This window comes from Rhamphochromis longiceps, linkage group LG8 (assembly GCF_057381845.1).
Source record: "Rhamphochromis longiceps isolate RC_006_pf linkage group LG8, R_longiceps_female_GT1.1, whole genome shotgun sequence".
NCBI classification, from domain to species: Eukaryota; Metazoa; Chordata; class Actinopteri; order Cichliformes; family Cichlidae; genus Rhamphochromis; species Rhamphochromis longiceps.
This window is the reverse complement of record NC_140564.1, coordinates 18309355-18445696: the sequence shown is the minus strand read 5'-3', so window position 1 is coordinate 18445696 and position 136342 is coordinate 18309355. Positions and strand designations below refer to the sequence as shown.

The window sequence follows — 136342 nt, the reverse complement described above, 5'->3', positions numbered from 1 at the left end:
CAGGTATAGGGCTAATAAAATGTTTTCACAGAAAATGTCATTGTGAACCTGAGAGGTTACTTCTCTATATAAAGATATACAATTATAATGACATTATCGGTTTTTTAATCATTCAGGCTTTTTGCAGCCTATTGTAGAGTAACCTATAAGAAATTATTATTATCGATAGCCTAGCCTTCTGTTCAGTTATAATCCTGTATTCTTTATGTTTCTTTTAATTGTAATGTGATACTTAGGCTACGTCCACACGTACACGGGTATTTTTGAAAACGGAGATTTTCCATTGTCGTTTTGAAAAATAATCCTGTCCACATGTAAAGGCAGAAATGAAGGAAAACGCTGCTAGGAACATGCCAAAGCAACAGGTGGCGATATATTCCTAACCGTGCAGAAATGTTGGCCAATCAGAAGTCTAGAAGCCTAAACAAAGCTGGGGCATAGAAGCAGAACCGAGTCGTATGTGTGGAGGGATAGTAACTGTGTGTGTATATGTAAGCATTTAAACACTACAGAGAGTACAATTAACAGTAATAGTATTGTAGAAATTCATTTCACCGAAACAATAACGTGGCGCACAGTGTGACGTCAAAAAATGCGCACACCTTTGACGCTGCGTTTTCTGCGTTTTTCTCGTCCGTAAATGCAAAAACTGAGTTTTCAAAAATATCCACCCTGCTCGGAGTTTTTAGAAATCTCCGTTTTTAGTGACCGAAAACGCTGATTACGTGTGGACGAAAGGTGCAAACGCATAGAAAAAATCTGCGTTTTCAAAAATACCCAGGTACGTGTGGACGTAGCCTTAGACTAGACTACTGTTTTTGGGTTAGGTTAGCAATAGTAATGTGTTAGTGATGGGTCGTTCCCGAACGAAATGGCTCTTAGAGCCGGTTCTTTGACGTGAACGACGCCGGCTCCTTATCCCGAGCTGTCACGTGTTTTTTTTTTTTCTTTCTCTCACCCTCTCTTACACTCTCTTACACTCAGTAGCACAGGAACTTCCTGTGCTACTGAGTGTAAGCACGTAAAAACTCCAAAACACGTAAAAACTCTGAAGCACGTACAAAACACAACAGAAGTGCTCCAGGATGCTGGGCGCAGTGTTGTGCTTTTGTTACCTAGAGGCTACACAAGCCAGCAAGTACCAACGACCTGATTTGGTGTGTGGTAGTAACAGGTAAATGAAATTTTTTTTTTAATTATTTGAATATATGTGAGTGCTTGTGTATAAATACACAAACCATACACATATGCTTTCAGTTGTGTAATTTAAGTGATCTAGGTAGCTCTGTTTTGGAATTTGTACGTGCTTTGTCTCTAGGGGCCACCACATTTATATATAAAAACATATATAAATAAAACCACTTTTTTTAACATTAGTAATTCCTTTTGTGCATAATTTTATATTATTTTTAATAATAAATTAAAGCAACAAAACAACCTGAAGAGCCGGCTCTTTTTAGTGAGCCGAGCCGAAAGAGCCGGAAATCCCCTCACTAACAGATAGCACAGACGTTAAGGCGGCGAAGCGTGATTGCGGGTGCCGCTCAGGTGCATCCGCCTCCCCTGCAGCGGCGCTGCAGACCACGCCCCGCCACACACATTAACCAGGTAAAATACATATTTAAGCAGAATTTTGCAAATATCTATTTTTCAGCAGCATAGTGCTTTTTTTTCAATTATTTTTTGAAAAGTCAGGTCAAGGCTCCAAAAGCCCAAAGGCGATATAAGGCTGGCACCTCACAACAGTTTTTCTTTGCTACATGGATCATTTTAGTTCAGCTGGGTGTCTTTCCTTTTGTTATATTTCTTTAAGAGTTCAAAATGTGTTAATTACATAAATAAAAAGTAATTTTCTCTGTAGCACTTCATGGATTTAAGCAACACACCTTAGTTGTTTACACAAAGCATAAAGGTAAAAAAAAAAACATATACAGTGTTATCTTCATTTTAGATGTCAAAAAGTATTTGCAGCTCCCAGTGTTTACTTTTGCGTGGAAGTCGCGTCCAAGTGGCTCTTTGGGTGTTAAAGGTTGCTGACCCCTGCCTTAGCTGGTCACCGTTATCTGATGTGGTAAAAGTGAATACCTTCAATGACACATTTAGACACCGCTATAGCAGACAGACAGCTAAACATGCTTTAACTTGTGTTCTCTAAATACTAATCAAGCTAAAAATAAAACACATTTTAAATTTGGGAAGGGAAGATTGGAAATTGGTCTATAACTAGTCAGCAAATCATTGCATACTGGTTTTATTTACATTTTACACACTTTATTGGAATTTGGGTTGTGTCATGTGCTGATAAGCAAAACCTGATAAGGTTTTCTTCTTCTTCACATTAACATAAATGTATATTAGGAGCTAATAGCTCATTTGTTTAGTACTAGGCTAGAAACAGAGGTAAACAGCTAGCCCGGCTGTGTCCAAAAGAACAAACCCTGTCCTGCAACTACTGTCATCAAATGATACGCCTGCAGCCAGGGTAGTTAATATTACTAACTAAATATTTAAAAATACTTGAACTAGAGGTTATTTTTTGTATTTCTAATAAGAATTCATTTATTAAGTATGAAAGCTTTATTTAAAAAAAAAAACAATAATGCAGACACAAAAAGTATTATCATGCTGACATTGCACAGAGAAATGCTTTCCTTTTAGGGTTGCCAACCGTCCCTTAAAATACGGAATCGTCCCGTATTTCGAAACAAAAGTACACGTCCCGTATTGAGCTAATAAGGGACGCACTTTGTCCCGTGAGAATCAAAAGTAGTCTATAAATGTTTATGGAATTAACACTTTGTTTGAAAACATAATTCCCAGCCCCTCTCCTGCTTTGTGACCAATGAGCTGACAGCACACTTATGACAATTCGAGTATGACAATTCAGATTACCGCTCATCTCATTGGTCGAGGAAAGGTCGCTTGCGGAGAAAATACCGGAAGACAACAGATGACCACAACAAGAAGCATGGCCAACAGGGAAACAAACGCCGACACGGCGGTGCAAGTCTCGGATGACAGTACACCTAAAGCTGGGCAGACACTGTGCGATTTTTTCAGTCACGTTATTCAGCTCCTGCTCAAACTGCACGATTGACTCACAGGGGTTAGAAGTTGGTAGGTCACGATGCAGGGTCTCACACTATACGGCCCGATGCTCTGATGCGACCTGAGTGCTCACACTGTGCCTCCATAAAATGAAGGTTATAACAGAAAATCTGTCGCTCGCTCTCCCTCTGTCTTTCACTCACACAGACACACCACCACCATCAACTTTGCTAAATTGCTAATGAAAAACATTGATCAGGCAGCTGTGATTGAGCAGCAGTGTAAATCCAACTATTTTCACGGTTGTTGTGGTCGTGATAATTTTGTGATGCCACATCGAAAAGGCTCGGATGAGCTTTCCAAAGTTCTACAAGTTGTGCCTCCATCGCTTGTGTCCAGATCACACGCTGCACAGCCGTGCTGCGCCGTCTTTTTCACCAACGTTTACGTTTGCGCGTGAGCAGTGTGAGCGCCTGTGGTGACACCCTCACGAGCGATTGATGATCGGGAGCTGGTCGTGAGGTGTTAATCACTTCTCGTTACCCCACGTATACTACACGACGCACGATGAAGGCCAAAATCGGTCCGATCACTCAAAAATCAGCTCAAAATGGGCCAAAAATCACACCGTGTGAGCCCAGCATTAGAGCAGCAATGTTTGTTCCCCTCAGAGAAAGGGAAGAATGGGAAAAGGAAAACACCTGGCTGGAAAACGTTAATATGGGCATGTGCAGTGAATATCAGCGCTATGTGGCCAGAAGTGTGATAATATAATTTATTTTGTGTAATAAACAACTGCAAGGATAGATGATTACAACAAATAGATGACTAATACATAAAAGTAATACATAGATGAATAATGATGATGAGTTAAGATGCGTAATCATGGGAACAAGCGGGTTTACAAACAGGAGCAGCTGATTAGCTTTAGAAAAGCTGAAATAATACCTCAACTGAAGCCAATTGTACTAAATGCACTAAATGTGCACTGTTACAAGAATATTTTTCTTTCTATTGTTTTCTATTATTTTAAGTTAAGCAGGACAGAGTGCTTTTAAAGAAAGATTTACTTATATTCTCAAAAGTTAAGCATGACAGGCTTCTGTTTAAGAAAGAGACCTGTTTTACTGTGTTAATGTTGTCATTTTGAGCTAAAAATAAATGGCTAAATGATCATTTGTTTCACATGTGTTCATATCACAAAGAATAGAATATGCATCTACTTAAATCAACTTCAAGTCAAATGGTTAAAAAAATAATTTCACACACAAAAAAAGAGCTAGAAAATTCACCACACTGGGAAGGGTGAAGACAACTGGGTCGCCCGGCCCTGGCCACGAGGTGTCCCTTATTTATTTTTCAGGGAGTTGGCAACCCTATTTCCTTTGTACATATGACAATAAATGCTTTGAATTTTAAATCATAATGTAATTCTTAATAGACATTATTACAGATTATGTAAGAATATGTTGATTTTAAATTCCAGAAGTGTCTTTAAAACAAAAGTAATGATGGTCATGTCATTTCCCAACTCAAATTACACACACACACGATAAATTTCTTTTTCATTTCAGTGCTTATCAGTGAGGATCATGGTGGCGGACTGAACAGAAGTTGTCAAAAGGGAGCGTGCGCGATTCTTGTTTCTTTTCCTGATCTTGAATGAAGGCGTTATCCTTGATATAAAGTGTTACTGAATCAAGCTGAGCTGGAAGAGGAGGATAGCACATCTGTATAAAACAACAGGTAGAATAAAAGAAGTGAGAGGGACAAATTTTAGCAAAAAATATACATTTTAAAATAAGGTCAAAGTAACTGAGTTTTGTACGAGAAAACAATATTTGCCTTTTAGTATGCAGGTTGTTTTGTAAGCATACTAATTTCACAAGTTCTGTGAAGTACCACGTAATGCAGGTGGGGGTCGAGGAGGTTTGAATGTGCTTCCTTGTGCTAAAGTATCCACAACCCAGCTGATGGCACTGGAGCAGTACTCGATCTGAAAAGAAGAACAAGAAGGTGTATCTGAGAAAAGAGTCAATGAGTCAAGACAACTTGAGAAAACCTATGAGAATATGTAATGCTTGTTTTTTGAGAAGTTTGTAAAACACTTTAGCTGACACACATGGAAAACTATTGCCTTTGTTCTTTGACAACAATTGTACTTTTTCCTTTTCTCAGTGAAAACTCACTCCACCATGCCTTCCTTTCGGCCTGTTATTTGGCAGATCTCACCTGTAGGCATTGGAGAAGCTGTTGTGACCTGTTTCCAAGCATGAAAGTGGCAAAACCTGGTCCCTGTGTGCCACTGGCAGTCAGTGTTTAGTTCCTAAATGGCTCTCCTCTCAAACATCATTGTTTTTGTTTTCTGCACTAAATGATATAATACACCATTTCTTTGTGTGTGCATTTATTTTTACAACTGATTGCACTAACTTGATTAGCTTAAGTTCTGCCTTTGCTTCTTTAATGTGACATTCTTCAATCCATAAAAGTACTTAGTACAGAATTACTTACAGTCACCTAAAATAACAACTTCACATAATCCAACCTAAAACTGACTTTTGGCTGTACAGTAGGTATTTTCCTACTTTCCTATTTTATTTTTAAACACCTCTTAATGTATTATGCCAACTGCCACCTGCTATGAAGTGCTTTAACCTTTATATAGAATAGTTTAACTCTGCAGACATGCTCTTTCACAGCAGCTCCACATATGTATCACGAATGACTCAAATGGTACAAAATGATAAGTTGGAGCTACGGTTTTACCTGATTCTCCAGAGACCGTAGCCTGTGTTCGAAGTCTCTGCTTTCACTCAGATGTTTAAGCACACCATCTATCCTATATAAACAAAGATACATTTACTTCAGAATGATGGAGTCACACAGTAATAAATAATGCTGCTACAGTGGAGGATGAAGGTGCTCACTTGGCAGACATCCGTTTGAGCCTTTCTGAGTCGCTGCTTTTCTGGATCTTGATTCGAGCAGTCAGGAAGTCTTCCTTCTGAATCGTTTCCCACATTGATAATCGGTTCGCTGCCTTTTCTTCCAAGTCTAACACTGATAGTACAGACCAAGGGTTGAAATGATTACCTTTCAACTCATTTTTCATGCTTTCGTCACTGCTAAACTGAGTTCAGTGAGCAAGTAATCAAAGAACCTATTATTGTAACCTGGCACTGCCATTTTTAGTGAGCAACTGAGTGATAACAAGGCAGGCACTGTTTAAGAAAAAATCACACATAGCAAAATGTGCTGAATAAAATTTAGAAGATATCAAATTCAATCAGCTGTGGCTTTCTGACTCATTACTCATTAAACCTTTTACTTTAAAGTAATTAAGCAATAACTGTATTAAATGAATAACTTGATTTAATAGGAACCAAGTCTCCTGACTCCAATACTGACCAAAGTGCTGGATCTTTACAGAGGGCACTTTGCGAATAACTCTCCTAATAAAGATGTTGATGTGTGAGAGGATAATGAAAGGAGGAGCCAAAGAAGGACGGGAGTGGTACTCAGCAATCAGGTTGTAACGCTGGAACTTCCAGTAGGTGTCACTGTGTTCCTGCACTTTAGAGAAAGTGTAGCTGTGTGGATACAAGCAGATCAGAGCCACTGAGTCAAACCATTCAGTATGTGAACGCACCTTCAGATATAATAAAAGACTTGTTCTTTACCTAAACATGGCAATAAGCAGGTTGATGAGCAGGATGTTGGTGACCAGGAGATATACAACTAGCAGAATCACTACCAGCCAGTTACTCTCATGATTTCTACACGGCTCTTCACCGCTCTCAATCAAAGTCACATTGTGTGTACAAGTGATATCCCAGTCCTTGCCCACTGTCATAAATTGGAAAAATAAGAAATGGTTAAAATTACAATAACACTCAACTTCAAATTGCTGTGATGAAAGTAGGTTCCAGGAAACTGCAGCATTTTAAAACAGATTTCAGCTTATAACACAGATTTTCTTATTTTTATGCCAGTTGCACAAACACTTGTACCATCCATCTCTTCCACAGGGATCTGTCCAAAGATGTGCAAGTATGGCCTGTAGAAAACTCTCCGAAAAATGCGATTCAGGTTTGGATCATAGTTGTAGATCAGAGCCTGATTGGCAACTCCATACGCCATGACCCACACACCCAGGAAGAAGAGGAAGAAGAAGACATCCTTCATCTAAACAAGAGGAAATTGTGATCTTGTTTGCTTCATTATTTATTTATATATATACATATATATATATATATATATATATATATATATATATATATATATATATATATATATATATATATACACACACACACACGCACACATACATATATAAACATATTAAGTTTACAATTGGTATATTGCCAACTGATGGTAACTTTCTCACCATCTTTCCTACAATGATGATTTTTGGTCCCAGCTGCTTGTGAATGGCAAAAATGTGAATGAGGCGAAGTGTGAAGACCATGTAGTCCAAACACAGGACATCCCGTCCAAATTCATGTGACCAGTGGAACATCCTGAAACACAAGCACAGTAAAGCTGAATCAATGAGGTAGCAGCACCGCCAGGCCACAAACCTGTATATTAACCTGTAAAATTTGGTTTTTAAAGAAGAAACATTTTTATATTTAAGGGACTAAATGACCAGGGGTTAAGGAAATTATTTATGCCACACTACATCCATAAACACAAACCAAGCACAAGTCTTTTACAATTTTGCAATGAAAACACCTCATTCAAAAATATTATTGTTGAAAATGTTTTTCAATAATCTGTCTTTTTTTGTATTTCTTGTCCATACCTGCAGATTAGTCCTATAATGAACAGGCTGATGGCGGTGAGGTCACATTTATTCCACAGATCCTTAATGTAGAGTCTGAACCTTTGACGCCAAGTCATCGTCCCCACAAAAATTGACTAGAAGAAGAACACAAAAATTACAACAAACTAAACTATAAGCTGGTGGCATATATCCAAATACTGAAAATTACTCTCCATGTGCTGTTCAAAGAAAGGTGTATTTAATGTGGTAAGCAAAGAAGGAACATAATAAGGAAGGAAGAGATTCAACCAAAATGATTGACTGTTCATAATATGTACTATTATAAAGACTGGGTAAAAATTCAACAAGAATAAGATTTTTATTTATGTAATTATATTTAATCTTCACTATATTTCTTAAGTTATTTGAATACAGTAACAAATATTAAAATGTATTAATCTATTTTAATGTCCATTCTGAATTTAATGCTTGTGACACAGCTGCATATTAACCACTGTATTGCAATACGAATCTTCAGTTATATCGTCCTTCTTCTATGTGCAATTTAATAAAAAGTTCAGTTACTGGGTTCACTTTTTCCCTTTATATTTCTACAGCTACCAAACCTTTCTGGGAAATAAAGTTCTAGTAAGACGTGTCTCTTCACTCACCTGTCTGATCTCCTCACAAACGATGGTGAATACCCAGAAGTACAACACACACTCAGCAACACCTGGACCTGAGGGTGGTGGGGGATCAAAATCCACCAACAACACGTAGGCGAAAAGCAAAAGAAACAGGAAGTACATCAGGACGTTGCCCAGAAAAGAGGTGACCGGTGCAAACCAGAACTGACGCCAGCGTGACACTATGAATGGACGCTGTGGTGGTCGGTAAGGTACACCTGTATCAAAGATTATAAATGCAGATAGCAGGTGACTTAAATGACAGCATGTGGTGACAAGAATAATTTCTGATGTCAGACTTTCTTCTTGTAGTGAGTGACAACACTTATTCAAAGATGACTCTTTAAACAGGACTCACCTTTAATGGTACCACTCCTGTGATCTTTTGAGTCAAGGTCACTGGTGTAAGAACGAAAATAAAATTGATTTAATTGTTAGACTTTAGCTAATGCAAATCAATAAAATAAAAATAACAAACTGATGTTCTACAGATTAACACTGAAGAGTGCAAGTAGAAATATTACAGGTGCTTGATGTCATCCAAAGAGAAGACGGTGGTCCCATAGAGACTGTTAGTGTCCTGGTCTGGCCCATCATCGTTAGGAATTCCTTCCTCCTCTTCCAACTGATTATCTTGTTTTCTATGAGGTAAAATATGTAGCAAATGTTTAAAAAAGTATCAAAATACATTTACAAACCTTTAATCTGAAAAGAATAAGCCTTTAACCTGAAGGAGATCAGATTGGTGTAGCAGAGGATGGGGCAGAAGAAAGTGAGCAGGAGCCTCCAAACCTCTGTGTTCCTCTTCATATCACCCCACCAGATATGGGAGAGCAGAGACTGGAAGAAGACAGAAAATGAGTCCTTATCAATCAACAGCAGCTCACTGGCGCAACATGAAGGTAGGATGTGTTATTTCTGAAGAATCCTACCATTTTTACTTTGTATTAATTTTTTTTGTAATTTAAATTATTGTACTGTACATGAAAGGGATTGTGCATTACATAGTCTTATTTATAGGTAGTGTATATGTATTGATTGAACTGTATAATCAAAGCAGCTATATACTGAACTGACCTCACAGCCCATTGTTCATTCAGTGGGCTGGTTTCCGTTATTCCCCAAAAGTTGATTCTGTTCATCTGGACGTAGTGTTTTCAGTGGGAGAAACGTTTCCTCACTCATCCAAGTGACTTCTTCAGTCTCAGCTGACTGCAGGTTTCCCCAATCTTATAAACAGTACATTTGCATAATGACTGAAACCAGCCCATTCAGTTCCTTGATCATTAATATGCAAATTCTCATGACCATTGATCAACAACCACTGACCAAAACCCACTGATCAAAGCTCATTGATCAAAGGCCACTGATCAATGGCCATGAGTAGCATTCACAGAAAGTGGGTGAATGGCTGCAATCACAGCATTGTATGATGGCGAAAGATGTACCCTTAGCTGCTCAACTGTTCCGATACTCCTGACACATATGGGATCACTACAGGTTTTCGCTTAGTCAGCGGTTGTCCTTCTCCCCTGAATCGGCTGAAGCTTTCTTTAGGTGCTTTCCCAGCTCTGACAAAAGTCCAGCTGGAATAACCACATTTACTCAGGGCCTTCTTGATGTGATGTTCTTCTGCCTCTCTGGCCGCTGTGTCAGTGGGGATGGTGTTCGCTCTGTGTTGTAGTGTCCTAATGACACCCAGTTTATGCTCCAGTGGATGATGAGAGTCAAAGCTTAAATACCGATCTGTATGCGCAGGTTTATGGTACACATCAGCTTTTAGATGTCCCCCATTACTGGTGGAAATCTCACATTCTAAGAAGGCTAACCTGCCACTTTTCATATCCTCCCTGGTGAATTTGATGTGTTGGTCCACCGAGTTAATGTGATCTGTGAATTGTGGTACTTCCTGAGATCTGATTTTCACCCAGGTGTCATCCACATAGCTGAATCAATGACTTGGTGGCATTCCAGGGTAGGATTAAGACACAGTTCCAAAAGCAAACACACTTGGTCGATGCTGAGAGTGGTCCTGTTGCTCAAGTTGGGGTCATCCTGCAATCTCTTATGAACTACCTCCAACACTTGACTGGAACACAAGTGAAAAGAGACGTAAAATCGTTCTAGACCATTGTTTCATCTGCCTCCATAATGACATCTCTCACCTTTTCAACAAAATCCAAAGTGTTCTGGATGTGGTGTTCAGAGCTGCCTACCAGCGGGTTGAGGATCGAAGCCAGAAACTTAGAGATGTTATAGGTGGCCAAGTTGATCATACAGACAATCGGCCTTAAAGGTGCACCCTGTTTATGTATCTTTGGTAAACCATACAGACTTGGTGCAGAGTCCCCTGGGTACAGCCTGTGGTATGAGGTCCGGTCAATAGAATTGTCTTGTTCTAACAGCTTCAGGCAATCTATCCCCCTCTTCCTGTAACCACTTCCTGGGTCTCATTTCAGGGGCTCATAAGTATTTTCATCACTGAGCAGTGACAAACTTCTCTCATGATAGTCTTTCTGGTTTAGCAATACTGTGCTCCTACCCTTGTCTGCTGGAAGGATGAGACTGTTGTTGTCTTTACTAAGTGATGCGAGTGCCTTCCTCGTCTCCAAGCTGATGTTGGATGCTGGGGGCTTTGCATTGCTGAGACAGGCTGAAAACTTTCGTCCGTAGTTGCTCTGCTTCCACGTCTGCAATGTTGTTATTTCATATTGCTGTTTCTGTGGCTGTGATAACTTCAGTTATTGTTCAGATGTCTTGTTTATAAGGTTTGAGAAACCTGCAGTCAGCTGAGACTGAGGAAGTCACTTGGATGAGCGACAAAACGTTCCTCCCACTGAAAACGCTACGTCCAGATGAACAGAATCAGGTGTTCACGATTTCCTTACCTGGATGTGCACACGGGTACTTACAGACACACACCATTTGGGCTGCTGCTGCCTCTAAAAATATCTTACATTATCAATACTGTGTGCTGTTCAGTAACTTTGTCATTGTTATTTATGCATATGTTGGTTGTTGCTGTGGTTTCTCTGCTGTTTGGTTTTTTGTTGGTGCTTTTGTTTGTTTGTTTGCTTCTCCCCAAGTTCAATTTCTTTCTTTCTTTTCTTGTCCGGTCTTGTCCGTTATGTTTGTAGTAATCCAAAATAAAGAATATCCTAATTAAGCTCTAATAAAATATTACTATCAAGTGGGCAATTACAGCAAATGCTGGAATACTGTACTTGTGAAGTTTTATTTGGCAATTTTTGGCCTTCAGTGAACAATTCTGATTCTGCAATTCAGCTAAACTGCCATACAGGACAGGGGAAAAAAACATGAAAGAAAGAGGTTAAAAATCGAACACACCTGTACGCCATCATTACTGAAGAAAAGCCGAGCATCAGCACTCACACCCATCTGAAGACAAGTGCTGCCACCCCAGACAGGAGACTTCCTAATTAGCAGGGTGAAGGATCGGCGTTCATCACTCCGATAGCAAGAGCTGAAAATATCTGAGGTAAAGTGGACACAAGACATGGCATTCAATTTTATTTATATAGTGCCAGTTTACAAGAATAGTCATGTAAAGGTGCTTTATGTCGTATAGTAAAGACCCTATATTAACACAAAGAAAACCCCAACTTGTAACTCCCTATGAGCAAGTACTCTGAAATCTTTAAGAAATGATGGGGCCAATTTTTTAAAGCTCTTGTATGTAAGTAGAAGGATTTAATTCTGGGTTTAACAGGGAGCCAATGAAGAGAACCTATGAGAGACATATGCACTCTTTTAGTATTCCTTTTCAGTACCCTCATTGCAGCATTTTGAATAAACTGAAGGGTTTTTATGGAGCTTTTAGGACAACCTGATAATAATTACAATAGTCCAACACAGAAGGAAATCAACCAATCAGTCAATCAATTTATTTATAGGCACTTTTAAAAAGCAACACAGGTTGACCAAAGTAAACCAAACACAGAAAGAACTAAACAAAAATCAGTCACAATTATAAGCTAGGGAGTAAATATACATTTTCAAATGTCCTAACTTGAAGAGGCAGACTGTTCCAAAGGTTAGGAACACAAATCGCAAAGGCCCAGTCTCCTCTGTGTTTTAGCCTGCTTCTGCTATCAGCTGACTTTAGATTTCTGTTTGGAGTATTTTTAGTTAAAATATCAGAGAGGTGCGAGGGAGCTAATCCATTTAGAGACTTAAAAACAACAAATAAAATCTTCAATTCATGAACATACTGGAAGCCAGTGTAAATGAGCCCAAGACTAGGAGAAATATGGTCACCTTTACATGTGCCTGTCAAGAGTAGAGAGTTGTAGTGAACAAGCTGAAGATGAGAGAGTAGAGCCTGGCTAATGCCAAAATAAAGACTGAGACTGTAGACAAGCCTGGATAAAATAAATGCGTTAATCACTCATGCATATTTGTTCAATACAAACATGCAATTAAAATTATATGCTGGTAAAAAATGTGCAATACATGCACAGTTGCCATTAGAAAAGCCAAAGCTGATCACTTTGTTATAGAGACTTCAAACAATCTCTAAAACCTCTTTACATTTATGAAAACAATGGCACAGCGCTTCCCCCATGCCCTTATAAACACTTGCATCATATTTATGAGAAGGCTGACATGCTTGGTTGTTTTAATGAACATTTTGTAATATCGGGCACACTGCTGAAGAAAGTAAATATTTCTTATGAGCATTCCTCAGCTGCATTCTCTGATAATTCTGTGGCCAGCCACTCCTTTACTTTAAGCATGGTGACAGCATCAGATGTGCTCAAAGACTTTAAACTTTTGGATACTAGAAAATCAGCAGGTCCAAACAATTTGGAGCCTTAATTTTTGAAGTTAGCTGTTGATTTTATCGCCCCATTAGTTACTTTTCTTGTTAACCTTTTTTGGATACAACTGAAATTCTAAAGGAATTTCTCTTGAGTTCTTGAGTTCTAGCAACCACAGAGACGAGTCCATTGTCAGAGAATATAAGAAGATCATTTATAACCTGCAATAATCCTGTTTCTGTTCAAAGATGATTAATAGAGAAGGGATAATCATATTTAACATCAAAGAATGAATTAATGGTGGGAAATATTTGAACACTCTTGTAGGAATGGGGTCTAATAAATGCTCAGCTGAAGTACAAATATATATCTGCAGTATTCAACATAGATGTACATAATTACATATGTGAAATGGTTATGAACCTTTATATTTTCTCAAATGGTTAAAATTAAATAATTTCAAATTTTATGTATTCATTAAAAATGTAAGGAATATTCAGCTCAAGAGACATGTGACTCTTTCAATCTGGCTACACTGTGGAAAAGAAAGCAGGAGTTGTTTTTATTTTCTTATGTTCATCACTTTATGGAGGGATTTTACAGAACATAAAACACTTTTTCCAGGCTAAATGAAGATCTTCAAAGTGTTTGAGATGCCATTTCCTCTCCAGCTCTCCAAGTTATCTGCTTTAAGCTACATATTTGAGACTTATATTAAAGAGTCAAACACTTCTCTCCCACACCTCTGTGAGAGTCAGGTTTAAGTAGCTGCTCTGTACTCTAGCATTGAAGAAGATGACATTAGAGGAACTATATCCTTAAACTTAGTTACAGCACATTCAGAAAGATATTTACTGTAATGAAATGTTTCGTTACTATTGTGTAAAGTGTTAGATAGGTTTTGCTACAATTGTGTTACATCAGCTGTTAAAAGGAAAATTCAAAGGACACTTCATGAAACTATTATGAAAGTAGATAACAAATATTTTCTCTTCTAATGTCTCACCATGTGCCAGGTTCTCAAACCTCTGGGCCAGCTCTTTCATGGAGAGTTTGGTTTCATTCTCTACCTCAAGTTTGGACAGTTCTCTGAGTATTTTACTGCCACCAAGAGCACTCAGGACTGCCTCACCTGCCTGGAAAGTAAAGCAAAGACACAGGTACAAAAAGTAAATTCATTGTATCTAATACTGTCTGCATTATTATCTCAGTTCGTTCTGTTGAAGTAGTCTAACTGGTACAGCACACACAGACAATCATTAACACATTTACCTGTTGCATGAAGTCTAAGTTGCAATTTACTTAAAGGGACTATATATATGCATTTTAGATTTATAGTTCTACTGCGATTTTTCACAAGATCTACTGCAAGCTGGAGTAGAACCTGCAGCATCTCGTGTACTAGTTCATGCCCAACTACGTAACATTTACAGAGGCTGCAGGCTTAAAAAAAGGATTATCATCACTAGCTGCTGACTCTGATCACAAAGTTGCAGTGTGTAAGAAAACATCTACTCAACAGTTGCTGCCATATTAATTTAAAAACTAAATGCTTAAATCTAGTGAGTTCAGAATTGAATTTGATTATTTTATAGTAATTATTTGCTTTTAGATTAAGATTTAACATTGTGATATATCATATGTTATCATATGATTTACATTTAATATAATCAATGCTTAGATCATAAAATAATCATTAACAACACATTGTAATTAACGACACACATGTAACAAATAGCACTAGCTGCATCTCATTCTCACAAATGTCCAATATCGCTTAACTTCACCTAAAAACTACGGTTTCACTCAAATAACAAATTCAAATAATCTATTTATCCATTCATACACCAAGGACTCTGTCAGACATACTGTAAATCTGTATAAGATGATTTTTCAATTCCTTTTTTTCTTCTGTTAACTATGAAGTGATCGCCTCATAACCCTTTAGAAAAGCACAATTCCAGAACTATTAACACTGGAGACACCAGTTGTATCTTGACTGTGGCTTTTAAACCAGCTGAACACAAGTAGAACATTTTTTAAATTTGTCGTAGAGCTTTTACCATCTCCCAGAAGAAAATGGCCATCTCACTGCGGTTTTGCAATACCGCCCAGAGGAAAAGCGAAGCCCAGGGATCGGGGCAGGGCAGGTCCTGATACTTGCAATGTCCACGCAGAACCTTACTGGCACGCTTTGATGAATGAAGAAATAATACTTATTACCAGGTCAACCATGAAAAAGAGATCCTATAACCACAAGAACAGTGTGTTTATTCTGAAAGGTTCAGAGTACCCTCAGAGCTGTCCCTTTGGATGAAGTGAACTCTAATCTCAAAGTGTGATAGTAGAAAGGCTGGCAGACATCACCCATTAACAGCTCCAGGACCCTTGACACCTGAGGAAACCGTGGGTGGGACAATAAGCAAAACAGTATCAGATGTTCTTCACATTCTTTATTAATCTATTTAAGCATAATTAATGAAAAAGGACAGAATCTCTTTGATTCCCAAACTTACCTCAAAAAGGGTGACCTCCTTCACTGGTCCATCCTGATTGTTATCTTTCAACAATCTTGTAGACGAATTCTGTTTTTCTGATGGTGAGTGACGCTCCACTATTGCCAGCCGCTCTGCTAGGCACTGTTGTAGTAGCTGATAGAGCAAGGTCCCATCTGGCACAGAGCGATAAAGGGTTTCCAGCCTGCCATAAGTTAGGTACTCCAGGATATTCAAGCCATTCTCAGTGAAAAGCCGAACAAACTGGGGCTTGTCATTGATCAGCGCATCTGTCATTGAGTCCTCCAAATCTTCGTACTGTTTAATTGGAGGAAGAAGATCATATTTAAGACAGGTCAACATTTTTTATAATAATAATGGATTGGATTTATATAGCGCTTTTCAAGGCACCCAAAGCGCTTTACAATACCACTATTCATTCACTCTCACATTCATACACTGGTGGAGGCAGCTACAGTTGTAGCCACAGCTGCCCTGGGGCAGACTGACAGAAGCGAGGCTGCCATATCGCGCCATCGGCCCCTCTGGCCATCACCAGTAGGCAAGTAGGGTAAAGTGTCTTGCCCAAGGACACAACGACCTGGACAGAGAGCCCAGGGATCGAACCAGCGACCTTCCGGTTACAGATGCGATTCCCAACCCCCTGAGCCACGGTCGCCCAATATTGCCAAATATTCCTCCATAAATCAGATTTGACAAATAAATCAGTGATTTATTTGTCAAAAGTGTTACAATAGACTGTATAGTGTGATGTTTTGTATGAATTCTTCTTTCAATGTGATGTCTTTTTCCCTCCTCACCTTCCACTGGATGTCTCCATTGAAGAGTTCAGTCTTGGCAATGTCAACCCTGTTCCACGTTACTGCTAGTTTCAGCTCATCAGTATAAGGGTTGGCATCAGCTGATAAATGTTGCTTACTTGCTGAAAAACATAAAGACAACACAAAAATCAAAATAAGGACTAAAAGTGCATGTTGCTGCTATGTTGTAAAATTACTATCTACTTATACATACCTCCCACGAGTGTTTTAAGCAGGACTGTGTCAAAGTCATTTGGACTCTCGTGCTCTCCTTGGTAGACTGTAATCAAATGTCTGTTCTGGTAAATGTTCAAAGCCTGGAGACAGAAGATAGGAAAAGGGAACAGGAATGACAGAGACATGATCACAAATTTATTTATTTTTTTTAGAAAAAGATTAAATTGCACAGCCTGTGTGTTCTGATTAGGCAGGATAAATTCCTAGTATGACAGATAAGCTAATCAACACACACTCTAATACTATCATACTCTGAATTTAGTTTAAAAACAAGCTCAAAGCTTGCCAAATCTGAGTTTCCTGTTTGAGTTTAGTGTGCACGTGAGCAGGGAAACAATATTGTCAGCTGTTCACGTACATGAAACTCAGATTTCAGTCTCAGAGTTTATTGCTAAAATCAGAGAAAGAATACTTAACTAAAGGCGGCACTTTTATTGCCTGGAGAAACAAACTAAAAACAAAACAAATGTATACTAAAGAAACCAACAAAACATGAACTAGAACTAAGAAACTCCTGGTCATTAGTGGCTTGACCTGAGGACATGGAACTACACACGACCCACAGCAACGTAGAGGTTGCGACAACAAACAGGGGAAGACTTAAATACACAGGCAGGGTAATGAGAGGCTGGGGAACAGGTAAAAACACAGGTGGGACTAACCAGACAAAACAAGACAAAGGGAAGCAAAACTGAACACACTAACACAGGACACGACACTGTCAAAGTGAAATATGATGTATGATGTATGGCAGCCTTGACACTGAGACATGACTGACGGGATATGAAACGTGGAACACAGGGAGGACACCGTGACTGAAACTAGAAGCTAAAAGCAACAAACATAACATGAACAGAAAATAACAATAATCAAGGAGTACAAATCAAACACAAAACCAAGTGCCGTGATAGGAACAGGGTGTCGACACCTGATAGGTCAACAACGTGCCACACAGCTAATGTTGACTCATCTCAGCTAAGGCAAATTTTTACAGCTTTATTTTATTACTCACATTTTCCCCTCTGAGTGTGAAGGAAAGGTAGAACCAGAAAATTCAACTTAAAGAAACATTTAAAAAGCAAATTAATAATAATCAATGTCCTCCACCTGTCCAGTTTCCTGAAATTTTATTAAGGGCACACTGCACACCATGCTAAGAAATGACTGTGACTGAGTGTCCACCATGTTTTATTAGTCACTAACATTCTCCGTTTGGCCAAAGGGTGGGGAAGAGTGGCGCAGGTTTCTGGGCTTCAGTCCAAAGCAATTTCTGTTGTCTTAACTAGACAAAGGATCTAATGGCTCCGGGGCAGAGGCTCACAAGAGGTCGACCGAGTATCTTAAAGTCTGCGCCCCCCCTCTGCATAACACAGCAGACAACGCATCATTTTCCTGTTCACCCCCATCAGTTTGTTCTTCTCCTTATGTGCTATTACAAGCTGCTCTGTAGGCCCTGAAAGTCAAGGCTGACCTGACCTTTCTATGATTTTTCTATGATTTCTGTGACTAACAATTCATGTACAGTCATCAAAACTCTACAGGTATCACAGATAAGCTTTTGATATCCCACAAGTAAAGTTCACTGAACAGAAAGTTAAATGTTGATTGATGATGGTTGATATGCTTTCAAAATAGTTAGAAGTTTTTCCTTCCAGTAAAGGAGATACAGGTGCAGTAGCCAGAGTACTGCTGGAAGAATTCATCCCACGGTTGGAAACTCCAGACTGAGACTGGCTGCTGATCAGAAATCTTCAGAGACCCAGCAGGAAGCAGGGACCAGTCCATGCACAGTTGACAACCCAGACTAGGGGTTAGGGTTAGGGATTTTGGGATGGGATTTTAATTAAGGGATTCTACTTGACCTGAAACATGCTTTGAGCATCCAAAGAACTTTTACATTTAGAGCTAAATGTGATTGATTGTTTTGTTTTCCACAATGCCATCACTGATGTGGGGATAGTAAATGATCATTGTAAAGGCCTTTGGGATGTTTTAAACTGTTTTAAACAAACTGATTACCTTACAACAGTAAAGATCACAAAGCACTGTATAGAAAGAAAATGCTGATCTATCACTCTGCTGTAAAATTTAGATCAGTAGTGTTTGATGTATGGTGGCTGTGTGGAAACACGTGGCTACGTTGGAGTTTTATCCCAGACTTTGAAAGGTACTAATAACAAAGTTAGATGTTCTGTTGTATCCATTTGTCCACAGGTTCAGTCATATCCACTGTCCCTGATGGCAAACATCTGGACATGGTAAAATAGAACGGCACAAAGGAGTGTGTGCGATGTTTGGTGATGCGTGTGCACCTTCATCCCTAGCAATACCACTGATAATGGTTCTTTTACAGAAACAGTTACTGAACTGGAAACATTGGCGGATGGATTTAATGATCAGATTTGATAAACACGCCTCACACTGAATGGCTTCCTTATCTTAAATCTTTTTTCCTTTGTATAATTACTAATAGTGAAGGTCAATATGACCTGGAGTAGCCTGCTCAACTATGTTATCTGCTGACTGTATGAGGCCAGCATCGGAGAAAGATAGTGGCAGCAACAGCGCGGATGAGAAAAAAACAGTTGCAACTGCAGACTTTATTAAGTCATGTTTCTAAAACACATTGAACACAAATGCATTCATTTATTGTAAACAGTACTTTTTAAGGCTATTAGATTTTGCTTTTGGGCTAGTGCTGATTGATCAGTTGCATTGATAAGCTTGCATATATGATTTGGTTCTATAAAAACAACTTTCACAGCTTGTGAGTGAATTAACTTTTTGTCACTGTGGTGAAACAAATAGCAGCCTGAAGTTTCAACAATTTGTAACAAACTGAGAAAGTAATTTATAAATTACTACACTAAAACATATAATGTGAATAAACTTGGAATTGTGATCCCGACACACTGACAGTAAGATCAAGCTAAACACTTAGATTTAGTTCTGAATATCAGTGCTAAAATACACCACAGTCTAGTCTGTAGTTGATAAATATGCAGAGACAGAAAGTGTTTCCTCCAGCTCATCTGTAGAGTAAATGCAGTGCATCTGTTCTCAGCACTCACCTGCTCAACTAATTTGTCGGTCTGTGCCTCTGAAGGAAAATGCTTCTTAAACCGTTCTGCCACTCTGTCTTTGAGATCCACATTGGGAGCTTTAAGAGCCTCACTGTTGCCTTCACCAGAGGACGGCACAGCTGGAGCTGAAGACTGGTTCTCCAAGATATCACTCAGGAAATCAGCCAAGCCTCCTGAGCCAGCCAGAACCAGCCAGGGGATGCAGCTTTTTAAAGAGAGATCCATTCTCTGACAGACATGACAAAAACCATGAAAGAAACATTCACACAATTTAAATAGTAAGTCACAATTAATGTTGTGATAATGAGCAGACTTTACCTTCAGCATGTCTGTTTCCCCTGATATCAGCATACAAAGGACAGGGATTTCAATGCTGCCACTTCCTTTAAAAAGATACAACAATTTTTAGCATCTTCCAATCTTGATCAAATGTTTTTGTTAAATTAAGCACAAATAACTCTCAATTAACTTTAGCTAAAAAAAAAATGAGTGGAAAATATCGGGCTGACAACGTGTTATCAGTATTCAGATAAAACTTCGCTTAAGCTCCCTCATAATCCGTAATATAATATTTTACTTTAAAGTTTATGGTACCATCTCTGACCCCATATGCCTGTGCGCTGATGGGAAATGTATTCCTCCAGTCTGGCTCTGAACTCTGTTTCTCCTCCTCTGCGGCCCACACTCCCATCGTCCACCAGCAGAAAGGCCTGGTAGTTGTTGTCCAGGGGGCAGGAGTTCTGCGATGCGTTTGGGGCATTGTACTTTGCAGGAAAGCTCCCCTGCAGAAGCAGAAAACCGGGTATACTAGTGTTTCTTTACTTATATGTGTTTCAATAGAAGATGCAAATACAGTCTTGTCCCAAGACTATGGAAATGAAGCATGGTAAGCATGGATTTACCTTACTTTGAGCACTAAAATCCACACAATCTTAGTCATTTAAAATTGGGACACATAAAAGGCTGTTTGTATTAACTCATTCACTGCCATTGACGTCTATAGACGTCAATTGAAAAACTTACGTTGACTGCCATTGACGTCTATAGACGTCAATTACGTTTTTCAATGGGAGGGGCTAGAATACAACCTCGGGCAGCTTGTCAGTGAATATCAGACTGCTTGAAATGTATTTTTCACAAAAAGCTCGTTTTCTCCCTTTTTTTGGTCAAAACAGGCATTTTTGGTGGAACCCATCTCTCTTCTACAGCTGATTACTAAAGAATGGAAAATGGTAGAAACAAACTTTTTTTTTTTTTGGATGAAAGAAGAGAGTCTGTTCTTCATTTTGGTAGGTTCAGCGTTTATATGATCATAACACACAGTTTTCTGTGGCTCTTCAAAAATGAGTACAAATGCTCAAAAACCCTGGCAGTGGGGAGTTACCTGATTTGAAAATGGCTGGCAGTGAATGAGTTAATTATAAGCAACTAAAACAAAAAAACACAATTAAAAAGACAAATATAAATCAAATTTTTAAGTGAGCTTTTTGGACAATAAAGGTGAACATGATATATTTTAATGCTTTGAAAAATGTTTAAATGTGTAATGTCTGTACTACCTGAGGTTTGACCAGCTGCTCTCGCTTTTCCACGAGGCCCCACGGAGCAATGCCCAACGCTACCACCTTGTTGAGGGACACTGAAGATGCTGCAGCTGCATGATCTCTCACCGCCTGTCCAACACACCTGCCAACATCTTCGTGCAGGCCTGTAGTTAGGATCCATGCACCTGGGGGAAACAGATAAATGGTAAATGGCCTGGTTCAACCTGTATACTACGTAGATTACTGTGACATGTCACTAAATGTTTCCCCATTTGTGGAAAAAGTTGGAATGCAGTGTAAAATGTAAAAGTGAAAATCACAATTGGTGCACAAAAATTAAGGCCAGGGTCCAGGGAGTAACATAGTATGCTTTATTAGACCTTATAATCCACTGAGCAATCATTACTGCTTCCATCTTGGTGTCTTGAGTGCTAGGGGAGGAAACTACTTTATTGGGAACATCAGGTAGGCACTATTTGTCTTAAGTGTATTTCATTTTATGCCCACAACATCTCCAACAACAACACCTGACATGCCAGGTGTGTTCCAGGAGGCATAGCGTCTTCTGGCCTCAAGATGGGGTCTGGCCAGAGATAAGCTGTTATTATCTCTGTTGGAAGGAGCAGTTTGTGATCAAGGTCTACCTGCACGTCCAGGGTCAAGGAGGGTTGTGCATACTCTTGCTGATAACGTCACCAGACATTCTCCTGCTCTCACAACGGAAATTATGTTTGGCAGTTCAGACATTGGATGAGTGAGTGCATTGCTGGCAGTTCCAGCCTCCAGGTGTAAAGGCCTGGAGATAGGCTGGTGTAGCAGCTGATAAAGGAGATGCCTCAGAATTGCCGGAGTTTGGAAGAGAGCACACATAGGACCTTCTCTTCCCTACTGATGTTTTGGTTTGTTGAATGGACATCATAGCTGGCTCTGAGTCTGCTTCCTTCCATTTCCCAGATATCCTTCCAGGTGAGCTTACTGTGTTCCAGGTTAGCCTGTTGGAATGTGAGTTTGCTTCTGTGGATCCTTTTACTTTGTATTGGTGTCGGACCTGCTCAATTACCAGCTTTCTTCTCTGGTGTATGAAGCCTTGTGCCACATTGGTCAACTTGTGCCATATCCATGTTTTGATTTTTCCTGTAGAGGTAACTGAAAACTATAGCTCTACACCGAGAAAAGATTTTGCTTGCTGCATGGCCTCTGATGGAGTCCTTTTCCTTCCAGTGGCCAGTTCAGGAGCAGATGCTCAGATTGCTGCATTTAAGCCGTACCCAGGCTCATGTTTAGCTTCGTTTTGATGCACTTGTACTTTTCAGTGAGGCTGGGTAAAATTGAGTACAATTGCTACTTTAATGCACTATCGCAATTTTATGTGACTGCATTAAGACAACTTGTATATCTTGATGCATGCTCAATTATCCAGGTAAGGAAGCGTTTTCGAAGCTCAAAATGCTACATCCAGATGAACAGAATCTGCTTTTTGGGGCATCTTTTTAAAAATCAGTTTTAAAATCTAGAAACTAAGTTCAGGTAAGGCATGTGTTGAGAGTATTTTAGACATTTTTTATGGCATAAGGACCTGTGTTGAAAATATGATGGCATCTGCTAACCAACAATAAAATATTTCAGCAAACAGCTCACAGAAATTCCAATCATACTGTTAACATCATAGATCAGTTTGTAATGCATAAAGTTTTACCTGTGCTTTGTGACGCTTTCACCAGTCCCTGTCTGAGGACCTCCCGTACCCAGGTCTTTATCTGTGTCCTGCTATTTCCACCCACAACAGAAACAACCAGGTTGGGTAGAGGAAGACCCCAGTGGGTTGTCAATATGTTGTACACCACCGAAGGCTCAGTGCTCCATGACAGGCGCAGGAACTAAGTTTACAGATTTGATGAATTAAAGGAAACAAGCACATGTCAACAATGCCCAAAGACTTGTAAATTAATGAACTGTGATCTAGTATTAAAGCTAAAATGATGCCTCAGTTGTTTGAACCTTTAATTTGTAATTAAAACTTAGAAAATAAAAATGACACTCGAAAGAGTGACCCAAAAGAGCCCAGAATCATTTTTACTGTCTGGCAAACTATAGGAAAGTCGATGTTTAAAAAAAAAAGGGGGTGTAAAGTGGCAGTGATACCTGTGTCAACATTGAGTTCTTATGGGTTTTAATCTTGTCACTTTATCTGTACTGACTTTGTTTACTCAGGTGTAGCAGTAGTAGGTTGAAGGTCAGGAAAACTACTGGCTACCAGAGCTCCGGATTTATCTTGATTTTTATTTAACCCACCTTTACAAGAATTTTCCTTTAATAACGTGCTCACATTTTCAAAAACTGTAGAGATAAAGCGTTATGGGACAAAATGAAAAAAAAAACCCACATAGCTGTGCCTCTTGCTGGCTCCTGCAAACTGCACCTCTCCAAAGGCATCAGTTGGTTGTTCAGAGGAGTGCTGCACACTTTTCCACTGGTTCACGATGGCTGTGCTGAAATAATCTCCAACAGCCACAGAGGCATGGTCATCTCTCGCAGCCCCGCACTGACACAATGCACCATTACTGAGAGAGGTGGAAGCATAAAACGTCACCAAGAAAACTTAAAATACAGACATGTCACTATCAAAAGGCTGAGGTCACAGTACCTGAAGGAATCTTCTACAAAGGTGCTGCACACTCGTTTCTTGATGATTTTGGGGAAGCAACTCTGAAAGGATTTTTAAATGTTGTTAAATAGTGACGAACATCTACATATTTCTTAGTTTAACATAGTTTAACAGTGAGTCTGTGTATGCACATATTCTGTAGTAGAACAACACAACCCACAAGCCAAAAAACATGTTTTTCTATTAAGCTTTTGAATTAGCCTTGGTCTTTACGTCTACTGATTGCTGTCTTTAACAATCTCAATGTTTTTCTTCCCTTACTTGAACAATTATTTTTCCCAAATATGTGTTGATCATAATTATTTGTAGTGCATATATTTCTTTCTGTGATAAGTAGCATTTTTTCAGTGTTCAGGCTGCAAAAATAGCAGGTGTCAGTGTGGAGATGAGTGTGAGAAATCTTTTTAAACCTTAATACAACTATAGCACAGTTGCTTTGAAAGCTTCATTGTTTCACAAAAGCTTTGCTTTACTCATCGCTAATGTGAACGCATCACCTCAGCAGCTAAATGGAATTGAATGCAGCCATCATCAACGTTATTAGTAAACATGATGAAGTGCTTAACTACATGCTTATGTTTAGGATGCTGTATGTAGACTAGTAGACATAAGTGTGCTTTCCATTTTTTTCTGTTAAGTAACAGTCAGTGAACTGCTATAGAAATGTTGCACTGAACCTGTTTCTACTTATTAAAGCTTGTTTTACGGCCAACCAGTTAGACAAGTTTTGTATCAACAAATTGCAGCTGAAATAGTAGATGTTAGTTCACCGGCACGTTTGCAAAGCTTGTTGTGCGTAGTTTTCCAAGAAGTTTGTGGATGGCTCACATTCACTGTTACTTGGAACTTTATTGTGAGGATTTTTTTCAAGTATAGCTTGCACTTTTTAAAAAAAAATCTTTAAATGTGGGGTTTTTTTGTTGGTTCTTTACTTTGTCTTTTGTTTTGTTTTCTTTTGGCCGACATGCCACCATGATATCGTAACAGCAGCTGAAAGATTTTAGCGAAAGCTGACTTACCTGGCTCTTCTCAGTCTGGCAGATAATGTCTGTGTTGTTATCTCTACCGGCTTCTTCTATTCTCCCTCCTTCTACGTTTGCTCCAGTGTCATTCATGCTTCCCTTTCAGTCGAGCTCAGTGAGAAATGTGTGCAGAAGAACTAAAAGTGACTTTTTCTGACCATACTTCACCTTGTGGCTTACTGCTGAAACCCTATTCCCTGCCACTAACGTCTCTCAGTGTCCACAATAAAAGTAGGTGCAGCCAGCACTAAGGTATGGGTGTGGTTTCACAGAGGCAAACAGTTCCTCTAAAGTCTGAAAACAGGAAAAGCCAGTCAAAACCACAAACTACTCAGACACAGAGTCTGAGCTGGTGTAGTGTTTATTCCAATCCTTCTTCATCACCTTACCTGGTCACTGGCATCTCACGTGAGGAAACTGAACACCCTCAATGACACATTTAGACACCACTGTAGCAGACTGACAGCTCAGCAAACTTAGGTTCTCTAATTGTTATTAGAAACTAAAAATATCACACATTTGCAACAGAGACTGTTAGTTATGCGTCTCTGTGGTGCTCATTCCCACAAGAAGTAAAAGCCAGAGATTTGCCTGCAATAATCATGCAAAGGCAAATATATTTGTTTTTAAAGGCCAATTTCAGTCAGAAAATTATTACTAGAATTATTATTCAGCTGAAAGTTAGCCCAATATGTGCATGGATTCCACTTGCTTAAGCATAACTTCATAAAGACGAAGTTATGCTCTTCTATAAGAGGCTCCTCTGTTCTTCACTTGTTGCCTGTATTAATGGCACCTGTTTGAACTCGTTTGTCCACAATCTCAAACAGTCACACTCCAAACTCCACTATGGCCAAGACTAAAGAACTGTCAAAGGACACCAGAAACAAAATTGTAGACTTGCACCAGTCAGGGAAGAAGAATCTGCAATAAGTAAGCAGCTTGGTGTGAAGAAATCAACTGTGGGAGCAATTATTAGAAAATGAAAGTCATACTGATAATCCCTCTTGATCTAGGGCTCCATGCAGGATCTCATCACATGGGGTCAAAATGATCACAAGAACGATGAGCAAAAAGCCCAGAACCACACGGGGGGAACTAATGAATGACCTGCAGAGAGCTGAGACCAAAGTAGCAAAGGCTACCATCAGTAACACACCACGCCACCAGGGACTCAAATCCTGCAGTGCCAGATGTGTTCCCCTGCCAGTGCATGTCCAGACCCGTCTGAAGTTTGCTAGAGAGCATTTGAATGATCCAGAAGAGGATTGGGAGAATGTCGTATGATCAGATGAAACCAAAATAGAACTTTTTGATAAAAACTCTACTTGTTGTTTTTGGAGGAGAAAGAATGCTGAGTGGCATCCAAAGAACACAATACCTATTGTGATGCATGCGGGTGGAAACGTCATGCTTTGCGGCTGTTTTTCTGCAAAGGGACCAGGACGACTGATCTGTGTAAAGCAAAGAATGAATGGGGCCATGTATCGTGAGATTTTGAGTGAAAACCTCCTCACATCAGCAAGGGCGTTGAAGATGAAACATGGCTGGGTCTTTCAGCATGACAATGATCCCTCCACTAATGAAGGAGTGGCTTCGTAAGAAGCATTTCAAGGTCCTGGAGTGGCCTAGCCAGTTTTCAGATGTTAATCCCATAGAAAATCTTTGGAGGGAGTTGAAAGTCTGTTGCCCAGCGACAGCCCCAAAACATCACTGCTCTTGAGGGGATCTGTACGGAGGAATGGGCCAAAATACCAGAAACAGTGTGTGAAAACTTACAGAAAACGTTTGACCCCTGTCATTGCCAACAAAGGGTATATAACAAAGTATTGAGATGAACTTTTGTTATTGACAAAGTACTTATTTTCCACCATAATTAGCAAATAAATTCTTTAAAAAAATCAAACAATGTGATTTTCTTTTTTCTCATTTTGTCTCTCATATTTGAGGTATACCTATGATGAAAATTACAGGTCTCTAATCTTTCTAAGTGGGAGAACTTGCACAACTAGTGGCTGACTAAACAGGTTTTTGTCCCACTATATATCGCAGGCTTTAAACCTGCAGTACTGAGGATCATTAAAACTACATATAAACACCACACACTTGATCCTATTGTATATCATATTTAAATATTGACACAATTATAAAATAAGTTTGACTCATCTGACTAAACATTTCACTCATCATACAAAGATCTAGAGATATTTGGTTGCCAGTAGATGGAAACTCGGGAATGGCATTGTCATTATGATTTGGCAGCATTTGAGTTTAATTGGCTTTGTCCCAGTATCATTTCTGGGCCACGTTCACATATAGCTACTCATTTATTATACTGTCTGAAAACTTTAAAAGGAAAGCATATCACAGCTGAATTTGTGTGACCGGTGGAACATCCTGAATCATAAACAGTAACACTCATTTAGTGTGGTAACAGCACCACCCGGTGGCAAACCTGTAAATAAAACCTGTGAAATTTGATAGAGGATGAAATGTTTTGAATTTGAGTAATTAAAACCAGACATTAAAAAAAACATTTATGGCACATTATGTCCAAACAAGTGCGTTAAAACACAAGTACATTGTATTAAAGAATGTTATGATTTTGCAATGGCAAAACACCGCCCATTAACTGTTGCACAACCCCTGACACCTGAGGAAACAGTGGGTGGGACAATAAGCACAAGGCTACTGGTTTTTCTTCACATTCTCTCTGGATAAGCAAAACGTATGAGAAAGGACATCAGCGCATCAGTCATTGAGTCCTCCAAATTTTCATACTGTTTGATTGGAGGAAGAAGGTCAGGTTTTAGGATAGGTTAATACTTTAATCAAAACATTCTGTAAATCAGAGTTAAACAATTTTATCTATCAAAAGTGGTTCAATAGACTGCACGTCATTCATTTAATTCACAGTATTTCTTTCAGCGTAACATCTGTGTAACATCATTTTCCCTCCTCACCCTCCAATGGATGTCTCCATTGAAGAGTTCACTCTTGGTAATGTTAACCCTGTTCCACGTTACTGCTAACTTCAGCTGATGCTCACTGCTTACTTGCTGAAAAACACAAACGCGACACCAAAATCAAAATTAGGATAAAAAGTGCATGTTGTAAGATTACAGTCTACTTATATGTACCTCCCACGAGTGTTTTAAATAGCAGGACTGTGTCAAAGTCATTTGGACTCACATGCTCTCCATGGTAGACTGTAATCAAACTTCCATTCTGGTAAATGCTTAAAGTCTGGAGAAAGAAGAAGATGTGAAATGGGAACAGAAATGTTGAACACAGAGTTGCAAGATGACAGACAGAAAGTGATGATAAAAATCTGGAGAAACAGATCAGACACACTTCAGTGATGAATCTTAGATAGTTGCCCAAGACAGCAAGCGACTCTGCAGTTTAAAAAAAAAAAAAAGCTGTTCACTGTAGTTTATGACCATTTTTATAGAGTAATGGCAGAAATAAAGAGATTTACAGAAAAATTGTGCTTTAATGTTCCCACTGTAAGCATTTGTGATCTGATTAAATATCAGCCTTCACTGACAGATGATATCTTCCTGACAGCCACATCAGACATCGTTTTATCAGGGTCTTACTACCTTATTGTTAGTACATGTTGGGACAAAATAAACTGCCTGGAGCTGAGCTGATCCCAGGCCTGATCTGGTTTGAATCCATGATCCTCGTGTTTCGTATCTATCCTGTCATGCAAGTGGACTCTAAAATAATTTGCTGATATGTTACAGAGATGCCTTCTGGGTCGTCCCACTGAAACTGATTTAGAGGATTTTCAGTGGAAAATATGTTGTGTTTTAGACAAAATTTTCGACACTGTGCTTTTCAAAACATACTTCGATGTCATGTAATGACTGAATGTCAGTCTGTGAACAAATTTTAACATGCATTGTAGTCAAAACAAAGACTGTCTGCAGCTGCACAAAAAAGTCACTTTAAATAAAGTTCTGTAAAAATCAGTTTAGCCTTGATTCACTCAGATAATCAGAAAATCTCAAAGATCTGGGTTTTTCCTCATGTGTGAATGATTACAACATCATAAATGATTATGTGTCTAAAGCTTTATTTAAACAGTGATTCCAAAAATACCATACGGTAAAAGTGTCAGAGGAACTACCTGATTTTCTGACAACTAATTAATGACCACAGTTAGAAAGATCAAGTCTACAGTTCTATAGTCTACTATTTCTGACTTGATTATCATCTCCATCCTTATATATTGTAAGTTTACTCAATTTACAAAATTTGCTCATCTTTGCACTTTGTTATGAATGAGGAATTGATTCAGAGCGTCAGCCACCTGTTTCCCCATGTGCATGTATTATCTCAGTCAGCACACACCAGGTGAACTAGTTCGTCAGTCTGTGGTTTAGAGGGAAAATGCTTCTTAAAATCTTCCTCTACTTTGTCTTTAAGATCCACGCTGGGACCTTCTTCACCGTCGCCCTCCCCAGGAGACTGCACAGGTGGAGCTGGAGACAGGTTGTCCAAGACATCACTCGGGAAATCAGCCAAGCCTCCTGAACCAGCCAGCAGCCGCCATGGAAAAGGCAGTGTTTCGTTTTTAATACATTTGCAAGAATTTCAAGCAAACTTTTTTCACTTTGTAATTATAAAGTATGTAATTAGGATGCGTAGAATTGCGAGATGAAAAATTAATTGAATCCATTTTGGAACAAGGCTGTAACTTGTGAATACTTTCCAGCTGAACTGTAGGTTTCTGTGTATGTGTCTGCATGTTTAAGCGTGTCTGTGAATGGCTGATTTCATGGTGGCTGCAATGAAGAAAAGCAAGTATATCAGCGTTCTCAGAACTGGAGTATGTCCTGTTGCAACGCAATGTTTCCTGCTCCAAAAAACAGGCATCCCGATTGTGTAGACATTAATAAATAATGCTGGCAATAATTCAGTCCAACCCAACAGCCTCAGGTCAGTGGCTCAGGGTTTTACTGACCCAAATATACTTTTAATGATTTGTGAAAAACAAAAGCTTGTTTTATTAAAACTGTTAGTGCAATGTAATTAGTGTATTGTATTCATGCTTATGAATGTTACTAAAGCAATCTGAGCTCAGTCTTGGATACAGCTCCACCTTTTTATCTATACACATGTGGGCAATGGAAGACTCTGGTTTTAAGTTAAACTATTTAAATGGTGACAACAGAGTTACGGACCAAACAAAACATTAAAGCAAAAAAAACAAAAAAAAAAAAAACCTGTTATTCGCTTTACACAATTAATTATTACGACCCTATGTCATGCATTAATTTATTCTAGCTGGAATACTGTAAAAGCAAATAAATCAATCCTTGAAGATTGTTGAACTACAGTTATTCTTTTGTACTTATCATCAAAATGAATCGTTATACTGTATGAAAGTTATTAGAAAAGAATAAAAATGCAGACATCCAAATACATTTGTATGTACATTTGCATACAAATATTGGGCGTTTTTAATGTAACTGAAAAAGTATTAATGTGTTCCTACTGTAACTGGTTATAGACGCTATCACATCATATCAGAATAAAATGTAAAACATTGCATGTTTTTAAAACATGTTTTACAGCATTAATTGTATCAAGTCACACACACGCACGCACACGCACAGACATACAGTGTCTTGCATTGGCTGGATAAAATGTTCTCTCTTTTCAGTGCAGTGTTTATATGCTTTGGTAAACCAAGTCCAGTGAGAATCAAGGTGGTGGGCTGGATAGAAGTTCTCAAGAGAGTGTGTTCTCCAATTTTGTTTTTTTTCCTGAACTTGAGTGAAGTGAAGGTGTCCTCTTTGATTTAAGGTATCCTTAAATTAAGTTGAGCTGGAAGAGGAGGCAAATGCATCTGTAGAGAGGAACAGGTAGAGTAAGATGAGTGAGAGGGACAAATTTTAGCAAAAAGAAAAAAGCAAACTTTTTTTAGAAAGCAGTACATTACAAATTGACTTTTAGACAGTGCGTTACTACTCAAAGTACAGCACACCTCATTCATCCATTCACACAGGCACTTTTTTTTTTCTATACCTTGGTGCTTTCTATCTCATATTAATACACAATGCTAACACATTGGACAGCAAGTCAGGATTTAGTATCTTGCTGAAGAATAGCTGGGTCTAATGTTTTGGGTCTATAACATTTTTCTATCATTACTTTATTATGGATTAGGTGCAAAAATTGTTAAGTGTGGATAATTAAACAATAGATCGATGCAATAGCAAATTGTGGCTGAACAGCAAGTGGAGAGTGATAGATGAGATGAAGAAATGGAAGGAAGCAGAGAGTCAAACACAAACAGAGCCGAGTTTATTCCTCAGTTTTGTTGCCTTTTGGTTCTAAGCGCTGTAACCAATCTCGGTATTTTATTATTATCTCATAACACTTGTTTAATCTGCTACCATCTCTGCTATGGACTTTTTACAGTCTACAGTCTCAGATCAACACAGCCCTGCCCTCCAGCACTATCAGCAGCGGGAGCAGCAGCAGCAACCCCTCAACAGCAACACTGTACCCATCAGGTGAAACATAGGCTACGATTGCTCTCTATTGTCCCCACCTGATGACAGTGATATAGTATGATGCGATTCCATTTTAGATTCTTGATGAATGTGGGTTCTTGTTCTTCAGCCTGCTTCTATATGCCCCTTTTTAACTTTGAGCACCCACCCCTTTAAACATCTCTGCACGGCCCTGGATCGGACTACCAGTCTTGTGGTTAGCAGATTACCTGCTCTACCACTTGAGCTACAGCCACTTAGTAGTCAAGCAAGCTATGTAAATGAAGAGTGGCTTTTCAACATGCAGGCTGTTATGCAAGCATGATTTCATAACTGCTAGTAAATACCTCGTAATGGTGGAGGTCGAGGAGGTTTAAATGTGCTTCCTTGTGATAAAGTATCCACAACCCAGCTGAGTGCACTGGAGCAATACTCCATCTGAGAAGAAAAAGCAGAAGATCATGAAACTATATATTAGAAAAGATTCATTCTTAAACCTCAATGAAAAGCACCTGAAAAAAAGGAGGACTGTTTTCTTTATAGATGTGTTCAGGTTGTCTGTTCACTCCATGTCTTAACTTTGTGTCTATAAAAATTCTAAAGACAGATTATTTACTGTTAATTAAATATTATGCAGTAAGACACTTAAAGCAGTACTTTAACACTTTTACTACATAGAGAGTAAGATTACTTTTTAAGGTGGACGTTACTTTATTGCCCTCCATAGGACAAAATATTTTTAAAACAGGAAACTTCTTAATCAAAGACAGACCATTAATAAAAAAATAAAAAATAAAAAAAATGTCTGACTTGGATACCACTCATATCCACCCGTTAAACACTTGTCCAGCCCAGCTTATCACATCTTCCTGAGAACCACCCTATTCATTTATGTCCTCTCTAATAGGCATTTGTTTTTGGTCTATAGCTTTTGGCTTATTCGAGCTACGGTATTAAGTCTTCATGTACTGAATAGAGAACGTCCTGGGCTTCCCATTGATATCTCATGTGTTTGTGTGGTATCTTTTAGCTCCAAAGAGGTAGGAAATCACAAAAAAGTTCAATGGTAAGATTCTTTTTTCTTCAGTTGTCAGGAAGATATAAAGACTGGAAGCAAATTAAATACAGTTAGGCTAGCTCCATCTAGTGACTAAAAAAAGACCACAGTGATGTAGTCAATTCATGAATTGTTGGCTCTGACGTATCCTAATCTTAAGCTATGCTTAAAAACATTCTGACTGACACAACAGCTTTTTCCCATAATCAGTACTTCTTGCTTTTCTCCAAAACATAAAATTGCTTACTACAGAGTTGCTTAAGATCAGCCACAGTAAATCCAAATAAAAAAAACTGTCTTTGTACTAAATAGTAGGTGTTTTCCCTATATTCTACCATCCTGTTATTATACCAGTCAAAACAAGTCTGCAATTCAATGCTTTAACCTTTATGTAGAATACTGAACTGACTGAACCAATGTGCTCTTTCACAGCAGCTCCACATATGTATCATGAATGACTCAAATGGTACAAAATGATAAGTTGGAGCTTCGGTTTTACCTGATTCTCCAGAGACCGTAGTCTGTGTTCGAAGTCTCTGCTTTCACTCAGATGTTTAAGCACACCATCTATCCTATATAAACAAAGATACATTTACTTCAGAATGATGGAGTCACACAGTAATAAATAATGCTGCTACAGTGGAGGATGAAGGTGCTCACTTGGCAGACATCCGTTTGAGCCTTTCTGAGTCGCTGCTTTTCTGGATCTTGTTTCGAGCAGTCAGGAAGTCTTCCTTCTGAATCGTTTCCCACGTTGATAATCTGTTCGCTGCCTTTGCTTCCAAGTCTAACACTGATAGTACAGACCAAGGGTTGAAATGATTACCTTTCAACTCACTTTTCATGCTTTCATCACTGCTGAACTGAGGTCAGTGAGCAAGAAAATTATTTAGATGCTTCCATTTTAAGTAAGCAACTAAAATAAAAACAATTTAAAAAAAAAAATACAGTCACTGATTAAAAAACTCAAAGATAATAGAACTATGGAACTGAGGCTTCCTGATTCAGCATGTGTAATGGACAATAACTTTAATACATTAGCAGTATTAATTATTTTTATTATATTAATAAAATCCACGACTTCTGATCCAATACTGACCAAAGTGGTGAATCTTTACAGAGGGCACTTTGCGGATGACCCTCTTAATAAAGAGGTTGATGTGTGAAAGGATAATGAAAGGCGGAGCCAAAGAAGGACGGGAGTGATACTCGACAATCAGGTTGTAACGCTGGAACTTCCAGTAGGTGTCACTGTGTTCCTGCACTTTAGAGAAAGTGTAGCTGTGTGGATACAAGCAGATCAGAGCCACTGAGTCAAACCATTCAGTATGTGAACGCACCTTCAGATATAATAAAAGACTTGTTCTTTACCTAAACATGGCAATAAGCAGGTTGATGAGCAGGATGTTGGTGACCAGGAGATATACAACTAGCAGAATCACTACCAGCCAGTTACTCTCATGAGTTCTACACGGCTCTTCACCGCTCTCAATCAAAGTCACATTGTGTGTACAGTTGACATCCCAGTCCTTGCCCACTGCAACAAAACAGACATAAAGGAGAAAGTTAAGAAAGCTTTACAGTAGCATTCAATTTTCTTATTTTTATGCCAGTTGCACAAACACTTGTACCATCCATCTCTTCCACAGGGATCTGTCCAAAGATGTGCAAGTATGGCCTGTAGAAAACTCTCCGAAAAATGCGATTCAGGTTTGGATCGTAGGAATAGATCAGAGCCTGATTGGCAACTCCATACGCCATGAGCCATACACCCAGGAAGAAGAGGAAGAAGAAGACATCCTTCATCTGAACAAGAGGAGGAAATTGTCATTTTGTTTCTGACATTATATTATTAAAAAAGTCTATAATAAAAAAAAGTATATTGCCAACTGATGGTAACTTTCTCACCATCTTTCCTACAATGATGATTTTTGGTCCCAGCTGCTTGTGAATGGCAAAAATGTGAATGAGGCGAAGGGTGAAGACCATGTAGTCCAAACACAGGACATCCCGTCCAAATTCATATGACCAGTGGAACATCCTGAAACACAAGCACAGTAATGCTGAATCAGTGTGAAAGCAGCACCACCTGGTGGCAAAGCTGTAAATTAACTAAAGACCCGGAAATGAAAATTATTTTATAGAACACTTAAGACATCCAAATATGAACCAAGGACAATGTTTTTACAAATGTTACAATCTGCAATGACAAAGCCTCATTCAAAAATATTACTGTAGAAAAAAAAATTAGAATTGATCATTTCTATTATTTTTTATTTCTTGTCCATACCTGCAGATTAGTCCTATAATGAACAGGCTGATGGCGGTGAGGTCACATTTATTCCAAACATCCTGAATGTAGAGTCTGAACCTTTGACGCCAAGTCATCGTCCCCAAAAAAATGGTCTTGATGAAGAAGACAAATGACTTTACAGATCCATAAAAAACAACAAATAAAACTCAACTATACCTAGGTGACATGTATCCAAATACAGACGCGCACTTTCCATTTACTGTTACTATTATTTCAGTAAAGTGAGTAAAATCTGACAGGATAAGATTTTAATTTGTGATTTTTTTTAGTGTTTGCTTAATCACATAAAATCGGTGACGAATAAAAAAAATTTTTTTCTTATTTTAATGTCAACCTTGAATCTAAGGCTTTTGACACAGGAGCATGTAACCACTGTGTCGCAATGGCACTTTGGGGATAGTTCATTATACATTATATTTGGGGATAGTTATTACATTCATAAATAAAAATAATAAAGTTCTAAGTAAGACGTGTCTCTTCACTCACCTGTCGGATCTCCTCACAAACGATGGTGAATACCCAGAAGTACAACACACACTCCGCAGCACCTGGGCCTGAGGGTGGTGGGGGCTCAAAATCCACCAACAACACGTAGGCAAAAAGCAAGAGAAACAGGAAGTACATCAGGACGTTGCCCAAAAAGGAGGTGACCGGTGCAAACCAGAACTGACGCCAGCGTGACACTATGAATGGACGCTGTGGTGGTCGGTAAGGTACACCTGTATCAAGGATTATAAATACAGATTAACAGGTGACTAAAATGACAGCATGTGGAGACAAGAATCAGATGACTCTTTAAACAGGACTCACCTTTAATGGCATCACTCTTGTGAACGTCTGAGTCAACTTCACTGGTGTAAGAAAACATTTTTAATTCATTAGTAGACCTAAGACATAAAAACAAACTGATGTTCTATGGATGAACACTGAAGAGTGCAAGTAGAAATATTACTGCTGTTTGATGTCAGAGAAAGAGAAGACGGTGGTCCCATAAAGGTTGTCAGAGTCCTGAGCCACTGCATCCTCATTGGGCATTTCCTCCTCCTCCAGCTGATTGTCTTGTGTCCTTTGAGGTGGAATATATAGAAATTTTTTTTACACACACACACACACACACACACACACACACACACACACACACACACACACACACACACACACACACACTAAATAGTCTGTAGTGTAGTGAAAACCAAATATGAGTGACAGATTAGCTTACACAAAAATCATGGATAATACATATGTAAATAACTGGACACAAATAACTTGAGCTTCTTATATAATATAGATTTAGTATATTTGTAGCTTATTACGCAGCTCATTTTCTTTCTTCAGGTGTGAAATGTAAAACTGAGGTCAGAGGTCAAATGTGGCACAATACTTTTTGAGACAAACTATAATGTGATATTTAGAATACCCATATACCAGTATAATTTCCTAAATGTTGCCAATATAAACAAAGGACGCTGAATTTTAAGTGTAGTTTTAAAGATAAAAGACATAAATCAATAAGTTGACCTTAAAGACTTTGGTGAAAGTAAGCCAAATATTACTGGTCATCATGATCCCACTCTACACTCCCACAAAGTTTTATCAGAATTGATTCGAAACATTTCCGCTATCATGATTACAGACAGAAAGATATGCATGCAAACACAACCAAAAACATGACTTCTGTGGTAGAACTGCTTTACCTGAAGGAAATGAGGTTGGTGTAGCAGAGGATGGGGCAGAAGAAAGCGAGCAGGAGCTTCCAGACCTCTGTGTTCCTCTTCATATCACCCCACCAGATCTGGGACAGCAGAGACTGGAAGAGGAGAGAAAAAACAAGGACTTATCCATCAGCAGTACTGGCTCAACATGGGGATATGTTATTTTGGAAGCATTATGCCATTTTTCATTTGTAAGTAATTTATACTGTTGTACTGTACAAATCTGGATGATCGTGTGTATAAGTTCTTTATAAAAAGCAATACTTTTAGATAGGAGTAGCTAAATAATTACAGATCAGTGTATAAAGATGTATAACAAGGCATTGTGTATTAGCATATTTATTTATAGAGACTGTATATGTATACATTAGTTTGTATAATGAAAACAGCCTTATGCTTCATCATCAGCTTAATATATCAAGTGCTTTTTAAGATGTGTTTTTTGAAAATTTGTCCATGTACCCACTTTAAGGTCTTTTTCTCCACATCTAAATCTGAGGCAACGTTTGAACACGAATATCTCTATTAAAGATGAAAGACTGAATTTTCACTGTCCTTTCTTACCATCAAAATTGATCTGTAACTTGGGACAGAAGCACCAAAAATGTCCTAAGTATTGGTTAGTTAGAATATAAAGAAAAAGAAAGTCCAGCATTCCTGCAAAATCCCATATTTGAGCACATGTTAAATAAAAACTTCAAATTGCAAGAGAACTACTGATATTTTTGTAGTTGATAGCTGAATAACACAATGTTGTAAAATAAATCTGTAGAAAACCTTTTTACCATGAAATAATTCACACTTACAAAACAGGAAGAATTTCATTCTACAGGGAATAATATGACGTACAACAAAACCAAAAATATCAGTAGACCATCTTTGATCTGTCCAAACAGAATACAGATGCTACTCCAATTCAGAAAATAATTTTGTTAAATATGCGTATGTTTTTGTTTTTTCAAGACCTGGGTCATTATATTATCTGCTCCATCATCTCCCAGCTTCTTATATCAAATAACATTTTAGATATCCGTTTTTTGTTTTTTGTTTTTTTTAAAGACCGTTCTGCACACTTTCATGCCTTTTTTTTCCCCCACATTGAAAAAGTCAATGTTTGAACATGACTATCAGAAAAACAATTAAAGATAAAAGCCAGGATAAAAACAGGATTTCTCATTTAGGACAAATACATGAAGAAGTGTCTGCGTATTGGCGAAAAATTAAAGCAATCTTTTAAAATTCCATATTTGTGCACACAATTTAAAAAAAAAATAATAATAATGCTGGTTCTATTTAACTTTTATGCCGGAAATATCACAAGTTGTACAAGTAAAAATATCAGTAGATAGTCTAATCTAAATACAACAACAACACATGGTATTCAATTTATAACTAAGAAACAATTTTCTTTTGTACAATATGTGCAAATTTTTCATTTTCATGACCTGTTCTACCTACCTACCATTTTGAGACCTACACTCCTGGAAGAGAATATTTCACACGAAAATATATTTCAGGTGAGAATGATCTGCTAGCCTTTTTTTAATATATTGCTTGACAGTATATAAAAATATATAAGCTAAAATTTCGCAGTAATCATTATGTACGTCCAAACTTGGAACGATAACATATTTTAATAGAAAAATTTGACTGATAATTTTTTTTAAAACCTCGATTTGTGACAGAGTGACCAAGGTCTGAAAATTTAACTGAATTATTTCCCAATTATAATTCCAGTACCATCTAGAAGCTGCAATTTTGTTACTCACGTTTTTTTAATGCAAATTAAAAACACTGATTCATTTTAATCGGCCGAGTGAAAGTCTTTGAGATATCAATCTTAAAACATTGTTGCAGATTTCAATGTACAAAACACATCATTTGAAAGTGGGTCGAAGGACAATGGGGTTTTTTTTTTTTGGTTGTTTTTTTTTATTATATCTTTAAAAAAAAAATTTGTTACATTAAGGTAGAATTTCAAAGATTAGATTTGTTCAAACTATTGGACCACAAAATTATTACGCAAATTGCAGATTTTCGAGCAAGAAATGTTACAAAAGCTGGCTTATTTGGGATGGAATGACCCATTTTATTCCCTCAACTGATCAATATTTTCTCTATATAAATATGATGGCTTCCTTTGATTTCATGTTCATTTGTTTAATAGCATTCAGTTCATTTTATTTCAAACATTTACATTCACAATCATTACAAAATATCATTCCATTCTTTGCATTTGTTACCTATATTTTGGAAAATGACGATGTTATTCAGATTCATTGCCCATGTGCTAGATGAAAGGAATGCCATTCACATGAATGACAAATATGACACACCTGTACGCCATCATTACTGAAGAAAAGCCGGGCATCGGCACTCACGCCCATCTGAAGGCAGGTGGTGTCACCCCAGATGGGAGACTTCCTAATTAGCAGGGTGAAGGAACGGTTTTCATCACTCCGATAACAAGAGCTAAAAATATCTGAGATAAAGTGGACAAGACACGTGATGAAGAGTTCGATGAGATTTGTTACTATTGTGTTACATCAGCTGTTGAAAGGAAAATTCTAAGGAAATTAAATAAAATGATTGCAAAACTAGATATCAAACCATCCTAACAGTGTAGTGGAAAACTGCAGTTATTGTCTCACCATGAGCCAGGTTCTCAAACTTCTGGGCCAGTTCTTTCATGGAGAGTTTGGTTTCAGTCTCCTCCTCCAGTTTGGACAAGTCTCTGAGTATATTACAGCCACTGAGAGCACTCAGGACTGCCTCACCTGCCTGGAAAGGAGATCACCAATTTACAACATCACTTTACTTTATGTTTTTAGCAATTATTTAATTTTATATTAAGACTTAACACTATGACTGTATAATATTTAAAAACAATTAGGATCATAAAATAATAATTAACAATATATTGCAATTAATTGACTCGAACAACTTTGATACATGGTAAGCAGCGTCTAGTTCGAGGTTGTCAAATGTACAACCCGCAGGCTGAGATCATTTCCAATGCCCATTAATGGTATTAATGGCCTGTCAGGATGTGGATGTGCAGACGGGGGTGGGGCTTTATTTCACATGTAAAGGCAGACATCCCGAAAACAGCCCAGTAGACGGAGAGATGGGCGAGTCAGATTTAAATGCAAGCTTGTCAGGAAAAGTAAAGAGAGGAGTGAAAATGTAAAATGAGCAGCGTGTGGCTGCATTTCAATGATATTGGAGACTGAAAGCAGAGTGCAGAATTGATCGAATTGGCAGTGGGATTAGGTAATAAAAGTTTTTTTCCCCAACCATTTTCCATTGTGGATGACAAAAGGTTTCAAACTTGATCACTATAGAAATTTCTGGGGATTTTTACCATTATGGATGAAAGAAAAAACTAAAAACTGGACAGTCTGGGCAATGAGCTACCAGAACTTTTTACACATTTATTCCTTAGAATTTAAGTCCACAGAGTCGTGCGGAGTGATTTCTTTACTTAACACAGTGTTGTTACACTGACAGGAACGTTAAAGTTTCACCCCTGGTCTAGTTGCAGCTCATTCTCACACATGCCCAATATAGTGCAACTTCCCCTGAAAACTCTGCTCTATTTAAATAACAATCCATCCATTTCAAACCAGCTGAACACCAGTTTGTCTCAGAGCTTTTACCATCTCCCAGAAATAAAGGGCCATCTCACTGCGGTTCTGCAGTACAGCCCAGAGGAAGAGTGAAGCCCAGGGATAGGGGCAGCGCAGCTGCCGATAGAACGAATCTCCACGCAGAACCTTATTTGCACGCTGGGATGAATAAAAAAAAGTAAGAACATTTATTGTCATGTTAACCATAAAAATAGAAATGCAGTCAGCACAAGTACACTGTGTGTTTATTCTGAAAGGTTCAAAGTACCCTCAGAGACGTCCTTTTGGATGAAGTGAACTGTAAGCCCAAAGCTTTATAGTATAAAGGCTGGCAGACATCACCCATTAACAGCTCCAGGACCCCTGACACCTGAGGAACCCATGGGTGGGACAATAAGCACAACAGTATCTATTTAAGCATAATTAATGAAAAAGGACAGAATCTCTTTGATTCCCAAACTTACCTCAAAAAGGGTGACCTCCTTCACTGGTCCATCCTGATTGTTATCTTTCACCATTTTTGAGGACGAATTCTGTTTTTCTGATGGTGAGTGACGCTCCACTATTGCCAGCCGCTCTGCTAGGCACTGTTGTAGTAGCTGATAGAGCAAGGTCCCATCTGGCACAGAGCGATAGAGGGTTTCCAGCCTGCCATAAGTTAGGTACTCCAGGATATTCAAGCCATTCTCAGTGAAAAGCCGAACAAACTGGGGCTTGTTGTTGATCAGCGCATCTGTCATTGAGTCCTCCAAATCTTCGTACTGTTTAATTGGAGGAAGGAGATCATGTTTTAGGACAGGTTAATAATTTAAGCCAAGTATTCTGTAAATCATAGATAAACTGTATCTGTCAGAAGTGGTATAATAAACTGCACAATGTACTTCAGAGCATTTCCATTCAGTGTGGTGTCTTTTTCCCTCCTCACCTTCCACTGGATGTCTCCATTGAAGAGTTCACTCTTGGCAATGTCAACCCTGTTCCACGTTACTGCTAGTTTCAGCTCATCACTATAAGGGCTGGCATCAACTGATGATTGCTGCTTACTTGCTGAAAAACATAAAGACAACACAAAAATCAAAATAAGGACTAAAAGTGCATGTTGCTGCTATGTTGTAAAATTAATGTCTACTTATACATACCTCCCACGAGTGTTTTAAGCAGGACTGTGTCAAAGTCATTTGGACTCTCGTGCTCTCCTTGGTAGATTGTAATCAAATCTTTGTTCTGGTAAATGCTCAAAGCCTGGAGACAGAAGATGGGAAAGGGAACAGGAACAATGCAAGATATTTTAGAAAAAAGATGTTCGACAGTGATGAAGAAACTGGTGACAAAGGTTCTTTTCAAACTCATGATGTCATTCATGGCACAGCCTCTAATTAAGCAAGAGGGTTTGACTTTAATCAACTGCGATCCTGAAAAACTGACAAAAAGATCGAGCGCCCTGAGGGCATGAATATTAGACCTGAATACAGTTTAGTAAGCAGCTGACAGATATGCAGGCTATAAAAAGTCTTTCCTCATACTCTTCTGCAGAGTAAAGGCCAACACAATGTTTCTGTTCTCAGCACTCACCTGTTCAACTAGTTTGTCGGTCTGTGCCTCTGAAGGAAAATGCTTCTTAAACCGTTCTGCCACTCTGTCTTTGAGATCCACACTGGGGGTTTTAGGAGCCTCACTGTTGCCTTCACCAGAGGACGGCACAGCTGGAGCTGAAGACTGGTTCTCCAAGATATCACTCAGGAAATCAGCCAAGCCTCCTGAGCCAGCCAGAACCAGCCAGGGGATGCAGCTTTTTAAAGAGAGATCCATTCTCTGACAGACATGACAAAAACCATGAAATAAAGATTGGCACAATTTAAATTAGAATTTGCCATTTTTGTTGTAATAATTCACATAAAAAGCTGTAAAGGACTGTACCTTTAGCATGTCTGTTTCCCCTGATATCAGCATACAAACGACAGGGATGTCAATGCTGCCACTTCCTTTAAAAAGATACAACAATTTTTAGCATCTTCCAATCTTGATCAAATGTTTTTACTAACTTAATCAGAGTGATCATACTAAGATGTGCAAAGTGCATAATTTTCATGAAGCACAACAGCTGACACTCATACAAAGAGCACCCTGTGGATGTTTTTGTTTTACTTGAATGGAAATGTTGTAGAGTTAACTGTAAGATACATGCAGTCACATGCAAGGCTTTCCTCCCGTAGATGCCAAAAAAAAATAAAAAAATCATTAACCAAAACACGAAGGAACATGTAAAGCCTGTAAAGATCGAAGTTAACTCTGAAAGGATGTATTTTGGGAATAATGGTACAGGAGTTAAGTCTCATTTAGCACAATTAGATTTAAATAAGTTAACTTAAACTGAATACATGAGTGGAAGATAATGTGTACTCAAGTACAGTTTCTGCTTTAATTCAGAGGCTATAAATGTTGTACTTCATAGTTTATGGTACCATCTCTGACCCCATATGCCTGCGCGCTGCTGGGAAATGAATTCCTCCAGTCTGGCTCTGAAATCTGTTTCTCCTCCTCTGCGGCCCACCCTCCCATCGTCCACGAGGAGGAAGGCCTGGTAGTTGTTATCCAGGGAGCAGGAGTCCCGGGAAATGTTTTGGACATAGTACTTTGCTGGAAAGCTTCCCTGCAAAAGAAGAAAAAACAGTTACTCCAGCATTTCTTTCCACATTTCAGCCTTAGTTATTTTAAATTGCAGCAAGAACTGCCAACAGTGTGTTCACCCAATAAAACCTGACAAATCAACACGGACCGTGTGTCAAATCGTGGTCCTTTTCCACAAAGACAACAAGATATGATTTAATGCTTAGAGAAATGTGCAAATGTGTGAGAGTCTTTACTACCTGAGGTTTGACCAGCTGCTCTCGTTTTTCCACAAGGCCCCACGGAGCAATGCCCAACGCTACCACCTTGTTGAGCGAGAATGAAGAAGCTGCAGTTGCATGATCTCTCACTGCCTGTCCAACACACCTGCCAACACCTTCACGCAGACCTGTAGTTAAGATCCATGCACCTGGGGGAAACAGGTGGAAAATCTGATTTTTATTTCAATTTTCTTCAGTGAATAAAATATAACTTTATGTGACTTTGCAAATCACTGGATTCTGTTTTATTTACATATTGCACTGCATCTCAATTTGTTTTGTTTTTTTTTTGGGGGGGGGGGGGGGGTTTACAGCTAAGATTGTCAACAATTTATTAGCATGAACAAACAAAGGTCATGTCAAAAGTTGTAAATGTGTTTCACATTTCACACCAGTTTTTAATTTAAAAGGAACAAAACGAATGAGACTTGACAATCTGGGCACCAAAACGGGAAGAAAAACAAAGGGAGCAGACCAAATTATTGATCCCTGAGAAATAAACCTAAGACCACAGCAAGTCAAGTATCAGATTCATACACATTTATCTGTAAAAAAAAATTAAAAGCACATAAAAAAAGACTACAAAGGCCACAGACATGCGTAAAACATGTTTTTATATGCAACGGGTTTTAACACCAAATATGGTGCCACACCCTGTACTATGTCTTATCTAACAAAGATGTTTAGGGAGTGTGAGCTGTGTAGTTACTTGCATCTTTGTGTGCATGTTTTGTTTGGGACTTTGATTTTTTTTTTTTTTTTAGTACATCTTGGACTTGTTTTGAGAAAACAGCGCGTGACCTCAGACGACGGGGGGATCAGTATCGCCATATGCCACCTGCACTTGGTACAGTAGCCAGAGAGGAAATGGCCATTGTACTACCAAATTAGGACCGGACCCCAGGGAGTCGTGTTGTGTGTTGAGACTAAATTTTGTAATAGCTGTTTTCTTCACGCTAAAAACCACCATGAGTAGGTTTCAATGTCTGACAGGATCATTTGTCAGTTCTTTTATCGTCATCTGGAAATTATCATGACATCTGCTAACCAACAATAACCCACTTCAGCAACCAGAACAGAAATAAGATGCTGAGCTCAGATATGCCAGACACATCACACCTGCCAGGAGTACTGACACACTGGCAGATGCATAAAGTTTTTACCTGTGCTTTGTGACGCTTTCACCAGTCCCTGTCTGAGGACCTCCCGTACCCAGGTCTTCACCTGTGTCCTTCCCTCTCCGCCCACAACAGAAACAACCAGGTTGGGTAGAGGAAGACGCCAATGAGCTGTCAGTATGGTGTACACCATAGAAGGCTCAGTGCTCCATGACAGGCGCAGGAACTAAGTTTAGACATTTGATGGATTAAAAGAAGCAAGCCCATGTCAACAATGCAAAAAGATTTGAAAAGTAATGGCCTGTGATCACACTAGTATTAAAGCTGAACGACTCAGTCGTTTCAGCCTTTAAATGGTAATAAAATGGGGGGGGGGGGGGGGGGGGAAAGAAGCTTGTCATGTGATCTGTACTGACTTTTGACTCTGTTTACTCAGGTGGAGCGGAGGTAGACTGAAGGTCAGGAAAATTCAACGAATTGACTACTACAGCTCAGGGTTTATCTTAACCTTTATTTAACTCACCTTTGGAGGCATTTCTTTTAAAAACATGTACACATGTTCAAGAACTCTCAGGCTCTTGAAATAAAGCATTCAAACATTATGAGAGAAAAATAAAAGCACCCACATGGCTGTGCCTCTTGCTGGCCCCTGCAAACTGCACCTCTCCAAAGGCATCTGTCGGTCGTTCAGAGGAGTGCTGCACACTTTTCCACTGGTTCACGATGGCTGTGCTGAAATAGTCTCCAAGAGCCACAGAGGCATGGTCATCTCTCGCAGCCCCGCACTGACACAATGCACCATTACTGAGAGAGGTGGAGGGATATAAACAACACCATGAGAAGTTACTCAAAATACATGTGCTGTTATTAAAAGACAGAGGTCACAGTACCTGATGGAATCTTCTACAAAAGTGCTGCACACTCTTTTCTTGATGATTTTGGGGATCCAACTCTGAAAGCATTTTTCAGCAGTTATATAACATTACTGAATTATTACAGAAGCTGATTCAATTCTGAATCCTAAAATCTCATGCATGTGGCAGCAGGTGCAGAAAACCGTCCAAGTGTTGACTTTGGCTAATAGAAACTACCCAGTAACAAGTTGGCAAGCTGTGCTGTGATTTCTGATGATGTGACGTAGTTTGAGCTCAGGTGTGCGCAACAGGCAGGCTGTGCATAAGCGTATTCTGCAGTGGGGCTACATTACATTTTGTTTTCACCAATGTATTCAGTGCTAATCTTTCTGTAATGTTATCAGCCAAGCAGTAAAGAGAGAACACTTTCCCCACAGGCCGTTTAACTGAGAAAAAAAAAACCATGATGGCCCCGTTGCATTTATTGGTGCCAGTAGCTGACGCCTCGTCTAGAGTCCTGCAACTGATGCAACTAAACGGAACGCAGTCATTATTAACCATCACCGGAACGCTTATTTAACTGCTTATGGTTAGGATGCTCGGTTTAGTAGAAGTTAGTTTCTTATAAGTGGCGTGTTTTCCATTTTTATCGCTTAGCCAAAAAAAAAAAAAAAAAAGTAGACTGCTGCGTCAGAAATGATTGGAAAAGCCGTTCCCAGTTGTTAAAGCTGTAACGTCCACCGGTTAGACAAGTGTAGGGTCAACAAACCACAGCGGAAACAAAGCAGACGGATAGCTCCTGCAGTCGTTCGCGCAAACGTGCACGTTTGGACAGCTGTTGCACGACGTGTTTTCCAAGAAGACTATGGGCGGCTCACTGCAGTTCCTCGGAACTTCATGGGCAGATATTCCGAGTATAGCGTTAACTTCCACTTCCAAAAAATGTAGCGGCACATCACAACAGCAGCTGAAGGACTTGAGTGAAATCTAACCCACCTGGCTCTTCTCAGTTTGGCCAATATTGTCTCTGCCGTCGCCTCCTCCTCCTTCTTCTGCTCCTGTGTCTTTCATGTTTCCCTTTCAGTCGTTCTCAATGAGAAACATATGCGGAAGGACTAAAAGGGTTTCTTTCTGACTATTTTCCACCTTGTCTCCTACTGCTGAAACCCCATTCCCTGCCACTGCACTCACTCGGCGTGCGCAAAGAAAAATAGGTGCAGCCAGCACACAGGTAAGGGTGTGGTTTCACAGAGGCAGACAATTACACCAACGCATGCAAACAGGAAGGGCCAATCGGAACCACAAAGTGGGCTAGAGTTTATTGAAATACTTCCTCATCCCCTTATCTGGTCACTGGTATCTGTTGTTGGAACTGAATACCCTCAATGACACCACTGTAGCAGAAAGACTGCTAAACATGCCCAAGCTTGTGTCCTCTAATTGTTACTGGAGCCTAAAAATATAACACATTTGTAGTAGAACCTGTTGGGTATGTGTTGCTGTGGTGCTCACTTCCCTCAGAAGTAAAAAGAACAATAGAATGAACAACAGAAAATCCTGCCTGCAGGGGTTTTGTTTCAGAGGCAAATTACAGTCTTGTTCAGCTGAAATTCAGGTCATTGCTTCATCTTTCTCGAATTTATAGATGTCTCATAGTCGTCCTCTGTCTGTACCATTTCAAAGGCTCTTTATGAGAGGTGATCATGGTAGGATTGCACTATACTTTTCCTTTAAGACTATACATAAACACCACAAACTTAATTCTCTTAAATATTTATTGCATATCATATTTAAATATTTACATATTTAACGTATAAAACGCACGTTTCACACGAGACACAAAAATCATTTGCGAGCATACATTTCTAATAAGTACCAGTCAGTCAGAGCAGACATAGAGATATTTGGTTTTCAGTAGATGGAAAACTATGTGGGCAGCTCTCCACCCCTTCAGTCCTTAATTGCTGACATTCCTTTTGGTCCTATCTGCCGTAGCCCTGTGGATCTTTTGCCTTCTTTGATTCCTCCTTTCCGCTTCCTTTGCTGAAGTGGTATAAAGTGCTGGCTAAGTTGTGAAGCTGGCATGTCCCGAGCTGGCATCCACGCTGAAGTGCACGCGGCAGTCGTGGCTTCAGGCCCATGCTGTCGTGATGAAAATGAGAAGGGTGAACATCAAACTCAGGGTGCAGAACATCACATATTAAAAAAAATGCAGTTTTGAATGAAGTTGGAAAAAAGTGTTGTCTTTCTGAAAAACAATCACAATATTTACCCTCTAATAAAGGACTGATAGTGACATGACCATAATTTTTTTTAATTTAATGTAATTTTAACAAATACTTTGATTTAGTTTTTCAAATTAAATAATGCTCTTTTTCTATTGACAGCCACTCTCAGCACGTTGTCACATCCTTTGTACCTGTGTCTCAGAGCCTCCAGGTCCAGATGTTTGTTCTCTGAGGTGAATGGGATGATCTTCAGTAATGGAGCATGGTGCTCGTGTGTGTCCTCTGACATTTCCCCTCCTACATCTCGGACCGCTGCTCCTGGTAGGACGACGTCTGCGTCTGACCTGTGTTTCCAACAGGATATGGAATTAATTAAGTAACCTATAATTTACAATAATATAACTTAGAGATACACTAATAAGAAGCTCTGCTTTAAACACTTTTTTTAATTTCCCGCCATCCCAAGCATGCTTTGATGTTGTGTTTCTACTGGTAGAGAGTGATACTTCATTATGTGTGCCGTTGTGAGCTGTGTGGTTCCCTGTGTTTTTTCACTCACCTTTGAGTTCGTCTCAGTGGGGAGGCAGCAGTCAAAGGGACAGTCAGCAGCAACAGAACAGCTATCTCCATAACGCACTGCCCTACAATTTAATAGAATGAATAATTAAGTGTGGTGCTAAAGAAAAAATGCTCTTCTGACCCAATTGTTGAAGAAGCACAAAATGATTTAACCATAAAAGTCAAATGATAATAATAATAATTATGTGTTTAGAGAGCTTTTAGAATCGTATAAAAATTAATCTCAAAAGATGCTTACCGCAAAAGGAGAGCTTAAAACCTGCTGTGGCTTGTTGAGTAAACCAACACAACTTGCTGGTTGTTGGATGTCTGACTCTGTCATCCCTTTCTAACGCTGGTCCTTTATAGTGTGATGGTGGGATGAGGGGGTGTGTCTGTAACACACTGACTATACTGCCAAATGAACTCACACACACACAAACAAACACACACTTTTTTATTCCCTACTTAAAAGAGCTGTGATGCCAGCATAAACAATCTTTAAACAAGGCGTCCAAACACAACTTTGGACTTAAACTTAAGGTGACCTTCTGTGATGTTTACATCGATTCTTATGTTCACTTGTTGCTCTACAGCCCCCCACTCCTCCTCCTCCTCCTCCTCCTCCATCTTTCTCCTCCCTCAGTTCACTTGCTGCTGAGCAATTGTTCCAGAAATCTTTCTTTCATTTCCATCACCTGCAGGAAGCCCGCCGAGCCCAAAATAGCCCCAGTTCTCCAGGCTTTTCTTTATCGCCCCATTTTTCCTGTGCCTTTTTCCCTTGAGTCACTTTGGCCGTCACCGTGTTTATTTCTGCAGTGTCCTTCACTCATATCCACCTCACCACAAACACAATGTCAAAAACAACTCCTTGATCTTATAGTTTTCCTTAAGGTGTTGGTGATGAATACGGCATATGTGGATGAGAGTTCACATTCAGGAACTCTCATCCACATTTAAAGTGGTCACAGAAACAAAAGATCAAAGTTGGCACTTGGCCTCATACTAACACCTCTCTAGGAAATTATCCCATAATTCCTAATCTTTTAATAATGCACTAAATCCATGGGGAGCCAGTGTCACATTTAATGTTTTTTATCCTACACACTGTTTCTCAGACCGGCTCTCTTCCCTCTGATTCACGGCTTCCGCTCTAGAGACCATTGTGCAGCTTTCCTGTGACTACCATCTGGGCAGTCTGCATTGTCAGAATAATACACTGAGTCATCGCTGGCGTGCGTGTACTCAAGAGAATTAGCGCTCAAATAATTATGAACTTACATATGACTGAGCATGGATTACGACAAGTGTTGATGGGATAACAGGTGATGACGTGAGGGGCTGCATCTCAAGAAAAGAAAAAAAGCCCAGCATCCTGGTAAAACTGTCCCTGTACACCTGCTGCTGCCTAACCTTGAGCAACTTATGTGATTGCGAGGTATCCATCATCGGCCCATCCATCTGTCTGTTCCTCCTCAATTCCCAATAAATCAATACTCCTCACAGGACGGTCAGGTTTTAGTGAAAGTTGCAAACAAGGACCACCTAGCGGGGGTTTACCCAACTTGTGCTTGTGGTCAAGGTCATACTGGCTGTTTTACGGGTACTTTTCCATTTTCATGAGAATTGCTACTCCTAAATTACTGGTAAGGTGTTGATATTTGGTCCTGGAAATGACTCTTTGAAACGTCAGTGAGGCGCACAATGGATTTTAATAATGAATTTATGGAACACAGTCAGCCAATGACAAGAAAAGGTTATAACTTATAACTAAAAATACTTTTTGCATTTCACTCATTTGCATTTCACTGTGTGATGGATCATCAATTGTGATGGACCTAACCACGATTGACATTCTAGTTTATAACATACACTCACCAGCCAATAAATTCAACACTGTGCTGGAAACATTTCTCAGAGATTTTGATCTCTTTCTCTATTTTTCTATCTATTAGATTGAGATCTGGAGATTACCTAGATCACTCGAGTGCAGTGAACTAGTCACGTTCAAGAAACCAGACTGACTTATCCTGCTGGCAGCAGCCATAAGAAGATGAGTAATGTGATCATAAAGGGATGGACATGATGGACAATACTCATACCACTACACCACCAGCAACTGCTGACACAAGCCAGCATGGATCCATGTTGTTTATGCCGAGTTCTGACCCTGCCATCTGAATGTTGTAACAGAGCAGGCAGGAGTTTCTACTCTTCTACTGACCAGTTTTGGTGAGCTGTCTGAATTGTAGCTTCAGTCTCCTGTTCTTACCCGACAGGAGTGGCACCCGTTGTGGTCTTCTGCTGCTTTAGTTCATCTGCTTTAAGGTTTGACATGTTATGCATTCAGAGATGCTCTTCTGCATACCTTAGTTGAAATGTACAGGGTGGGCCATTTATATGGATACACCGTAATAACATGGGAATGGTTGGTGATATTAAAGTCCTGTTTGTGGCACATTAGTATATGTGAGGGGGCAAACTCCTCAAGATGGGTGGTGACCATGGTGGCCATTTAGAAGTCGGCCATCTTGGATACAACTTTTGTTTTTTCAATAGGAAGAGGGCCATGTGACACATCAAACTTATTGGTAATGTCACAAGAAAAACAATGGGGTGCTTGGTTTCAACGTAACTTTATTCTTTCATGAGTTATTTACAAGTTTCTCTCTGTTCACAGCCATTGACATGTCGAAGAGGTTAACACGTGAGGAGCGGATCGAAATTGTGTTGATATCTGGTGAACGCAGTAACCGGGTCATTGCAGCAGATTTCAATGCAAGACACCCTACGAGACCACCCATCTCCCATGCTACAGTTAGCAAACTGCTTGCTAAGTTTCGTGAAACTGGTTCAGTGTTGGATTTGCCAAAATGTGGACGCAAGAAAACTGTCACTAATGAAGAAACATCAGTGGCTGTCCTAGCTTCATTCAGCAAGAGCCCACAGCGTAGCACTCGCCGCATGTCACTGGAGAGTGGCATTAGTCGAACATCCCTTCGGTGGATATTAGCTACTCACAAAAGGCACCCTTATAAACTCCAGCTACTGCAGCATCTCAACGAGGATGACCCAGATCGGCACACAGAATTTGCAGAATGGGCAAAACAAAAATTGGAACAGGACCCTCAGTTTACGCCGAAGATTTTGTTCAGTGATGAGGCAAACTTTTATGTGAATGGTGAAGTTAACAAACAAAACCACCGCTATTGGTCTGGCACTAACCCACATTGGATGGATCCCTCCAAGACTGTTGGCACAACAAAAGTGATGGTTTGGTGTGGTATATGGGGTACAACGATAGTGGGTCCATTCTTCATCAATGGAAACCTCAAGGCCACTGGATATTTGAAATTACTACATGATGATGTGTTTCCCTCTTTATGCACTGAAGCTGGCACGTTCCCTGAGTTTTTCCAGCAAGATGGCGCACCACCACATTATGCGTGCCAGGTCCGAGCATTCCTAGATGAACAGTTTCCTGGAAAGTGGATTGGTCGTCGTGGGCCAGTTGAATGGCCCCCAAGGTCTCCCGATCTGAGGCCCTTAGACTTTTATCTTTGGGGTCATCTGAAGGCAATTGTCTATGGTGTGAAGATACGAGATGTGCAGCACCTGAAACTACGGATACTGGATGCCTGTGCTGGCATTTCTCCTGCGGTGTTGCTATCAGTGTGTGAAGAGTGGGAGAAGAGGGTTGCATTGACAATCCAACACAATGGGCAGCACATTGAACACATTTATAAGTGGTCAGAAACTTGTAAATAACTCATGAAAGAATAAAGTTGCATTGAAACCAAGCACACCATTGTTTTTCTTGTGACATTACCAATAAGTTTGATGTGTCACATGGCCCTCTTCCTATTGAAAAAACAAAAGTTATATCCAAGATGGCCGACTTCTAAATGGCCACCATGGTCACCACCCATCTTGAGGAGTTTGCCCCCTCACATATACTAATGTGCCACAAACAGGACTTTAATATCACCAACCATTCCCATGTTATTACGGTGTATCCATATAAATGGCCCACCCTGTACAATTACTCCTGTTGTCCTCCTGTCTCCTTCTACACATCTAAATGAATGTGGAACCATTTCAAATCTAGGTAATTGCATTTGGCAGCCAGTAGCTTTTAATAAGAGTAATTATTTAATATTGAGCATGGCTGTGGCCTCAAAGGAATGAATGCTGTTGTACGATGACTGAGTAAGGCAGTAATTTTTCATGCCTCCAACCTACAATTTCTTATATCAGCCTTTAATAATAAAAAAATGATTCAGATTAAGTTTTAGTGAAACACGGTTTAGCACTATAGCCTCAGCAAATTCTTGTTTACATAAATCATATTTATTAGAATTATATTTTTCCCATGGTCATCCATGCCTCCCTAATACATTGGCTCTACACCCCCTGTAGGGGAGCAGCCCCACAGTTTCAGATCCACTGGATTAAAGTAAGTAAAAGTATTTGAAAATTGCTGTTTTCATCCCATTTAGAAGCATTAGGGTCTGTTGCTGTTCCATCCAGAGCAATTTAGAGATCAAAGTATCCTGTATTATTTGACACAGTGTGCAATATTTAAGGTCTCACTCTGTGTTTATTCAAGTAATACTTGATGAGCAGAAGCGTTTCTTCTCTGAGCCTCTGTGAATTTTCAGCCTCACCCACTCCCCTGACCTGTGGGGTCGCTGAAGGGTCAAATATTGATCTTTTTCTTTATATATAAATATGTTCAGTTTAGTATGGCGTATGAACACACCATCCCTTTTTTCTATTATACAGTTGATAATTAGTTTTACCAACTATTGAAGTTCAACTTTATAAACTCCCAGCAGTCTCTGTTACATTATCTGGAAGTCCTAACATGTCAGCTAAGCTTCACAGACCTCAGCAGAAACAAAACCAATATTACATTATTTGATCATCCAGGCAGATCCTTGAGCCTTAAATGTTCATGCTGAGCTCCTGTTGTCCTCAGGCCATGCTCTGCCAAATTACAAACATTTAAAAAAATATGATTATGTCAAAACATAGACAGTTTTGTTGGAATCCTACATGCTTAATGTGAGACCAGGTCCACCATACAGTAAATGCATTCAGGAATCATAGAGGACTTAAGCAGAAAGATTAACTGCAGAAAGAGAGCACACATATAAGATCCACTCTGATAACCAAGTGCAGAGGAAAAAGCAGCGATCCTTGAATATTTCACATTCTTCTCTACTGTTCACTCTCTGAACAGAAGACATAAATTAGTGGAAAGAAGGCATATGAGCTGAGCAGGGTGTGTCTCCTAAAGGTTGGAAAGATGATCTCTGTAGGGCCTTGGTGTCACCAGACAGATGCAGAGTCATTAAATTTTTACACCTATATTCTAACCGTCAGTCACCGTCAGTGAGAGACGCTCGTAAATGACACTCTGTAGCTGCTGACAGCCAGTCTGTAGGTTTCTGATGTGTTTGCTTTGAAAATATTCAGTGAGGCAGATCTGACTTGATGAGACTCAAAAAAAATTCCCTCAAGTGGAATGACCCTACAAGCCTCAGTAGAGGTCGTTTATGTTTAAGCTACATGCGTGTATTGCGACATAGGTGTTAAAAATAAAGCCACAATGTTTGTCTGTGTCAGGACGATTTAGACGTACCCTCCTGGCTCATGTTAATAACTGCTGTTTTCTTTTACTGCTTTTAAAGGTCACTCAGGCCCATTCACCTCTTGTAAAGTCTATATTGTTGATATCCTACTTGTAATTCGTCTTGAAGAAATATGCCTCCACTTCCTACTTGAGAAGACTCCTCTGACATTTTTCCCACTATTTCTGACGTAGCGTGCATCCTGTTGTTGTAAGCCTGCAGCCACCAGTTATCTAGCTCCAGCGCCCAGAGCCTGTTTCCTCTACCGAATGAGTGCAAGAGTACGCATCCTGCCAGGAAAGCCTGTCATTCACTCATGCATCATTGTCTTACAGTTTTCATCTGTCAGGGTGTTCAGGATACTTGGCTGCAAGTGTGTGAAGGTTTCCAGGACACCAGGTGTGACTTAAGTAGGTTATCTAAGCTAAAAACAAACAAAGTGTACTTACTGAAAGAAAACAGAGTTTCACTTGTGTTTCAGTGCAGATTGATTTAACTGTAAGTCATTTGGTACGGAGTATCAATATCTGTGCATTTTGGCCAAGGGAAAGATGCTAAAGTTTACTTTGAATAAATAGATTTTATAATACACAATTGTATCATACATTGTGCCTGTATGAGCTGACTCAACCGGGGGAATTGCGCCATCTTGTGGAAGGAGACAGAATCAGTACTGAAATAAATAGTGCACAAAAATAATAAAAAGTACGGTACATGTACTGTAATTGGGGGTGAATTCAATTAGGAATGTATTGAAATATTTTGCTGAAAGATAAAAGAATACAAATCTTTAACTACAAACTTCCAGAAGTGAATAAACAGTGTCTTTTCCTAATGCATTTCTAACAGTGTTTTAACCATCAGAACCTCCAGCAAGGTTATGCAACAGCACGCCCTAACTGCTTGTTTTAGTGGCTTTCAGCATTTTGAAGAAAATTCTGCTAAAGCTGGACAGAAAGTGAAAGGGCTGTGCAGAATAAGTCTGGCAAACCCATAAAAGGTTAGAGGGTCAACACTGAGAGTTATAAGCTTAGAGTCCATTAGTGGATTATAACCATAAACACTCTCCAACAGGTCTCCTGCATCTCTCTTGGATTAAAGCGAGAGAGACAGAGTGAGAGAGATAGGCTGAGAGAATGAGAGTGCATAGAGAGTGATTGAATTGAGCAAATTCAAAGCTGAACACAGGACTCGGGGCACGTACTTGGAGAAATAAACGCTTGGCGACAACCTGAAGCAAAGTCGGAGCGGTGATTTGGTTTGTCATATTTAAGGTATACAGTTTATCACCTGACTACTATACTGAACTGTGCGAGGTAAGTTCAGCGAAGCACGGTAATCTATCTGCAGATTTTATGTGTGTGTGTAGTGTTGATGTCAGTGCCTGCTATATAAAAGATACAGATTCACTTTAACTGCTAAGGAATCCTTCATCAGTGATCAGTTATGTGGTAGCTGTGAAGATGAAGTGAAAGGATGAGCAGCTGTCATTTCATTTCATATTTAGTGGGTTTTATTTTATATTCTGGATGAACAACAGACCGAATGTGTGCTATTCTATTGTGTATTTATGGTTTCTTTCTGTTTGACAATACATAACCTCTGCCATGACCATCGTCATTGTTGTGTAACTTTCATTTTGTTCTGCCCTAAATTGTCTGTGGGTGTGTGTGTGCGTGCTTGTGTGTGTGTTTAGGAAGCATGAACGTGGACATCGAGGGGATAATCCAGTGCATCAAGCAGGGAGATGAGAATGGTGTTCAGATAAGGCTGCAGGAGTTCAACAAAGAGGTGACGCGACACAGAAGCTTGTGTATTTCTCACAAGTTCTAATGCTGCTCATGACACTGTTTTTCTGTTTTTGTGTGTGTGTGTCATTATTTCTCTTCCTGTAGTATGCCCAGTGTTTCTTCTTTGACACAGAGGAGAGGGAAAGACGGAGAGTAAGTCTGTTTATGTTGCTGCACCAGAAGGAAAGTTTACAGGCATAAACCCACGTCCTCCTGGTGCTCCTTATAACGTCACCTTATTCCCTCTCACGGCACACCTCCGACTTATCCGCCCCTCCCCACCCCTACACACTCCAATCTATGATTAGTAATTCTGCTGTATCAGTTGTCTCTGATCCTCTCTCCTTGCCTGCTCAGGCAGATTGAATCCAGACAGAGTGACTGAATAATTGTCTGGGTTAGAAAAAACTTCTAATTACCTTCAAATTAATAAATATGTTATGATATCCTTCACTGTCCCCTGTTAATTGATTGTCATTCCCAGCAAAGATAACCTTTCTTTTGGGTTAGGAATGACCTCATCCCATCAGTAAATTGCTCCTAAGCTTTGTAAATAGGTTTTTAGGGAAAATGCCATACTGTGAACTTGTAGAAGGACTTCTAACAGCACTATTTCCTCTCTCTTCTGCTACATTTCCTGTCTAATGGATGACCATCTCTTAAGCAAAGGCGACTAGAAGAGGTAGGGTTTTGCCACAGTTTAGAAGTAATTAAGCACTGCACATGAAAAGTACCGTAAAGAAATCCAGTAATCCTTGTTGCACTGTTTTACTAGTTCAGGAAGAATAAAGTGAGGGACTACACTGATTCTGACTCGGACTTGGACGAGTACGACCTGGAGGATCGAGGACTCATCCTCAGACAGGTGATCCGATGCTGTCACTCTCTGCTTGCCCAGATGTGATATTCTTAGTCCTTGTAAAAGTTATTATTATGATAAATTCCTGCAAACATGTTTCTGCTCCTGTTCTCAGAATTTAGGTGTTGTCCTTGTGAGGTTCATAAGGACGGAAGTCAAATGTCACCTGTTGAGAGTATGCCTACGCACTCTGAGGATCCTGTCCCGGGACCAAAAGGTCTTGGGGCCTTTGGTGACCGACAGCGCCCTCCTGACTCTGGCCAAACTAGCCGGGCTGACCACAAGTGACATCAGTGATGAAGTCAGCGACCCCGACTCTGATTTCTACGATAACATCATTGCCTCTCTCACCGAAACCAAAGTGCTGCAGGGTCACACTAATGAGGATGAAGCTGAAGCTGAAACTAACGACCAAAACGAGGAGCCGCCGGCCTTCGACGAGGATGCCAAAAGCGACATCAGCATCACCAACAGCGGCGATTTGGACAGCATCAGCTGGTTTGGGAGCCACAGGACGAGCATCAACGAACTGCACAGAGGTGGGACGCATCACAGGGTCCTGGAGCGAGGGCGGAGGGACCGCAGAGAGAGTAAGATGGATGTGGAGGAGGAGGTGGAGGAGTTGGAGTCCGGAGAGGAGGCAAAGAGAAAAGAGGCCATGAAGGTGTTGTGTAACGTGGTGTACAACAGCGCCTGGGCACAGGAAAGGTTCAGTGCTCTCAGGTAGGCTCGGCATGCACACACAATCGCATCAGTTCCCATAAACTGTGTAATTTTCAGCAGCTTATAATAATCGCAAAGCACCTAAAAAACATATATTCGCTTATTTATACCTGTGAAAGCAACAATTCTCATGCCTGGTAAAGGTTATTATGACAAATAGAAGGACAGGGGACTGAAACAGTGCTATCCCAAGGACAGTGTCATTCTCACTTGCAATAAGCTGCATTTGGCTTCATCTGGAAAGTTCACATCTATCTCCTTTGTTTCCATCAGGCTCATGTGTGGCCTCATAGAGCGCGTATCATCCAGTGTCAGCTGGTCGAATCCCTCTAGTGCTCAGTTTTATGAACTGCGCTTCATGTTCCTCATGACTGCACTCCGGCCAGAGCTCAGCACCCAGCTTAAACAGGTCGCACGATGTCATATAGTCCAAAGTTATTCCTGTTTTACTCCTCATTACTGCCCTCACACTGATTATTCTCTTCCAGGAGGGAGGGGTTTCCATCCTCACAGCAGCCTTGGAGAGCTGCCTGGAGGTGCAGTGGAAGGACCAGTATGAGTGTGTCTTGGACCCACAGACACAGCCCATCTCTCTGGAAACCTCTCAGCGCGTCACAGAGATCCTCAAAATTCTCTTCAATATCACGCACAGCACCCACAAGCAGGACCCAAGTGAGGTGTGTGTAAAGGCCCTCGCATTTTTCAGAAGCTTTGCTTTCGTGTTTACTTTTTACAGGAGTTTTAATACAACATATATGTTATCAGTCAAATATGCAATCATATAAAAGCTAAATGTGCGAAAGAACAGGACAGTTGAAGAGGCATTAGCTGCGTCTGTGCCTTTAATCAGGATGATGCGGCTCTGTACCGACACCTGGTGGCGATCCTGCGCCTCTGTCTGCTGAGGAAGTGTCTCCTGTCAGAAGACACAGATGAACTGCAGGGGTGAGCACAACGTGACAAAACCCAAGCTGTGAAAATATTCAGGCTTGATAATCTCATAATTTACTATCGTGCAATTGTAACACATACTGTGCAGTTATAATTGATTTAAACGATGGACTATAAAATTAGATATAAACCTTCAGAAATTCATTAGGGGTTGCAAAATCACTTTCATGCAGAAGCACTATTTTTAATAACATTTGAAGCAACAAGGATGAGTCTATAATTATGAGTTTAATAACATGCACCCTCCTCTTGCTTGCTTATTTGAGACTTCCAGATAGATTGAATGTTCAGCTGCAGGTCTGATTAAAATCCCAAGTATATATAGAAATCAATGCCTTTTTATTAGGTCTAGATATAATTCCAATAATAGTGTATTTTGAGTAGCATTTGTTATCATTTTGGATGAAACAGTGTATAATCCATCCAGCCAAACAACACCAAATGTTTAAAGGGGGATCTGCTCTGATCATTTTCAGCTCCTTTTTATTTTCAGGCTGTATTGGAGTAGCTTTGCATGGTTCACTGTTCAAAATAACCCTTATTTATCACAGGGATTACTTGCACATACACTGACCTCCAGTCTAACAGTATATGTCTAAAAAAAACAAGGAAAAGCAGAGCAGGGAATAGGTTTTCCCCGCTCTCTTCTATCAACACTCACTCCTTTGCCGTGACCTTCTCTCACTCCCGCAGTCACACAGTGAACCTGTTGTCAGCGCTTCCTCTGCAGTGTCTCGATGTGTTGCTGACGGTGCCTCTGGAGCCAGATTCAGAGCAGTGCAAGGGGGTCAACATGGACTGCGTCCACACCCTGCTGATGTTCATGGAGAGACGCCTGGAGGCGGTGAGGGAGTAGAAAAGAGTTCTGTTTGTAGAGTCATTTCTGATCCATTTGTGTGTTTGTGAGGGGGGTTTTTTTTCTCAGTGATTTGTTCTTAAAGTTTATATTTTGCAGCGTGAAAAAGGGAGCAGCTGGTATTACGGAAATAACGGAGAGGATTTGTTTTATGTGCTTTTCAGGGAGATAAGATCAAAGAGAAGCTGACACCAATCCTCAATCTGCTGACGGAGAGCTGCAGGGCTCACAGAGAAACACGGCACTACATCAGAAAATATGTAATATACGACACCTCAGAGATAGCTCCTGTGTTTAGCTTTTTGATGTTTTGATGCCAAAATATTTGTAGCACGTTTAATGTCCAGTATGCTTTTGATCATTTGCATGTAACCAACCAACACCTGACCTGTGCAGGCCTGGACTCTATAAGACTGAAGACTATAAGATACTTGTAGTATTCATAGTACTGTGCAAAGTCTTGAGACACCCCTCGCTTCTATATATATTGCTGGAAAAAAAACTGCAAATACAGTATAAACAGAGTTAGTACAATTCTATGACCACTTTTATCCTTCAACACAGCCTGAACTCTCTTAGGTAGCTTTCTTGTAATTTCTTACAGTAGTATTCAGGGTTAGTTCTCTAAAAAAAAGTTCTTCTTTGGATGTTGGCTGTCTTTTGTTTTGTTCTATGTAAAGATGATACGACACTGCCTCAGTAACATTGAGGTCCGGGCTCTGGGGAGGCCAATCCATGTACTGGCAGTGTGTTTGGGATCGTTGTCATGGTGAAAAATGAAGCTATTGCCAATCAGGTGTTTTGCAGATTGCATTGTATGGTGAATGAAAATCTGATGGCACTTGCCTGATTTATAATTTCATCACTTTTGATAGGATCCCCCAACACCACTGACTGAAAAGCAACCCAAAACCATGAACTGGCCTCCCAGTTTTGAAGATGCATGTTAACACTGACTGTTGCACATCGCTCCTGACCTCCTCGTACATACTGAGGACAATTTGAACCAGACAAGTTTACAACTTCCTCTTCTGTTCTCCATTTGTCCAGTTTCCTTGAATGCACACCATGCTGAGATGTGCCACGTTTTTGGATAACTGTCTTTGAGAATCACCATGTTGGTGCAAAATACTATTTTATGCCGGTCCAGCTGTGTTACCTTTGGGATTTTTATAGATACAAAAGAAAGTAGCACCAATTGTATGTTTTGGTGACAGGTTGCTAAAGATCCAGTTTAAACTGGTTCATCCTATGAGTTAGATCCCTTTTTTTATGCTTCAGTAATTCATTGTTCAGTGTTAAGTGGCTTAATGAGCACAATACATGTTTCTCTGTAATGGTCAGGTACAAGGGTGGAGCTAAAAGTGAGTGAAAAAACAGCCAATGTTTAAAGAAAAACTAAAAAGACATTTTTTTTTAAAAAAAAGCGGTTGCTGAAGACTTTAGCACAAAGACAGCAGATCCTTTAATTCCGGGAAGATGTGCGTTGGCAGACTTGTTCCAGCTCATCCCTAAACACCCTTCTCCTCCCTCCAACACACTGACTATGAGAAAGGATTTTTCATTATATATTTGATTTGTCTCAGACTTTGAAATCCATCATTGTTTTGAGGTTAACGGCACATTTTGCTTCATTTGCAAGCATCAGAATGGTCTCGCTCATATTTATTTAAAAAAGAAGAAGAAACAAAACACATTAAAGAAAATTAAAGCTATAATGTGTCGCCATCATTAGATCCTGCCTCCTCTGAGAAACGTATCACAGAGGCCAGAGGAAGGCACCACAGTGAAGAGCCGTCTGATTCGTCTTATGACTCATCTGGACACAGACCTCAAACACTGTGCCGCTGACCTCATCTTTGTCCTCTGCAAGGAAAATGGTAAGAAGAAGCAATATGTGGATTAATAAAAATAGGGTGAAGTTACAGTCTGGTCATAAAAATAGAAAAATGCATATTGAAATGATCAGATGGTATTTAAACAACGGGCGTCATTAGTTTTTATTGTGCTTTAAAAAAAACTCTTATTACCTTTTAGATATTTGTGTTTATGTCTTTATTATTATTTTATGTAGTCTTGATAGTCATGTTTGTTTTGATTATATACATTATTTTAAATCTAATCTGTGAATGCAGTGGTGCTGAAATGTTTTGTAGCTCTTTCTGTATTTTTTCTTTCGTGCCTTATTGAGAACACCAACGCTTCTTTTCCTAGTGAGCCGTTTTGTGAAGTATACGGGTTACGGTAACGCAGCAGGTCTGCTGGCCACCAGGGGGCTCCTGGGAGGCCAGGGGCCCAGGACCTCTGATACCCAGTACTCCAGCGACTCTGATTCAGACACCGAGGAGTACCGGCAGGTCAAAGACCGCATCAACCCAGTGACGGGGCGGGTGGAGGCAGAGCAGCCAGACCCTATGGAGGGCATGACAGAGGAGGAGAAGGAGGAGGAGGCCAAGAGGCTGATCATGCTCTTCAACAAGCTGTCCAGGTAAGCAAAACGTCAAAAAGCTACAAACATGAGAGATACACAAAAGTCTCAGATACTTCTAATGAATACAGTAAACGTCAACTGATTCCCACCACACCACAGCAAAAGTTTACAGAATTTAATTTATTAAGGTACAAATACAGAGTTGCAATAAAAGTGTCGAGCAGACTGTACATGTGTATATAACCAAAAGCTAATTCCAGCGCATAATCTGCAGCGTCTCAATGTGTTGCTGCAGAGGAAGTTCTTTGATGAGCATTAATGGGTCAAGTAGTCATTAAAATTGTATACTGGTAAGAAACAGTAAGGTCTGTAAAACTCAAGTGTTCCTCTTGTTCTTGCATAATACAGCAGATTGATGGTAAATTAAACAGTTAGGCTGTTAAAGCTCATGCTGGTGATCAAATCACCTGCATCTCGTGTATTTTACAGAGACAACATCATCCAGCCGATGGGAGTGGATGAAGAGGGGAAGCTCGTCCCAATGTCAGGACTGAAGGAAAATCCTCTCTCTGAGGAGGCGAGGTCTGAGTCAGAGAATGACGGAGAAACAGAGGAAGGAGACAAGGACTGATTTCTGTTCATCAGTTTGTTCAGTTTATCGATATTACTTTGTAAACATTTCACTTGTACAGGTCATCAGTGGAAAAGATGTGTTGTGTCTCTATGGGTGGTGTGAAAAGACAGAGCGATGTAGTTCTCGACCAAACAGAGTCGTGCTGAGAGAGAATAAATTCAAGAAAGGATATTTAAAAAAAGAAAAACCTAGACAAAAAAACCAAAGGTAATTTCACACTTCTTCTTCTTTTGACTCAGACTGACAGCGTAGAGCAGCAATACAGTTACGTGTGACATCGCAATGGTGAAAAGGCCATTTTGATCATGTAGTAGATTCAGCAGAGGAATGCTACCCATTAATGTTTCAATAAAGTTTTCAAAACAAATAATCTCCGGTATCGATCAGTGTGGTTATCTGCACAGCACGCTGATGTGTCGTAGCACATGACATCTGCTGAGGTGTATGTTCCTCATATTAAGCTAATAATGTCAAAAAAGCTCCAGATGCTCTGGCTACATCTGCACTGCTAAAATCAGCTTGTATATTTATTTTTATCTGTGGCTCTGTTGTATTCAAGGCACTAATGCCAACTTCACTTTGTTGTATTACACTTTAGCAGGGGGTTTGTTACCAGGTTGCACTTGTTCACCCCTTAACACATTAATTTCACGGCATTAGGCCGATTATTATAACAAATAAGTTCATGAGCAGGAAAACTTGCAGCTTATGGGTGGTGTTTCACTTTGACTGCCATTAAGACTCAGTTTAAAAGAGGAAAAGTGAAGCTTAAAAAGAGGAGGAGGGCACAAAATGTTAAATGAGTGAAAGTCATGTCTCTTTACCTGAGTGACATCAGCTCATTACTGTAAAAATGTGATCTTGATTTTCAGTAACAACCCTGATCATGTCCCTGTGACTTGTTTTAAAATCCTAAGATAGAAATCAGTGCACACTTAGTCTCCATACAGTATAAGTCAGACCGTTTGATCCCGGGTGAAGTACAAACCAACACAGTACCAGTGTCATTATTAAACATTATTCACAAACATAACTGAGATGTTTTAAGAAGCCAAGATTAAAAATCTCAAATTACTAAAACAGCCACCGCTTCCAAATGTTCAGTACTCCATCATCTCCTCCAGGGACATCTGCAGCTCTACAGACTTCAGGGAAGAGGCGCCGTTTTCAACAGCCATGTTCTTGAGTAACTCCATCGAAGTCAGGCACACCTGAGCGGAGAAAATAAATAAGGAGCGGGAGTCAGGCGCGAGTGCAAAGGCGACGCGTTTGAGCTCGACGGTAGCAGTGAAATCAGAAAGGTCGAGCAATGAGACGCGTCAAGCTGGTTTCTTTGAGAAACTTTTTATATAAAGCTTTTGATTTCTCAGTGTGCCGTCCTGTGTGGAGGCTGAGGAGAAGGACGAAAAGAAAAAAAAGCTTTTACACCTGAAGGATCAGCTGTCAGCGCCGGTATTCAGGCTTTGTTCCCTTTGTGCTGTTAATCAATACTGAGGCAAAATTGCCTCTTCAAAAGTGCTGCTGAGTACGGCTCCCTCCTCGTGAGAGGGCAATTTTAGAGGTTGATCGCTCATGAAATTTAATACAAGTTTGTGCAGCAGAAAGGGGGAAAAAATCTCTGCCTATTTGAAATACTGCTTAGAGGTCTGTGAGAGCACAGCACTGTATGCATGTTTTAAATAATTTCAGAAAGTTTCCTCACCTCCACTGCGATGAGTTTTTTCTCCAAAGGCCTGCATTGTGGGTCAGGCCACTTTTCCCCAATACAGAAGAACAGGGAGCAGGGAGCGCACTCTTTAGCATTCCCCTCAATGAAGTCCTTTATTCCTAAGCAGACAGGAGACGATACATAAAAAACTGTACCTAAAGCCACTAAATTCACAAAAGCTCCAAAATAATTCCTCTTACCTACCTCGCACAAAGTCCGTGAACTTGTAAAGAACCTGAGGATGTTTAGAAATCTCTTGGGGTTGTCTGCTCTGGTCAAATTTGCAGAAGCTCCAGAAAGCTTTGCTTTCCCCCCGTCGCTGGCTGTAGACCACTTGGCCCGACACGCCAACCTCCAAGCCATCACCCAGCATGTCCAGAATCCGCTGGGTGAGGCTGGCTTGGTTTTGATCCACCATGGCTCCGGGACTTGGCAGGGAGACTATAGTGAGGCCTGACTCACGATCCAAAACTGTCCCATTGAGATCAGTACTGATGTGAATACAAGCATTTCTATATTTCAGTTATCGGAGAAAATCGCTGAGTTTAAAACAGTCACATTTGCTAGAGGCTGTTTTGTGTTTTTTTAATCAAAGATATCAGCAATGAAAAATCCTGCAATATATAAACTATAATTAGTTATAAGTTAAACAGACCACGTTATATTCAGTATTGCTGTTTTCACTGCAGTTGTTGCACTGATGCTAAGTTGAAACACAGCAGTATGGTTACAGAAGTAAACAGTGCATAACGACAATAAAGATTGTTGAATCTTGAACTTTGAAGGCAAAAATTGCATACTGTGATTTTAGAGATTACATTTTCAGTCCTTATTCTAAGCTCTGTTCCCTCAAAATGCTTTGCCTGGTGAAGGGGAACTTGGCTGAATAAATAAATCATTACATTTAAAAAAATTACTGAGCTTTAGAGGTGGGAGGATTTCTTTTCTCTTTTTTTTAAAGGAAAGACAAAGTGGTACTCATGCCTTCATGCTAATGTAAACTCCTGATCTCAGATAGAAAAAACAGTAGCATCTCCCTCAGTTTGTCCCTCTAGGAACGAGAATAAGGAAGCAAGTTTTACAGTATATTTGAACTGGAACTGCTGAGCATTTGTCGCGTTCATTTTGATGTTACCTGTAGACCAAGCGCACTCCAGCCTCATTCTCAACCATCTGCTCCAAAACCTTCACCCCTCTGTAGTACACAGATATCTTGAATTGAGTCCCTGTGGATTCAGAGACAGTGGAAGTGTATGAGGAAAGGTGCTTACAGTTCCACTCTGTCCCTGCTATTCACATTGTCAGGGCGCTTTGTATATAAGTCCCTGTTAAACACGTTCCATTTGAATACTGTGTGTGCTGGATGTCATTTCAGAGTGTCTGTGTAAAAATCCCCATTTGTCTGATACAGCAGCATAGCATCCCACCCCCACCCACCCCCTTCTCCAACTTACTGAAATTATCTCCATCGCTGGTCTTTTGCATTGTCTGTAGGAACTGTGCCGCCAACTGCTCATCATAGGCCCCTCCCTCAGCTCCCCCAATTGGATGTGCTGGTTGCTCAGGCAACCCAGCTTCAGTAACTGCACCCTCATACATTACTGGATACTGCTGTTGCCCAGGCAACGGGTGTCCACCAATCGCAACCTGATTCTGCAGCTGCTGTTGCTCGGGAGGAGGCTCAAAGCCTGCGGTGCCCTCTGTGGAAAAGTTGGAGAAACTGAACCAGCTTGTAGAAAAGTACCTCAGATACTCTTTGTTTTCTGCTCTGACTGCAGCAGCGAGGAGGAAAATGATAAGCAGAGCTGATAAGCCTACCTGCTTCAGGGCTGATGTTCATTCCTCTGAGACACTCCTGGAGAATATCCGGGCTGGCAGCAGATTCTGCTGGCAGATATGGACCAGACACATTCAGATGGCGATTGTCGCTAATAAGCGCCAGACTAATGTTCCCCTTCTAAATCCAATGAAAAAGGCAATTGCTCTCACCCAAAAACACAGCGCCTTCTGGAAGTAAGAGACATCCTTCTAAACACTGGATGTCCTGGGTCTGGGATAACACCGACACACATCTTATTCACTTACATCAATACCCAGCATTTCAGCAATACCTCTTTTTTGTTGCCATCTGTCCTCTTACAGGTAAACAATCCAACAGAGCAGTCTCACCTCTTGAATGGAAATGCCCAGATCTGCAAACAAATCAGCCCCATCTTGCTCCTGGGATCCAGCACAAGAGTTAGCTTCAGGAGTGAAAACATGCATTTTTTTTTATTTTCTGAGAAACATGTCTAGTTAGAGATACAGAGACATGAGTGTATGCAAAATGTGCTGCACGGACAGACAGGAACTGAGCATGCGGTGCAAAACTGCATTATCAGATTTAAATTGCAAATGCAATATGAAGTTGATTGATTGCAGTTATAAAATGAGTAAAAAGCAGAACATCCTGCTGATCTTTTTTTTCTGTGCATTTTGAGTGCCAAACAGCAGAGTTTTTTGAAATAAGCAAACAATTTCTTTGAATTGAATTTGCTTTCTATCCACTGTAGTTAAGATCCAAATGGTCAGCGGGTCCTCACCTTTTGACGTTGACTCGTCCGGCCACTGAAAGACTTTATGGGGGTTAGCGGCATCATTCTTGTTGTCATCCACCATTTTGAAGCCTTTAGCTCGTAGGGCGCTGCGGAAGTTCCTCTTCCAGACTGAGGGGTCTCCATTAGCCCGGCCGCTGCCGCTCACCTCCGCCCAGGCCTGCGGGGCAAAACCAGGATGAAAGCCGGAAGAAACTCCTGATGTGAACAGACTAAAGACTAACAAAGAACGGATTAGTGGACAAAGAATGAGATAAGCAGAAGATGGACGGATAGCTGATATCAAATTCATGCTCATGACTGGTTTCTATTAGATTGTCATGTCATGTCAGCCCTTGATGGCTACCTTAAAGATGAGAATGTCAGTGTTAGAGGAGTCCTGTCTCAAAGCGTGTTTCCACGGGATGCAGAACTTTGTTTGCTCTGGGTTTGTCCACTGGACACCAGGATACTTGTTGCTGTTAATCTGTTCCTGCAGCCACGGGATGAGCAGTGGTTTCGAATGAGCCATTTCTACAATAAGACAAAATATAACGTGCATCACTGCCTGACGTACAGCTTACTGATCCTGTACTCTTTTGCTATCATACGAACAATCACTTGGATGTGATGTAGGCTATTCCTTCATTCAGGCAGTTCATTAAAATAGCTCGTCTGTACTGGAGGTTAGAGCTATATAATTATTTATATACAGACAAATTTAATAGCCCACCAATCATAAAAAGAAGAAAACAAACAAAAAAATAATAATGAGGAAATCTCTCAAAAACTGACTCATATTTATTTAGTAAACAACAAACTGAATTCACGTTTTTATATCCAAATTTGAATCGGCACACTGGTCCTCTCTGAGAAGTCAGAAATTAATAAAGCATAAAAAACACAAGTCATTTTTCATTCAGGAATGAAAGAAAATAACTGTAATTTTGCATCTTAATCCAAAAATAATAATTTACTGTCCTACTTTTGCTGCTTTCTTTTGTAAAACAGTACATTTTAAAAATCATACATAAGAACAATTTATATTATTACAGTAAAAATATGATTTTGATTAAAGAGCGCAGACTTGTTGATGAAATTTACAGAAATATAAAAAAAATACATATATTGGTAATTACCAGTATTTTGGCATAAACCTTACATTGAGTAGTGCTCTAACAAATTTGTCAAGAACAGTATATTCATATTTATTTATAATAAATTTTCTTGTTTAGATTATGCATTCATTTGAACTATATTTCCATGCTTGCCTGCAGATGGTGCTATTTAGTCACATCTCATGCAACAACAGCAAAAAAAGTAATCTATAACTGACACTATTATATTAGCATTAGTGAGTTAACAGAAAAAAGGGGCCAAGTTAAATGAAGGTTTCATTTAGACGATCAAATATGCATTAGATTATCAAAAGTTTAAGAAGAAACCTGAGCACGAACATCCGGATGTCAGGAAAGCTGTCGTGCAGCTGGGACGATTACAGGTTTTTATTGCCAATTTTCAATTGCATGAAAGAGGAAGCGGGCACATAGACAACAGCTGTTCAGCAACAGTAGAAACGGTTTCATTATAAAGATTAATTAACCAATTAACGACATAACTTACGATAATATAAAATAGTATTAAAGTGTAGTAATACTAAACACTGTGTTTATAATGTATTAAAGTGTAATGTAATATATGGAAGTATTTATATAATCCTAAAAATCTTCCACACAGCATTTATTTTCACAATAACAGTTATTTAGACTGGTCTTGTTGTTTAACTGTCGTCAAAGTAGAGCATAAGCGGTTCTTACAGCTGCCTGAACCAAAGATATTCAAGTGCAAACACTCCAGGATCGAAAACGAGTGCAGTCTTTGAACGATGCTGTAGTCATAGTAGTAACCTTTGTATTAATGCCACTCTGGGACAGCGGTGCCAGCGCTAACAACAAAAACTCTCCCACCTTCAGTGCTGACGTTTCAGTCGGTGCAGGTGAGGGTTGACTTCAAAGTCAGAGCGTTTCCCGGGTGCAGAAATCAGTACAGTGACGGCTGTACGGTAGCTGTGTGTCGTGTCACCTGAAGCTGTGCTCCAAACTGTCACATACCGTCCCCGCCGCAGATACTTTAAACACTGCCCTGAGTGCGGCTGCTTTCCGGCTAACAAGCCTTTCTCGGGAAACTCCGAGTTCACGGTTTCGTTTTCCAGATGTGACGTCAGCAATGGGTTCATACCAGCTGGTCCCGCTAGGAGGGGTTACACACACACACACACACACACACACACACACACACACACACTCATTGGCATAATGCACATCTAATCCCTCTGAGGTAAACAATTAAGACAAATGGAAATACCCTGCTTTGAAAATTAATGTCTTTATGGAAAGTACATCGGTTGAAAAATGTTTACCTGGGTGAACTGCAACAGGGAAACTTCTGTCCTTTTTGCTTTAATGTGTCAAAACAGCCAAGTTGGACTAGAAGTTGAGCACATTTTTGTGTAAACTGGGACTTTCATTTTAAACATAAGAGCCACCCAAACAGACCTTCCTCTTAAGGTCTCAATAAGTTGAGATGTCCCTGCTAAAATGGATGGACACACACACACACACACACACACACACACACACACACACGCACGCAGGTGTGTGTGTATATATAGGAAAATGAAACCATTTGTTCTTTGCAGCTTTTATTTGTTTCTCAAATACAGGAGAGTTAATGTACAGAAGGACAAAGAATTTCATCAAGAACTGTACAGTATTTACACATCTTTGTTTTCCTTTTTTTATGGAAAATTAGATTGTTTTCAAAATAAGTCATAGTATGCACAAACATCAAAATGATAAAAATGAAATGCCTATCTCATGTTTAAATATTCCTCGTTTATACTCCTCCTTCCCACGTGGGAGATGGACAGTTTACTTCTTTTTCTTTGCACCTGCATGAATGATGATTGAACTGAAGCACAACAATGTAAAGAGTCAAATAGAGTCTCCTTATTTTCCCCGTCCTTTTTTTTTTTTTTTTTCTCCTTTTGCTGTTATTTTACACCCACTGTATTTGATACATGTCTGTCTCAACGTCTGGTCTTTTTTGGATAGAGGGGAAGACGACTTGGATATGTGGGTTATGATTGTATACTGAACCTGTGGAAAACAACTCTTAATAAAAAAAACAAAAACCCAAAAAACAAAAAAAGCATTTAAGGGCAGCAAACCAGCACTTGTGAGAGCTTAAGTTAAAAACCTCCTCATATAAATAATAAAAATGTGTTTATATATTATCACACAGCTGACTGGTGCTGCCCTTCACATAGCACAGAATGAGAGATAGCGATAGAGAGAGAGCGTTTATTAACACATTTCAGGTTTCTGTCTGCCGACGAGTGAGTCTGCTTGCGGCGCACGCAGTTTTTAAAAAGCATCCTCGCCCTCCTCTAATCTTTTCAAAAGCCAACAGCTGATGTTAGTCTTTTCAAAAAATAATTTATGTAAAAACTAAGCGGTAATAGTTTCTCTTTGAGCTATTGTCTTTATGACACACAGTTAACAGGATGTCAGTGGCTCCCACGTTGACTTGGCGATCCTCCTCTTTGTCCTTCCACCTTGCCTCTCTCCCTTTTTTTTTTTTCCCGTAAAACAATCAGTTTCCTCCTGACCCTTTGGTGCCCCGTGACCACGAGTGGGGGTCCCCTTCTCACAAAGTAAGACATTTCTTTAATCATTGATCAACAACAAGAAAACAAAAACAAACAAATTTAAAAAAAAAAAACAAAACAAAAAAAAAAAAACAGGCCAGTGTCCGAGGTCACGTCAACAGACCCTCTCGTGTTCATCAAGGGCCTTAGAGATTTGAAGAGGGGAGGGGGAGGGGGCTGTACAGTAGGATCCATCTCTTTCCTTTTTTGTTTTCAAATACTCTTACTTTAATTCACTGTCTGTGTCTTTATGTGGCTGAATCAGGCTTTGGTGCTGAGCGTGAGCAGCTCGATGAAGGAGCTGAAGAGGCTGTCCAGCCAGTTCTGGTTGGCCATGCACTGCTGCACCACTTCCTCTTGGCCCGGGTCCTCAGCTGCCTGCTCAATGGTGTTGGTCTGGGAGAATGGGATGGAAGGAGAGACAATTGTAACCAAACCAAACACATGGAAGTAGAAGCTTCAAAATGAGCAGAAACAATATGGTTTCTTACCTCTTTCTTGCACTGTAAGAAGGTGTGGTATTTATAATGATGCAGGGAGTGGTAGAGACTGTAGATCCGATAAGACTCGGCTGACAATTTAAGGTCCTATTAAAAAGAACTCGGATTATTGCTGGAGTCAATTTTAGTGAGATTATTTATGGAAAAAAAAAAAGTAAAGTAAAACTAAGTGTTGCTGTTCTGGGTTTGGAAACTTGCAACAGGTGTTTGTGTCCACCTACCACCCTTCACAGTAATGATTAATTCTGTCAGTGTAGTGATTTCAGTGACTACCGTGGTTCAAGGCTTTTTTGTGATTGACAAAATTTACAGTCACACAAAATTTCACAGAACTGTGCACAGATGTACTGCTGTACGCTGGGATTTCTAACTATTCATAGCGCTTAGCAAACACAAAATAATGCACACCTGTGGTTTAGGCAGGGTCTTCTTGACTCTGTTGAGGGTCTTGCGGTTGTAAGCATCACCGCTTAGCCGGACCCTCACCACTCCTGAATCCAGGGGGTCTACAATTATCTGGGGGTAAGCATGCAGGACCTCCTGTAGAGAGAGGGGCAATGAGGAACAGCCACAAAACAGTCACACACAAAACACCAGTGTCCTCGAGTTCAAGGATCATTTCATTTACCTGCAGGCATCCTGTTACAGGGTCTACCAAGGTTATCAGTTGGCTAAACCATTGTATTCAACTAATACAAAAATAAATACTATACTTTTGAAATAAAAATTAAACTAAAATATTAGTTAAGAAAATAGTGTCAGTTATCTGTTAGTCTAGTGGTTTTCAAACGTCCTCCATACAATAATAATTAAAAATCTGGATATGAATTGGTTAAAAATATTTAAAAAAAATTTATGCAGATTTAACAGCTTTTTAAGCTCAAACAAGTAAACAACTTCATGTCAAGTCAAGCATGAGATCCATCCACCAGTTTTAACCACCTTGTCACCCTTAAGGCATCCGTCATTAAATTTGCATCCTCTCATTTCCATAAACAAAAACAGGTTTTTTCCTCATTCCAATCTTCTTATTATGACAAACTAATGTTTTGGTGTGTTGTGGCAACCTTCTGCAATCTGAGTCTTGGGTGAACAAAAGTAGCACAGGAAGCAGAAATGGCATTATTGTAAGCTAGAGGTGACTAACATGATATAAGATCCATCCAGAAGAAAATGAAATACCTTTTAAGACACTTTGACTTTGTGTAAAGTGTAAATAGGTTTCTTCCAACACAAACATCAGCATATTTTACAGGCGGTAAAACAGAGCAGTGTAAAATACTTTTATTACCTTCTATTATGTGAGCCAGAGGGACAGAAAAATAAGCAGCACATTCACAGATTACCTGGTGTTGAGAGCTCATGCTGACTCTCCTCAACAACCTCCTCTTCTGTTCGCTAAGGATGCTGTCAATCTTCCTCATCGGAGGGAGGTAGAGCTCATCTGATGGCCAATCAATGTAAAAGACGTTTCATTAGTCATCATTCATGTAGCTGCCAATCATTTTAATGCCAGCAGCAAACTGAAAGCAGCTCTCCCTGGCTGCAGTTCTTCATGCACTCCCAGGGCTTCCCCCCCTAACCTGTCACAACTGGTTTATCTGGACTGCTCATAAACTCATAACGTGTGGGCTGTTTGTCCAGCCGGAGGCTTCGACCTAAAACCTGGCAGCTGATACTTGACAGAAACGGTGATGTTTACTCAACCTGCCCAAACTTTCTGCTTATGAAAATACCTCCATCCAGTTGTTTCAATGCAGATATTTAAGCTAGAGAAAAGTGAGCTACCAGACAGGCTAACCCAGTTAGAGCAGAGATTTTCTCACTTAATAATTGCATCTGATAATTATTTCTTTATTTTCCAGTTAACATAAAACTGGTAATTATGTTGAGAAGGATGTGTGCGCGGTTCTCACCGTCTGTGTCCTCCAGAGCTTGGATCATGTCAGGGTCCAGGGCCGTGCTCACCAGCATCTCCACGTAACTCCTGAACATCTCCCTCATGGCACGGTTGTTCACTCCACCTTTCACTGGCACTGTGAGTGAGAACCAGTTTTAAACGGAGTCTTCTACCATCACACTAATTAAAATATGAAAAACCCCAAAACAAACACATCTACAGTGAAAGAATTGAAGGGTCTCACTTTCATTTTCGCTAGCTGCCTCGTCCGATGAGTCTGAGTCAGATGATGAAGGTACTTCCTTCAGCCACTTCTTCCTCTTCTTGGGCGGCGGCTCTGCCTTCACCTTGGCTGGCTTGGACTTGGGTGGTCGCTCGGCCTTTTCCTTCTCCTTCCTCTCCACCACTTTCCTGTCTTCCTTCGTCCTACCTCGCTCCGCTGCACGTTTCTCCGCTTTCTCCTGCTGCGACTGCACCCGCTTCTCCTTTTCCCTCTCTTTCTCTGTGTCCCGGTTTTTCTCCTTCTCCTCAGCTTTAGTCACAGCAGCTGAGAGCTCTTTCCTCTCTCGTGGTTCTTTTGTCGTCGTCGTGGTTGTTGTGGTCGCCGTTCTTGTTTTCTCTTTCTGTTCACGCTGGACTGGTGGAGCCACTCTCTCCTCTTTCTCCACTACTCTTGATGGCACCTGAGTGGCAGGAGGGGACGCCATTCTGGGGAGGGACTGACGTCTGTAGGATGAGGAAATCAATTTTATTTAGTACAACACAGTATAACATTGAGGGGTTTTTACTCATCCTGTCCTCAATTGTTAAAAAGTCCAGAAAAACGGTGATGATTCGATCATCAACAACCAGCTTCTGTAGATGCATTTCCCTAATATCTGAAATGATTGGATGGTAGTCGCATCATTGATCTACTCTAGTTTGTTTCAAATTCTTTATGGGCATTGGTTTCAGCATGAAGAACATTCTTACCTGAGAGCAGGTGTGGCTCTGCGCCACGGTCTCCTGGAGCACACTCTGACATAGTCCTTTTTGTTGACATTCTCCAGAAACTTGACATATATTCGCTGATAGCGCCTCTTAGCATCTCCAAAGTATCCAAGATACTGAGCCAGAAAAGGAAGAACAATTTTTAGTTCCATTAAATTTGAAGATGATATAACAATACAGACAGGCGTAAAGCCTGTATATCATACACTGCATTATTTTATGATATTATGGCTAGAACACTAAAGAGCATATAAACAGACTTGTTTGAAGGTACATTAGCGAGGGCGTGGGGTGAACTCACATTGCTTGTGGCACAGAACTGTCTCTGCCCATCTTTGATCTCTGGGCTGAACTTCTGCAGCAGGGCTTTCTGCACCCTCCAGATGGGTGGAGGCTCACGGCCAGTCTGCAGGGCCAGCTGTATCCAAACACACAATCAGTTATTTTACTGTATTTAAAACTCTACTGATGCCTTCGTAGCCACATAAAGATTAATATATAGGTTAAAAAAAAAAAATTTTTTTAAAAATTCACAGATTCATATAAATACCTTGAGTGTTCGAATGTCCTCCACACGCACCACAAACTCATCCCTTTCTCTAAAGATGCCCTCCCCTCCACTCTCACTCTCATCCTCCTCGCTCTCTCCAACAATGGCAGCATCTTCTTGCTTTTGAGCAAGATGCAGCGAGGTGATCTTAGGAGCTGGGGGCTCTTCTGGAGAGGCGGGGGACTCGGGAGATGGCATGGGAGACTCCTTCTGAGCTACAGAAGGAGGAGGGGAGACTGGAGCTGGAGTAGGGGCTGAAGCAGGAGGAGGGGGAGGAGGAGGGGTGGCAGGCTGTGGGATAGTAGCCAGTGTGGGAGGTGCAGGTGGGGGGGAAGGAGGTGTGGGAGCGACAGGGCTCGGAGGCTGGGAGTCCTCCTGCTCTTGTTGTTCTTCTGCTGGAGGCAGGGGTGAGGGGAGCGAGAGAGGAGGGAGGGGAGAGTGAGAAGGAGACGAGGATGAAGCAGGAGATGGAGGAACAGAGGGAGGTTCAGGAGTTGTGGGTTCTGGAGGAATCTCAGGGAGAGGAGCTGGAAGGAAGGAGGGACAAGAAATTCAATACCATTAATTCTTTTAACAAACACATTAAAGGAATTTCTAAACTAAATTTCTAAAAGGCAACTCCCACTCTTACCATCAAGCTTTGGTGCACCCAGGGTCTCCAGCTGTGGTTCCTCCGTCATATCACTCTCTTCATCGCCACCGGTGCTTCTCTCCTCTTCATTCTCTTCCTCCTCCTCCTCTTCTTCCTCCTTATTCTCATTCATGTCTACATCTTCTGGCTGAAGGACATCTGGTTCGTTGGATTGGGGCTGGGTGTGGGGGGTGTGCATGGCAGGCTGTGGGCTAAGCGTCGGGGGCTGCATTGCGGGTGTAAGAGGGCCTTGACTTGGTTGATTTTGAGACTGGGGAGGCGGTAGCGGGGGCTGGATGTTTGATGTCAGCTGAGGAGTGTCATACAAAGCAGAAATTGCTGAGGAGATGCTCTTCTGGAGGTCCTGGTTCTTTCCCACTGAGTCCTCCTCATCGGAGGAGAAAGAGGGCAAAGTCTCCAGATTCCTCTTTAGCTCATCTTCTAAACGCTTGGGGCTGGGGCAGTTGCCCAAAGCCAGACCTCCATTACCTTCACCATCCCCGAATGGGGGCGGTGGTGGTGGTGGAGGTGGTGCAGGAGACAGTGAGCGTAGTCCTCCTGATTTACAGGGTGAAGTTTCACCATTGTCAGGTTCCATTCCCGGTGAGATGTCCAAGCCTGGATGTCTCTTTCCCGTTTTCAGGAAATCCAGAAATGAAGCAACAAAACCAGCCTTGGACTCAGAGTCCTTCTCATCCCCCTAAAAGAAAGACAAAACAAGAACCTCTAATTCAGATCAAATACAAAAACTATCGAGCCACAAAGTCAAATTATTTTCATTTAAATTCAGCCTGAGCAATTTTCAACATTTTCTTCTTCACACAGCGAAAATGAAATCCTGTAGCTGTTACCCTTTCCTCCAGCCCCTCGTCATCCACTCCTTCACCCATCATCTGGCTTTTCTGTTTGATCTTGTCCTGACTTCTGGTGCTTTCAGTGCTGCAGGGAGGTCCGGGACTTAAACCAAGTGAGGGAGCAGAGCCAACTGAGCCGTCTGACAAAGCAGGGTCCGTGCCAGACAGAGAATCTGTCCTCAGCAAAGCATCAGAGGAGGACAGAGTACCAATGGGTAACTTGATCTGAAAATAAAAAGAGAATAAACCTCATATTAATTGTATTTTTGCATGAATGTAAAGGCGTAGTTGGCAAAAATCTAGAAACCTAAGATAAATTAATTTTAAATTTAAGAAATAATCAGTTATAATAACTAGGAAAAAAATGGAGGACAGTGACTAATAATGAAACAGAGACAGAGAGGGAAAAAAACAAAAAAACAAAACACAAACAGCAACCTTCAGCTGGCTCACGACTCCAATAAGAAGCATCCACACACAGGTAACACTCCCTGCTATCACATCAGTAAATCTGCGTTATTTAAAGTCAGGGCTTATATGTGAACCCCTTCTTTTATATGGGATTTTACAGTGACCACCATCAGACCACAATAAAAAAACAAAACAAACAAAAAAACCCAAAAAACTAGTGTTTGCTTTGTACTTTTATCAGCGTCAAACCTGCCTTTTCCTGGCAGAATCCCACTGACCTTGAGAGGTGGAATTGGCTCATGCTGCTGCTGTTGCTGCTGCTGTGGCTGGTGATGGAGCTGCTGTGGCGGCTGCTGCTGCTGATGGAGGTGATGGTGGTGCATCTGATCCGGCTCCTTCCCGCTCATTTCTATATACATATCCTCCCTTCTTCCTCCTCTGCCTCGGCTTCCACGGCCCCTACCCCTCCCTCGCCCCTCTACGCTGAATCCCCCTCCTACTGTCATTCCACCCATCTCCCCCATCATCCCTCTTGGAGTGTACGGCTCAGGCATAGGACGGATGCGGGGTCTCCCTCTTGGCCTTGGAGGACCCTCTCTTTTGGGCCTAGTGGGCTTTCGGCCTCTCTTCTTGGGTCCTTCTGGAGGCAGGAGTGTGTGTGAACCCATAGTCGAGTAGCCAGAGGAGTGGTAGAAATCAATGTCACCCATTAAAGGGCTGAGAGAGCCACTTCCTCCTCCTCCTTTTCTGCAGCTGGACACCAAATCCGGCAACAAGTCCGGGAGTCTCCGGCTATTCAGCCGGATGTCAGCTGGCTGATCGGCTTTATCCTCATCGTCTTCAAACTCGTACTCTTGAGCATAACTTTTCTTAGGCAGTGTGTTGGGGTCCCTGCGCTCCTTTAACAGGTGGAAAGAGCTAGACTTAAGGAGCTTCTTGGGACGAGATGAGCAAAAAATGGGAGACTGGAGACCTCCAGAACCAGGTCCCGCGTTAGTTCCTCCAGGCCCTGAGGACATTTTAGCTCCAGAATTGTTGGGACCAGCTGTATTGGAGGTCATACCCATCGCTGGGGCCTGTGACTGTATCAAACCTAGCTGCTCAGTGTTGACAGTTGAAGGCAGCTCATGTGTTTTAAGGGAGTCTAGATCCAGGGTCATGGTGTTGTTGGAAGGTTCATCCAAGCCATGACAGTAAGGTTCATAACCCTGGTCTCCACCATGATGACCCATTATGTCATAACTTGGGCCACTGCTTCCCCCTGCTCCACCTGCACTCTGTCCCGCTTTCAGTGCATCCATTCCTTCTTGCCCGGTGTGGCTTTCATTCATCTCTTCCTGCCCTGGTCCTGCACCACCAGCACAGCTAGACTTGTAGTCCTCTGCGCAAAACATGTCCTCCATTCCTGGAAAAAAGGAGCGGTCTTCATCCTGAAGCAGGGAGTCTGGGAAGCAGATAGACGTTAAAGGTACAAAGCGGTTACTTTGCTGATTCTGGTCTGCTTTCTCCACGGGGCTGACCGTGTCAAACTGGTGCTGTTCTGAGCGCTGCTGGTCCAGCTGGCTCTGCTGAGGGGTGAGCTGGGCTGAGAGCGGCTGCTGTGGGTCAGGCTGAGGCTGCGAGAGGGCCGAAGCAGAAGGTGGGGGTATATGATGAGGGTGAGGAGGCTGCTGAGGGTGGGGCTGTGTATGTGGGTGGTGAGAGTGGGTTTGTTGGTGTTGCGAGGACGGATGCTGCTGCTGCTGCGCGTGGTGCTGGGAAAGGTGATGCATGTGAGACGGGGTCGATAAGCCGATGTCAGGCTCCGTAAGGAAGGAGTGGAGTTCAGAGGCTGAATGCTGCTGCGAGTGGTGGGTTTGGGGAGGCTGATGGTGGGGCGCATGCTGCCTCTGCTGCTCTTGCTGCTGTTGTCGGTGGCGCTCGCCACTCGCTCCGCTCCTTCCTGCGCTGCCCGGTCCGCCACGTCTGTCTTCTGCAACTGCGACGTCTGTGCTGGAGGTTTGGGAGAGGGAGCGCTCCAGCATGTCCAGGGAAGAGACCACAGAGCTTTGTTTGACCTGGCTCTGCTCGTGCTGATGTGGCGGGGGCCCGTGGTTGTAGTGAGCCGCTGCTACCTCCAAAGCTTGGGACTGCAGCTGAAGCTGGAGCTGGGTGGCTTGGGACTGAGACTGAGGCTGGTGTTTACTCGAGCCAAGTCTCCCACCAGTATTATCCATTACAGCTTGTTGTTGGCTAATAGAGTGCTGCTGCTGCTGGGGGAGAGAGTCCATTTTATGGTGCTGCTGATGCTGTGAATGAGAGTCAATTTTGTGGTGCTGCTGATGTTGGTGGGAGTCCATCTTCTGGTGCTGTTGGTGCTGAGGATGGGAGTCCATTTTGTGATGCTGTTGGTGTTGCCGATGAGAGTCCATCTTGTGGTGCTGTGGATGGGGCTCCATCTTGTTGCGGGTGGTGTGAGACAACACCGACTGGAGCAGATGTGGTGGCTGACGAGACTGATCGGTGGGAGAGTCCATCAGGGACGCAGCAGCTTGAGACTGGGAATGCTGCTGTTGGATCTCAGGTGTTTTCCGTGGATAAGGGATTTCTGCACGCTCCTGTGGCTTCTTCTGGAGCTCCATTTGGGTGTGTGGTGGTATCTGCGAGTGTGAGGACACATGTTGAGTGTGTGAGGAGTGCTGGGGAGCGAGGGAGTGCTGAGTGTATGGGTCGCCCCGGCCATAGTGGACTACGGAGCCTAAGTTATCATGGTGATGGAGGTGGGAGTGTACTTGTTCAGCGCTGCCTCTCCCACCGCTGCTCCTGCTGCTTCCCACGGAGCGCTCGTTCCTTTGCTGCTGCTGCTGTTGATGGTGGTGTTGTTGATGTTGCTGCTGTTGTTTCTTCAGTGACATCTCCAGCTGGCTATCCAGCCCTGAGATGGACCCTCCAGAACCTGCATTTCCTACTCCAGCAGTGGTTGTGGCACTGTGGGTACGTATGACACTCTGAGGGTGGTACCTCTCCTCAGGAGTCTTACTCATGTCATAGCTCATCCCTTTGCCTGAATCAGTGGTTGGGGGCACTGACTGGGGCTGAGGCTGTGTTTGTTGAGATGTCTGCTGGGGCTGTTGTTGAGGATGGTGATGAGCAGCCTGAGGAGCAGGGCTCGCTTGGGCTTGCAACAGATGTTGGATCAAGAACTCATCATCGTCATCTACTTCCTCTTGAGATCTCTGAGAACCCACGCCTAGCATAGAAGTGTCCGCCTTCGTCTTGGAGGAGGTGGAGTGATACGACTGAGGTTGGGAGCTGGGACCTCTGGTGTCAGGGAAGCCTTGTGGGGAGGCTAAGAAAGTCGGGGAGAGAACTGAGGAAATGTATTTATTTGAGCCTGGTCCTCCTGGAGATTGAGTAGGGCAGTTGGGTACTGGTGAGTGCAACCCTGGACGGATGATGCCAGAGTTGCCTGATGGAGAGGGGCTGGAGTCTGGGATATGGTAAGACGCACCTCCACTACCTCCTCCACCTCTCTCATTGGTGAGACCATTTCCTGCTCCTCCCCCTGACCCAGAGTTTCCACTTCCTGTGCCACTGCTGCTTCCTCCCCCAGATGCTCCACTGCCTGATGAACCACTTGACCTTAGAAGGGCAGGTGAGTGGCCTGGGGCTCCATAGCCTAGCGATGGGCTTCCAGCTCCACCCAGAGAGGATGGAAGTGATCCATAAGCAGAGTCAGTTCCATATAGATCAGTGGAATAAGACTGGCTTCGTCCTCCCAGACTTCCATAGCCTTTCCCTCCAGTACCTGAGCTCAAGTCTTGAGCTTGTGGTGAACTAAAGCCTCCGTAGGACTGAGCCAGGTGAGATGTGGGGGGTTGATTAGGGGAATATGACTGTGTTTGTTGCTGCGGTGGGGTCTGACCAGTTAGAGCAGATGTGGGGGTCTTCACTGGGGGGACAGGAGAGCCATAGCCTGAGAGGCAGGATTTTGGAAGAGATTGGGGAGCTGATGTAGAGGTGGCAGGAGGCTGCTGCTGAGGGGCTGGAGGAGGCGGAGCTGGCTGAGGGGGTGGCTGTTGCCTGGAAGGGGCTGCACTGGAAGTGGAGGTGGGAATCGAGTTGGAAGGATGAGCCCCAGAGGTGGCAGAAGAGGAAGAGGAGGAAGAGGAGGTGGATGAAGCCGAAGGGGGAGTGTGAGGAGTTCTGGAAGATGATGCAGAACTGCCAGAAGAATAGCCACTGCTTGAGCTGCTTTTGGTACCTTTCCCAGCTGAGGAGGAAGAGGAGGAGGAGGAAGAGGAGGAATAGGGAGGCTGATTAATTGACCGATACTGCTCAGTGCGGGAGGTGGGCTTGTGGTCAGATGAGGGGCTCTGGTCTCCCAACGGACTGCAAGAAAGTCCGGCATGCCTGTGATGGGTGGCGATCTGCTGGTACCCAGGCCCTGAACAGCCGAGGTAGTGCTGAAGAGAGTGGGCAGCAGAGGACGAGAGCTGCGACTGAGCTGGCGTGGGGCGCTGGTAGTGTTTGATAACGCTGTCCTGCCGAGGCACGGCCCTCTCCTGAGCAGAGTTAGACTGGGACTGAGACTGAGGCTGGGGCTGGGCTGAGGGAAAGACTGACGGATTATACAGCTGGGAGGACTGATCCTGTAGCTGTGACGACAGCAAGTTGAACTGGTGTGACTGCAGGTGCCTGGCAGAGGACGCTTGGGCTGATGTGGCACCTGTGGGATCCTGACTGCCCCTGTAAGCAGCTGCAGCAGCACCCTGTGAGGACAGGAGTCTATCAAATCCCAGACTTGACTGAGATGGGGCTTTTATGTGTATTAGGGGGTCATGTGGGGAGAGCAGACCATTGGATGTTGGACTGAAAGTGGGTGTGTCCTGGAGGGAAAGGGAGGCACCAGGGAATGAACGGCTGGAGAAGGAAGCCGGATGCTGATAGGCTGATAGAGCTGAGGAGGAGGGAAAAGAGCCAGAGCCAGGAAGGGCTCCCGAGATGAATAGTTCAGGAGGAGCAGGCGTGTGCATCGCTGTTAAGAAGAGGAAGACATTGCAAAATTACTCAGTAACCTTCAAGCTATCATTTCAAAATCTGACATAAATTAATTAGTAAAACAAAAAAGAGGATTTAAAATTAATCAAGTCAAAGGGAAAACTATAGACAAGTACAATAAATATTTGATAAAACACACATAGTCACACACTCAGAATAATAATGATGGGCAAACATTGGGCGTTTTTTTAAATGTCATATTGACTGCGGGGCCTGTTTGAATGTCAGCACATCAGGGAAGATCTAACATAGCCCCACCTGTTTGCCAGGATGGCGTGCGGAACTGGGATAGTAGGGAGGAGGCAGAGGGCGGAGGCTGGGGACCCCGGGACTCCAGGGCTGAGATCAGATTCATGACAGAGGCATCGGGAGCAGAGGGGCTGGCGTGGTGGAGGCCAGTATCAAACAGCCCAGACAAACCTTTAGAAAAGAAAGGCAGAACAATGAAACATTTATTCACTGATTAAGATCAAGATTGATAATTTTTATTAATTAATTAATAAAAATGATCAATCAACCAATCAATTTAACAAAAAAAAAAAAAAAAAAAAAAGCCAGTTGCTCAGATGTACGTAAAGTAAGAAAATTAGGTTTAACTTCTCAAGAGGTTTATTTGGCAAACCTGATGTAAAGCAAAGAATATAAAAGGGAACTGTAGAAGTTCCAGCTGTATCTAAAAAAATACACAACTCATAAGCCATTGGGGAAAAAAAAAAAAAAAAAAAAAAAACGTATGAGAATGAGCACAAGCTTCAACATCCAAGGGTTTGACTCATCCAAGCGATAATGTGCACATTTTTCAATGACAATAATCTGCCAGGGCCTGTATGGACAGACACAATAATTCATTGCCAGGGCCCCTTATGGTGGTGACATGGAAGGTATGACATTTATCTTACCCAAACTCCGTCCAGCTGCTCCCCAAGCTCCGCCTTGGCCAGAGCTCCCTGGGTGGTGATTGGTGGCATAGCCCTGCAGAGGGTGAGGGGTGGCGTAAGCTTGCCGGTGAAGGAGCTCAGACTCTGGGTGGGATGATCTGGAACTCCCATATACAAGACTGGGAAGACATGGGAGTAGAGAGGACGGGTGAGGAGGGGTTGTGAACTGTCAGTAATTTCACTCATATGAGAATTTATGAAAACATAATCTGTTCTCACAACGTGACCCATGAGGAAACACTTCCTGATCTGGGGTCTACCTTTTAAAAACACACATCTAATATGCAGGTCGCTCATTTAATGAATGATGTTACATCCAGCCCTACTCATTAGGGGCATACCCTTAATATCTTCACGCTTCTTGGACGTGATCTACAGGTGTAAAGCAAATCTCTGATAAGCATTGGATTACAGAATTGTTCATTACATCCAAATGTATTAAACCATATGCAAATGTTTAAAACCAGCTGTATACATGCTATGCAAAAATAAAAGAACAGCTAATTTGCAATTATTATAATGAAATCAGAAGACACGCTCATTGCATAATTTGTAATTTCCCCAATCTAAATCAACTCCCTGCTTAAATCTTAAAAGCTTCCACTGGCAGTACTGTGCTTTACAAAAGAGAGATGAAATGCGTGGCTGCCTGGCTAACCAGATGACATGCTAACATTTTGTGCTGCTGTTAGCACCGCCTAGCAGAGCACAGCAGCTATGGTAGAAATGCAGATACTAGGCCCAAACTGCAAGGCCAGCCTTGCATTTACATAAAGCATGTGTAATCAACGCGTGGAAGTGCGCCGAGTGAAAAATACAGTTTCCTTACTGAGCACCAAAGACAACTGATTAATATGCTTGTAAGCACTGATTATGATGATGGAGCTAACAGCTGGATGGTGCAAGCCGACGCAAATGCATGCTAAGCTGCATGCAAACATCAGCAACTAGCTAGGTTTGTTTCATCAAATATTATTCCCCGAGGGACCGCGAAGGCTTTCGAGTGTGATCCGGCTGCTACATCTGGGTTTAAATATCACACATGTGCATCTATACATGAGGCAATGACGTTTGCATGCACAGGCCTCGATACACATCCCTGCAACAGAGCGCTAGCTCTCAGGGCTAATCAAAGCTAAAAAAGACAGGCATTCTTACAGGGTCCAGCCGATTTTTACTACCACCAAATGCATTCACCCTTGGCCTAATTTTATTGAAATTTACTATTCAGGCAAACGACAAGCTGCATGTTTGACACAAGAGTGAATGTGGGGCAATTTATTATGCAAATGAACCCAAATCATCCAAAATTAAAAAAAACAAAACAAAACAAAAAACCCCACAATTTGGATCATGCTTGGCGAAAAAGACAGCCAAAACCTCAATTATGATTGTTGCGTTAGCCTTGTGTGAATAATTTCCTTCCCCATTTTTTCGCCTCTTTAAGATGTGGTTATTTAAGAAATCTTTAATTAAATGCATCCTCTCGTTAATATGCATCAGTTCATCTTGTTGATGTCTGTTCGGGGGTGCTGCTGGAATGGCTTTGCTGCGTCTGCACTCTTTCCCAGATCCTATCAATCCAATGAATTTCTATCCATCTATCGGGGGTTTGTGTCCAGGCCTGCACACAGGGAACAATAATTCCTATGGATACTCCAGACATCCTCCTCCTCCCCCCCACCACCATCACCACCACCACCACTACCTCCTCCACCCTGCCAGGTCTACCTAAAAAACCCACGTCTGTCAATCACATTCAGTTCATTTCCCCTACCTTTCCTTTCTCCACCCCGCCCACCCCCACGACACACACTCATCCATTCCTGTTTATAATATTATTACTATGCAACTGTTTGGATGACAATGCATTACACATAATAGCAAGGCATGGGGCTATACGTGAATGGCGACAATTTGTTTACATGGGTCACACCGTGCAAAGTAGCACTAATGCATGCACATTGTCTGAATCCAATGCATACCTTGCTTTTGCCGTTCTCTCGTAACTCCATCCTGCTCCTGCGCCCAAATCACCGAATCCTGTTCCCGGGTAATTTCTATCCATTTATGTGGTGTACAGTGTGTGCGATGAGGATGAAAGCAACGAGAACGTCGCAGGGCAGGTTACGGAAAAAAAAATCCAGTCTCTCACGTTCTCGTTTTCAGACTATTTTCCCCGGTTTCATAAGCAAGTCCTCAGGAGTGGAAAACAGCATATTGAAAGAGAAATGGAGGGGAGGAGGAGAAAGCTGGATGAAAAAAAGGGGGGGTCTACGGGGTTATAATCCAACCACCTCCAAAAAAGCCAGTCTTTCTCCTATTCCTACGCCTTTCACATTTATCATTTCCACGAATGCAGATTTAGTCTGAAACCAGTCACGGTCATGATGAAGATGCCGCGGATTTGGCCGGCGATGGGCGAAATGCTGATAAACATTTGACTTGAATGCGTCCTTTTTCCACCGTCTCTCCTCCCCTTTTCTTTCGGCTAGTTTTGGCTAGGCTGCTAGCACGAGAAAAGATTGCAATCGACAAGCCACGTTGGTAGCAATCAGCCCCAGTAGACGAGCAAAGAAATCCACAATTTGAAAACCTCTTCCCCCTTTTTTTCCTCCCTTGCATGCAAAATCGTTCCCACCCCCCTTTCGGAGCAGAGCTGTTGAGCTAGCAGCAGATGCTAGCTGTCAGTAACGACGCATCAAAATAAAACGGGGCTGCTTTTATTTCCCCAAATGCTCGCTCCCCATATTTCTCTTTTGGTACATACAAGTAAAAGCGACGACGAGGTTGCTCACGAGAGAAAAAAATCCACCAGAGCACGAAAAACCTTAAAGCCCAAACGAGGAAGTGTAAAGAAAGCAGGCCGCGTTTTAATATTTTTTACTCATTTTCCTCCGGAGACGCCATTTTTGAAGGCGGCTGGCCGCTTGTCCGTCCTCCCTCTCCCCCTTTCTGTGTCTCCGCCGAGACTCACTCACTGTCTGCGGTGACCTCCATTCACGCTTTTCAGTTTGCCAACTAGCCCTGCTCAAATTCTAGATTTTTTGTTACCTTTCTGAACCTTTACGTATCAATTTACACAAAATAGTCACCTGCTCGCAGCGAATGCTGCGATTTGCTTAGACGCGTTCGAGTGCAACAAAAAAATCCCTGTAATTATCAGATTTACGGGCCTCCATCAGTTACTTTACACATTCGCATTCGCATCCAAAATGTCCAGCTACTTTGAGGTACAGAGGCATTTCCTGCTTCCAACGAGATGCTTCATGAAATAATTTAATTAAGCTGCAGATTGTCTCTAATCATTTAAACTCTAAGTACCGTCTTCCTTCCATAATCTTTATCATGCCAAGATCTGTTTAGATCTTTCTTTTTTTCTTGCTAATCTTATTATTTGGAGAACCTGTCTGCCAGACCCCACAATGCACATATTCTTTTACACCAGCAGATGGCACACTGGATTCTACAGTCATTATAAAGTAGGAGGGTTCAGTGGCGCTGAGACACAGGTTCACGCTCTTGAGCACGGCTTCGTGAGATACTTTAATTGGCTTGATTATCATAATAACTTGCCATTGTCTCCAAACGCTGCCCACATCCACCGAGATGCAACCAAGATGAGGTATTAGCGAAGTTACACAAAAGGTGAACGGGCTTTTAAATGAATCACTGCCGAATGTAGATGTGGACCCCTTTGTGTGCCCATGATGCACACGCTCTGGAGGCCTATTTGTGCAGGTTATTATTCACATTATTGTGTGAATATGGATGTTTGTTGCCCTCTAGTGGCCAAGTTAAATATAACCACATACTGTAAATACCGCTTAAAAGCACAGGTGGCAAATATCACCAATGTTTTGTCATGCCCTCTTTTATCTGTAGATGCAAAGAGGACACATCATGCTGGTACCTATTCTGTTATGTTGAAAGCTGTATCCTGTGACACTGTGAAATTAACTGTAACACCAAATGATGGGATGCTGATTTTGGGGGGGAAATCAGCGGGAAGTGGGGGAAAAGGCATCATAATCAGTTATTCTTGGACTGTGTGGGCCAATAAGATTTATATCTATATCTGATTTCTATCAATCAAATGCATAATTTTGGTTAAGAAGCTGCTCTGGGGAACTATTCCTATTATTCCCTGTATTTTTCCTTAGTTTTAATAATTATTATGATGAGAGTCTGTAAAATCTTACATTATGACTATGACTACTAAATAACTTTCAAAATTCCCATATGTTGCCATTGTGGGTTATAGTTTGTCGAAGAAACAGCTGAGTGCGTATGATGTCAGATTTCTTAAATTATGTGTGCGTGTGAAAAATGTTGTCAAGATGAGTTAAAAGAAAAAACTGTTTTGTTTTGTTTTACTTTGGGTAGCATTAAAAACACTAACACTAACTGCCTTTAAAAGCCACCTTGTTTTGGTTAAACTCTCAGCTCAGCCCCCTTAAGCCAACAAAACATTTTAAAACAAAGTGAGGAACCCCGGTATCTTTTAAGCTAACCCCCCCTGTAGTGAGTATTTTGGATGCATTAGGGAACCTTTGTAATGCTCAGTGGTTGATTTAAAAGGTCAGTTATCTGCATATTCATTAGCAGGACAGCCAAACAAAAGAATGGGATAAGGGAATTTAAAGAATTAGGTACTTAATATACAGTGATGTAAATAAACTGGGAAATGAAAGGAGTAAGAGTGGCACAGAACTCAGTTGAACACACTAAAAAAAAGGAACAAAATTAAAGTCGCTTCCTAAATAACGTTCTCCTAACTTCCTGACTTTTTCCTTTCTTAAGCTTCTCACACACCGTCACTGTCATGCCTCCTCCCCTCCTCCCTTACCTCCCTCCCTCCTGTGTCCCTCCATCCCTTTTAAAGCGTTACCATATTTGACTGCAGCTCCTGCAGCAGCACACCTCCACAAACTCCACTCTCTCTCCTGTCAAAATGCCAGACTTTGCCGACGCTGTGCCAGCACCATGCCAGGTAATCAAAGAGGACTCTGACAAATGGTGAGTTCTGACAGGAATAAAAGTTCTTTTTGAATCCGTGCTTGCATTCAAAGTTGTAAAATGAATCAGTGATCTTGATTGCTGTTTCCAATCGGTGTGACAGTGCATGAATAAAATATCCTTGTATAATGTGCTCTCGAGTGAGATTTATGAACCGTGTTTGGATTTGGGTTAATAATCTGGCCACTTTCCTGTCTTTTTATGCACAATAGCCAACGCCCACATTAACATGTCAACCAGTTTAAGTGTCTGTGGGGAAATCTACAGACTGCACTTAGAGTTCATACTAGTTTTTAAACATAACAACATCCAAATGGGACCCATACTGTAATGTCTTGAGAAGCATAAATATATATGAGGTTTAAAATAGACTTCCACTTGTAAACCCTATTGAAGAGGACCAGTACATTCCAGCTGGCTGGTGTGGGGATGAACAAAAAGTATTTTACCAGCATAATATAATCTGCAGTATGATCATTGCTTTAACAATGTAATAGATAGCTTTAAGATGGCCTTAAGATGTTTATGAGGATGCTAACTTTGTATTTCAGGTGCAGTTATAACCATTTTATACATATTGCATATCTGTGCTTATTTGAGTTGATGTTCAGGTTCTTTAAAGGTCGTAAGCCTCACTGACGTGACTGTTCAGGTGATACATGCTGAGGGAAAACTAGAACATAGAAGGAATTGCAATACATGCTTACAAAACACTTATATCAGTTTATTTTATTATCTTTTATATGTTCATATTCTTGTATTAAGGTTTTAGTAGAGGTTCTTGGTTAAAACATTTATTTAGTAGAAGACATACACATAGTCTCAGTGAGCTTCTGGTCTGGTAAAAGGTCAGAAGTGCAACAGGTGAATTGAGAAAGAGCATTTGAGGACGAGACACAGACAGTAGGTGAAGAGGTGACACAAAGAGCATGTGAGGTCAACACACACACACTTACACACACTTTAAATTAGATTTATTTAGAGGAGAGGTTAGTTATGTTTGGCTGTAACTGCAAAATTGTCTTGGTAAAAGAGGAACCGTTTCTTGGTGTCTCGGCAAGAAAGAGGAACAAGACAAGAACTGAAAGGTAGACAGGAAGGGCTAGCCATGAAAATAGAAGATGATTTTCTAGGTGAAAAGTCATGATGATGTTGATCTGATCTATGTATAAAATGTATCTGTGACGCATGAAGGGGCGTCAGTAAACAAACCCTGATGTTATAAAATAATTGTTTGTGCTTTAGTAAGTTGAAGATCAATTGCTGTGTTCAGTGATCTTCCCACATGTGAATTAAAATCTTCGTTTGACTTCACCCGGCCGGACCAGTGTGGTTATTTTTCGATCACCTCTTGTACCCTTTCTCAATTCTTGAATCTTAACATTTGGGGGCTCGTCCGGGATTGAGTAAGGGAAAAAAGTGGAGGTGTGAGCGGTGGTCCGAGGTGGTCAGACGGGCAGACTTGGCCAGTGGTCAAAAGTGAGTGGACGCACGCCGGCGCATCATATTTAAAAAAGGTAAGACACTACCTGTTGAATTATTTCCAAAGTGTGTCAAATTGGGCTGTGAAAATTAAAAGTCTACTCACTGAAATTACTGGTGCATGTCTGTTTTGATTTTGATAAGAATCTGAGGATTTAAAGCAGTTGGACTGCTGGTAATGATTGAATACGGTTGGACCGTTTAGTAGGTTAGGGAATTTGGTTATTTTTTTGGTTATAAGGTTGGACCTGCTTCAGTCTTACACTTGGTTGGGTGTTTTACTGTTGTTCCAAAGTATTATAAATTACTCAAGAACGCCAGTTGGACTGGTAGGAAGCGCAGTGCTCAGAGGTAACGCTTGCCAATGCAAAGGACGCTTATGCATTGTCCTCGAAGAGGGATAGTCAGTTGGTCACTGTGGAGCTTGGGGCACTCCAGAATAACTAGGAGTTAGAATCTCCTTACCGTTTGGAACGGTATCTGCGCTTTTTTGGGCAGCAAAGGTTGGACCTTGGGTGTTGGACACTTTTAAATTGAGTTAGGGATTTTAGAAATGAGGCCAGAAACAGTTAAAGTCTTGATACTGGTTAATTGATCGTAAAAAACTCAGGGAGTTTATCGGTTAAACTGTTATGTTAAATTTGTCGAAATTCGATAGGTGTTAAAAGGTTTAAAATCTGTGCAGTTGTAAATATAAGACGTCTCTGTAATAAAAAAGATTTCTGTGGGTCGAGTCAGCAATGCACTGACTGCCTGCTGCTATTCTTAGATGAAGAGTGTGTGTGCATGCAAATGAGGCAGCTGATGCAGAGCGCATGAGAGGACTATGCTTTCGGTTTTGTGTGTCATTGAGCTCTATAACTATTGTTTGCAAATGTGGATAAATGTCTGCGATTAAAATGCTGGCTTAGTAAATAATAACATTGTAAATATATGAATGGTGACAGCGTTTCAAAATAGAATATAAGAATTGTTTGTGTTTAAAACCAACGTTTAGGTAAGAAGATTTAAGGTGGATTTGAAGGCATAAACAAAAAAATAAAAGGGTTACAGTCTGCAAGGGTTGTTAATGCATGAGCTGACTGGATGCAGAGTAAGTGGAGTGGTCATCCTGGGAGGATTGAATGATGCTCTAACTCTGTGGTCAAGTTAGACATAGGCTTTAAGCAACCATGAGCCACTAATAAGCGTGACAAATTAATGAGTATGTGTAAATTGAACTTGTTAAATAGTTTTGATAGAAGTAACTCAATGAGCACGCAATAAAGTGGACCTGTTAGAACCTGTTTGACATTTGTCGCTTTAACAATAAATGATTATATTGTGTCCCATGCACTAAACAGTCCCATTTAATACTGTAAAATCGTTGTTTAAATAGAATAAGCAAACATGCCTGTGATTTATTTTGCAACCTGTAACATACAAATTGCAGAGGAAGAGGGTCGACTAGAGGTGACCTGTAAATGTCACATAGTGACTGAGGAAGGTGTTTCACCTTATGAGATGACAGTGTGGTCCGAGATTGAGCTGCATGAGCTAAATGCCTATATACAACGTTGTCTATTTCTATTTCAAGGCTTAAAGGAGATGACTGAGCATGAAAATGATCCAAATTGGGAGCCCACAGAGGCCGCCCACTTTGCTCAGGTTATGGTAGAGTCGGTACTAGACGGTTTTGATTCTGATATGCTTGCTTGGGAAATAATGTAATTATCTGTGGAGATGTCTCCAAGCGATTAGTAGATTTAAAGGAGACAAATGTGCTTGAGAGTGCGTGGTTGAAATTGTATGTGTGCGTGTGCGTTTGATATGTGGGAGCCTTCTCGGGCAGCGATTTTTTTGTTAAACCTGTGGCAGGCTGTGCAACATGGAGAAAGCTTTGACATAATGTCATAAAGGTGATTTCTTGGTTTTAGACTTATTAGTACGGGACAAGTTGAGGGACCCTTGAGGGTGTGTTGCTGTAAAGTATATAAGGGACGCGCAGCGCCGTTAATGGGTTTAAAATAAATGAAAAAACACTAATCCGAGGAACTATTGGAGAGGTAAGTATACGGAGGTGAGCGCGTTGCGCATAAGGGTTGCTGGTGTCATATATTAACACTTTGAGGGCGAATAATTTTGATTGAGTGTCAACGCTTGAGAACGCGAGGATAGCGTCTAAAGTGCTGGGTTAAACTTTGTGTGTCACCGAGCAGGGGAAGAGGAGCCAGTGGTTGCGAGAACAGCGAGACGAAGACTGAAACCGAAAGTTAAGCGTGTCTGGGTGACCTAGACCTAGAAGGTGGAGTCGACCAACGCCATTGGAAGAGGTAAGTCTGTGTTTCAGAGAATGGCTGATAGCTCGGGTGCGACACCTAGTGGGAAAAGGGGATGCAAACCTCTGAAGGATCAGCTTGAACAGCTTAAGAAAGCTATTCGTTTGGCTTCACCTGGAGCATTAAAAGCAGCAGAGAAAGAGTGCCAAGCGATGGAGGTTGAGGTAAGTAAACTTATTACATCTCAACAGAAAGGACTGGGTGATAAAATAGCTCTGAGCCTGGTGTTAAAAACTGAGGGAGAGAGATGTGAACAGAAATTGAAACAATTTGAAGAGGAGTCCAAGGGACATTCAGTGAACAGGAAAGCCAGAGGAGAAATTAAGGATCTAAAAGAAACTCATGACAGGTGCTGTAAGTGGCTGTTCCTGTGGAGGGCAGCCTCTTCCTGGATGACAGAAGAGGATGACACAGGAAAATCAGGAGACATGGTGAGTATAATGGAGTCTTTGAAACATTTGAAGGAGGAAAATAAGAAGCTAAAGGACCAAGTGAAGGACTTGACTCCGAAGGTAGAAGAGGCTAACAGGTATTACACACCGAAATTATATCCTTGGGCTGAATTGGCACGTTGTGCACCACCACCACCATATGTCATGCCTGTAATGACCCTTGGAGGGGGACAAGTTCGTGGTCCTGATGGACAGACTGGAGTTGTCCTTGGCGGAATAGCAGATGTTGAATATACTACTACTCCCCTGAATATCCCCGAAGAAGGGATAAGGGCAGTGGAATGTCAGTCCCAAGATATGGGAGGGAGAATGATAGCCTCAGCTGCAGATGAAGGCTCGACCTCGCCTCCCAGTTCGGTGGATAGTGGAAACATCATACGGGCCGAAGTGTCTACAGTGGAACAGCCAAAGCAGGACGGGGAGGCCAAAAGGACCCCTAGAATGAAGGACAAAATACCACAAGGAGTGATAACCAAGGGAGAACATTGGGAAGGAGAAGTGTATGGACAAATGCATGAGCCCCCACGTGCGTTAATAGAGGCATTAACAGCATTGGAGGTTATAAAGCAGAGAGTAATGCAGGGAGGGCCAGAAGAGGAGAATGAAGACCGTGCGACGTCATCAGAAGAAGAGGACGATAAGGAGGACGAAGATGGAGGACCTGAGCCCCAACCAAGTACAAGCCTAATTTTGAGGAAAAGAAGTGTGAAGAGAGACCAAGCACAGAGACAGCCCATATTTAGGAGCTCAAAGGGAAAAGGAAAGTCGAGGAAGAGTAGAAAAGTGAGTTTTGAACAAGGAGCTCCTGACCCTGGTTTAAATCTGCCTCTAATAGCAGGTCCAAAGAACGAACCAGTTTATCGCGCCTATAAGGTGAGAGATTTGGAAGCATTGGTTAAACAACTTCCACCAATAACTGAGGGAGGAGCTAGCTGGTTGAGAAGGCTGGGCGCATTGACCGAAGGAGAAGAATTAGCGCTGGGCGATTTTCGCGCTTTGGCCGGACGTTGTATGCTGGGTGGTGGGTTAGCAGATGTAGAGCAGATAGCTCAAACAACCAGATATGCAAATGACCTACAATACCATGAGGTGCAGAATGACTTAGCAGATGCAGTCCGGGAGAAGTACCCAACTCCTAACTCTGGAGCCATTCCAAAAATTATTTGGGATCCCAAAAACACACCCAGAGAGTTTTTAGCTAAAGCAAAGGAACAATGGTTGTTAGAAACAGGAATACATCCGGGGAAGGAGGGTGAAAGTAGAGCGTGGTTTCGTTCGGCGGTGCTGGCAGGGCTGCCCAATCAGGTTGCAGTTGACTTGGAAAAGAACCCAGATTTTGCCGTTGCAGACTCGGTGCAGTGGGACAGACATGTGACCCACAGACTTCAGCAGGAACAGGATTTGGCAAACAAACAAAAGAAAGAGTTGGAGGAAGCCCAGGCGTGGCTGGTCAAGTTGCAGCTGGCAGAAGCAAAAAACAAAGCAGGAGACAGAAAGAAAGAGGATAAAGAGAGCGCAAGGAAAATAATGGTGGCAAGGCCTCAGCCCGATCCTGTGCCTGACTGGCCAGATCAGGATCCGGGTCTCTACCCTGATGACCGTTGGCCCGCCAATGCACCAAGGCAGCGTCAACCAGTAGGGAATTGGGGGACCGGTGGACCGCAGAGAGGGCGTGGTGGATCCGTGAGGGGAGGACAAAGGGCTCGGAATCCGGGGAATCCTGGCAGAGTGTCTTGGACTGCGTGTCTGAGATGTGGAGCAGAAGGACACTGGGCCCGAGATTGCCCTGAACCGCCGCAGAACTATCAGGGGCGAGGCTATCAATCCCAGGCACGAGGAGGCCCAAGACAAAGAGCTGCTTACAGGGGAGCACATCAAGCTCCAAACCCGAATGCAGCACCAGCCCCCCAGTACCCAGTAGCCGACTGGGGCTGGGAGGGGGAGCAATACTGACGGAGCCCGGAGAAACCGAACAGTGTGGGAACGGCAGAACCCATGCTGTCGATGACCGTGGAAGGCACTGAATTGCCCTTCCTGGTGGATACTGGAGCAACATACTCAACATTGAAAGACACACCAGACAGTGCAACACTCTCCTGTCACACAGTTAATGTGGTAGGCTTTTCCGGGATTCCAATGACACTGCCATTGACGGATCCAGCATTGACAAAGCTGGGAAAACAGACTTTGAAACACCAATATGTGGTGTCCTCACAGGTGCCTGCAAATCTCATGGGCAGGGACCTGCTTGTGAAACTGGGAGCCACAATCATGTGCTCACCAGATGGACTGATTGTTACTTTGCCTGGAGGAAAAGAATTCCCGTGTCTGGGATCACCTTCAAAGACTCAATATCTAGTCCAGAACTCTGAACAACCCACTGCCGAAATCTACTGGGGGAGGCTAGTGGAAGAAGGCATTCTGAGACATTATCAGCTGTGGAAACCCTGGATAATGAGCCTGGCCGTCTACTCCCCTCCGCGAGATCCTTTCCACGTTACACTCTTTTATGATAGGGAAGATAACGATATCTATCGGGAACAGTTCCAGTCTGATCTTGAGGGACAGACGTGGAATGTGCAAACACATAACATTTATGTTGGACCAGAAGGTGTGGCCGCGGCTGTGAAATTTACTGATGAACAACTGCCTTGGTACAATGTGGGAGAGGATTCAGCCCCTCACATTACATTGGCGGTCCACGAGGGTCATGGGCCAAGAGATCTGGGACCAATGGTCAAGCGGGCGCTGGACAACGCATGCTGGCAAAGCACCCAAATTCCAAATGTCTGGTATGCACCAACATGTAAAATATATCGCATAACTTGTTTGTCCAACGATGCAGTGATCTTAGAACATAAAGAAATCTCCAGAATACATGGCAGGGAAAGAATGGATCATCCTGATGCAGTAGCTGAGCTCTCAAAATTGCCTGGTACTTTGTGGTCCGCAGGGCCCACAGATGTAGGTCTAGCTAACTGTTCGCCTGTCCTGTTCCAGCTGAAGTCTGACATACCAATTAACAGACCACAATATAAGCACAAAACTGAAGCAGAAGAAGGTATAGCTGAAACCATTGAAGGACTGTGGAAGGCAGGAGTGCTTGAGCCCTCATGGTCATTTTGGAACACACCTATTTTGCCAGTGGAAAAACATGGGACAGGGAAGTACCGTATGGCACATGATTTGAGAGCAATAAATGCCATGCTGAGGACTGACACTGTGCCTGTACCAAATCCCTACACGGCTCTGACCGAAATTACTGGGGACCAAAAGTGGTTCACATGTATTGACCTAGCGAATGCATTCTTTTGTCTCCCACTGCACGAGTCACTCAGAGACATTTTCTCATTCACATACAGAGGCCGCAAATTTAGGTACACACGCCTACCACAAGGCTTTGCACTCTCACCAGGAATTTTTAATCAGGTGTTGAAAGAGGCATTGTCCCCATGTCAACTGCCAGGGGGCTGTACATTAATACAGTATGTTGATGATCTTCTTATTGCAGCCCCGTCAGCAGCGGCCTGTACGGCAGCATCGCTCGTGGTGTTGAACAGATTGGCGGAGTGTGGCTTCAAAGTGAGCAAAGAAAAACTGCAGTTGGTCCGGCCAGAGGTAACATTCCTGGGCCGGGTGATCGCACACAGATCAGTGGGGCTAATGAACACACACAGAGACCAAATTCTGACACATCCAAAACCAAGAACTGTGAAGGAGTTGCTTTCCTTTCTTGGCTTGACAGGTTACAGCAGACAGTTCATTCCGAACTATGCGGGTAAAACGGCCCCTTTAAGGGACATGATCAAGAAAGTTGGTGTTCGAAATCTGAAGGCTGAATTGCCTTGGACGCCGGACACAGAGACAGCGTTCATTTCACTAAAACAGGATTTGTCAAGAGCCACAGATCTGGCCACACCTAACTATGATGAGGCATTTTATCTTGATGTTTCAGAAACAAAGGGAGTTGTGAATGGTGTGTTGTTTCAGAAAAAAGGGGGAGGTAGGGATGTACTTATGTATGTCAGCATAAGATTAAATTCAACAGAAGCAAGGCATCCCACATGCACACAACACGCAGCAGGAGTAGCAAAGATAATTCAGAAAACAGCACATATAGTGAGGGAACACCCACTGAAAGTGCTTACTACACACAGTGTAGTGGCCTATGTGAACTCACAGGCATTCACAATGACTCCACTGACGCAACAAAGGTTGAGCAAAATTTTAGAGGCGCCAAATTTGATATTCACACATGAAGGAATAAATATGGCAGACCTAATGGGGTCAGGAGAACCACATGACTGTATTAAGAAAGCCCAGGTTGAAGGAAAAATCAGGGAAGACCTGAAGGCAGAGCCCATATACGGAGCTGAGGATTGGTTCACAGATGGATGCTGCCACAGAGATGAAGAAGGATTGAAAGCGGGCTATGCAGTAGTCTGTAGAGTAGGAACTGAGTTTCAGGTGAAAGAAGCAGGAAAAATTGAGGGACAACAGTCGGCCCAGAGAGCTGAAGTGATAGCCCTAACTCGAGCCCTGAGGTTGGCTAAAAACATGAGAGTGAACATCTACACTGACTCAACATATGCGTTTGGAGCAGCTCATGTGGAACTGGCTCAGTGGAAGAGAGCCGGGTTCAGGACGGCCACTAATGCACCCATCTGTCACAAAAAGGAAATGGAGGAACTGGAAAAGGCCCTGGAGGACCCAGACGAGGTAAGTATTATAAAATGCAAAGGCCACTCACAAGCAGACAGTATGGTGGCAAGAGGAAATCAGAAAGCTGATGAAGCCGCAAAGGAAGCAGCGGGCTACAAAGGACAGAGACAACTGGTGCAGGTAACCCCAGAAGAGGAGGTTAGCACTAACAGCATGGAAGAAGTTAGAAAGGCTCAGGAGGAGACATCCCCAGAGGAAAAGGGGGTGTGGGAAAACAAAGGAGCCTGGCAAGATGGCGGTTTGTGGAGGGGGCCAGATGGGCGTCCCGCTTTAACGGTCAAAATGGCGGAACAGAAGGTGAATGAGGCTCACGGGCTTGGTCACGTGGGAGTGAAACAGATGGAGAGAAATTTGTGCCGATGGTGGCATCCTGATTTGAGAAGGATGATACTGGAAAAGGCCAGAACGTGCCTAATTTGTGGGGCACACAACCCAAAGCCAGCAGTAAAACCTGAAGCTGGTAAGTTTCTCATGCCAGAAAGGCCAGGAGAAGAGGTCGTGATTGATTATACCGACATGATTGATACAGGCCCAGGTGGGGTGAGGTATTTGTTGGTGTGTGTGGATGTTCTGACTGGATGGCCCGAAGCATGGGCGACCAAATGTGAAGATGCGAAAAGTGTGATTAAGTGCTTAATCAATCATTACATTCCAAGGCATGGGTTTCCCAAGAGAATTAGATCAGACAATGGTACTCACTTCAAGAATAAAGATTTGCAAGAGGTAGAGAGGATGTTGGGAGTGCAACATAAGTTCGGGACGGTCTATCATCCTCAATCTCAAGGAAAGGTAGAGAGGATGAACCTAAATTTGAAAAACAAGTTGGCTAAAATTTGTGCGCAGACAGGGCTAAATTGGGTCGCAGCCCTGCCCATTGCTTTGATGACCATAAGATGTTCTGTTAACCAATCCACAGGTTTCACCCCTTATGAGCTGCTGACTGGGAGACAGTTTCCAGCACCCTGGACAGTGGTCCCGGTGGAGCAGCCCAGGACAAGCAACAGGTCTCATGCAGAATATTTTAATGAGTTGAAAGCTCTTGTGTCCAGCTTTACAAAACAGGTCACTTGTGAGAGACCCACGGGGAACGGAGAGGTCCCGGACGCAAAGGCAGTGTGGCTGAAGGTCATTAAGCGAAAGTGGAAGGAGCCCCGCTGGACTGGTCCGTATGAGGTGACCGCCCGGACGGCTACAGCAGTCCAGCTGAAAGGGAAAGGCGACACCTGGTACCATTGGTCGCAGTGTGCACCCGCACACGAAAGCTTGGTGGAGGAAAATTCGTCTTCAAGGAACGCAGGTGTCAAGGAACAGAGGCAGAATAAACCTCTTCACCTGTGTAACGGGCCGACCAGTAGTCTACCTGGAAGGCCGAAGAAAGAAGAGCAGCCTAGGAGGAGATCGCCGCGCCTACAGAAAGGAGTGGTAACAAATTGAGAGTTTGAAAAGGGGTGGTTTAAATAAAAAGAGTAAAAAAGGGAAAGTGGAAGGGGCTTGTTCTGTCAATTATGTTGTCTCTATCTGTATTGGTGGGTATTTTGGTGACTTGTGGTTGTTGTCTCATTCCTTGTGCCCGAAGGTTGGTAGAGAAAGTGATTGTAAAGGCAGTGGACCCTGGGGCGGTGGCCCCTATGTCCATGATGCCGATGATGGATCTGGAGGTAGCCGAGTGGACTGAGGAGTGAACAACAACCTGTGTATCGACCTCTGGTGTGCCAGAGGTCGTAAGGGGGAATTGTGGGGATGAACAAAAAGTATTTTACCAGCATAATATAATCTGCAGTATGATCATTGCTTTAACAATGTAATAGATAGCTTTAAGATGGCCTTAAGATGTTTATGAGGATGCTAACTTTGTATTTCAGGTGCAGTTATAACCATTTTATACATATTGCATATCTGTGCTTATTTGAGTTGATGTTCAGGTTCTTTAAAGGTCGTAAGCCTCACTGACGTGACTGTTCAGGTGATACATGCTGAGGGAAAACTAGAACATAGAAGGAATTGCAATACATGCTTACAAAACACTTATATCAGTTTATTTTATTATCTTTTATATGTTCATATTCTTGTATTAAGGTTTTAGTAGAGGTTCTTGGTTAAAACATTTATTTAGTAGAAGACATACACATAGTCTCAGTGAGCTTCTGGTCTGGTAAAAGGTCAGAAGTGCAACAGGTGAATTGAGAAAGAGCATTTGAGGACGAGACACAGACAGTAGGTGAAGAGGTGACACAAAGAGCATGTGAGGTCAACACACACACACTTACACACACTTTAAATTAGATTTATTTAGAGGAGAGGTTAGTTATGTTTGGCTGTAACTGCAAAATTGTCTTGGTAAAAGAGGAACCGTTTCTTGGTGTCTCGGCAAGAAAGAGGAACAAGACAAGAACTGAAAGGTAGACAGGAAGGGCTAGCCATGAAAATAGAAGATGATTTTCTAGGTGAAAAGTCATGATGATGTTGATCTGATCTATGTATAAAATGTATCTGTGACGCATGAAGGGGCGTCAGTAAACAAACCCTGATGTTATAAAATAATTGTTTGTGCTTTAGTAAGTTGAAGATCAATTGCTGTGTTCAGTGATCTTCCCACATGTGAATTAAAATCTTCGTTTGACTTCACCCGGCCGGACCAGTGTGGTTATTTTTCGATCACCTCTTGTACCCTTTCTCAATTCTTGAATCTTAACATTGGTTCATGTTACGTGCATGCAAGAAGATATTTAGTCCGTGTCCACGTGCAGCAGTGATTACTGTCAGTACAGCTGCTCTCCAGATTACTCACTCATCTTCTCGTACTCCACCAAAGGCCGATAAAAGCCACGGTGGAGGCTGAGTTGAAATATATTATTATCAGACCCAACTTGAATAATCCCTTTGATGTGGACTATATTTAGAAATATTCCTATTTAGCTTCAGATGGGTTCATTTGCTTTACATGTCTTCATATTAGCACAAGTTCAAATTAAGGTCCTAAAGAGAAGAGACTGATGAGTGTGTTTTTTTAAATCTCACACTGTGTTTCAGTGTCAGAGACAAGGGGATGGAGACCTGTAAAGATCTGATGGATGCCTTCCAGGCCTGTGTAAAAACCCTGTCTGAGGGGTCATGATGCACAGTGAGATCCATTTAAATTTAAAAAAAGTAAGTTCACAGAAATTGCTACAAACTCTTTTACACAGATTTTTCTTTTTCTTCTTCTAAGTCGGCAAAAGCTGAAGATTGTGACATAATCACAAAAGTCGGGAAAAGTCGGGAATAATCAGGCCAAAATAAAACTGTGTTCAAAAACGAATGCAGAAAAGAAAATGAAACAAAATAATACAATTTAAATAATTCAGTAGAAACTGTAGCATGTGTACTGTTGTGTGAATATACCTTTGATGGAAAACTGTTTATCTGAATATTTTGAATGACATATGTGTGTACTTGTGTATATTTTTCAATCACAGCTTTACCTCAGGTTCTTCACTTTCCCATCTTCTTAATACGCTGGAAGAAACCATCTGAAAACTGAAGAGGGGGGTGTTGCTTATGAATTTACCTCCATACTTCTACTTATTCTGTTATAATTGTTGTAATTGTTATACTCTAAGACTAATTAGCTTACTGTCGATAACAAGTTTGTATGATACCTTACAATAAACCTTTTTCAACATACATTATATTGTCTTTCTTTATGGCAGCACACTTTCTGTGTTCTTACATTATTATATGTTGGAGGCTCTCCACTGGTGGACCTGTATGTTCGACTTAATAGAATTAAGAAGAGCTTGTTAATCTCTGCTTAATCCCACTTTAGTACCTACATAGAGCAGTGTAATGTTACATCTGTAGTCTGTGTGTGGGGATTGCTGAAATGTACTAAGCTCAGAGTGGAGAAAGACCCTGGAAAAGACGTTTAATGGGGGTTCTAGAGAGAGAATTAGCACAGAGTATTTTTGCAGGTTTATGCAAAAAGCAAACATCATTCACAGACTGATATGTCTTGTCCTACTTTTTCTTCCCCCCAGGTTTGCATCTTCAAATCCCACAAAAGACTGATTTTTACAATGTATCTGCATTCAGTGTAGAGTATGTCAGGCTTGGCAGACTTCATTCAGTTTCTCCTGCAGGGCTATCGTGTAAGCCTACATATATTCATTATGTTTTTTTTATCAGAAGCAGGATGAGTATCCTCTTTCTGTCCCATTTCTGCACCGTGGTTCAGAGACAAATCCTTGTGGCTGCGTGAAAATCAACCAGCTAGACGCAGATGAAGATGGGCTTTGGGGAATTATCCACCCACACACAACATTTCAATCTGAGATTTTAGAGATTTTTCAAGGCACTTTACGGATGATATATTCAAACGTCCTACTTTATTTATTTATTTAAAATAAAGCTGTCATCTTTGAGTGATTCAGTCAAATCAGCACCCAGTGCTTCTCTGCTTCCCTCCAAATTTGCAGACGAGGGCATTTGTCGTTCAGCCTTCTTTAAACGGTTCTGCTCTTTGTAAAATATTTTTTAATGTGGTTGTCAATGAAGTGGAAATTTCCCATGATCAGCACTGTTGAATCTGAGTAGAGTATTTTTATATTATTTGAAAACCGACTATAAAGGTGAAGAGAAAAAACACTAAATCTGATATAGACAAATACAAATTTGCAATGGCACAATGAAAAAAGGCAGTGATTACATTAAGCCCAGTTCTAATTGATCCAAGTGTCCCAATAAGTCATGCCAGTGTGCCAAAGAAATTATGATGATTACTTTACTATTGTGTTCATCCTATTTTGTTATGTCCTTAGTGACAACAGTCTATACATCAGCAGCAGCAATGCTTAAAACTTAAAAAATAATCAAGAAAGATACAGCCTTATCTATTTAAAAGTAACATGTACATTCAACAAATACTGTCCTAAAGTGAAATTCTGAGGGAGCACATTGCTTGTGCATTTATTTTAACCTAAAGCTTTCTAACAAAGAATAAGGCAGATACTAAAGTTAGTGTGAACACTGGATCATAGTTCATCAAACGTCTCCCACTTAACTCTGTTTGATTTGTCTGAAAAAAAAAAAAAAATAAATAAACTTCTTAATTGTAATTGTGCAAAATTTGAGATTCCTATAAGTCATATATGAAGGTACATATAGTTTTGTTTTTACATGTTTTACAGGCATCATATGTGAGGGGCTCTACATGAGTATTTCAAAACTTTATATTGAAAAAATGAGAAGACTACCACAAATTTTGGATATAATATTAACAAAAATGTGCTCCTTCAAGAAAGATTCATTTGGATTTGGTACATGGTGTAATACCTGAGGTATCTCCCACTGAAGTTGGATGAAAATGTGTGTGACTAAAATCTGAAATTTACTATACTGGAAGGGACCAACAGCCCTCCTGGGGACCAAAATCCATGTCACTCAAAATGTGGTTTTAGTGTCAGGGTTACAGTTGGGTTATGGTTAGGTATAAAAGAAAGTTTCATTTAGTTGACTTGGGCATTATGTCAATGGGATGTCCCCACGAGGATAGCAAACCAGACGTGTGTGTGTGTGTGTGTATTATATTCGAGCTTTAATATCTCTAAACCAATCATCTGATTTTGACAGTTTTGTAGAATATTATGTGCCTAGTGCAGAGAAGCTGTAAATAAAATATCAGTCCTCTACCTGCAAAACTGTGGTTCCTGCAGGCCTTTAAATGCTGTCAGAGATTGGACATCCAATTATTTGAAGGATTCAGGGATCCATCTTTCAATGTTAGCTTGAGTTACACTCCTGACGGCCCATGTACATAGAGCCTTAGACCCAGATATTTAACATTTTATTATTCTTAAAATACAAAGAAGATCCGGCTCAAAGAGTTTTATCAGTTTTGTAGATAGTTTTTTTAAAAAATGCTAGAAAAAAGTTAAAAGACCATAATTCCTTTTTTTTTAACAGAAAATATTGGAAATAAACCTTTCTGATAATAATAAAATAATAAGTTCCATTAAGAACAGTAGGTTTCCCTTGGAATTGTTTCATGCAGATCTGAGGTGGTCAGATGGACGTTTTATTTCGAACACACTGGAATAGAGATGGAATAACCCCAATATGGTTAAACAGCAACGTGTAAAAATGTCTTGCAAACTGATAATCTATTACGCATTATTATATTTTTTTTTTGCTCAAGATTATAAAAATAACTCCTCTGTGCACAAATGAACATTCTTTTTGAATGCTACTACTACTACTAATAAGAAGAATATGATTTATATTATAATATGATATTAATTAACATCAGTGGCAATTGTAGCACACTTGTGGCACACTGAATTTCTCAAAACAGAAACAAGCTACACTGCACATGCTCATTAGGACTCTTTCTCTGCCGGTAGAAAAAATGCAGTTAGATTTCTCCTGCAGAAATTTTCCAGGTCAAAATTGATTCGGATGTAAAAAAGTAAGGTTTTTTTTTTTGATCTATAGTATTTTTATTCTACTGTCTAAAGTTTAGATGACTTAAACGTACTTCAACGTTATCTTTGTGTTATCGGTTAAAAAGTAACATCAGTGGATTGTGGTAAAATAGGTATTGCTTGGTAGAATAAAAGCTTGTAATGGGTGCCATATGTCATAAATAAATGTGAGTCGTTGGGCTTAAATTGTAAGAAATACATTTTTCTTTCAGTAAAGAAAAAAATTCAGTAAAATCTTTGTGTAAATTTTAAAAATTGTGTACATTTTATTTGTAAGATAATTTCTGTACCATTTCTGTTTTTCTTCTGTAGAAACAGAAAGCTCAATAGTAGATAGAAAAAACACTTTACTGTCACTGAAATATTCATTGCTTTGGTGTAGTATGTTCATGTGAGAGGTGTTTAACATTAGGAAAAGCAGTAAAACGTGTTATAATGCAGTTAAACGTCCAAAATCTGGGCCCTTTACATTTTTCAAACGTTTCCAGTGAATCTTACTGGAGTCTCTCCCAGGCTGATTCTGGCCCCTGAGCCTTATGTTTCATACCACTGATCTACGTGACTACTAAATTCATTCTGTTTGACATGCAGTTACTATGATTTTTTTTTCCAGTGTTGATTAAAATATTTTAAACATGCCTTTGTAGTCACTAACTAAAAGTAGTCATATATTGACATGGTTTGTTTTATAATGGTTACTGTCTATTTTCTATCTTTCTTTAAAAAAAATCAGTGCAACGAAACAGACACAGAATGATTGTTAAATGTTAGTATGTTTTGATTAAATTATCGACGCTACACTAAGTTGTGCACTTCAAATTTGACAGCTCATAGGAATAAATGATCAAATAAAACAGGACTCTCTAGATATCCCCTAACGAATTGCGTCTGTATCCGCTCCCTGCGTCCATGTATGAATAAAAAGAATAATAATGATAATGATAAATGTCGATGACAAAAACAGTGAAGGAGGTGTCCGCTGCAACTCCCGGGAGCACTGCGTGGCCTGTGCTGATGTGAATGCAGAGATAGGCGTATTTTGAGGAAGATGATCGGGAGGAGGAGGGCGGGGGAGGAGAGGAGACGAGAGGAGAGAGGATGGAGAGGGAGTGAGACCCGGATGCTGATGCGAGTGAGGCGAAGGAAGGAAGAGGGGAGAGAAAATATCGATTTACGGCAAGAAAACCGAAGGGAGTGTAATAGAAGGGGCCTTTACCCTGCGTGAACTGTCATCAGGAGCGAGGAGGGGGATACGGCAGCTGGTTATAGCGCACCCATATCCGCGGATATCAGTGTGCGTGTGTGTGTGTGTGTTTTGCACCTGTATACCCGGCGGTGAGGGGAGGAGGACACGCCAAAGGAGAGAAGAGAAGATGCTGTGATCCGCTACTTGCAGGGATGTAGAGAGGGAGAGACGGGAGAGTCAGGGAGGGGGAGGACGGCGCTACGTTAAAAAAAGATGCTTGTTTTGCGGGGAATACGCGTTTCACCTCGAAGTATTGTGAGAATGCGGCGGCCGTGTAATAAATCGTACCGTTTGGCGAAGCCCAGAAACTTCAGGCGGTGTCGGTTTTTTTGACAGGCGGCGCGAGCGAGACGGCCGTTCGTCAAGGCGTTGAAGCTAAAGCTAGCCTCGCTGCTGTGTGGGAGAGCGGCGGCGAGGCTAAAATAGCATGTTGTTGGACCTGTGAAACAGGCCTGGCAGTGAGGGGAAAACAGTGATTTCATTTTCAGTGCAAGCATACACTTGACGTATTGGACGTTTTGTCCGTTTACTTAACTAAAAATAATATTAAGCGTAGGAAAAATACATGAATATTTTAAGGCAGACGTGAAAACCTGCTCGTTTTAAGGCTATATAAGGGTAACGTTTCTCATTAACAGTCATATATCGTTAACGTCATACGTATAACAAGGTGTGAGTTATAGAAATAAGCTAATGTACATAAATAAGACTCGTTAGTTTGCCTACTTTAGAGTAGTGGTTGGTATTTAACACAGAAAACACCCTAAAAACTTAATGCCATGTCAGTTCTCCCCGCTTTATTCTACATATAGCAAGATGTTTTGTAAAAAAAATAATAATTAAAAAAAATAAACATTATGTTTACCGTGTTGTCTCGGTTTAGATGAAAAACGTCCACCCAGGTGTTGTAAATCAGCAGCAGTTTTCACTTCTATGGTTTTTTGTTTTTTTCACGTTCATGAAGTGACTTCAAAGAAAGTCCGTGTTACCGCTGACATAAAAAGACAGTCGTTCTAATTTGAGCATCGTCTTGTCTCCCACAGTAACTTCTGTGTAAGCTGTACAATATCACAGTAATTGCAATAACTACAGTGCAGTAAGTAGTAATAATTGTGTGTTAGCCTCCAGTTAAGAGCAGTATGAGTAAGGAACTGTCTCTAAGTCAGTCAGCTCAATATGTTGGGCCCTATCGACTGGAAAAGACTCTGGGGAAGGGACAGACAGGTGAGTATTGCCGAGTTGTTTCTGAAATTAAAACTAGTGTTTTGTGTAGTGTTTAAACTGTGCGCTTTTATTCTACCCCCACCCGCCACCCTTCTTGTGTTTTATAATGATCTCTCTCATCCAATCTACAGGACTTGTCAAACTGGGGATCCACTGTATTACGGGTCAGAAGGTAGCCATCAAAATAGTCAACAGAGAGAAGCTGTCTGAGTCAGTCCTGATGAAGGTACAGTCTGACGCTGTTGAAGGCGTTGCTCACAGTGACGTTAATGATGACACTTATATGTATATATATATATATATATATATATATATATATATATATATATATATATATATATATATATATATATATATATAGCATGGTGTTTTGACAAAATGTCCCATATTCACTATATTTATCGTCTGTATGAGTTAACAGTTAACCTCCGTTCAGATGTGTGAAAAACAACTCGCTCATGAGCCTCGCTTCAAAATCTTTCTCTCTCTATGCTTTCCCTTCTTTCTAACCAGGTTGAAAGGGAGATTGCCATTCTGAAACTGATTGAGCATCCGCATGTATTGAAGCTGCATGATGTTTACGAGAATAACAAATATCTGTGAGTTCCCTCTGCATTCAGAAAAAGCCTTTCTCTTTGGCTCAATGCAGTCTGCATGCTTTCTAGCTGCATACTAATCTTTGGAGTGGGATGAGTATAAATATTTCAAGAAAAGCTGTAATAATCTGCTGTCGTTACTGTAAGTCTCACTTTTCCTTCATCCCCTACTTTTATTCTCAAAAGTCTGTCTTAATGAGGAGTATGTCTCAAATCTATTAATACCCTTACAAAACAACTGTTGGAGTAGACAGATGGGTTGTCCGAAAGTGAGTACAGCCTGAATATTGTAGTCCTAGTATCCAACATCATAAGCTTATTATATCAAACCATGGGAAGTGTCTAAGTTTAAATAGTTTTTTCTTAGCATCTTGTCTGCTTTTCACTACTTGCACCACTTTTCCACCAATGTGGTGCCAAACTAAGAACCTGTTTCCCACATTTTCACCAAAAGTGCAAACACTGATATCCTTTTCTGCGGGATGGGCCTTTAATTCTCTTCCTGTAGAAACTACATCAAACTTTTGCAGTGTTCGGTTTGGTCAAAAAAGTCGGTTGGTCCTCTAAAAGCACCAGGGCAGAACTGGCTCTGCGCTTGGTCCGGCACCACATCAGTGGAAAAGCGTTATCAGAATCATAAGTTCAAATCACACTGTTGTCCCTGTTTGTGGACAGGTACCTGGTGTTAGAGCATGTGTCAGGAGGAGAGCTTTTTGACTACCTGGTAAAGAAGGGCCGGCTAACTCCAAAAGAGGCCAGGAAGTTCTTCAGGCAGATCATCTCTGCTTTGGATTTCTGCCACAGTCATTCCATCTGGTTGGTTTTTTGCACCGAGCTGTAATAACCGTGTTTGAGTCAAGTTCATATGTAGGATGTTGATTTAAGACTCATCTACTGACTTACAAAGCTATTTTGAGCGTTTCTTTTTAAACAATACAACAGCTGTTGTCTGATGTACTAAATGAGTGAAACACATTATGATTGTGCAAACACATTTTCAGAGTCATGCAGTTGTATTTGATTTAAAGCATCATGTTGACAACAACTCTAACAGTATTGGTTGTATGTGTGCAGTCACAGAGACCTGAAACCTGAGAACTTGCTCCTGGATGAAAAGAACAACATTCGTATTGCTGACTTTGGCATGGCCTCCCTGCAGGTGGGAGACAGTCTGTTAGAAACCAGCTGTGGGTGAGTATCAACTCTGTGTGTGAGCTTCATGAATGATGATGTACATACATAAACAGGGTTATATAATTCAACAACTTGCAGTATGACTCTGTACATTTTAAAGGCTCCACGTCAGCAGAAAAATACAGCGTCTACAACACAGATCTATGACTTCTTTTATACAGTGCTCATTTTACTTTCACTAATATTAATGGCAAACCTTTTCTGATTTTAGATCACCACATTACGCTTGCCCTGAGGTTATACGGGTAAGTATCCAGCTCTTATTCTCTGTATTCTCAAATGTTCTTGTTTGAAATGTAAATAAAAAAAATTTTTTGTAGAGAGATAAATCGCTCCAAAGGTACATGATCTAAACCAGGGATGTCAAACCCATTTTACACTGTGGGACATGTACAGTCCACTTTGATCTTAAGTGTGTTTGATCAGTTAAACTCTGCTTTCTGAGAGTGTAAAGAAGTTAAATCACACATTTAATCTCAGAGATATTTTGATATTTAAAAACGAAGTGCAATTTCAACAATACAGTTTTTCTGCATGCTAAAGAAATGCTGTGTTGGGCTTAAATTGTAAGAAGTAAATATATAAAATTACAGAAAGAGTTCTGTTAGTTTATTACTCAGTCTGTGATTATGAACATTTTTGTTATTTGACAGAGCATCCTGTTTTTTTTGAAATGGTGAACCCTATGTAAAAATTGTACATTTCTATAGTAGACAGTGAAAAAACAGGAATTTTCTGTCATTTAATTGTTTATCTTTTACTTATTTACTTTGGTGTAGTATGAATGGTTTTTCAAAAAGCTGTTAAAAGTTTGAAAATACAATAAAAAGTCAAATTTATGCCCCCACATTTTCCATAGCTCTCCAGTGGGCCTGATTGGCGTCTTTGGCTGGCCAATTCTGGCGGCCGAGCCTTATGTTTGACACCCCTGATGAAAACTAACCAGTAACATGACACTTTTAATGTTAAGTTCAGTCTGTCTCGTGAGTTGTTTTTCTGAACGTTCACACCTTTTAGCATGAGTAAATCTTTAGGACACTCAGCATTTAAAAGATTATCCAGTGTTGTCGATTCAAATCTGGCTTCATGGTATTTTTAGACTGAGTTTGACTAAATGGATTTTAGTGTTCCTTTCAGTGTTTTTCATCCTGAAATCAGCCTAAATCATCCTGTGACGGGTGCCAAGTTTTGTGAATCACTTTTGTATTGAAATGGCCGGCGGTGAATAAAATCATAAGTGTTTGTGTGTTTGCAGGGGGAGAAGTATGATGGGCGGAGAGCAGATGTGTGGAGCTGTGGGGTCATTCTGTTTGCCCTACTGGTGGTAAGTCTTTTACTTGTGTTTTCACAGTGCACTTTGGTCTTTTTTAAAATCCCTTATCTAATGTTTTTTGCAGTTTTTTCTTACATCCCACGCTTGCCAGTGTTTTTTTTTTTTTAATGCAATCTGTTTTTTTGTTCCTTTCTTGTTTTTGTCTCTCTCTCTCTCTCTCTGCCCTACAGGGGGCCCTTCCTTTTGACCACGACAATTTACGCCAGCTCCTGGAAAAGGTAAAGAGCGGGGTGTTCCACATGCCTCACTTCATCCCCCCGGACTGTCAGTCCCTGCTGAAGGGAATGATTGAGGTCAACCCTGAAAAGAGGCTCACGGTATGAGACTGCTCACATTAGTCCAGACCTCAGATGCAGCATGCATTTACACCTGTTTTCAGTCACCTGCCTTAAACTGGGATTGCCTCTCCTTCTGTAAGATAAAATATATGTTTAATGGGACTCTTGCTTTTGGTACAAATAATTTTTGTCTCGATTCACTTTTAGATGATCCTTCTTGCCTTTCCTATTATCCTTTTTTGCTGGATCTGCACTCTAGCTGATATTTATGTGTGGCACAGTTGCATTTTGTATGTGTTTTATTGGCGCATTCATTGCAATACTGTACAGTCAGGAAGATGCATCGTAGTGGCAGCTGTTAAAGCATGTTTTGGGGACTTAACTGAGTCATCTAGAACTTGCTCAGTAATATTTCTAACACACACACACACACACACACACACACACAAGTGATTTTCTGATTAAACTTTCAAAAGCAAACATTGCAGAGTTGAAAATGTTTTTTATGATCCAGTTTAATGGGTAATATTCTGCAATCGTGAGATTTGTGGATGTATAAAAAAAAAAAAAAGTGATGTGAACTGTTTACACAGCACAGCTCTGTGGCCATCTGGCTGTTAACTGACTGTAGACACTAATGGCCCCATCTGCCCTGTCACCCCTTATAGCTAGAGGCCATCCAGAAACATTCCTGGTATCTGTGAGTATACATTCGTTTTCTCATACGTGACTGCTGAAGTGATCGTATTTAATCATGTACAGTACATCTGTGTCATTCCTATGTGCTTCATTTTGTTTGACTCCTACTAGGGGTGGTCGTAACGAGCCGTGTCCTGAGCAGCCTCCTCCAAGGCGGGTTTGTGTGAGGCGAATCTTGTCCCTGACTGAGCTGGACCCAGATGTGCTGGACAGCATGCACTCGCTCGGTTGTTTCCGAGACAGAGTCAAGCTCACACGTGACTTGCAGTGTGAGGAGTAAGTCATTTCTTTCAGCTTCCAAACACGTTTGTGGTTTCTAGCGTCAGCTTGAAATGGCTGGAAAAATCAGAACATTTGTGGCATATAATATGCAATGCAGTCACAAGCATGTAATATTTCTTTCAGTGTATATTTTGCTTTTGCTGTTGCGTATTTTTTGTTGTTGTATTTTTTTCTCCTTTTAACACTCAGCCAGCATATTTGACGTTATGCAACCGATTAATATTGGCCACAAACATCCTATCTTGTCTTATTTGCCTATATAGTGTTGAGTTAGAGGAAGGAGTATGTGGCTTATTTTTAGCTCTTTTCCCATTGGTGTGATCAGTTAAATAAACTGATTGTGTCATGAAATCCATGTCTGCGTGACCGTGTGAACAGCCTACTAAAAGCTAATCGCGTGGCTGTGTGGCATCCATACAGATTTCCTTTTTAAATAAATATTATGACATTTTAGCATCTCATTCAATCTGTATTTTTCTCCCACCCCCCAACAGAGAAAACCAGGAGAAAATGATCTATTACCTTCTGCTAGACAGGAAAGAGCGGTACCCCAGCTATGAGGATGAGGACTTACCTCCGCGCAATGATGTAGGTCAGTCTTTAGGGGGCAGGAGGGATCCACTCAAGAGAGGACGCTACAGTTATCGGTCTGAGACACATTTTACCGACTTTTTCAAGAGCGGTGTTCCTGTATGCTCAGTTCTCCTTCCAGTGAATTAGGGATTACTTGAGGTTATGATTTAAACACTATTAAGTTATAATTTTATTACTTGATGCACTGACTGCACTGACTAGCATTAGCATTAGAGATAAAATATACAGCAGTATGGCCCTTAATGTCCTTGTGTTGGAGTTTTAGTGTGTTTACCTGTTTCTTTAATACTATAAGTTGTCGCTGGCTTTTACCATGATTATACCAGCCTTTGCAGGACATCTGCAAGCTTTGTCTATGAGATAAAACTGGAAGGGACAGCAATTCTGTAAATGCAAATGAAGCTAAGTTTATCACAGTCACAGATGGCGCAGTGAGCAAAAGGCCTGTGAAAGAATTTTTCAGAAGAAATTCCTGAAGTGCGAAACACAGCACAAAGCTTAAAATTAAAACAAAATTTGTAACGAGTTTATGGTGGCGTTTCTCAGCAGACCCTCCTCGAAAGCGCGTCGACTCCCCTATGCTGACGCGCCACGGCCGTTGCCGTCCCGAAAGGAAGAGCCTGGAGGTCCTGAGTGTCACCGAACAAGGGTCTCCTACACCACCTCGCAGGGCCCTGGACACAGCTGCACACAGCCAGAGGTATAGCATGTTTTTCTTACACATATATAGTACATACACTCTGTATTCTGCAGAATTAGAGCGCAAGAATTCATTATCATACAGTTTTTGTTTTGGGGGTTTTTTTCTTGGGGGGGGGGGGGGGGGGGGGGGGGGGGGGTTTAACAGCCTATTAATCTTTGGGTCTCTTTGTCAGGTCTCGCTCAGTCAGTGGAGCGTCAACCGGTCTCTCCTCCAGCCCTCTCAGTAGTCCCAGGGTAAGGTTCTGTAAACCAACTTGTTCATACTTTTACTACATTATCTTTGAACACTATACCTGGATCCATAATAAAATGCTAATTTCTGGTAGTCTGCATTTATATTATTTAACTCCTGTCAATAATATAGCTTTAAGTCCAGTCTCATATTTGTGTCCTGCAGTTCAGACAGCTGTCAGTGTCAGCAGGGTACTGTGTACATTTTAGCCTCATTGGGCAATAACAGCTCTGTAAACCAACAGTGGAAATGACTTCAGAGATAATGTTGACAGACTAGGTAGTAATTTAGTTTACCTCAATTCAGTATTACTCCTTTGCCAACTATTGATTCAGTATGTAACAATGCGGTTTTTTTGCTGATGTCAGTCTCTACATGAAGCTGCTTTAAAAAAAACAAATATTCACTCCTCGCAACTCCCTAAAATATCTTCTCAGTCATTTTTACACATCATCACAACACAGGTCCCTTAAATGAATTGTCTCACCCAACAGGAGGCTTGCATTTGTTTTCTGTCTTCATGTCACTTTTCTTCCTCCTCATGCATGAGCTAGTTTTATATATGATAATTTGAACAATTTGACAGCTTAATTAGATGCTTTATTGGATAATTAATGGTTTGATTGTGCTTGAAAGTGTATAAAAACAGTCCCTAAAGGGTAAAAAAAAAAACCTTAATTGGCAGCAATTACTCTATAGTAACACCTTCACAGCCACTGTCCTGTGTCACTGCATTCTTAACCCTGCCACAACTGTCACGAAACCCTCACTTTCAATAGATTTAAAGGGCGCGTACAAAAGACTGAAATGCACTAAATGAAAGACTTTATGATCGGCACTGAGAACTGCATTCGGCACTTTCACTCCTCACAAGATGCACTCTTCTGTCATTAAGCATGATATTCATTTCCATCCTTTCTCCATTTTCCATCCCTTCTCTTTCTTGTTTTCCATGTCTCCCACCCCCTCACCCTGACAAACCCCCACCCCCCAGTCCTATCAGAGCCCCGTCTTCACTTTCAGCCAATCAGATGTCACCTCTGCCACCGCTTCCCCACTCACAAAGGAGTCCAAACAGGGAAGCACCACCACTCCTCGCTCAGCACGGGCTCATGACAAGCCCAAAGCTCCCCCAAACCCAAAGACCCAGACCTTGCCCACCAAGGGACCCGCCAACCGACCCCACCTACAGCCCATCAAATCCTTGCCTCTGCAAAATCCATCCTCCCGCTCGCCCTCCCCTTCCCCACTCCTGTCACCCATCCCCCGTTTCTTCTTCCCTTCCTCTTCTGTCCTAAAGTCAGTGACTAAGAGCTTCTACCCAAACTCTGCCCACTCTGTGCCGCAGGTCACTCCCCAGGGCTCTCCGTTGCCCACACCCTTGGGCACCCCTGTTCACCACCCTCACCACCCCTCCTCCACCCCGCCCTCCTCTTCCTCGTCCTCATCCTCCTCGCGGGCGGAGGGAGGGGGAGGGGTGGGCTCACTGTCGCTGACCCCACCCTCCAGTCCAGGAGGGGGGAGCGGCATGGCAGCCAGCAGCTCTGCCCATTGGAGGACTCGCCTCAATTCTTTCAAGAACAACCTCCTGGGCTCACCAAGATTCCATCGGCGTAAATTGCAAGGTCAGTCCTGCATGTTTGCTCTCATATTTTGTGGGAGTTATGCTTTTAGTGTGTAGGATTATAGCTTCAGAAGATTTCATTACTTCTAATACACTGGTTTCCTTTTTCAGCTTTCATCTCTGTAATCGCTGAGGATTATCTATAAGTTTTTCCTTTTGCTCTATTCTGTCAAATGTCGATTGCGGAATTTTTGTGTGTGCTTCATCTCTCTCACAGTTCCTACATCAGAGGATATGTCCAGCCTAACGCCAGAATCCAGCCCTGAGTGAGTCCCAGCTCCTGGAGATAAATATTTGTTGAGGTGTCGTATTTTCACGGTATAAAGCCGTTTGTTTACGCTGTCTGTGTCTCCTCATGCTGTGTATTTCTTTTGTCTGGCTACCAGGCTAGCTAAGAAATCGTGGTTTGGGAATTTCATCGGCTTGGAGAAAGAGGAGCAGATCTTCGTGGTGATCAGAGACAAACCGCTGAGCTCTGTTAAAGCTGACATTGTCCACGCCTTCCTGTCTGTGAGTGTCTGACTTGGACTGTCCTTCACTGCTCTCGCGATCAAAGCATGGCTCTGGCTGGATCTGACTTGTGCTCTCATACTGTACACACTCCATTTCTCTCATTATTTCAGTTTTCTCTTTATTTAATCTTTATTTGATCTTGCTCACTCGTGGCATGTAGATGGATCACTTTGCTTTCACCAATGGCTCACTCTTTCTCTCTCCTCTCCTCACCCTCACCCTTTGTCTCCCTATACTCACGTCGGTCCCCATACCTCTCCCGCCTCGTAAGTCTGTCGGTCTCTCTGCTTCTTCTCTGTCGCCCCACCACACAGATCCCATCCCTCAGTCACAGCGTCCTCTCACAGACCAGCTTCCGAGCCGAATACAAATCCTCCGGCGGTCCCTCCGTCTTCCAGAAGCCCGTCAAGTTCCAGGTGGACATTGCCTTTTCCGAGGGCGAGAGGGAGCGGGACAGGGAGAGAAACGAGAGGGAGGGCAGGAGGGAGACAGGAATTTACAGCGTGACATTCACCCTCATATCAGGCAAGTAAAGCAGATGCTAAAATTAGCTAATGGTGGAATGAAATGTTAAACATTTTGACAAAACTGTGTCGCTCCCTGAAAAAATCTCAATTTTTGCAAATCTGCTCAACAGCTTTCTGCTTTGGAAAGTTATATGAACAAATCAATAATACTCTTGTCAGCAAGTAAAGCTATAGCAAGATGAGGTTTAATAAGTAAAGGGGTTTAAGAGGGTTAATAAGTAAACCTTATAGTAAAATACTCAACATTTCCTGAAATGTTTATGTTTTTGAGCAGTATTTTTAAGTTGAAACTGGGTTCAACTTGGTTTGTTTTTACCAAATTGAGGGTTTTTCTCTGAAAATAACTTTGGATGTATAAAAAAAATCAGGTGACGTTAAGATCATATTATTTTGGAACAGTACCTACCCTAAGTTAAATGTGTGTGACTCCTCTTCAGGTCCGAGTCGCAGGTTCAGACGGGTGGTGGAAACGATTCAAGCGCAGCTTCTCAGCTCCCATGATCACCCACTGGTGTCAGCCCTATCTGGTAAGATTGCTTAACCACACAATACTTTTCCACACACTGCTGTAGAAATTCACCCTGTTTAAATTTTAGTCTTTGAGCTGATTTCTAGATCTATATTTGTTCTTGGAGCTGACTATAATAGCTTTGCATGATTCACAGTTCCTAGACTATAGTGAGCGAAGCATAGGGTGGAAGATTAGCTGCCACCTTAATCACCTTAATTCACACCTGCATTTCTGCCACTGACCCGTGAAGCCTGTGGATTGTAAACATTCAGAGTGACTTTCCCGTTCTCTTCTCTTGATCCCTTCCCAGATGAGAAGAACAGTCGGCCCCACGGGACCCCCACCCGCCAAAACTCGAGGCGCTCCGAGGGTGGGGGCGACAGGTGCGAGTGGGGTGACCGAGCAGATGGCGGAGGCATAGGAGGCAGCGGGGGAGTTCTGCAGCGCAGAGGCTCCGCCAAAGAGAGAACCCGACTGCTGTCCTCCAACGGAACCCAATCCCAACCGTAGGATAGAAAGTTAGACTGCGCAGCAGGATGCCTGAACTACACCAGAAAGAAGACAGTGTAATTTCATCTCCAAGTATCCCTGCAAGCCATGAGCTACTCCTATTCTTCCTTGTCTAAGTTACTGAAGGTGCTTGACCACAGAGCAAGGATTGAGCCTTTTTCCTCCCCATCATGCACATTTTTTCCAACTCGAGATTCTACCGATCTTATGATTACCAGGATTCCTACCCTTAAATGAGAAACAAGTGTTAACAAACCGCCCTTTAATGAAAAAAAATAATAACAATACGTGAATGAGCAGTTTGGTATATATCATAGGTACAGCTTCACAGATCAAACTAGGAATTTTGAAGTGCTAATGTGCATGCCAGTTAGCGAATCAGCCTGTTCAAGGATGCTGATATGATCAGATAGGCTAGTCTACCATATCATCGTATTACAGTATCCAACACCAAAAAAAAGGAAAAAAATAAATAATAGTCTTGTGATGGTTCTCGAGATTACTCCTAAAATGAATCAGTGCGCTCATATCACTATCAAGCAACATCTAAACCCGCCCACTAAAAAGAAATATGAATGCATCTCAGCAGAAGAATCCTAAAGAGTTAGCACCCTGCTGCCGCCCCAGTGAGTGGCGATGAGCTCAGTGAAGGTCCTGTTTTTCTCCAGCAGTGTCTCCTCCTAAGGTAAAGAAAACCAACAAAGTAAGCTAAGTAAGTGAATGTGAACAAAAAAAGATATTTTTTTATTTAGTTTTTATTTATGTTTACACATTTCTTTTAAGGATGTCAGTAGCACAGTGATCACAGTAAAGACAGCAACTGAGACACTCCACACAGTGTTTGACAGTGGAAGCTGCTTTTCCGACAGGCATTCATTCAGAGTTAAGTGTTTCGATTCTTTTATATTTGCTTTTTACTCAGAGACAATATGAAACAATGCTTCTAAGATTTTTGCATTGGACCCTCGTTGCTCTGAAGAAAAGTGTTTGAACAGAAATATGAACAGTAATATATGAAAGCTTTGTTTTGTCGTCACTATCCGTGATTAGCTTCATGAACCTCATCACAGCTGTTTGCGCCCAGATTGAATGAGAAGAGCATCACCGGCCTGTGGATCAAACAGAAACCGCCTTTCTCGTCAAGCTTTGTCTCCTGTTGCCATAGTATTCATATACTGACTCATGTCAAAATAAAGCAAACAAACAAACAAAAAAAGAAGATACACAGTAAGGAAATTCATCAATGGGACGCATTCATGATGCTGGACTTTAAAAAAGGTGTCAGCTTCTTGTTGAACAGGACTTCCTAACCCCACGCTCGTTATTTCAGTGTTCACCGACAAGCCAAGTATCCATCGCCGCACCCTTGCTCATCACTAAGAGTCGCCATTCTGCAAGCAGACGTAGCAACTCAAGGCAGTCACATATATTACTCCAGTACTCTATCAGACTAGTCGATGTTCATCACAGTCTTCCATACAGTGCAATATGCAACAAGAGTGCAGAAGGATTTCAGAGAGACACACAGTGCTACACTTTATTATTTTAATGTCATTTTTTCTAATCTGTCGATTTTTCTGTCTGTTGTTTATTTATTCATTTATGGGGGGGTTTTGTCATGTATTTGTTTTATAAACTAGATTTCATGCCAACAAAATGTGTCAATAACAAACCCAAGAAACCCGTTCCTGTTCCTGTTATTTACTCTTTTTTTCCGATAGCAGCAGTTGCTCTCATCTCACGTCCCCACTGAGCTTTTGTCTGTATCTTGCGTTTCTGTGACTCACACTGATCTCTGGTAACTGGTATCTGTGTGCGAGACGGGTGGGTGGCGACTGAATGAGAGTGGGCTGAGCACTTTGCAGCGGATGCGTTTTGAGGTAGTTACGTGTGGATTTTCCCGACTGACCCAGTGATTTTGAACTAACCAACACAGCCAAACCCTAACAGGCCTATGTTTTCTCTGTCACAAACACACATGAGCACATCAAATACTTGCTTGTTGGCTTTATCTCCTGTGTTAATGCCTTGTCCGTTTGACCTGTCTGTCCCGCTTCCTCACCTCTGTTTTGTTCCCATTGTCACAAGAAGAGAAACTGTATGGAGTTGTTTGCCTCACAGTCCTAAACACACTGATTGCTCACCTCATCTTTCACGTCACCTTCATTTTTCATTGACCCAACTCTGGCTAAGATTGTAAACTATTCTCCATCCATAAGGGTCAGTAGAATAAGGTGTTTAAAAAAAGAAATGTCTGTATCATAATTTAAATATAAAAAGTGCACTATTATAACTATTGCCTGTGATTAAAAAGAACAATTATGATTGAATTGATGGTCAAAATAAAGAGAGATCCACCTTATTGTTATGGTTACAGTAATAAACCCTAAATTCATATGTGTGTCTGTTTAGTTCCTGTGTAAAAAAAGAAAAGAAAAAGTGGCTTACTTTTAGGAAGCTTTTCCTTTCTTCATGACAGTTTGTCGTGACACACTGTCACACAAACGGGAAGTGTAATGTCTTATACAGTAATTATAGAATAATATTAAAGATTCTTGTAACCTTCTGAAGTTAGAATACTCAAGGCAAGTTTGATGGAGTTTATAATCACATTTTTTTTCAATTTAAGCAAACCTTCAGAAAAATCTGGTCAACTTGAATCAAGATTTTTCAGAAATATGTGTAAGAGACCTTAATTGCTTTGCTAAAATATAAAACAGAGAAAAACAAAACCTCTGTTTTATTCTCTTGTAGAAACAAGGAAAGCTGTGCCACGTGATCCAAACTATCCACCCCTTAAAAACGTTAACATTTCACAAAAACTCCTACTCTCGGCATTTTGTTTAAGAAGATTGGCATTGCCTCATCGCTCAGGTATTATGGGCGTTACTCTCAAAGCGTTGTCGTGAAATTTACCACAGTCCTTAAAGGCAACATCAGCTCATAAAGCGAGCATCAATGTAGTACACCCGCGAAGAGGAAGAGGCGGAGGGAGAGGTGGTTTTCTAGACCCTACTGTAGCGGTTACCAGGTGCTTGTGCGACGTCGAAAGTTAGCCGTCGGTTCCTGCTTCTCAGAGATTTCTGGAATTTTGACATCCGTTAGGAGTAACAGGTATGTTTAACAAGCTTTTGACGGTGCTTTTAGTGTGTTGCAAAGAGGAGACAAACGGTCGCATCTTTGTTAGCACTGTTAACATGCACCATCAGCAGCCGTTTGTATGTCCTCAACTCCATGAAGGGCTGGGTGCTCTGCTAGCGAGCACTAGCCACGGCTAACGTTAATTTTCAAACCTGCTGCACTTGGGCAAAACACTAGCTGGCTTTAACCGTCACCACTTGCCTTACTGTGGTTATAGCTAACAGGAACATAACGCTTTCAGAAATAATTTCGATAATTATTAAAAAACGTACCATATATATATTTGTATTTTATTTTTATTTTTTTTTTTACTGTTACTGCTGTGAATTGGATTTTACTTTGTTTAAGCAGGACGTATCTTTTTTGTTATTGTTATGGTTATTGAAATGTTATACATCTTTGATAACGCATTTCTTTTCGGTTTCCGTATGCGCCAGATTGTTATCTCCACAGTTAATCGCTTTGTTGACATGTTATCTTAAACATATTTCGCATATCGGCGGCAGAGTGCACAGCTTGATGTTCCCATCCAGAGTTTGGGAATGAGCTGCTTCCATTCGTAAGTTTTCTGCCTGACATGTACACCTCTGCTTAGTCATATCTGGAAACCACAGTGGCTCAGGTGAACTTCGGGTCAATCTCAAGTGAGCTTATGATGTACAAGCGTATTAGACTGGTGATGTCGAAGTATGGGCCCTCACATTCCCTCTTTTGTGGAAGACTTTATAACAAAGTAATGCTACATATCTAGTTAGTCATGCTATATGACATCAAACAAATCTGAAAAAATAAATTTAACAGCCGCCTTAAGTGTCACGGTCTTCTGTTCAGCATGCTTTTTCTGTAACTGTGAGCATCAATGTCATGGGATTTATCACAGTTTTCAGCAGAAAGTCTGTACCAGTTTAATGTCTGTGACATAAAGCAACAGGGGGAAAAAAATCATTGGTACCCTGCATGCTTTAGCTGCATTATCTGTATTATATAGTTTACTGGACTAAACATCAAAAAGTGTATTCTGGGCAGATGTTTTAAAGGTACCATTCTTACCTACATTTTGATATCAAATGTTAACTGGCTTTATTGAATATACCACAGCTATTGTACAAAAAAGGAGCTGAATCTGAGGGGCTCAAGTGGAAGCGCAGGTTGATTTTTCGTGGATTGAGTTGTAGATCCCATCAAAGCATCGTGGAGTCTAATGAAGTCATTTAAAAAAGGATCTTGGCTTGGAATGTCAGGCTTATAAGAGACCAGTGTTTTCACAACAAGAAGCTCTTAGTTTTATGAAATAAATTTTCATTGCATTTTTTGCTATTCAAACCTGCACTGTGCATATCTGTCTGACATCACGTCTGAAAATTGTTGTTAAGCTGGATTACTTCAGTCTGTTTAACAATACCAGATTTTACATTACATTACAGACCTTTAATTTTTAATATCTGTCCAAATGAAAACATGGGCAAGTGAGAAGAGCCAGCACATAAGCTTGGCTGATGGGCCCAATGGTCGGTTGTTGATGTTCTGCAGGATATTTGTGTGCAATAACACAGAAGATACAGTGCTTCACATTTTCAGTTAAAGTGTTTTTGATTTCCTGAACAATGTGCACACATAATGATGACACTTTCAGTTCTTGTAGTCACTATACACATTCACCAAGGTTAAAGCCAACATGATTATACACTAAACACATGTACTGAAGTTAAACCCAATATGGCATGGTGTCATGTTCACCAGAGTTGTGTAATGCACAGGGTTTGTGTTTTTTTTTTTTTGGGGGGGGGGTTCTTCTTGTTACTCGTCATACAGACAGGAAATGTTAAGTCGAGATAAGCTGAGCTTGTAGAAACACCAAGAATCCAACGGCTCTTGATCTTTTCTTGAACCTCATAGCCGTTTTCTGAGCACAAGTGTGCCCCTGTGCACAAAAGTCATTCTCTCAAAGTTAATGAGCAACAACCTTTATTTTCACAACCCGAAACATACGTCTCTGGTCTGGTGCAATGGGCATTCTTATGCTTAACCAACCTTAATGCAGTTTGCTTATACTTTGTTGTGGTGTAAATTCCTCAGTGGTGTTGGTGTTTACCTTTCACCTAGTTTTCACTAGCCCTGCCTAGTTCTTCTTTTTCTGTCTGATTTCATCTGCTGGCAGTGTTTGCCAGTTTTTTCTGGTTTAGTTCATAGATAAAGCAACTTATCTTATCACAGCTCATTATACCCCTTATCTGTTACTTGTATAAATTAAACGATATCTTTAAGTTGATCAAAATGCTGTTGTTACGCTGTGTCAGCATCTGATAATAGGAATTAAAAGGATTAATACACACCTGAGTACACATTAAGCTCTCAAAAGTTTTAGTCTAGTCAGTGAGATATTGATATCAAATCTAGAGGGACCCGCATAAAAAGGCTCCCTCATGGCACGTGCCTCAGATATGACCTGAGCAGGTGTGCTGTGCCTCTGTTGTCCCTGACAAAAAGGAGCTGAAGTAAAACAGGTGCAGCTTTTTAGAGTACTGCAGATATTCTAGATATGACATAAAGCTCATCACCTCACTGGGGTCTAGTGATGGTGAGAAAATCATGTGTTTTGTATTAGAGATGCAGTAGGTGTAGCTTCCACAGGGATGCATTCCAGTGTGACAGTCACTGTACCTCAGGGCATTATCCATAACCTTTTTTGTGGAGGAAAATCAATTCCCTTTGTGAAGAGAATCAGTAATTGCTTTAGAAATATCCAATAACATCAGCAGCCGGTCAGCACCTCCCCCATCAAACATCAAATCAAGTTTCAAGCTCACTTTGCATTTGAAAGGAGTTATTTTGAACTTGTCTTTAAAAATCCTCAAATGCACATGATGGATGTGTTCAGCTTAGCATAAGTGTTCTGCTAACTCATTTTCAGTCTGATGAATCATCTTCACTTCATTCGCTACCACCTTCAGGGCCCAGCAGCTGCTGTAACCAAGTTACACATGAGAAATATCACAGTTCACGATGTGTAGAGGTTACTGCTGCAATCTGTTTTCCGTTTACTGGTTTAAGGGGGCCAGTTGATGTTAAAGAAAGCAGCAGTGGAGATGTTCCTTGTACATGTCCTGGTTGTTGTAATGTACCCCTGGATAGCTAAATCTCATAGCCAAGGACTTGTTAGCAGTTAATCTAATATTTATCTGGCAGATGCTTTAATTTGTTATTGCTACAAAGGGTAATGCCTCAATCAGGTCTTTTATGGTGATTTACATTTGCAACTCCTCACCTATGGGGTGTACTTTAAAGTAAAAGCAATAGCTTAGTAAGGTTTGTTGAGCCTGAAGCCGGAGGGTTCAGTGTCAAGGCCAGACCGCTTTGGTGATTTATGCTGAATTGCATGTGTTCAGAGTTGTGGATTAAAATGGGCTGTAAGTGGAGTGGCTGTTACATGTAGTTGTTACATATTTTCCTAACAAGTGAAGGATCAGATTGGTTGAATTCTGGGAGGAGACACAAATCCCTTTGGGGGATTGCGTCAGGGAAAGCATCCGGTGTAAAAATCTGCCAAATCAAACATGTGGAGCTGCCCACTGTGGTGACCCTAAAAGTAGCTTTTATTCACTATGAGCATAGATTCATGGAAATCCATTGAGCAGTACAGCAATGATGCTGCAGTTCAGAGCTTTGCAGAAAAATAGTAAAATAATTATGTTTGTTTGCAAATTTGCCAAACTCTTTTCTTCCAGCGTCTCTCTTTCTTAACCTCATTTGTTGCAACAATGACGCTTTTTCCTGTGATAAAATTTTAATATAATTCTTCATGACCTCTTTCACATGAGTGAAGTGGAATCAGCTTGTCAACTGTATCAACTCCAAGTATGTTTACCAAGAAAAGTTCCAATACCACAAGTTGCCATTGCATTACAGAGCATAGAGGCCATATTTCAATTTAGTGGAGCAGAAATATGAATGCATGCCAGTGTAGGTCATGACCTTTATCTTAAAAAAAGAAAGTAGTAGAATGAGTCAGAAAGTTCACACTGTTGCTTTTCATTCAGTGCCCTCTGTTCATTCATAGTTCGGACTCATTCACACATTCACATAGTCAGCAGCACACTGATTGTGACGTGAATTTCTATCAGTGCGGTCGATCACAGCATCACATAAGATTGCTAGTTTATTAGTGTTTAAAGCTTCATACATACATATTTAAACAGTGATTACTACAGTAATGAACAGATGTTTTAACTGCCAGGTTATCAGTGGCTTAATGTCCACAAAGCTCAGTTATAATCAGGCACAGTTCCTCTCTAGGTAACAGATTAATGATAAAAGCATGTTATTATTATGTCCTTGTAAAACAGATATGTGCTTTGACGTTAGTCATATAATGATTAACAGTTCCTTCAGGCTCTGCAGGAGGGGACAACGTGTCAGGTAGCAGGTTTTTAAGCCTTTCTGGAATGGAAAAGCACAGAATTTGAATTTGCCCAAAGTTAACAGAATTTCGCTGATCCTGTTTATCTGGAAAACCTGTTAGATATTTAAACAGGTTTTTGTTCTTGTGTGCCTGTTTTAAAAGTTGGCACCTGGAATGTTGCATTCTTTCACCTGATGTCTAATTTCGCCTGAGGTTGGTCATTTTCCACATGTGTTCTTGTTCTTGTGTCTAAACACTCGGTTCTCTGGCCTCTAGGGTGTCAGATGACTTTTCTAAATTGTTGGTTAAAGAAAACCTTTCCTCTCCTCTGCTCCGTCTTTATTTCAGGTTCACTGTGCACAGTGATCATGGCAGAAGCCCACCAAGCCGTCGCTTTTCAATTCACCGTTACCCCAGATGGCATTGATCTGCAGCTGTCCCATCAGGCCCTCACTGAGATCTACCTCTCTGGCATGCGTTCATGGAAGAAGCGTATCGTCAGAATTAAGGTATCTTTGTTCGTGTTTAGCGGCATGTCCCTAAAACATTGTTGGCATCATTCTTCCTCTTTTCGTATTACAGTGGTTCCTTAACTCATTACAGTAGCACGTGAATCTGAGCTGCAGTTAAATGTCAGAGTGGCTTTCACCCTGTGGTTTTGTTTTCATTTTAGTCTCATTATGTTTGTCTTTGTATAACAGTTATTTTTAGTTTTGCTTTGAGCAAGTTTTTTTTTTTCATGTGGGTTTAATTGTCAGCGATGAACACAACACATTACTGCACACGCTTCAGAAGTGAGTGTTTGACTTTCTTTATTTTGTCTTCACTTTGATCACGCTCTTTCAGAGGCGCTATGAATAATTACTGAAGTTGTTTTGATGTGGTAGCATTTTACTGTTGGACACTCACCTTTTCGAGGCTTAAATTTCCAGTTTAATTACTGGTAATATTTTTTATAAATCCAATGTGAAACCGAGCTGGATCTAATTTAGCCATTCATAGTTGAACATTTATCTAATCTGCACCTTAATTATAAGTGAATTTTTGTACAGCATGTCAGTGAAATGACTACAAAGAGAGAATAACATGTTTTTTCTCTCACTCTACCAGAACAGTGTGATAACAGGAGTGTATCCTGCTAGTCCGTCATCCTGGCTGTTTGTGGTCATCGCAATCCTGGCTACTATGTACACTCGCTCAGACCCTTCAATGGGACTCATAGCCAAGATACAGGAGCACCTGCCAGTCAGGTAACATACCTCATGACTCCTTTAACCCTCCTAAGACCCGAACTCAAACCCGAATTAATGAATGAATGTTTTCTTATTAGTTATTAAATAAACAGAATTAATACTTTAGTTTTACTGTGATTCAATAAAAATGGCAACCATCTATGACACACTTGCATAAGTTCCAAAAAGCTCTGCATATGAGTGCAAATGTAATGTTTCTCTGGTTTTTGGTCAGATTGACAAAAAAAAAACCCCACGTTTTTTGTTTGAGTTGTAATGGGTTCACTACAACTATAAGCACACTTTAAGGCAATGAGATTGTGTCTCCCTGCTAAACAGAGATCTATGTTTTTTTCTTGTCTGTTTTCAATAAACAAAAATGCTTGTAATAAAAATATAGTTGGTGGAACCTGTAGCCTGAAGCTAAATCAACATGAATTTTCTTTTTTCTTTCTAGCCCGCTTTTGTCTTAAATATTAAACGTGTCCATCTTCTTTCTTCACTGCAGCATCTGAAGCTTTCGTACTGTCTTGTACTCGAGTCTTGTTCACTCATCTTCTTTTTGTCTCATTTTATTTCACACACACATCATTTCCAGCCAGTCGATGAGTACGCAGTGCCAGGCAGTGGTGTCAGCAGTGCTCTTCAGCACCATGCTTTGGCTAATGCTCATCTTCACTATGCGCCTGTGCCTCAAGCAGCTCCTCTCCTACCACCGCTGGATGTTCGAGCAGCATGGCAAGATGTCCACCACCACCAAAATCTGGGTGGTCAGTACTTTTTCTTCAGTTTTTCCACTTCCCAGTGTGACATAACTACCTTCCACTGTCCATCTGGTTTTAGATCTCCTAAAATATCAGGTGTCCCTCTATCATACCAAGTTTATATGATATTTTTATGCATTAGAATAAAGCATTTTTATTTACAGCTTTGCTTTGAATCTAAGTTTAGAGGCCCTCATTATTTAGCATAAAAATTGAATGTTTATTTATTTTACACGGCATTTTTATCTTGTGAAATACTTGTGTAAATTACTGGATTCAAATCCAAACCAACTACTGTGAGTCATATAGGTGTGATGTGCATTCATATTTACAGTGCGTCTGTCCTTGTGTGTCTATGTCAGGCGCTGGTGCGCATCTTTTCTGGCAGAAAGCCGCTGCTCTACAGCTATCAGGGTTCGCTGCCAAATCTCCCTGTGCCCACCATCAAGGACACAGTCAAGAGGGTGAGATGTCACATGAAGCAGAGGAAATGATAACATGCTGATCACTGACCATAAAACAGATGGTTCTTTTATCACATTCATCATTTGTTTTCAGTTTTTTATTTTTGTTTTTTTTAGCTAGTTGAGAATTTAGTAAAAAAACAACAACAAGGTTTATATTAATCCACAATGAGCAAAGGAGGAATAGAAAAATAATTTTTGTATTGTATCGACAGAATTAGATATGTTTGTGCTCATATAACATTTTTTTTTTTTATCACGTTACCTGTTTCATTTAGTACTTGGAATCAGTGCGTCCGCTGATGGATGATAAAGAGTATGAACGCATGACCAAGCTGGCCGCAGAGTTTGAGAGCAGCCTTGGTAACCGCCTGCAGTGGTACCTCAAACTCAAAGCTCTCTGGGCTTCAAACTATGTAAGTGGTTGGTCACAGTGATCTGGTAAGGTGTGGCCAAAGCAAAGCCATTAAGAGAAAATTTCAAATTCCATTAACAATGTATATCTGTGGTCTGAATTATTTAGCTTGTGTGAATATGCAGTCACTTTTGCTTTCAGGTCAGTGACTGGTGGGAGGAATATGTCTACCTCCGGGGTCGAAGCCCAATCATGGTCAACAGTAACTACTATGGCATGGTAAGAAAGTGTTACTGCATTAAGTTTCTTGAAGATATTTCTGCTCTAAGAGACGATGACCCTAACTTTGGATTGAATAAAAGTTGGTATTTTGAGCAAGCCAATAGATTTTCATTTTTCTGCGCTATTAAACATATTAAAGGATAATAGCCAAGCTCCGCACTACATAAAGTTTTTGCCAAGCCAGCATCGCTTTTTTGCATTGCTCAGGAATGAAAATACAGTGATGAGCGTTTAATCTCTAAAAATGAGTAACTGAATGAATATGAAGAATCTTTGTTCAAAAGACAAGATGTTTTTTACTCAGAGTTTTTTGTTCCTAGGTCCTGTGTACAAATCATATATAAGCAAACCTTGTCTGAATAGTCAAACAGTGGTGTAGAGAGCATTTGCAAAAATGCAGACAATAAAATCACTGACTGCCAAGGCTCTCTACGTTGTAAGGTAAAGACCCAAAAATCAGACCATCCCTTATGAGCAAGTACTTGGAGACAGTGGGAGGAAAAAACTCGCTTTTAACAGGAAGAAATCTCCAGCAGAGCCAGGTTCATAGAGGGACAGCCAGAATTTTTTGCCATCACAAGTATTGCCCCCTGAAGACCATGTTGGTGTCACTGTTTTTAGAGAAATATGACGTGGGTACTTTCTCCACGTCATATTTCTCTGTGTTTTTAATTAGGGCATGGTGCCAGCAAATCAGTATTTCTAATGTAAACCTCTCCATAACCTCAAACCTGTCACCTTTTAATCCTAGATGTACTCAGGGATCATTTTGTCTGGATGATCCTTACTTTCTGTATCTGTTCATTTTCTCCGCAGGACTTCTTGTATGTGACTCCAACTCCCATCCAGGCAGCCAGGGCCGGCAACAGCATCCATTCGTTCTTCCTTTACCGCCGCAAACTCAACAAAGAAGAGCTCAAACCTGTGAGTTAAGCCACCAGTCCACCCCTGCTGCTACGTATATATGATAGCATTCATTTTTCTTATCTTCGTGCTATGGCAACAGATGGCTTGTTAACTGGATGTCTCATATTTTAATGTTATTTTTCAAACATCAGTGTATTATGTAATATGTAGAATAGAGTGGGCGCATGAGGCCATCAGTATGTGGTGTGTGTGTGTGTAGCATTAATTCTTTCATTCATCTATCCATCAGCGTTTATGTGCCTTGTATCTCCATGCATTTTATTTTTTTTTTGTAAAGACATTTCCCTTATGTTATCATACCATACTCATCTTTTACCCCTTCCTTTTGTATCCTTTTCAATCTCTCTTTTACTTGCTTGATTTTTCTTTATTTACCTCCCTGTTTCCCTCTCACTCTTAAAAAAAAATAAAAATCCCCTCCTTTTCCCTGGCCCTACGTTTCTTCCATGGCTTTCTTCTGTTCTTCTCCACGTGCCCTCGCCTTCGTCTTCTCCTCTCCGTTTCCCAGAGTCGTATACCAGGCACTGTCATTCCTCTGTGTGCTGCTCAGTGTGAGAGGATATTCAACACCACACGCATTCCTGGAGAGGAGACGGGTAAAGAGACTGAGCAGCATGCACGCGTCAACAGCATCCACAGAAATGTCTGAATGTGAAGTCTGCTCCATTTTCAGACATCATAGCGAGCATTGCTAACACACCTCCCCTTCAGCAATGATGAGGCATACTGAAGGTGTCTGAAGCCTCTGGAGTTTAAGCATGGGATAGAAAATTGTGTCAGTGTGTGTTTGTATGTTTGTGTGGTTCAAGTAAGGCGTCTCTGATTCACTGAGTCACAATGTCTCTGCTGAACAGCTCATCCTGTCATCTCTCATCAATCTCCTCTCGCCTGCTGGTTTCATCTCAGGTCTGTCTGGGTTTCTGGAGAGACGCCGTCTTAAACTAATGCCTTTTTCCCCCTTCCTGCCCACACATTTTGTTTTCTCATTTTTTTTCCTTCTTCTCTTCCCAACACTTCCTTTCTATCAACCTTTGTTTCCTCTTCCTCCTTCTTCCCTATACTGTTCCTGGTCTGGTGCATACTTCTCTTATTCTACTCAGTGGTTGCTGAGGTCTGCAGTTCCTTGCTGTTCCTATCAGTTTGAGCGGATGTTTGACACTTGTCGAATCCCTGGAATACTAACAGGTAGTATTTATATTCTTACTCAACTGGCCCCAAATTTTTTTAGATCTCTAAATGCCCCCCAAAAAAGTAAAAAGGAAAAAAAAACTATTTAAAATTGACTAGAATTCTTGTTTCATATGCAATAGTTTGTGTTTGGGCATCATGATATATGACGATCACTCTGTCAGTCATTTCAAGTTACAGATCATAGTGTAAAGAAACCCAAATTTCATTCCTGCTTTTATTATTGCAATTGCACTCAAGCATGCAGGCTCAAATTTGACTACGTTTTTTGCAGTTGTTCTCAGTCACAGCCTGGCTCAGGTTAGGTCATTGTAAACCTAATTAGTGAAGTTGTGCTTTGCCCTACACTTGGCATGAATTCAGTGAAGCCAGGTGTTCCAGTCATGTATGATAATGATGGTTTAGCTTTGCAGTCTTTTTACAACATCTTTTTAGATGCTCATGGCAACATCCTGATCATCTCACACCATGTGCATTCAGTTTGCATTGGACAAGACCTGAAATATTTAGAATGGTGTGCTGGGTTGTTGTGAATTCATCTATGTTACAGTGTTACTGGGGATTTTAGCTACACTGAGACCCTACGCCATAAACTTGATGTGTACCTCAACAAAGGTGTAACTATATATCACATTGACACAGGCAGCAACTATTGTTATTGGCCTGTTGAATGCTCCTGTGCATTTGTGGTGACTTTTTCACTGCAGTTTTCAAATTTATCAGTGAGAGAATAATCATCACCATCTCATTATAAGGACTCAGACTCCCTGGAGGAGATTGTTTAAACTATTGCAATGGAGGTGTAAAAAGAAGTAGAAAATATGAGGAGCAAATATGTTTTCCCACAGAAATAAGTGACGACAACAAAGAGAGAGGACCCACGAGGGGAAAAAAGCCCAGCATTTTTTTTTGTTGCTGTTGGCTGGTACCGCATATAAAACACGGGACTACATGGTAATTAACACATAATGCACCAGCACAAGCATAATAAACCAAAATCTGATCAGGCCTTTAGACTACTTTGGAAAAAAAGAAAGGTTTAGAAAATGCATTTATTTTAGGGACACAAGACACCTTAACCTGTAAGTTAAGTCTATCATCTTATGTATGTATTTCCCTGACATTGTGGGGTTTTTTACAGCACCTTCCCACCATCAACATTTTCACATCCCACCTCATTATCTTCACTAAATTCATCACTGTTTTACACCACAGTATGTCCACTTTGTCTTTTACCATCTTCTTTCTTCTTTTCTATCCAAAGATACCGTCCAGCATTGGCAGGACAGTGACTACATTGTGGTTTACCACAGAGGGCGCTACTTTCGTCTCAGGGTGTACCAGGCAGGCAGACTTCTGTCTCCGAGGGAGATTGAATTCCAGATTCAGAGGATCCTAGATGACCCTTCACCTCCTTCCAAAGGGGAGGCCAAACTTGGGGCCTTGACTGCTGGAGACAGGTCAGTTTGATTGTTTACATTACCTGCAACATACACCACACTGTAATTCTAATGTAAATGTCTATAATCACTAGAGTTCCCTGGGCTAAGGCCAGGACCAAGTATTTCAGCAGCGGGATCAATAAACGCTCTTTGGATTGCATCGAGAAGGCCGCGTTCTTTGTGACACTAGATGACGAAGAGCAGGGCATGATGGGAGATGACCCAGCAGCCAGTTTAGACCGCTACGCCAAATCTCTGTTGCACGGGAAATGTTATGACAGGTACTTTTACACTAAAATATTCACTGTGTTATGAATTTGTCATCAAGTTATTGTTGCTCTGCTGTTGACTTGGTGGAGATTTTCCTGTAGTGATCTGTTATTATTGGTTGCCATGCAGGTGGTTTGACAAGTCCTTCACAGTTGTTTACTACAAGAACGGGAAAAATGGCATCAATGCAGAGCACTCCTGGGCTGATGCGCCGGTGCTGGCACACGTGTGGGAGGTAAGGAATACAAAAGAAAACTTGGAATGTTGTTATGTTGCTCTGAGTAGCTATAATTTTAGATGCGTTTGTGTGTTTCCAGTACACTCTGGCCACTGACAGCTTCCAGCTCGGTTACAACGCAGAAGGTCACTGTAAAGGAGACGTGGATCCATCCCTGCCCCGACCAGTGAAGCTCAGCTGGGAAATCCCTCCAGAAGTTAGTTCTGTGTTGAAATTTTTCCATTAAACATTTTCCTAAATGAAGCAAGCTATTGTCATAAAGACGGAAACAAGAAAGTACAAGAAATTCAGGGATAACATTATGATCACTGACAGGTGGAGTGAATAACACTGATTATCTCTTCATCATGACTCATGGCAATGAGAATGTGAACATTTTATCCTGTAAGATGATTTGTTAGAAGTACAAAAATGGGCAAGCATAAGGATTTCAGAGAGTTTGATAAGGGCCAAAATGTGCTAGCTAAGCGACTGGGTCAGAGCATCTCCAAAACTGCAGCTCTTATGGGGTTATAGATCATGCAGAGGTTATACATATCTCAGTTTTGACTGATGTTGTTTTTCACTGTGTGTGTGTGACAGTGTGAAGAGCAGATCGCTCAGTCTCTGGCTCTGGCCCAGGCGCTGGCTGATGATGTGGACTTCCATGTTTTCTCCTTCCAAGAATTTGGCAAAGGAAAAGTCAAGAAGTGTCGAGTCAGTCCAGACGGCTTCATTCAGATGGCTCTTCAATTGGCCTACTTCAGGGTGAGTGTTCCACTGAAGTCGAATGGCAGTGTTACCATCTGATACCTTACCTAAACATGTAAAACAATGATGAGCTTTAACATAAAGAGAACACATGCAGGTTTAAACGTTTGAGGTCAGACTGACATCTGTTCAAAAGTTTAACCTGTTTAAACAAAGCAGAGTTACATAACTCTGATGGTCCGCATCCACTCTTTAACTTGAGATGTTTAAAATTGAATCTAATATGTAATACATAATTAAAGGTTCCATGCACTGAAAATGAACTTTTATGAAGTTGTGATTTCAGTTTGAGGCAATGATTTAATTTAATGACCCCAAAACAGACAAAGTGAGTTTGAACCAAACACCCAAAAAGGCTGAAACTTTCTTTGGAGACATGTGAGACTAGTGTTAATCAGTCTTCAAATGTCTGGTAGGATACGAGATTGACAACTTTATTTATTTTTATAGCACATTTCATTACATTAGAGCTCAAACACAGAAAGTGAACACATGGCATTTGAAACAATTGTACACTTTAATCAGTTGTTTGTTTTTTTGCTGTTGTTGTTGTTTTGCGTGGTTGCAGGAACGGGGGACTTTCTGTTTGACATATGAAGCCTCCATGACCCGTCTGTTCAGGGAGGGCAGGACTGAGACTGTTCGCTCCTGCACCAACGAGTCTAGCGCCTTCATCCGAGCGCTGGAGGGCGGAGAGGTGAGAGCATGAAAACCCTCTCCTGATTTGTTTTATAAAACCTAAACACAACACAGCCATGTCACTTCACCACGTCGTTCTCCACCAGGCAGCAGACGTGTGCAAACATTTGTTCCGAGTTGCCACAGAAAAGCACCAGCTACTTTACCGCTTGGCTATGACTGGAGCCGGCATTGACAGACATCTGTTCTGCCTCTACGTGGTGTCCAAATACCTCGGAGTGGAGTCTCCTTTCCTCAAAGAGGTTTGTTTCCATGTCGTGTTTTTGTCTAGTAGCGCTTACACTGAGTTGATGTTAGCAAACTGATGTGGTGGCTTGTGTGTGTTTCAGGTTCTGTCTGAGCCATGGAGGCTGTCCACAAGTCAGACTCCCATCCAGCAGGTGGAGCTGTTTGACATAGATAACCACCCGGAGTACATCTCCTGTGGAGGAGGCTTTGGACCGGTCAGTACCACCTCCGGTGTTTCACAGACTTTAAATAATTGTTCTACAATTATTTATTTTATTCTATATAGTTCCTGCTGGATTAGTGGACAGATTACATGAATACAGATTCAAGGGACTGGTGATGATTCAAGTGTTTTTGTGCCTTTCAGGTGGCCGATGATGGATATGGGGTGTCCTACTGCGTTTTGGGAGAGAACATGATTAACTTCCACATCTCGTGCAAACACTCATGTCCAGACACTGTGAGTTTAATGCTTTTGGTCAATTTGTAGTCAAATGTCTGTGTATTTTAGTACTTCATATGTAAATCTAGAATTGTGTTATGCTCCCTTATGCCTGTAGTTATTTACAGAAAGACATGGTTGTTCACTGCACAAGTAAACCTTTAAAATTCTTATATTTTGTCATGCAATGACTATTCTTACTATTATTCAGATTTTTTAAAAAGGCATAATATGACATTAATCTTTTATTGGCTCAATTTTGTTTCGTTTGCTTGTTTGTTTTTTAACGCTATGCTAATGCTTTTTCTCCTTCCTTCTCCTTATTCTGTGCTCTTCGTCTCTCCTTGAAGGACGCTCATAAGTTTGGTGATCAGATCAGACAAGCCCTCCGTGATCTGCTAAAGCTGCTGAGCCCAAGCCAAACAGAGGCCAGCAAAACGGAAGAGAGCCAACCTAAGGTCAAGAAAGAGCAGTAGATATTCAAATCAGAAGACGTGATGCTGAAGGGAACATGTGCAGGCATTACAATATGAAGTGAAGAAAGGCGGGTTTTTATTCTTAATTTAGTCTGAGGCATTTATAGCCAGGTAGATGATATTCGTGAGACAGCTCCACTGGAAAATGATAACAACGGAGGTGATGTTTTTACTGATATGCATATGTTTGTGCGTTTATATTAGCTGTGCGATGGGTGCATGGAGCGAGAAAGGGTCCGCAGAGTTTGGTTTTAACAGTGAAACAACTTGAAATGTGCACGTGTAAATGAAAAGTACAGTGGGGCCAGTACACATCTCAGTGTTAGGATGGAAGATCCTAACTTCACCTTATTGCAGGGAGTAAATGAATGCAAATTTCTGCAGTGTGTTTTCGACACAAGTAAAGATAAAACTCCTCTGTTGTTGGATCTGTTTGGGGAAACGCTGTGGGATGTTAGTGTGAATTTTGGAGTATTGCCATGGGGAGAAAACATGATGGACTGTTGAGGTGACTTCATTTTCTACCATCTGAATGCAAAACTGCTGTAACGATGACACCAGGTATTTTAGAATCATGGAAGTCTGTGACTTCTCAGTGTTTACTCGATGTGTATAAATTGCTTTTTACATACACAACTGTAATGCTGTACTTAAAGCACCAGGCTGGTTATACATGTAGTGAAGATACATGGCTATTTTAAATTAATTAAATATATCCAGTGCCATATTTTTATTTTTATTTTCTTGGAGGCTTAGTTTGTATTCACTAAGTTTAACTTACAAAGTTAGCAGACATACAATCTAGTTATTCAACTGCTATAAATGTATTTTATATTTTTACTTTATTGTTACCACTGTTTAAAAGCACCATAACAATGCAAGTTGTATTTATGAACATGATGTGCAATTATTCAGTCCCACGCAGCGCTGCAGGTCAGACCTGGATTAGATGTAAAGTGTACCTGTGACACAGATTGATGTTTTTCTCCACTTACTGCTGCCTTCTTTGGTTTTTACTCCAGATCAGCTTCTCTTATTATGTTGTTCTCATGAGCCTTTTTAATGCAATATTAGGAGGGGAAATAAAGATATTCTTAAAGAAAAAACTAGTGGGGTTTTTGTTTGGTGTTTGTTTTTGTTGCTTTGAAACATCTCTCCCCCAGTTTAGCAGATTGCTCATGAAGAAACCTGTTGGGTGTCTGTATATTTCTGTGCAACGCTCAAACCTACCTGGCCCTATGTGAAAAGTAATCGCCGTATTTGTTTAATCATGAATTAACTTTGACCACATTTTATTTAGAAAACTGAGTTTAATTTCATTTACCACAAACAGATTTGAGTAGTGCCAGACCTGCTGAATCAAGAAATCACTGACAAAGTGAAGCAGGCTAAATGATCTCAATAAGCAAACATTGACATAGAGAACCACCCACAAACATTTTGCAGCAGGATAACATCCGAAACACACCAGCATGTCCATTTTTTCATGGTCTAGTCAAAGTCCAGACTTAAATCTGATTGAGATGCTTTGGCATGACCCTAAATGGGCCGTTCATACTTGAGAACCCTCCACTATGACTCCTTGACTTTTAGGAGAGCTTTAAAAAGTTGAGTAAAGAACTGACCTCCTTTAAAAAAGCCTCACTCACAGCCAAGTCACTCAAGTCCAAGGATGACATTTTTTATGTTTATCATTGGCTTCACATTTCTGTTCGCAGTTACTGATGCTTTTCTGCTTGATGTTGTGCTGCTTCTTTTTTTTGTTGTTGTTGCAGAAGCTACACATAGAATCAAGTAAGCATGTGGTTTTTCTTATAAGTCTTCAAGTCATCTTTAGGACATTTTAAAATAACGAACACGCAGTAACTAACAAAGAAATGATGTATTTATCAATAGCTCTTTGCAAAGAATAGAAATGTACCCTCAATATGCTTACCATTGTAACAGACAAATGGTTTAAGGTAAGTACAACCTCTGTCCCAAAGTGCTTTGAGAGGAGGACTGCACAATGAACAGACTCCATCATTATTTGGTTGATCAGTGGCCCAGTATCTGAAGGAGCTGTTGCTCTGGTCTGACCATTTCCACTCATCTCTGAACAAACCGATCCAGACTGAGGACAGCGAGCCATTGTTATTGTCACTGATTATTTGCTGCAATGCCAGAGTTTCAGTGTCTCCCCTTGCACTGGCCAAGTCTTTATTCATCACTCGACAATCTTGTTGGGCGTCAGTCCAGCTTTTCTCTTGAAAAACAACATACAACCCAACGGAGCCAACGTCTGTGAATAATTTTTACACAGAAAAATTCGATTACATGTCCAAGTCCTAGAAAACAACATATCACTGCTGGCTTTCATGCTGTTGGGTAACAATAAAGATGAATTTGAAAATATTGAACTACTTGAACTTGAGTGACACAACTTTTTGAAACTACGACAATGAAATAATGTTTGAGATCAACGTTGCTTTTTAAAATTTTGTGCTGTCTACTTAAACACTGACACTGATTATTCGAAGCACTATCTGAAGAGGTCAGAGGTCCAAAAAAGTGATATTTAGAATGTTGTCAATCCAATAATAACTGCAAGAAACACAGTCTTAAATACCTCTATGTAGCATTATTATCACTGTGATCTTCAGAATCTATTGACTTTAAATGAGAGGTCAAATGGGAAATAATATTTTTAATCTTTTCATGTGTTAAGAACACACACCACACTTGTAAGAATTATTGTTTGTAAATTATAAGGCTTTTTGTTAATTTCCAACCAATAAATCATTATATTGACCATGAAGGCCTTGGCAGATTTAATTCTGAAGTCTAAATTTACACGTTCTGAATGTCTTTTGACAATTTATTAGTGTGAGCTAACACCAAGCTGCACCCAGATCACATTGCAATTGTTTTTTCTTACCTGATGGCCACATCTTTCATAGCAAAAGATACAGTGCGCTTCTGCAGGTTGCTGCTTTTTGTCCTTCTGCCTTTCTGAAAGTCTATTTTTTTGTCCATTTCATAGTGTGTTGGTGTTTTTACTGATGGCCTATGGAATACATATTTGCATTTTTATAAACAAATTTAGCTGTGAGGAGCTGAGCAGGATGTTGTAAAGATCTAAATTGATAGATGCTATCACAGGTGCCAAAAACTTGATGTAACCAACACACTGTATTTCCATTGGGGGTTGAAATGATCTTGTTTTATTACCTCTCCTCTATCTGTCTGTGTTCCTGCCACTTGTCTTTCTGTCTCTTATTTCAGCAGTGAGGTCACTCACTGTCATCATAAACCTTAAAATGGGACTGACTGTAATGAGAGTATTCTTGATTGTTATTGCTTATTTTATTTTTTTTAAAAATTGTTATTTTATTTACTTATTAAATTTTTAACAGCGTGACAGTTTTCTTTTATTCTATGTGGGAGCAGCTGACGACCATGAAAACGCATTTCTTTGGGATTAAAAAAGTTTCATGATATGAAATGAGAGGTGTTTCTTTCTGGTTTCCTCCAGAGACGCTGATGTTTTAGTTTCTTCAGTCAGACTCCCTCAAATATTTCTTATAGATCCTCTCTTATAACACTGTCGCCATTTTCACTATTTTATCTTGAGTTACACATATTTTCTTATATAAAGAAAAGTGGCCAAAGCAGTATTCAGATTGCTGTATTTATGAAAATTATGTGAAATGATCCAGTGCTAGGCAGTGCTGGGATTAGATATTAATGTGTGATAATAGTAACACTTTTTTTCTCCACGTCTTACTGCTTTCTTTTGTTTTTACTCCAGAGCAGCTTCTCTTATTATTTTGTTATAGCTGATGCAATATTATGAAGGGAAAAAAAATATTTTTAATCATCATAGTATAATGATCGTAGCTTATGTATTTATGTTCCCTATTTGATCCCGGACCAATCTTGATGAAATTTTGAATAAACATTGTCTAGCGTGCTGTCAGTGCCAACATCTATATGGCATATGCAAATATTTTATACAAATCCCAAAGACAAACAAAGTAATTCACTATGTTTCTTTATTATAATGTTTTCAGACAAAAGACAGCATGTGGAAAAAATAGTGAAAGTTCATGTCTACCCTTACAGGTTACAGAGTAATAAATCAACAGACTTTTAACTGACTTTTAATGAGTATTTAATATATCACATATGCATATTATATTTGCCACATGCTTAAAAAAACCCTCCAAATGAAAGCATTCCAAATATGATGTGAGCAGACTTTAAAAACAAACAGTAAAGCAAAGTCTCTCTTTATCTCTATTCATTTAACGCTAGGCTAGTTTTGTTTATTCTCTACATGCAAAATCGTGAGTAATTTTTCACTCCAGGAAAACTTCATGTCGTATTCTAACAGGCATCCTTGATTTCCTTCTCCTCTTCCTTATGGAAAATTTTCCCATCAGGCTGGACTCTCCACCGAACCTTGGCATTCTGGTACTTTGATTGGATCTACGGAGGCATTCACATGAGCTAGTTACAGTGTGTTACGATTATAAGTGCCTGAATCCAGTAAAAGTGGCTTCTTGACTTATATCAGAGCTTTTAAAAAGACACATTAATGGAACATTTTAGAGTAGAGAACTGACCTGCTGCAGAATGGCATCACTCACACTGAAGTCATTTAAGTTCAAAGATGACTTAAATTCCACCTTAACAGTTCTGGTGTGTTTTGTTTCTTGATTGGCAGAACATTGACATAAAATTCACATGCATTTAATTTGTTAAATAAGCTGCCATGTTAAGAATGGCAGTAACTAAAGAGAACAGATACATTTGTTCTCTATAAAAATAAACAATGAGAAGT

At 41.0% G+C, this 136342-nt stretch overlaps 9 protein-coding genes and 1 long non-coding RNA gene across 21 annotated transcripts; 5 read left to right on the top strand and 5 right to left on the bottom strand.

The window, feature by feature from the left end:
- Positions 1 to 3090: 3090 nt before the first annotated feature.
- LOC146663473 (transient receptor potential cation channel subfamily M member 4-like) lies at positions 3091 to 25388 on the bottom strand. Its single transcript, XM_085416239.1, has 28 exons — positions 25148 to 25388; positions 24108 to 24169; positions 23847 to 24024; positions 23160 to 23340; positions 21479 to 21648; positions 20524 to 20701; positions 20238 to 20302; positions 19908 to 20147; positions 16814 to 16916; positions 16600 to 16721; positions 15800 to 16096; positions 15577 to 15678; positions 15347 to 15475; positions 14290 to 14419; positions 11851 to 11996; positions 9230 to 9342; positions 9027 to 9143; positions 8861 to 8901; positions 8488 to 8720; positions 7856 to 7971; positions 7439 to 7571; positions 7062 to 7236; positions 6732 to 6897; positions 6460 to 6641; positions 5979 to 6111; positions 5818 to 5890; positions 4894 to 5044; positions 3091 to 4778 (listed from the first exon to the last, which is right to left on the bottom strand). Exons 1-27 carry the CDS (start codon positions 25241 to 25243, stop codon positions 4931 to 4933), a joined length of 3795 nt encoding a protein of 1264 aa, XP_085272365.1. The 5' UTR covers positions 25244 to 25388; the 3' UTR covers positions 3091 to 4778; positions 4894 to 4930.
- Positions 25389 to 29865: 4477 nt separating this feature from the next.
- On the bottom strand, positions 29866 to 46484 carry LOC146663472 (transient receptor potential cation channel subfamily M member 4-like). The gene is made up of 28 exons (XM_085416240.1): positions 46231 to 46484; positions 45271 to 45332; positions 45007 to 45184; positions 44426 to 44606; positions 43242 to 43411; positions 42847 to 43024; positions 42292 to 42356; positions 41947 to 42186; positions 41514 to 41616; positions 41300 to 41421; positions 40839 to 41135; positions 40643 to 40744; positions 40405 to 40533; positions 39397 to 39526; positions 39082 to 39227; positions 36728 to 36840; positions 35986 to 36099; positions 35844 to 35884; positions 35520 to 35752; positions 35010 to 35125; positions 34628 to 34760; positions 34351 to 34525; positions 34091 to 34256; positions 33819 to 34000; positions 33380 to 33512; positions 33219 to 33291; positions 32010 to 32100; positions 29866 to 31013 (listed from the first exon to the last, which is right to left on the bottom strand). Exons 1-28 carry the CDS (start codon positions 46303 to 46305, stop codon positions 30982 to 30984), a joined length of 3780 nt encoding a protein of 1259 aa, XP_085272366.1. The 5' UTR covers positions 46306 to 46484; the 3' UTR covers positions 29866 to 30981.
- A 519-nt stretch (positions 46485 to 47003) lies between these two features.
- LOC146663471 (uncharacterized) lies at positions 47004 to 48352 on the bottom strand. Its single transcript, XM_085416296.1, has 4 exons — positions 48280 to 48352; positions 48022 to 48103; positions 47654 to 47806; positions 47004 to 47376 (listed from the first exon to the last, which is right to left on the bottom strand). Exons 2-4 carry the CDS (start codon positions 48090 to 48092, stop codon positions 47217 to 47219), a joined length of 384 nt encoding a protein of 127 aa, XP_085272422.1. The 5' UTR covers positions 48093 to 48103; positions 48280 to 48352; the 3' UTR covers positions 47004 to 47216.
- A 7004-nt stretch (positions 48353 to 55356) lies between these two features.
- On the top strand, positions 55357 to 61897 carry LOC146663470 (chaperone Ric-8A). The gene is made up of 13 exons (XM_085416268.1): positions 55357 to 55447; positions 55552 to 55599; positions 56111 to 56128; positions 56222 to 56311; positions 56421 to 57028; positions 57302 to 57437; positions 57517 to 57705; positions 57879 to 57973; positions 58673 to 58823; positions 59000 to 59095; positions 60571 to 60715; positions 61050 to 61323; positions 61756 to 61897. The coding sequence occupies exons 1-13, from the start codon at positions 55358 to 55360 to the stop codon at positions 61895 to 61897; spliced, it is 2082 nt and encodes a 693-aa protein (XP_085272394.1). The 5' UTR covers position 55357.
- irf3 (interferon regulatory factor 3) lies at positions 61441 to 68372 on the bottom strand. 3 transcript variants are annotated; one of them, XM_085416273.1, is made up of 11 exons: positions 68149 to 68372; positions 66549 to 66715; positions 66191 to 66362; positions 65778 to 65851; positions 65598 to 65658; positions 65427 to 65495; positions 65063 to 65308; positions 64744 to 64834; positions 63813 to 64099; positions 63603 to 63727; positions 61441 to 63111 (listed from the first exon to the last, which is right to left on the bottom strand). In XM_085416273.1, the coding sequence occupies exons 2-11, from the start codon at positions 66711 to 66713 to the stop codon at positions 63001 to 63003; spliced, it is 1401 nt and encodes a 466-aa protein (XP_085272399.1). In that variant the 5' UTR covers positions 66714 to 66715; positions 68149 to 68372; the 3' UTR covers positions 61441 to 63000. The 3 variants fall into 3 exon arrangements, with proteins under 3 accessions (XP_085272399.1, XP_085272400.1, XP_085272401.1); XM_085416274.1 differs by having other exon boundaries at positions 65427 to 65492; XM_085416275.1 differs by lacking the exon at positions 66549 to 66715.
- A 645-nt stretch (positions 68373 to 69017) lies between these two features.
- prr12a (proline rich 12a) lies at positions 69018 to 85075 on the bottom strand. The gene is made up of 15 exons (XM_085416234.1): positions 83690 to 85075; positions 81666 to 81823; positions 81025 to 81186; positions 76005 to 80743; positions 75313 to 75540; positions 74462 to 75161; positions 73831 to 74357; positions 73582 to 73698; positions 73263 to 73396; positions 72535 to 73016; positions 72307 to 72426; positions 71737 to 71834; positions 70799 to 70930; positions 70382 to 70477; positions 69018 to 70286 (listed from the first exon to the last, which is right to left on the bottom strand). The coding sequence occupies exons 1-15, from the start codon at positions 83770 to 83772 to the stop codon at positions 70152 to 70154; spliced, it is 7911 nt and encodes a 2636-aa protein (XP_085272360.1). The 5' UTR covers positions 83773 to 85075; the 3' UTR covers positions 69018 to 70151.
- A 1457-nt stretch (positions 85076 to 86532) lies between these two features.
- LOC146663466 (uncharacterized) lies at positions 86533 to 99352 on the top strand. Its single transcript, XR_014913042.1, has 3 exons — positions 86533 to 86723; positions 98728 to 98844; positions 99153 to 99352. It is a non-coding gene; the product is annotated as an uncharacterized LOC146663466 (long non-coding RNA).
- On the top strand, positions 92743 to 93771 carry LOC146663467 (uncharacterized; the record flags this gene model as incomplete). The annotated part of the gene is made up of 1 exon (XM_085417323.1): positions 92743 to 93771. A coding segment is annotated over exon 1 (801 nt), but the record flags the coding sequence as incomplete, so codon positions are not given.
- A 3914-nt stretch (positions 99353 to 103266) lies between the features above and the next one.
- On the top strand, positions 103267 to 116601 carry brsk1a (BR serine/threonine kinase 1a). Of its 10 annotated transcripts, XM_085416257.1 has the most exons (20): positions 103267 to 103775; positions 103818 to 104625; positions 104757 to 104851; positions 105139 to 105224; positions 105897 to 106037; positions 106296 to 106412; positions 106627 to 106660; positions 107671 to 107739; positions 107919 to 108065; positions 108695 to 108726; positions 108837 to 109001; positions 109502 to 109599; positions 110148 to 110301; positions 110477 to 110537; positions 111530 to 112160; positions 112377 to 112425; positions 112546 to 112669; positions 112987 to 113197; positions 113637 to 113726; positions 114009 to 116601. In XM_085416257.1, exons 2-20 carry the CDS (start codon positions 104541 to 104543, stop codon positions 114218 to 114220), a joined length of 2601 nt encoding a protein of 866 aa, XP_085272383.1. In that variant the 5' UTR covers positions 103267 to 103775; positions 103818 to 104540; the 3' UTR covers positions 114221 to 116601. The 10 variants fall into 10 exon arrangements, with proteins under 10 accessions (XP_085272383.1, XP_085272390.1, XP_085272392.1 ...); XM_085416264.1 differs by having other exon boundaries at positions 103267 to 104625; positions 110151 to 110301; positions 111884 to 112160; XM_085416266.1 differs by having other exon boundaries at positions 103267 to 104625; positions 110151 to 110301; positions 114021 to 116601.
- Positions 116602 to 117176: 575 nt separating this feature from the next.
- On the top strand, positions 117177 to 132499 carry LOC146663464 (carnitine O-palmitoyltransferase 1, liver isoform). The gene is made up of 19 exons (XM_085416267.1): positions 117177 to 117334; positions 122109 to 122269; positions 122871 to 123010; positions 123591 to 123762; positions 124119 to 124220; positions 124499 to 124636; positions 124777 to 124854; positions 125674 to 125781; positions 126293 to 126380; positions 128237 to 128432; positions 128507 to 128695; positions 128814 to 128919; positions 129002 to 129118; positions 129505 to 129669; positions 130241 to 130369; positions 130458 to 130613; positions 130701 to 130814; positions 130967 to 131059; positions 131392 to 132499. Exons 2-19 carry the CDS (start codon positions 122129 to 122131, stop codon positions 131515 to 131517), a joined length of 2358 nt encoding a protein of 785 aa, XP_085272393.1. The 5' UTR covers positions 117177 to 117334; positions 122109 to 122128; the 3' UTR covers positions 131518 to 132499.
- Positions 132500 to 136342: the final 3843 nt, after the last annotated feature.

Excerpts from the sequence above, each read along its gene's own strand:
- LOC146663473 (XM_085416239.1), bottom strand. The coding sequence starts at position 25,243 with ATGAATGACACTGGAGCAAACGTAGAAGGAGGGAGAATAGAAGAAGCC. Across the intron at positions 24,025-24,107 it reads TTTGTAGAAGATTCCTTCAG|TAATGGTGCATTGTGTCAGT; the intron begins GTACTGTGACCT and ends CACCTCTCTCAG. Across the intron at positions 15,679-15,799 it reads AGGAGGTCACCCTTTTTGAG|GTGTCAAGGGTCCTGGAGCT; the intron begins GTAAGTTTGGGA and ends CGGTTTCCTCAG.
- LOC146663471 (XM_085416296.1), bottom strand. The coding sequence starts at position 48,092 with ATGGAGATAGCTGTTCTGTTGCTGCTGACTGTCCCTTTGACTGCTGCC. Across the intron at positions 47,807-48,021 it reads CCACTGAGACGAACTCAAAG|GTCAGACGCAGACGTCGTCC; the intron begins GTGAGTGAAAAA and ends TTGGAAACACAG. Across the intron at positions 47,377-47,653 it reads CTGGAGGCTCTGAGACACAG|CATGGGCCTGAAGCCACGAC; the intron begins GTACAAAGGATG and ends TCATCACGACAG.
- irf3 (XM_085416273.1), bottom strand. The coding sequence starts at position 66,713 with ATGGCTCATTCGAAACCACTGCTCATCCCGTGGCTGCAGGAACAGATT. Across the intron at positions 65,852-66,190 it reads GGACGAGTCAACGTCAAAAG|CTAACTCTTGTGCTGGATCC; the intron begins GTGAGGACCCGC and ends TCACTCCTGAAG. Across the intron at positions 63,112-63,602 it reads AAAAACTCATCGCAGTGGAG|GTGTGCCTGACTTCGATGGA; the intron begins GTGAGGAAACTT and ends TTCTCCGCTCAG.
- LOC146663472 (XM_085416240.1), bottom strand. The coding sequence starts at position 46,305 with ATGAAAGACACAGGAGCAGAAGAAGGAGGAGGAGGCGACGGCAGAGAC. Across the intron at positions 44,607-45,006 it reads CCAGCAAGAGGCACAGCCAT|TTCCTGCGCCTGTCATGGAG; the intron begins GTGGGTGCTTTT and ends GTCTAAACTTAG. Across the intron at positions 34,526-34,627 it reads TCATCATTGTAGGAAAGATG|ATGAAGGATGTCTTCTTCTT; the intron begins GTGAGAAAGTTA and ends CCTCTTGTTCAG.
- LOC146663470 (XM_085416268.1), top strand. The coding sequence starts at position 55,358 with ATGAACGTGGACATCGAGGGGATAATCCAGTGCATCAAGCAGGGAGAT. Across the intron at positions 57,029-57,301 it reads GAAAGGTTCAGTGCTCTCAG|GCTCATGTGTGGCCTCATAG; the intron begins GTAGGCTCGGCA and ends TGTTTCCATCAG. Across the intron at positions 57,706-57,878 it reads ACAAGCAGGACCCAAGTGAG|GATGATGCGGCTCTGTACCG; the intron begins GTGTGTGTAAAG and ends GCCTTTAATCAG.
- LOC146663464 (XM_085416267.1), top strand. The coding sequence starts at position 122,129 with ATGGCAGAAGCCCACCAAGCCGTCGCTTTTCAATTCACCGTTACCCCA. Across the intron at positions 124,221-124,498 it reads TCAAGGACACAGTCAAGAGG|TACTTGGAATCAGTGCGTCC; the intron begins GTGAGATGTCAC and ends TGTTTCATTTAG. Across the intron at positions 130,815-130,966 it reads GTGGAGGAGGCTTTGGACCG|GTGGCCGATGATGGATATGG; the intron begins GTCAGTACCACC and ends TGTGCCTTTCAG.
- prr12a (XM_085416234.1), bottom strand. The coding sequence starts at position 83,772 with ATGGATAGAAATTACCCGGGAACAGGATTCGGTGATTTGGGCGCAGGA. Across the intron at positions 81,187-81,665 it reads AGCAGCTGGACGGAGTTTGG|GTTTGTCTGGGCTGTTTGAT; the intron begins GTAAGATAAATG and ends TCTTTTCTAAAG. Across the intron at positions 72,427-72,534 it reads GGCAGCTAGCGAAAATGAAA|TGCCAGTGAAAGGTGGAGTG; the intron begins GTGAGACCCTTC and ends TCTCACTCACAG.
- brsk1a (XM_085416257.1), top strand. The coding sequence starts at position 104,541 with ATGAGTAAGGAACTGTCTCTAAGTCAGTCAGCTCAATATGTTGGGCCC. Across the intron at positions 109,002-109,501 it reads CGTGACTTGCAGTGTGAGGA|AGAAAACCAGGAGAAAATGA; the intron begins GTAAGTCATTTC and ends ACCCCCCAACAG. Across the intron at positions 113,727-114,008 it reads ACTGGTGTCAGCCCTATCTG|ATCCCTTCCCAGATGAGAAG; the intron begins GTAAGATTGCTT and ends TCTCTTCTCTTG.